We start from the raw sequence: 140,289 nt of genomic DNA, 5'->3' as shown, positions 1-140,289 counted from the left end.
TGGTTCATTTTAGGGTTATGTTTTGGGTTAGGGTTAGTTTTGGGGTGATAAAGTAACATGCTGAAGTGACACATACTAAAGTGAAGTGTCCCATGCTCAACTGTCGTTTTCCATTGCGTCGCCTGCTCATATGTCGGGAAACCAGTTGAAACACCATGAATACAAAAACAACAAGAATGTAATCCGTACTAATCAGAAATGCATGCCATCTCTGGTTATAAATCTCCTTGCATTTCGAATTCAAATTTACGGTTACATAGGCAGGAAAATGTTTCGCCACAAAAACGAAACCAATCCACCCCTCCCAACCTTAGTCCTACCAAGTATACATTGCACTGAAAATTTAAGCCTAAGATTAGAACTCACCATTTTGCTATTAATGTACTGGTCTGGGCCGGATGTAGCCTTCTGGATGAGAAGATCTGAATCCGACTCGAAACCCAAACTGAGTTTGTCATGGCGGGCTTAGCTACTAACAGAATAGGAGTAACTTATTTAACACAATTCACATCTTTCATCCCATTTATTTTTCCTTTTGAACATTTAGTGTATGAAATATTCTTGTGTCGCAGCTCTAAACACACATTCTTAGTGAATTTGTTGTGCATCCAGATTTGTTGGTTACATTGTTGATGGACATGTGATCGTTTTGAATGCTTACATTGTAGTAGGTGTACTGGCATCCGGTCGCTTTAGCTGTATTTATTTTTGTAAAGGTGACTCAGCTAGTGTTCTATGATGGCCTTTAATGTTGAGATGTCTTCGAGGGAGCGGCCTCTTCGCGACGGATTTTACAGAACAGAATTACACAGGACAGATTGGGAGGTCCCCACAAAATATATCGATCTCGTACCGATCGGTAGCGGTGCGTATGGATCCGTGTGCTCATCTATGAACACTGAGTTGAAGCTGAAGATGGCCGTTAAAAAGCTGGCAAGACCGTTTCAATCCGTAACCCACGCTAAAAGAACATACCGCGAGCTTCGAATGTTGAAGCACATGCACCACGAAAACGTCATCGGTCTGTTGGATGTGTTTACGCCGGCGGCGTCGGTGGCAGACTTTGAAGACCTGTACTTTGTCACTCATCTCATGGGAGCCGACTTGAATCAAATTATCAAGTCCCAGAAATTGACCGACGACCACGTGCAGTTCTTAGTCTACCAGATACTGCGAGGGCTCAAGTACATCCACTCGGCTGACGTGATACACCGGGACTTAAAACCCAGCAACATCGCCGTAAATGAGGACTGCGAATTGAAGATTCTAGATTTCGGATTGGCCAGACAGACGGAAGATCAAATGACGGGATACGTCGCCACGCGCTGGTACCGGGCACCGGAAATCATGCTCAATTGGATGCATTACAATCAAACCGTCGACATTTGGTCCGTGGGCTGCATCATGGCGGAACTGTTGACTGGCAAGACGCTGTTTCCAGGCACGGACCATATCGATCAGTTGAAGCGGATCATGAATCTTTGCGGCACTCCGAGTGACGACCTTCTAGATAAAATCAACTCAGACTCGGCTCGTACGTTCATTCAATCCCTGCCGAAAGTTCCACGCCGAGATTTCGTTAATGTCTTTGTCGGCGCCAATCCGAAGGCTGTGCAGCTCCTGGAGAAGATGCTGGTTTTGGACACGGGCGAAAGGCTCACGGCCGAGCAGGCTCTGCAGCACCCGTACTTAGAGAAGTTTCACGATCCGGACGACGAACCTGTTTCGGAACCGATAGATCAGTCTTTCGAAGACGCCGAAATGACAATCGAGCAGTGGAAAGCGCTGACGCACGACGAAGTCACTTCTTTCGTTTTTTCCCCTGATCTGATACTCGATTATGGAGGCGGAGATTACTAGAAACTCAACCTGACGCCAAACCGGGCTTCTGACGAGGCGTTTGCGTTGTTGTGAAAGAAACTGCTGAACTTTTCGTCGCGAAATCCAGAGAACGGTGACCTATTTGAATCGCTAAATTTCCTCTGTCCGTCGTGTCAACAAACTTTCCAAGCCGAATATCAAGTTAGCCTCGGCTCAGGTGATTATAGACAGTTTTTTGTGACATTTAATGCGATTGGCGGGTCTGTGCTTGTATTCTGTAAGTAGATGCGAAAAAGGTTTTGGGGAATTACGGTAGCTATCTCTCCTCACACGGTACTGTAGGATTATTCGATAGGTGCGCTACTAATTTTGACTTGAAAATCTGAACTCGGAACAAATCACTTCTGGTGACCTACATCGATGTCATTTAGTATTCCATCTCAACCGCCGACCATCAGCGAATGGTGTCCTTTACACTCACTGGTGACTAATTCATCGCACAAAATTTGGTGATTTTGTAAGAACTGTACATTGTAATGCGCCTGCTTTAGTTTTGTTCAATTTTCTGTAGAATACGTCAAACATGGTCCTGTCCTGTGAGTCCTGCGATCGGAATCACCCTGTTACCAGTCGCCGGCTTAAGTCGGCTCCATTCCCTTGAATATTAATCACTTCGAGTGATGACACTTCACCTAGTCCCCCCGTCCAGAATGTCTTTGCTTTTTTCCAATCAGACTCTGGGTTCACTTGAGTAACGACCCAGTATCGGACGGATTTCATCCAGGTTGCCTTCTTCGGACTGAGCCTGAGCACCAGCCGTGTCTTGATAATTTCAATGATGGTATGCGTTATGAACGTTATCTTTTTATGAATATGTTGATTTTAATGTAGTTGCTTATCCTGCTCTCCTATTTCCCAATATCTAATGTAGGCACTCAGAGCTCGATGGATCATCATCATTTTATTAAAATTTTTATCAAATCAATACATCACAAGATCGCGATATAATGAACAGGTAAGAGGGTGCCGAAAAGACTTGGAGTAGTCTTTTAATCAGACACCGACCTTGGCCTGCAGCTTGGCTAGATCAGTGGTTCTCAACTTTTTTTGTCTTCGCAGACCCCTGTTGGCCGTCACGCCACGATACCCCTGCCCCCCCCCAAAGTTTTATTTTAAATTTAGCTCAATTATTGTTCAACAGTCATCTGCCTTGTTTGTTTGTTTTGGGGTGTTCATGGTGTTTGTCGACTACTATGGTCATTTACACCAGGCCGATATTCTTCTTATTTTCCGTAACTGCCGACTTATAGCATGGCCCACCTCTAAGCTTTTTGTAAGACACCGCTGACGCGGATGAGGTGGCGAGGAGGAGCCTTGTGCAAATATTAACTGTAGGTGTGGTGATAAACAGCACCAAAATGACTTGTCTTGAAAATAACATCATACTATTCATGTGGAAATTGGGTGAACTTTTATTATTTCAAAGCGAATTCTGCAACTGCATTTTTTTAAATACGTGGTCGTGTCTTGAAAATCAACGCCTTCGATTTGATATGAACTAGGGCCGAAAATCCATTTCCCCAAAGGTAGGTGGTGGCGAATGCAATAATAATGCGAACCGCTTCGGACGACGCCTTTGTGTATGATCGCAACAAATATGGCACCAAAATTGAGAAACAGATATTTTAATGAACATGTAACATCCAGCATGGTCCTTTCTATCTAGCAGCTCATCTTAAAGTTATTATGGAATAGTGGGTATGTATATCGCAGGAGAAAATGGATTTTTGCGATTATTTCGAAGTCACCGTGATTGACTTTAATTCTCCAACTTTTTTTGTTTTATCGACTATCTCCAACAAAACATATGTTTGTATCAGTAGGCTATTGGCAAGTTAGCAATTAAAATGATTTGCACAGTAGAATATTTCATCTCGGGCAGCCATTCTGTTGATGTGAGCATGGCCTACTAGTAGTCTTTAGTAGGCCATGATATGAGTCTTGGAGTTTTACCAATAATGAAGCGCTTTTATGAGAATTTATGACTTGTAAACTTGGTTTAATGATGTAGCCTCGTGATATTCCTACTTGAAAAAATACAAATTAGGTTATCTATTATTCACTTCAGAGGTTTCGCGGACCTCCTGACAATGCTTCTCGGTCCCTGGTTGAGAACCACTGAGCTAGATACTAGCCGCACACGTGTTTGTGGTTTTTATTGAATTGCGAAAATAGTAGATTGAACAATGGACATGTCCATAATGAGCGTCCTGCTTCTATGCCGGTCAATGTTTTTAGCACTTTACAGCGTATAATCGTGTTACTGTTTCGATAGAAATCCGTAATTTTTGTATCTGAATGCCAAATCAATCTGTATTTCATAAAATATCACTGGGCAGAGTATATAATTTTATGGCAAAATTTGATCGTCCAGCTGGGACGGTCACGGCCGCCAGCAGTCAGCGAGCTCTTTGCATTGTGATTATCATTTGCTTAGATATTTTCCTTGTATTATATATTTACTCGATTCTGGTTGTTACAGCCACCGGTGGCTGTTGGGTAGGAATGTTTTGATCACGCCCAATACATTTCTATTCAACATTCATTTGAACTACTCTCCGGTAGTGGGTTTGCGTTGGATCACGAGGCAAGGATGCTGGCAGTGCGGATAGGGAATGGATAGGCCTGTCGTCCAATAGTTCCTAGACTTCCTACTACATTATCCACTCCACTCATGCATTCGTAGCCTTGAACCGAAAAAGACTATCGGAAATTGCGATCATGGTAGTGGTATTTTTCACCTGCATACAGCCGTTTTCAATTTCAATGAACAGCGGAAGGACGTCTGATTCATGAAAGCAATTGTTTTTGAGATTTTGCAACAACGCAGCGTTTACAGTAGTTGGCCTATCGTAATTCAGTTGCTTTATGTCGAGTGTCGACTCGCAAGTTCTACTCCACATATTTACTGCGACGTGATGCATGTTTGTTCAGTGTTCACTCGTTCAGCGTCGCTTTGTTAAGATTCGCTTATTGCATTGTGCCCATTTAGGTGCGAGATTGGACTTGAAGGTGGTTGTTGATTGTTGTTTCGTCCGCGACGTGGCCGTGTTGTTAATTGAAATACTCAGAATAATCTAGTAACCGAGTGTTTCGGGTACTCGACTTTGCCCAGTTGTGTTTTTGCTTGGACGAACATTAACGGGCAGAAACATTTTGTTATTCGCTGTTCATACTGGTGTCAGGTGAATCGCTTAGAAAGGCGATACTGATGTCTGAGGAGCACTGATGGTATAGGGTAGAGTGAGGCAACACGACTACCCTAAGCGGGAAACGTAATAATATCCACCCACCACCAAATTAGTCAAAACGGATTGAATTTCGGAATTTGGGCGTGAGATATCGTCCCCACTCTACCACGATCGTCCGGAAAGTCCAAGTATCAATCATATGTACAATTATCATTCATCTATGCCCATCAATTTGACGTTTTGCGATTTGGGTGGGGAAAACGCCTCCATTGGCTTTTTACCCCGTTATACCCTACTAAATACCGCATATGCCAGTGCCCTTCAACCTTTTTCGTCGTGGTACACCCTTTTAACATTTTCTCAAAGACGCATTTCGACTACATATACAATACGTCCGCATTCCAGCGGGGAGTCACCATGGACGACAAATACTCATATGAAATTTGCTGCTGGGAACTTAACATCGCGGAGAGCCCTTGCCTGAGTCACTTATTTCTTGGCATATGCCTTGCGTAAATTTTCTCATTGTAGAAGCAAAACATCCCAGCAAGCTTACAATATATAATATATGTACCAAAGTCGCGAGAATAAATGTCAAGAAAAGATAATAGAATTACTAGTGTAGTCGCGCGGAGCGCGAAAATTTAGCCCCTTGAATGGATTTCGTCGAAAATGTTGGTAGTTTCACATATTACTGTCAAAAATTTATTCATTCTCAGCTCACGTGATCAGTTAACCCGTAGAGCTGATGGAGGGTGTCTTCGAAAATTTTGGCCGCAAAATTAATGATGATGCATCTTCCGGTTTTTATTAACCACTTTGTTGCATGTTGTTATTTCTCCCATCAGGATTGTTTGTATTATTATTATTACACATCAATGACAGTGGCGCTAATCGCCTGTTTAGGATTTGTGCGCCACGACAGTGCATTTCTTAAAGTTCAGTGTCTTTGCTTTGGGTAATGAGGACGACTTTCGCTTGCACGCGTACTCCCACTCTGCATTCTCTGTCGCTTATACGTGCGTCCACTTTCAGGACTCTGCTGCCGACTTAGGAGCTCGGCTCACTCTTCTTCTAGCTAGGCTATTCAACTTGAATTTCAAGACGCTGCGTTAACACGGGAGTCGGCGATGAGGAGCCCAGATAAACCTCCGACAGAAACTTGCAGAGGTGGTCAAAGTAGTCAAGATAGCTACTCAAGTAGAAGTAGCGACCAAAAAATCTACTCAAGTACGAGTAGAAGTACTTCTTCCATCAGCAACCTAAAACTACTTGAAGTGGAAGTAGGATTGACTGACTTTAAATCTACTCAAGTAAGTAAGTAGTGAAAACGATCGCAATTCGTTCGCATGGACTGTCAAAAGCTGCAAATGGAGCTATGCGGAAGGTGTAGCGAACTTGATTCATATTGATGCATCCCAGGAGGCGTCAATTTTTGACAGAATAAGCAGTCGTCCACATCATGATGAGTTGTAAATGATAGTATTGACATGGAAATGCGATACTAATCTTTTGTATACTCGAACACCCCGTTTTAGAGAATATCATAGCATGGCGTCCTCCCCCATATTATAAGATCCCTGCTATAGCTCAGTCGAAGAGCAATACGGAGAAGTTGTGTCGGATACGGCTTCAACACTTTGCGCGAGTAGACACTTCCTTGATTAAAAATATGGCAGATCGTAAAAATGCCATATAGTGTATATAGCTTTATTTTCGGAAAATAGAAGCATGGTGGTCAGTAACGAAGTAGGCCTACTTCTACTTTTTCGAAGTACTCAAGTAGTTTCCCTATACTTCTGGTACTTACTCAAGTAGATCTGATTTTCGCTACTTCTACCTCGTAATATTTTGTGATATACTTACTTGCTTTTCGCTATTTTCAGTTTATCAAGTAGAAGTAGTTCAACCCTCTAATCAGGAAGATAGCCTGGGGAATTTCGGAGCTGTTTTCACGGAGTATCAACATTTAATATTCATGAAAGTCGAGTAAAGCCCAGAATTTTTGTCGCGCTTCTTGAGTATGATTTCACGAAAGTAGCGGTGAAAATATTTAGGTAGCAGGTTGGTGTGGTTCCGTTCACACCGCATTGTCGCCCTTCTCCCATATGAAATATTTCATCACAGTATATATGGCTCATCATAACGTTTGAAACTGATGTTTTGCGAAGGACATACCGTAGTGGTGTCGAAGCGCCTACCAATCTGGCAGACCGGGTTCGATTCCCGTCGTCGGGCTCCTCTTCCCCCGCTTTTGCCGTTCTTACGGTGACAAAAAAGCCCAGAAAAAGACCCGACGAAAGAAAGCACTCACTAGAAATGTAAAGAACTAGTAGAAAGGGCCGTGGCTTCAAAAAGATCAACATCGAAAATAAATGTGACATCGGGCACTCTAGGCCGAGGTGTATGTGAGATTAAATGGATCGCAACTGCGTGTCGTTCCCTTTCGCCTTCCATGCATGCAGAGACTTCATGATTGTCGTGATACGGGACTTTTATAACGAATGCGGAGATTGATGATTGACTCATCTGAACGCAATCATCTTCTTGATTGGTACAAGTATTTCCACGTCTATTCGCTACAAACCTTGAAAAAAGCTCTAAAACCAAAGAGGGGGCCCCTTCGACCAGGGGGCCCCAGGTGACCGCCCACCTCGCCCACCCCAAAAGCATCCACTGCTAGGCAGACTTGGGGTAATCGTGATTAGTAATCGTAATGGATTACGACGATTACAGCATTTCCAAGTAATCGCGTAATCGCAATCGATTACATTCGAAAAAAATCCGAAGTTATCGTAATCGTAATCGACTACTTTCACATATCTAATCGATTTCTTTGTGAAAGAACGATTACTTTTCATTTGTGCAATGCCCATGACTCAGTGATGTGCGGTGAGGTTCACGGCTGGTGAGGCACGCCCCCCCCCCCCCCCCACATACAAAAGAACAACACGCACGTTAAGAGACTTGAAATGTGAATAACATTTTCTTTGCACATTGGTAGCCGTTGCAATTTCACATTCTATAATACATGTAGGACTGGTCGCTATTGTGCCAAATGGGCATGTTTAGACAAATAATAATTACGATCTTTTCAAGTAGGCCTTCTGGTGCAAATTATTCGAAGAACATGAAAAAAGCATCCTCAGTTACAAATTTTATTCAGTAAAAAAACACCAGATTTGCTGAATTTCGAAAGAAAATGCACTAGGTCAAGTCAAAATACACTAGATCTAGTGTTTATGAGTGGCACCACTACCACAAACAACAACGCAGGCGTTGTAAGTATGGCTATCACAATCACATACGACAATTCACGGTTAAAGGGATTGCAGTCGAACACAGCATAAAGGACACAAACAACGACAATGCAGGCTATGCAAATAGCTATCACATACCACAATTTAACGTAGCTATGGGTGCAAAATACATAACAGCTACATAATAAGTATGGGAATGTATTGGCTTCGCATTACGCATCGATCTTATATAATTCCTACAAGACTGTTGGATTCCGAAATCGGTAGCGCGTTTCACTCGGTTTCGATTGTCCAATTGTTAGCGAATAATCCATGAAGCAGATTCGTTTGTGCCTCACCTAGCCATTGTTTCTCTACGATGGCATTGTCTGTAATAAAGGCGAAGGTCACCTTCCTTGGCGATTTTTGGGGGTTCTGGTGCTCTGACACTGTTAATAGTTAGATTTTCGGAATCAGTGTGACCATAGCATTTCATTGATTCCAGTTATTAAGAATTCCGAGCTATTTATGATGAATTGCATTGCTGCAGGTGAGGCACGACCCGCCCGTGCCTCACCTGTGCCTCACCTCTCCTTTCGCGCTGTATTTTTGAATAATAATGATGCAAATTGATGATGTTGGGTGAAAAAAATGTTCGAATTTAGTTGTTTATGAACATCAATGTGTAACATCAATATAATCATCGACTCATGGAGGGGTTTCACAATTTTCACCTACTCATCCAGACGACAGGTGAGGCACTGCCTCACCTGCCTCATTGGACCGCACGTCACTGCCATGACTTAAACTGAACATTCGTGAACAATGAAGAGTGCGATTTAAAACAGGTTTTGGATAGTAGAAATGCCGGATTGTCAAACGCCTCTGCTAATTATTGCGTCACAAGTACTGGTTCTTCATTGCGTAACGAATTATCCGCACTGACCGCGCATAGTAAATAGATATTCGATATACATGATTGTAGTACTGTGATTGTAAGAACACCCGCTATGCATTATGTCAGGTTATCAATACGCTGCAGACGCCACTACCTCGCAGCAGGATAATAATCACCACTCAGCCTAGTTTCGAATAGTAACGTATGTAGGCCTACTCTGTATTGATGTTTTGTTATGCTTTTAGGTAAACGCAGTTTGACCATTGCTGATTAGCGAGCGGTAGACCTATCTACGTACACCGGTCAAAGATTTGAAATTTTTTACTCGTCAAATTAAACATGACAATTTCTACATCGAAGCATTAAAAACCAACGGCTGCTGATAAAAAATCATCACCGATCCGTTATTCTCCGTTACTCGTATAACGGCTGGATTGTAGGCAGAAGTCTATGTTTACCTCATCATATTCTCATCCGGCCCTACTTGAATCGGGAAACAATTTCTATTTCGCAATTTTATACTCAACATTTGGATCTGCCACTATAGCCATCCGCTTACACACCAATTTAGCGTGGATTGCAGCTAGAATCAATACCGAAATAGCATTTCGCCACCCCCCTTCTCAAAAATGGTGATCTTTGGCCCCCATAAGGCGATCAATAAAACTTCTGGCGGGCAAACTTCCCCAGACCCCCCTTTAACGACCGGGCTTTTTCACAAGAACTGGAAAACACGATTTGATGCGATATGGATTCGCTGTGTATTTGCTGTCAAGTCGCGCCCAGACGAATATACTTAAGCACGTAATTTACAACCATAACTGTATTGTATGTTGTTGATTCATAACCTCGTCCTTTATTCTGCTAGGCCTATATAGTAAAAAGATATTGTAGTCGCCTTAACGTAGCAGACGATAAGAAAACTAAACAATAAACTTTCCCCAGCAAACACAAAACCGTAAAAGGATCATCCGGGATCATCTCGATTAGGTTCTGATTTTCTAAGTGTCGATGGAATGTCTAAAATACGTAGTAGGATGGTCTTGTGGTTATATTCAATCAGAATAAATTCATACTCGGTGTTGTTCCATCTCATGCATTAGGCTTCGTTATATCCGGTAGTTAACCTAATAATGCAAATTTTCTATCTCTCGCGGGTACGACTAAAATACGTAGAAAGGATGACTTTTTCGGTACATTCAATAGCGATGAATTCTATCCGGTTTTGTTCGATCTCATGCGGTAGCTTCGTTCTATCCATTAGAAAACAATGTTCTCCCTTCGTTTTATTGCATGAGGATGTCACCGGTGTTGTATATTCGTGTTGTTGCTCTAACGTCGAATAGTTTTGTTTTCCTCTGATATATATGATCTTCATTATATATATATTCGCTCTTTCGGTAATCTCGCATGTTCAACGAGTATGGTTAATAGTTTTATTCAGAGAATAACTAAATAAGTGATATGTTGTACGTTTAGGAATATGATTATGAATAACTGGTTGGTGGTACAGAACTTGAACACGGCTTTTAACCGTTTGGCGCCGGCGTGGGTATTTTTACCCATTGCCGGTACGAGGGAAGCGTACTGTAATAGAACCAATATATATCCCGTTCTAATCGCGCTAGGTCGCTGCTGTTCATTTCTGCGAATGGATATTGTTTGTGCAAGTTCATTGATACCATATTATTTGATATATATTATATCTAAGACGTCGAAATCGGATATCAAATACCGTAGATAAATATGTTGCAAAATACACTGTCTCGGCAACGCGCGTCATTGACCACTCTCACATAACGTACTGTATGTTTTGTTCTAGCCGTCTTAGAGCATAGTTGTTTCTTTCTGTGAAAAGCTAGTGTCCATACAAGTTCACACATATCTTCATATCTGATATTAGTTACATATAAGGTGTTCAAAATCTATGTGATAGGCCGCGTGACAAAGATATCCGCCGACCGCATCATTTCGTGGAAACGCGCCTTTCCCGATACCCATCATATACCCTGCCGTATATTTGGTTGTATTCGTCATAGCCAGTTGTTTTAGTTTGTTTCTATGAATAGCGCTTGTCAGCTTCTGATTTTCTTGCTAAAACAACTATACTAGTTATGTCTGCATCGCCCAAGGTTGCATTTGAAAATCGGGAAGAGAATTCTCGCAGCCTACCGTACCAGCTTCAAGCAGATGGATGAATACTGGTCACATAACGGGATTTATATCGAGTTCTAATAGTGATATACCTTCATAGATTGTGTCTGTGAATAGTTGTTGCCTATACGATTCTAAATAATGGCTAATAGTCAAGTATATTTCGGAATAAATACAATATTACTCGGCGCATATACCTACGCAAAAGTGTGCATCAGGATATACAAAGAGCTGTCGTATAACGATATATATCTTACGTTGTAGTAATGAAAGACATTTACGGATTGTCTCTTTCAATAGAACTAGCCAATCTCCACCTTCAAGGTCAAAATAAACAACATTAGTTATGCCTATGTCACCCCAAGGCCGCTTCTGAAAATCGTGAAGAGAATTCCTGCAGACTACCACACTAGTGTCAAACGCAGGGACGAATATCCGTAACATAATGTGTTATATCCTGAATTTTATCGGTAGTTGACATTCTTAGATTGTTTCTGTGGAGAGTACATTACCATAAGATTATATCTACATCAGACTAACAGCTAATAGTGATGTATATATGGCAACAAGACCAATTCTACACGCAGTGTATTCCGCGCAAACGTGTGTATCATGTTTGTATGAAGTGCTACCAACTAACGTCATAAACCTTACGTAGTAGTAAGATATGCGTTTGTGGTTTGTCCTTATGGTTAGGTCTTGACAATCTCCGTTTATCAATGCTAAAGTGACCCATTTACGTGCTCTATAAGCTTTGTAAATGCCCTGGAAGGCTACGCTACCTAATAAATACACGCGCGTCACTCGCTCACTCGCCGATGACTCATTCACTCTGCGGCCTGGTGCGTGTTTATTGTGCAAACCGTCAGTACAGTATCTATTGGATAATGGCGATATTAGGGCGTATTACATCGACTGAGCCATCTCCATGATCATGATTTCCTCGCCGATATGATTCACAAGAAGCCTATGTCACCAGATATCCATGTTAAGGTTTATAAAGAGTGCAGTAAATGTAATACGTTTCTCATCAACGAATTCTCGGCTTGCTCTCGATATAAGCGGCCAGACACAGGGCTCGAAATGAAAGCGAGTGGCGCAATCGGATCCGCGTTGACTTTCGGAATCGAACGCTACCTTGGCTGTCGTGTTCCAATCCCATTAAGGTACAGTTTTTCGTTTTTGAAAATTGAAGCAAAATTTTTCGAAAATTGCAGCCGGTGCCAATCGGTTAACAGTATATTCATATTTATTGACTCGAAGAACTTTTCGCGTGCCTCTTATCAAGAGCAACCGGCACGATAAAGGATACAGAACAGAGATGGATTCAAAACCAAATGGCGAATTGTGACGCAATAATGCAAATTTATAAATAACATGAATGGAAATTCAGCCATAGCAACAATGCAGCGTATATAGCAACAAGCAACTTGAAAAGTAGAGCGCGTGAGGTATAAAATACAAATACAATGAGACAATGCAGCAACAGAGAGGAAAAAATTGAACAAAACACGGACGAACAGCTAAGCAACGACAACTAGTGTGAAATTTTAAGATTATACAAAAATTCTTTCTGGCGACAAAGGACCGGGTTGTTTAGTTTGATGAAAGTGGATTCCAAAGCAGTTAAATGAAACATTGATCTACCCTTGGATAAAACTGAAAACATGTCGTCTGAATAGTTCAAGGCGCAGGACGGGTTGTCGATCAAATGCTGGCCAATTGAAGAACTGCTTGCCAACACTTGGCTGTACGATTGGGATTTTGATGCGTGTTTGCATTGCTGAGTGACACTTTCCGAATCAGGGGACTGCGATGCCGATCTTATCCTCTTAGGAACGTGCTGTTTGATACGCTCAAGCAAGCGTTGGGATGTGCGTCCCACGTACCGACTGTCACAGTGGCATTTGTATTCATATATTACCATACTTTGATGAAAAGCAGGCAGCACATCCTTTCGCGTGTTTGGCAAAATTTGTTTCGTTGTATACACAATCCTCGCATTAACAGTGTTGTAACACGATTCGACGCATGATCTGATTGATTTGGTGAATCTATTAGAAACAGAGCCAAGCCAAGGAAGGTGTATGTACACCGGGCATTTGTTAGGGCCGAAAACTGTAGGTTGTCTGAATTTGCGCATTTTCTCCGCAATAGCAGAGTCAATGATGCAATCGGGATATCCATTTTTGGACAGAATGGATCTAATCCAATCTAATTCTGTGGACAATTTGTCTTTAGAGCAAATCATAAGTGCTCGATGCACAAGGGTGGAGATCAAATTTAATTTACGCTTTTTCGGGCAAAAGGAGTTCCACCTAACATAATGACCGGTGAATGTTGGCTTCCGATAGACTGATGTGGTGAATTGGTGACCCGTTTTTTCCACCAATACATCAAGAAATGGTAGGGAACTATTTTGTTCTTTATCTACTGTGAATTTAAGGGATTGGTGCATTGAATTTAACGTATCGAAAAAGGCATCACACTGTCGCTCACTTTGAAAAACTACAAACGTATCATCAACGTATCGATAATACATAAGAGGTTGATCAGGGCCCGAGAATAACTTATTCTCATGGAACCCAACAAAAATATTCGCGAGGGTAGGTCCCAATGGTGAACCCATAGCAATGCCGTCAAATTGCTTATACATCATATCGTTGAAACTGAATTCAACCGACGACGTTGATATTTCAAGCAGCTCCAAGAAAATCTCCCGCGGAATTGGAGGAGGTTCAAGATCACCATTGTAAAGAGTGTCAGCGCAAATATTAAAAGTTTCAGTCAATGGCACATTAGTAAATAAACTAACAATATCAAATGAGCTCATATATACATCATTGGGATCAAGGCCGAAATTTCGAATTTTCTCAACAAATGTGAAGGAGTCACTTAAGCAATTATCTGAATAAAAAGACCGAACCGGTTCGATAATTGCGTTGAGCCATTTTGCTAAACTATGTTGTGCCGAACCAGACATAGAAAGAATCGGACGCAGTGGCGTGTTAGCTTTATGTATTTTCGGCAAGCCATACATACGCGGTCTTTGTGATCCACACGGTCTGATGAATTCATAGACTTCTTTTGGGATAACCTTCTGATTTTTAAGAGCTAATAGACGACGCTGTAGTTTACCCTCATTCTTTTTCGTATTATCATTCGAACTCGATGGTCCGAGGAAACTGAACTTGGAGGAATCTTGAAGAATGCTCTCCATCTTTTGGCAATAGTCTGCTTTGTTGAGAATGATTACTCCGTTACCTTTGTCCGGTTTTGTTATATAGATATTCTTGTTGGAGTTAATGACAAAGGAATGTTGGCAAGCGATCAAATCACTTCGCTCCAACAAGAATATCTATATAACAAAACCGGACAAAGGTAACGGAGTAATCATTCTCAACAAAGCAGACTATTGCCAAAAGATGGAGAGCATTCTTCAAGATTCCTCCAAGTTCAGTTTCCTCGGACCATCGAGTTCGAATGATAATACGAAAAAGAATGAGGGTAAACTACAGCGTCGTCTATTAGCTCTTAAAAATCAGAAGGTTATCCCAAAAGAAGTCTATGAATTCATCAGACCGTGTGGATCACAAAGACCGCGTATGTATGGCTTGCCGAAAATACATAAAGCTAACACGCCACTGCGTCCGATTCTTTCTATGTCTGGTTCGGCACAACATAGTTTAGCAAAATGGCTCAACGCAATTATCGAACCGGTTCGGTCTTTTTATTCAGATAATTGCTTAAGTGACTCCTTCACATTTGTTGAGAAAATTCGAAATTTCGGCCTTGATCCCAATGATGTATATATGAGCTCATTTGATATTGTTAGTTTATTTACTAATGTGCCATTGACTGAAACTTTTAATATTTGCGCTGACACTCTTTACAATGGTGATCTTGAACCTCCTCCAATTCCGCGGGAGATTTTCTTGGAGCTGCTTGAAATATCAACGTCGTCGGTTGAATTCAGTTTCAACGATATGATGTATAAGCAATTTGACGGCATTGCTATGGGTTCACCATTGGGACCTACCCTCGCGAATATTTTTGTTGGGTTCCATGAGAATAAGTTATTCTCGGGCCCTGATCAACCTCTTATGTATTATCGATACGTTGATGATACGTTTGTAGTTTTTCAAAGTGAGCGACAGTGTGATGCCTTTTTCGATACGTTAAATTCAATGCACCAATCCCTTAAATTCACAGTAGATAAAGAACAAAATAGTTCCCTACCATTTCTTGATGTATTGGTGGAAAAAACGGGTCACCAATTCACCACATCAGTCTATCGGAAGCCAACATTCACCGGTCATTATGTTAGGTGGAACTCCTTTTGCCCGAAAAAGCGTAAATTAAATTTGATCTCCACCCTTGTGCATCGAGCACTTATGATTTGCTCTAAAGACAAATTGTCCACAGAATTAGATTGGATTAGATCCATTCTGTCCAAAAATGGATATCCCGATTGCATCATTGACTCTGCTATTGCGGAGAAAATGCGCAAATTCAGACAACCTACAGTTTTCGGCCCTAACAAATGCCCGGTGTACATACACCTTCCTTGGCTTGGCTCTGTTTCTAATAGATTCACCAAATCAATCAGATCATGCGTCGAATCGTGTTACAACACTGTTAATGCGAGGATTGTGTATACAACGAAACAAATTTTGCCAAACACGCGAAAGGATGTGCTGCCTGCTTTTCATCAAAGTATGGTAATATATGAATACAAATGCCACTGTGACAGTCGGTACGTGGGACGCACATCCCAACGCTTGCTTGAGCGTATCAAACAGCACGTTCCTAAGAGGATAAGATCGGCATCGCAGTCCCCTGATTCGGAAAGTGTCACTCAGCAATGCAAACACGCATCAAAATCCCAATCGTACAGCCAAGTGTTGGCAAGCAGTTCTTCAATTGGCCAGCATTTGATCGACAACCCGTCCTGCGCCTTGAACTATTCAGACGACATGTTTTCAGTTTTATCCAAGGGTAGATCAATGTTTCATTTAACTGCTTTGGAATCCACTTTCATCAAACTAAACAACCCGGTCCTTTGTCGCCAGAAAGAATTTTTGTATAATCTTAAAATTTCACACTAGTTGTCGTTGCTTAGCTGTTCGTCCGTGTTTTGTTCAATTTTTTCCTCTCTGTTGCTGCATTGTCTCATTGTATTTGTATTTTATACCTCACGCGCTCTACTTTTCAAGTTGCTTGTTGCTATATACGCTGCATTGTTGCTATGGCTGAATTTCCATTCATGTTATTTATAAATTTGCATTATTGCGTCACAATTCACCATTTGGTTTTCAATCCATCTCTGTTCTGTATCCTTTATCGTGCCGGTTGCTCTTGATAAGAGGCACGCGAAAAGTTCTTCGAGTCAATAAATATGAATATACTGTTAGAATATGATTATCGATGCGTGACTTCTAGAATATTTCGGCGATTCAAATTTTACGTCATCGCGCCATACAAAGATTTGAAGCGCAACAGGTCGCAGCCAGGCATAGTTCGCTCTTTCTGTATGGTAAATGCCGTAAATATATAGGAATTGTGACTGACTGAGGTAGCGGGTTAAAGGTATATATGCAGTAGCATATAGCTTATGGGGTATTTCGAATTGCCTGTAGTATATGACGCCTAGAGCTGTTTGACTTTCTGCAAAACAGGTGTAGACAACTATAGAAAAGTTTCAGCTTTTCCAGGTTAGAATTAGAGCTAAACCGTTTTTCCGAATTAGATTACAATTATTTTGCTGGCATTTCGCTCTAATTTAGTGAAATTAGACCACTATAATTCGCTTCAAACATCTGAATTACCGGTCCCTATACCTACGGTATATCATAATATTTATGCTTGTATTTTCTAGGTATATAAGTCATATAGATACATTCCTGTAGAACACTGATTCATGATTTTATAAAAGTTGGTGCAAGAATGGACATTTTCAACTTGATGTTGATTAATGGAGCAAAATTTGATATTTAAGTGCAATTATACCTCGAATCCAGTGACAAGATTATTAATCGTTGAAACCAAACGCAGCTTGATTATGTTGGCCCAGAGAATTTGGCTAGCCAGACGGGCATCCCTAAAAGACGGAGAAGCGGAGGCAGCGGAGACAGCGGAGGCAGCGGAGAACGGACCCTAAAACGCGGAAGCAACGGAGACGGCGGAGAGAGCAAAATATGCCGATTCCTAAAAGACGGAGACAGCGGAACTAGCGGAGAGCGGAGCTTTCGGTCATTAACCTTTATAGACACGCGCGACATAGCGGACGGATACTGAAAGCGGAGTTCGGGACCCCGCGAAATGGACATAGCGGACGGTTATATAATATAGAATGCGGATATCAGGGCGTATCGGAAGATGTTTCGAAGCAGTGGAGAATAACGGAGAAGTCAGCGATGCGAGTTCAAGGCCAATTTGGCGACTGATTGCCCGTCGATGAGATGACATAGCGGACGGATACTGAAAGCGGAGTTCGGGGCCCCGCGAAATAGACATAGCGGCTCCGCTATCGGAAGATGTTTCGAAGCAGTGGAGAATAACGGAGAAGTCAGCCATGCGAGTTCAAGGCCAATTTGGCGACTGATTGCCCGTTGATGAGATAACATAGCGGACGGATACTGAAAGCGGAGTTCGGGGCCCCGCGATATAGACATAGCGGCTCCGCTATCGGAAGATGTTTCGAAGCAGTGGAGAATAACGGAGAAGTCAGCCATGCGAGTTCAAGGCCAATTTGGCGACTGATTGCCCGTCGATGAGATGACATAGCGGACGGATACTGAAAGCGGAGTTCGGGGCCCCGCGAAATAGACATAGCGGACGGTTATATAATATAGAATGCGGATATCAGGGCGTATCGGAAGATGTTTCGAAGCAGTGGAGAATAACGGAGAAGTCAGCGAAGCGAGTCCAAGGCCAATTTGGCGACTGATTGCCGTCGATGAGATAACATAGCGGACGGATACTGAAAGCGGAGTTCGGGGCCCCGCGAAATAGACATAGCGGCTCCGCTATCGGAAGATGTTTCGAAGCAGTGGAGAATAACGGAGAAGTCAGCCATGCGAGTTCAAGGCCAATTTGGCGACTGATTGCCCGTCGATGAGATGACATAGCGGACGGATACTGAAAGCGGAGTTCGGGGCCCCGCGAAATAACATAGCGGACGGTTATATAATATAGAATGCGGATATCAGGGCGTATCGGAAGATGTTTCGAAGCAGTGGAGAATAACGGAGAAGTCAGCGAAGCGAGTCCAAGGCCAATTTGGCGACTGATTGCCCGTCGATGAGATAACATAGCGGACGGATACTGAAAGCGGAGTTCGGGGCCCCGCGAAATAGACATAGCGGACGGTTATATAATATAGAATGCGGATATCAGGGCGTATCGGAAGATGTTTCGAAGCAGTGGAGAATAACGGAGAAGTCAGTGATGCGAGTTCAAGGCCAATTTGGCGACTGATTGCCCGTCGATGAGATGACAAAGCGGACGGATACTGAAAGCGGAGTTCGGGGCCCCGCGAAATAGACATAGCGGACGGTTATATAATATAGAATGCGGATATCAGGGCGTATCGGAAGATGTTTCGAAGCAGTGGAGAATAACGGAGAAGTCAGCGATGCGAGTTCAAGGCCAATTTGGCGACTGATTGCCCGTCGATGAGATGACATAGCGGACGGATACTGAAAGCGGAGTTCGGGGCCCCGCGAAATAGACATAGCGGCTCCGCTATCGGAAGATGTTTCGAAGCAGTGGAGAATAACGGAGAAGTCAGCCATGCGAGTTCAAGGCCAATTTGGCGACTGATTGCCCGTTGATGAGATAACATAGCGGACGGATACTGAAAGCGGAGTTCGGGGCCCCGCGATATAGACATAGCGGCTCCGCTATCGGAAGATGTTTCGAAGCAGTGGAGAATAACGGAGAAGTCAGCCATGCGAGTTCAAGGCCAATTTGGCGACTGATTGCCCGTCGATGAGATGACATAGCGGACGGATACTGAAAGCGGAGTTCGGGGCCCCGCGAAATAGACATAGCGGACGGTTATATAATATAGAATGCGGATATCAGGGCGTATCGGAAGATGTTTCGAAGCAGTGGAGAATAACGGAGAAGTCAGCGAAGCGAGTCCAAGGCCAATTTGGCGACTGATTGCCCGTCGATGAGATAACATAGCGGACGGATACTGAAAGCGGAGTTCGGGGCCCCGCGAAATAGACATAGCGGCTCCGCTATCGGAAGATGTTTCGAAGCAGTGGAGAATAACGGAGAAGTCAGCCATGCGAGTTCAAGGCCAATTTGGCGACTGATTGCCCGTCGATGAGATGACATAGCGGACGGATACTGAAAGCGGAGTTCGGGGCCCCGCGAAATAGACATAGCGGACGGTTATATAATATAGAATGCGGATATCAGGGCGTATCGGAAGATGTTTCGAAGCAGTGGAGAATAACGGAGAAGTCAGCGAAGCGAGTCCAAGGCCAATTTGGCGACTGATTGCCCGTCGATGAGATAACATATCGGACGGATACTGAAAGCGGAGTTCGGGGCCCCGCGAAATAGACATAGCGGCTCCGCTATCGGAAGATGTTTCGAAGCAGTGGAGAATAACGGAGAAGTCAGCCATGCGAGTTCAAGGCCAATTTGGCGACTGATTGCCCGTCGATGAGATGACATAGCGGACGGATACTGAAAGCGGAGTTCGGGGCCCCGCGAAATAACATAGCGGACGGTTATATAATATAGAATGCGGATATCAGGGCGTATCGGAAGATGTTTCGAAGCAGTGGAGAATAACGGAGAAGTCAGCGAAGCGAGTCCAAGGCCAATTTGGCGACTGATTGCCCGTCGATGAGATAACATAGCGGACGGATACTGAAAGCGGAGTTCGGGGCCCCGCGAAATAGACATAGCGGACGGTTATATAATATAGAATGCGGATATCAGGGCGTATCGGAAGATGTTTCGAAGCAGTGGAGAATAACGGAGAAGTCAGTGATGCGAGTTCAAGGCCAATTTGGCGACTGATTGCCCGTCGATGAGATGACAAAGCGGACGGATACTGAAAGCGGAGTTCGGGGCCCCGCGAAATAGACATAGCGGACGGTTATATAATATAGAATGCGGATATCAGGGCGTATCGGAAGATGTTTCGAAGCAGCACGATATCATAAGTGAAATCAACAATGACCAAAATGTGATAAAATTCTTCAGGTCAAACAATAAGTTGAATCAAAGATTCTCCCAGCGCGCTATGGCGAGGTGGTGCGGGATAAATAATATGGTTGGATTCTCGTCGACCAATGGTGTGTTCACCGTTGCTTCAATGACTCAACGTCAAGTTCATTGCGTCAGGTATTTCCCAAAGCCTTCCTCATGTACTTGCCCAAGCACAACAATATGCTATCATATTCTAGCTGTAGCGATGTCATTAAAAGACAACAGCACACAGAAAGCGGTCCCCTGTAATTTGAGTAATGTCCTGAAAAATCGCAAGGGTAGGACCAGGAAGTCCGGTCGGAAAAGGCCTCGCCAGGTAGATTTTGACTATACCGTAAATAGTACACCAGCTCACCATTCAACACCAAGAAAACAGCAACCCAAACAACCGCTATTACCTTCTGATCTATCAATGATATCCGACGAGCAGATGTCTGAAATCAATGAAGAAACATCGCCATTGGACTTGACGACCGACTCTGTGAAGCTGCCTGCCCTCAATGATTACCCTTGGCTTTCGTCGTCAAAGGTAGATAAAGATCCGCAGCATGTGATACGCCAATGCTTGAAACCTGAGCAATGGCTAGATGATGAAACAATAGAGCGAGCGATGGAAGCATTTTGTACCGAAAAACCTTTGGTTTTGTTTTTCACCTCGTACAGGTATCAATGGACTGAGCAAGATCACAATTTGCCGTCGCTATGCCGATTTGCGCGTAAGCACCAAGCAGCGAAAAAAGACTTCTTCATTTTTCTAGTGCATGTTCCAAATCTCTGGATACTGACAGTAGTTAACTTGAGTACCAAAACTATACTGGTGATGGACTCTCATAATCGGACGAGATATGAGGGTATTTTTCGCAACTCATTCAAAATTATCAGTGCTTGCTTCAGGGTTGCGAACGTGAGATGCACAATTGACGACTGGCAGTTTTTTCTGTGCAGGGACGTTAAACAACAGGAGAACACATTTGACTGCGGCATACATGTGATAGCAAATGCTTATTGCGTGACAAATAATTTACCTTTAGCGCGTGATTTTCCGTCGGGAAAGCGCCGAGTCTGGGTAGATTACTTGGCAGGGATTCGAGAACGGTCAACTGAGAACCAACTGCCAACCGGCCGTCGACCGACTGACGAAACGCAATCAGAATCCGGTTGTATTTTGGATGATTGGAATGCAATATCAGAAAGTGATATTACATATGCAGAGCTAGCCGATTCCTCATCTGCCATTGGTGTCATGAATAAATCGAAATGGGATAATTGCGACAGCAGCTTATGTAAAGGTAGTAAAGACCAAGATCAGCAGATAATGTGTGTGAAATGTCGAAGATGGTTCCACAAGTCCTGCCTAGTCGATGAAAAGGCTGATGAGATGACATACTTCATTTGCTACCGCAAAAACTGCTTAGCTGCTAAAATTCAGCCGTGAACTTTTCTTTAACCTTTTATCATGACTGTATATATTTTCTTCGTTTCATTCATCGTTTCATTTTGGTAACATCTGTATAATTTGTAAAAGATATTTCGTTAATGAAGTGACATGTGTTAGCAAATAAGGAGAAGATCGAGTCGAGCAAAGGTGGATTGTTAAGGCCAGGCAAAATGCCCCGATATTGGGTTCTTAGCAAGTTGTTACGGAGTTCGCATTATAGTCACTAGTGCAGAGGTCTCAAACTAGAATGTGCTCACGGGCCAATTTCCTGGTTTGATGGCGTCGTACGCCGCAGCACCAATAACGCTGATCTACAGGATTTTTGCGCCAGGACTTCTTCGGGTCAATTATACCTAATTTGGGGGCGCTGAATACGAATCTGACGTTATTTTTGCTTTATCACATCACGTTGTTCAGATATTATATATGTTGAATATTTCTACTTTTTCGGGGTAATCAAGTAGATTTGGGCTATTTCCCGTACTTACTGAAGTGGTAATGTTTCGCAATTACTTCAAAATCTACCTGAACAGTATTGTGGATGAACTAATTACATTTGCAATTCGGTTTTTGTAAAGTAGAAAGTAGTTCTGTATAATATTCCACAACTATCACCAGTTAAATTGTCATACGAAACGCGTCCGCTGTCATCTCATCGACGGGCAATCAGTCACCAAATTGGCCTGAAACTCGCATGGCTGACTTCTCCGTTATTCTCTGCTGTTTCGAAATGTATTTCGCTACGCCCAAACTCCGCTTTCAGTATATTATAACCGTCCGCTATGTCATCTCATCGATGGGCAATCAGTCGCCAAATTGGCCTGAAACTCGCATGGCTGACTTCTCCGTTATTCTCTGCTGTTTCGAAATATATTTCGCTGCGCCCCGAACTCCGCTTTCAGTATATTATAACCGTCCGCTATGTCATCTCATCGACGGGCAATCAGTCACCAAATTGGCCTGAAACTCGCATGGCTGACTTCTCCGTTATTATCTGCTGTTTCGAAATATATTTCGCTACGCCCCGAACTCCGCTTTCAGTATATTATAACGATATAACCGTCCGCTATGCCATCTCATCGATGGGCAAACAGTCACCAAATTGACCTGAAACTCGTATGGCTGACTTCTCCGTTATTCTCTGTTGTTTCGAAATATATTTCGCTACGCCCCGAACTCCGCTTCCAGTATATTATAACCGTCCGCTATGTCATCTCATCGATGGGCAATCAGTCGCCAAATTGGCCTGAAACTCGTATCGCTGACTTCTCCGTTATTCTCTGCTGTTTCGAAATATATTTCGCTACGCCCCGAACTCCGCTTCCAGTATATTATAACCGTCCGCTATGTCATCTCATCGATGGGCAATCAGTCGCCAAATTGGCCTGAAACTCGTATGGCTGACTTCTCCGTTATTCTCTGCTGTTTCGAAATATATTTCGCTACGCCCAAACTCCGCTTTCAGTATATTATAACCGTCCGCTATGTCATCTCATCGATGGGCAATCAGTCGCCAAATTGGCCTGAAACTCGCATGGCTGACTTCTCCGTTATTCTCTGCTGTTTCGAAATATATTTCGCTACGCCCCGAACTCCGCTTTCAGTATATTATAACGATATAACCGCCCGCTATGTCATCTCATCGACGGGCAATCAGTCACCAAATTGGCCTGAAACTCGCATGGCTGACTTCTCCGTTATTATCTGCTGTTTCGAAATATATTTCGCTACGCCCCGAACTCCGCTTTCAGTATATTATAACGATATAACCGTCCGCTATGCCATCTCATCGATGGGCAAACAGTCACCAAATTGACCTGAAACTCGTATGGCTGACTTCTCCGTTATTCTCTGTTGTTTCGAAATATATTTCGCTACGCCCCGAACTCCGCTTCCAGTATATTATAACCGTCCGCTATGTCATCTCATCGATGGGCAATCAGTCGCCAAATTGGCCTGAAACTCGTATGGCTGACTTCTCCGTTATTCTCTGCTGTTTCGAAATATATTTCGCTACGCCCCGAACTCCGCTTCCAGTATATTATAACCGTCCGCTATGTCATCTCATCGATGGGCAATCAGTCGCCAAATTGGCCTGAAACTCGTATGGCTGACTTCTCCGTTATTATCTGCTGTTTCGAAATATATTTCGCTACGCCCCGAACTCCGCTTTCAGTATATTATAACGATATAACCGTCCGCTATGCCATCTCATCGATGGGCAAACAGTCACCAAATTGACCTGAAACTCGTATGGCTGACTTCTCCGTTATTCTCTGTTGTTTCGAAATATATTTCGCTACGCCCCGAACTCCGCTTCCAGTATATTATAACCGTCCGCTATGTCATCTCATCGATGGGCAATCAGTCGCCAAATTGGCCTGAAACTCGTATGGCTGACTTCTCCGTTATTCTCTGCTGTTTCGAAATATATTTCGCTACGCCCCGAACTCCGCTTTCAGTATATTATAACGATATAACCGCCCGCTATGTCATCTCATCGACGGGCAATCAGTCACCAAATTGGCCTGAAACTCGCATGGCTGACTTCTCCGTTATTATCTGCTGTTTCGAAATATATTTCGCTACGCCCCGAACTCCGCTTTCAGTATATTATAACGATATAACCGTCCGCTATGCCATCTCATCGATGGGCAAACAGTCACCAAATTGACCTGAAACTCGTATGGCTGACTTCTCCGTTATTCTCTGTTGTTTCGAAATATATTTCGCTACGCCCCGAACTCCGCTTCCAGTATATTATAACCGTCCGCTATGTCATCTCATCGATGGGCAATCAGTCGCCAAATTGGCCTGAAACTCGTATGGCTGACTTCTCCGTTATTCTCTGCTGTTTCGAAATATATTTCGCTACGCCCCGAACTCCGCTTCCAGTATATTATAACCGTCCGCTATGTCATCTCATCGATGGGCAATCAGTCGCCAAATTGGCCTGAAACTCGTATGGCTGACTTCTCCGTTATTATCTGCTGTTTCGAAATATATTTCGCTACGCCCCGAACTCCGCTTTCAGTATATTATAACGATATAACCGTCCGCTATGCCATCTCATCGATGGGCAAACAGTCACCAAATTGACCTGAAACTCGTATGGCTGACTTCTCCGTTATTCTCTGTTGTTTCGAAATATATTTCGCTACGCCCCGAACTCCGCTTCCAGTATATTATAACCGTCCGCTATGTCATCTCATCGATGGGCAATCAGTCGCCAAATTGGCCTGAAACTCGTATGGCTGACTTCTCCGTTATTCTCTGCTGTTTCGAAATATATTTCGCTACGCCCCGAACTCCGCTTTCAGTATATTATAACGATATAACCGCCCGCTATGTCATCTCATCGACGGGCAATCAGTCACCAAATTGGCCTGAAACTCGCATGGCTGACTTCTCCGTTATTATCTGCTGTTTCGAAATATATTTCGCTACGCCCCGAACTCCGCTTTCAGTATATTATAACGATATAACCGTCCGCTATGCCATCTCATCGATGGGCAAACAGTCACCAAATTGACCTGAAACTCGTATGGCTGACTTCTCCGTTATTCTCTGTTGTTTCGAAATATATTTCGCTACGCCCCGAACTCCGCTTCCAGTATATTATAACTGTCCGCTATGTCATCTCATCGATGGGCAATCAGTCGCCAAATTGGCCTGAAACTCGTATGGCTGACTTCTCCGTTATTATCTGCTGTTTCGAAATATATTTCGCTACGCCCCGAACTCCGCTTTCAGTATATTATAACGATATAACCGTCCGCTATGCCATCTCATCGATGGGCAAACAGTCACCAAATTGACCTGAAACTCGTATGGCTGACTTCTCCGTTATTCTCTGTTGTTTCGAAATATATTTCGCTACGCCCCGAACTCCGCTTCCAGTATATTATAACCGTCCGCTATGTCATCTCATCGATGGGCAATCAGTCGCCAAATTGGCCTGAAACTCGTATGGCTGACTTCTCCGTTATTCTCTGCTGTTTCGAAATATATTTCGCTACGCCCCGAACTCCGCTTCCAGTATATTATAACCGTCCGCTATGTCATCTCATCGATGGGCAATCAGTCGCCAAATTGGCCTGAAACTCGTATGGCTGACTTCTCCGTTATTCTCTGCTGTTTCGAAATATATTTCGCTACGCCCCGAACTCCGCTTTCAGTATATTATAACGATATAACCGCCCACTATGTCATCTCATCGACGGGCAATCAGTCGCCAAATTGGCCTTTAACCCGCATGGCTGACTTCTCCGTTATTCTCCACTGCTTCGAAACATCTTCCGATACGCCTTGATCTCCGCTTTCTATATTATATAACCGTCCGCTATGTCCATTTCGCGGGGCCCGAACTCCGCTTTCAGTATCCGTCCGCTATGTCGCGCGTGTCTATAAAGGTTAATGACCGAAAGCTCCGCTCTCCGCTAGTTCCGCTGTCTCCGTCTTTTAGGAATCGGCATTTTTGGCTCTCTCCGCTGTTTCCGCGTTTTAGGGTCCATTCTCCGCTGCCTCCGCTGCCTCCGCTGTCTCCGCTGCCTCCGCTTCTCCGTCTTTTAGGGATGCCCTAGCCAGACCATATTGATGGAATATGGTCACAGTAAGATAATATTTTGGGCTATTTTACATGAACTTTCCAACATTTGATTTGATATGTCCACTAAAACAGTTGTTATTCTGCTTTCGAATAAGACCTTAATTGCTGGTTTCAATGGTAACTGTGTTTGTCAAAGGCTGCAAAGGTAATTTCTTTTCCTTGTTAGATGTTTATTTGTTTGTTTGTGGTGTTCATGGTGGTGGTTCGACTACACTGGTCATTTTACACCAGGCCGGTTCTTCTTCTTATTATTCCGTATCTGCCCGATTACCAGTGAACTCGGCCGCACAAACTCGGCACTTGGTGAATTCGGCCGTGGTAGATCTCGTAGCGGTACCGGTCACCATGATTGGTTACTGGAATGTTTGCCGGTGAACTTGGCACTTTGAGTGGTTGTCAATGTTGTACGGCGGTCAGGGCATGCGTAGATCACACAGTCACGGCGTGATTAGATCACAGATTGCGTAATTGCGGGAAATAACGCGACGCTCTTCACTTGGTGAACTCGGCCCTTGGAGGAATTGGCACTAGAACACCTTCGCATTAGAAATGCATTGAGTATGAATGAACAGTATCAAAAAGGAAATTTAAACGTGTCGTGGCTCGTGGTAGATCTCGTAATCTTGGGATCCTTCAACCGTGTTATCGAGACACCCTAATCCCAGAGTGGAATCGTCTCTCCAAAGGCAAAAAATAATTTATTTTGACGTGATCATGCGAAACATTTGTTGATGAGGAACACTGGCTTGTCGTGATCGATAAACGAAGAAGCGCCGCTTGATGTTCCACAGTTTTGATCTCACATACAACGCCTAGATCCATCTTCTCAAAACTTACACGACACAGGCCCGTGACTCACGCCATCGATTCCAAGCAGACCGCGCGTGGTCGGTATATGAGCGCTGTGTTATTTCCCGTGGCTACGCAATCCGTGATCTAATCACGCCGTGACTGCGCGATCCACGGATGCCCTGACCTCCTTACAAGATTGACGAATCACTTGATAATACTATTATTAGTTTGATAATTCATATTAATAGCTGTAAATACACTTCATTTCAAAATTTCCCGAGGGCCGAATTCACCAAGTGCCGAGTTTGTGCGGCCGAATTCACCAAGTGCCGGGTGCATCGGCAACCATCTGCCCACTTACAGCACGGCCCACTCCTAGGCTTTTTAAGACATGGCTATGCGAATCAGATGGCGAGGAGGAGCCTAGATAAACGGCCAACACTTCGGTAGGAATTATGGAGTCGACGTGTCACGCTCGAACCCGCAATTCATTGGTGTTTAGCTATAATGGAACGTACCACTACGTTTCCTCGCCATACCTTGTAAAATGAGACCGTAGCATTTGGCATTTCGTGTGGCAATTGACTTTTGTGTGGAAAATTGTGTTCGTTTTAGAACTTATCCGAAACTTTTATTCCGCCATAGATTGTATATGATAAAACAATATCGGAATTGATCCTAGAAGAATTCCAAAGCAACTCACCACAAAGGAGGATTTAAAGAAGTTTGATGGAAAATTGAATGAAAGCAAAAGCCTTTGCAAGAGATGTGGTATGTTGAATCTGTTTTGGTATTTTTAAATAGGCCTACTTTGTTGTGCCGATAGCAGACAGTATATATAAACGTAAGATGTGGAAGCTATCAAGGTGTTTTTAGAAATTCAGTCAGTCAAAGTGGACGATCGTATTGCTTGGATTATATTTAGGCTTATTTTAGCATCTTTGAGATGCAACTCTAAACGTGGACGGTCATGAACAGTAGGGCTCTTCAAAAATGACTTTTTTCTCAAATCGTACTGGCTACTTGATAAAATTGTTAGGTTACCTAATTTAAGCCTACAAACAAAATATGGTTCAAATCCAGCCAGTATCCGCTTTGCTACAAGAGAAGAAAGTTCCTATTTATTATATAAAAATGAATAATAAAAAATTTGAAGATTTTCTGTTAACCCCATGAAAGTGTTAGGCTGTCTATAGAAACGATGCTCACCAAATTTGGTTCAATTCCAACCAGTGGAAGCGGAGTTATTGCTGTCGAAAAATTTGGATTTTAATAAAATAGTACTTACGGTGAGCACAACTTTGATAAGTAAACAAAGAATCGGTCACCGTAAATACTATTTTATTCAAATCCAAATTTTTCGACGGCAATATCTCCGCTTCCACTGGTTGGAATTGAACCAAATTTGGTGAGCATCGTTTCTATAGACAGCCTAACACTTTCATGGGGTGAACAGAAAATTCTCAAATTTTTATTACCTATTTATTTTTATATAATAAATAGAAACTTTCTTCTCCTGTAGCAAAGCGGTTACTGGCTGGAATTGAACCAAATTTTGTGTTTAGGCTTAAATTAGGTAACCTAACAATTTTATCAAGTAGCCAGAACGATTTGTGAAAAAAAGTCATATTTTAAGAGCCCTAATGTCCATGTCAGAGAAACGTTTTAGGGTAGGCCTACTCATATGTCTCGCAGCGTTCTCTACATAATTGTCAATTGCGATACAAACTGTTTGCTTGTATTGGTAAAGCCATCCAACTTCGAATTGTAAAATGTTGGGAGTCTTGATATCAAATTTTTGAAAGGTGCACTTTGAGAAGATTTCGGAATCTGTCAAATTATACAAAAATTTAGCAAATTCTTTGACATATTTCATCTATTTGGGACTCGATCAACGTAAAAGAATTGGTAATCATTTTATACAATATATTGTATTTGTAGTTGAAGTATAGTAATAATTCTTATGGTTACCGCACTTGTAACGATTCACGGCCATAACTGGAATAATTAGAATGATGTAACTTTCAAATTGTCATGCATTTTGCAACAACATTGTTCTCAATTTTCAAGGTGCTGACCATTCGAGGAAGAATCACCCACCGGGAATTCACGATCCGTAAACACGGCCGACTGTTTCTCTCCTCAAGCGGAAGCGACAGAGAAGAGGAACGAAGAGAAAAAAGGAGCAGAAATAGCAAGAGTGTGACAAGTCGCGTCCGTTCGCTTTAATGCGTATTTCCATCCGCGAAGTAGTAGGTGGGAAAACTAATGGGCGTTTGGTTAGGGCTTATATAAGGTTGACTCCAGCGCTGTATTTGCTAAATGTTGCTATGAAATAGGTGTGGTGTCATTTGGTATCAATATTGACTATTGAAAGACCATTTGTTAGTGGTCATGGATTTGTTCGGCCAGTATGCAGTAATTTCTGATGGTCACTTCCCGGGCTTCTGTTCTCTAACCCCTCATGATTGTTATTCTGCTTCTAGTAAGACTGTCGATTCTAATGTTTTATCGTATCATTTGTCGGAGGTTTCGCTCGCTTTATTTACAACGTTTTGCTCTCTGCTAGGTCAATTACTGGCTGAGTATCACTACAGCCTAAGAAACTGCACTAATTCTCATTTTAATGTCTTGCTGGTTATCTTGCTGTCAATTCTAATAATTTATTAATGTCTATACCAGTGCCGCCACTCAAATGTTTTGTTCTCTGTACACAATATTGTTAGGTCTTCAGCTTTCCAGGCAGAGTATCTCCACTTTCTAGACTTGAGTATATATCTCTCCAACTAGCTGCCAAATAACTGATTCATTTGGATTGTTGAATTGATCATTTTGGACAGAATGTGAAGAAATTTTAGTCAAGAATTCTTTTTGTGTTAGTGGCTGTTTTCAAAGAGTGCTGAAGTAGTCATCGTTGATCTTGATAATCAAGTAGAAGTGACGATTGAAGTCAGTTCTCTAGTCATATAATATTAAAAAATATAATAATAAAACTTGAAAACTTGAGTGGAAATAGTTCAGAATCGAATCCATTTTAGTAAGTATGGGCGAAAAAAATGTAGGAGTCATTCGTTAGTCGCTACCTCTGCCATTTTCGCAGTACGAATGTCTTAGCTATTAATCATCATTTTCATTTTATTTCTGCAGGGTGTTGAAAAAAAAAGGCCGCATGCTGGTTATCTAACTGGCTCATCAGAAGATGAAACCTGATGATAAGGACTGTTTTCACTTTCTTTCTAAAGACATTCGTTCGTTTGTTCGTTTTATTTTTTACAACGGCATTATTGCCAATTCGTTTGAAATTAAATTATCACAAATGTGATTAATATGTACTAAATAATGTGGTGTGTGTACGCAGCCGTGATCAGGTTAAGCCCATAGTGGTAGAAAACAGGTTATTATATCAGGATCTTCTTCTTCTAACGTAGGATCTACATTCTACTCACCATGTTTAAAGGCTGTAGCATCTGCATAATATTTACATTATTGAAGGACATGGAAAAGACGTTGAATTGAGTCGACACAAAATCCCCCTTTCTACGACCTGCCGAGATCTAATATCTACTATATCGGCTCGGCTTTTCTACATCTTTGGTCTGTACTGTGTTTGCTGGGTCGTGAGTCGCACCCAGAAATTGTCATTCCCACACGGGGTTCATCATTTTCCTCAGTGGGTGCCCCGGGGGAATTTGTATTGTGGTGCTGAGATTGAGAATACTATTCGTCGCGACCATCCAGCGCGGCTATGGACAATGGAAAAATACACACTGTTTCGGCCAAGGTAGCATGTCTTGGTGTGTCGCGGCGCGGTATTGGCCGGCACCGAAATAATGCCTATTTCTGTAAATCATGCAATGGTATAATATGTCATATACAGGAAATGACGCTATGGCATCTCATTTAAAAAGAAAGACCTTCTATCATGAGGCCTTTTCATCGCATTGTTGTCTTATAAAGATAACTTCTGAGAAGCAAAATAAATGTAATCGTGAGTAATCGTGATTACATTTCCAAAGTAATCGTAATCGTAATCGACTACTTGCGGATTTTGCTGTAATCGTAATCGTAATCGTAATCACGTGATTCAGAAGTAATCGTAATCGCAATCGATTACATTCATGAAGTAATCACCCCATGTCTGGCCTAGTATTACTAGCCATGCAGTCTTTAGGATTACCGGACCACGGCCTAACATCGACTTCGCCCTCCGCCACATGCCACCTCATTTTGTCGTTTGCGTCTTCTATTCTCTGCATTACTTTTCATTCAGTGTGCATGCCTCTTATTTACTTCGCCTAGGCTAAGGTGGGTGTCTGATCTTAAAGACTACTCCAAGTTGTTTCGACACCTTCCTATCTTTTCATTGTATCGCAGTCTTGTGATGTTTTGAAACGATGAAAATATTAATAAACCTGATTGATTGATTGAAACATATTTTTCACTCCATATCTAGTTATCTACTATGCGCGAGGCGCAACGAAAATTCTGGGTATTACATGACTTTTATGAAAATTATATGTTGGTACTACCGTGAAAACAGCCCCGAAATTCTTTAGGCTATCTTTCTTATTGGGGGATTAAACTACTTCTACTTGACAAACTGAAAATAGCGAAAAGTAAGTAATTAGTTCACAAAATATTACGAAGTAGAAGTAGCAAAAAACAGATTTCGCGCCCCTTATCGTGATATCACAAAATATTAAAGAGAGAAATCAGAATGCTAGCAATGCCAATGGATAGTTTGATGGCATTGGCAATTGTTGAGAGTATTCTAGAATATGAAATTCGGACAATATACTAATTAAACACCATGAGCAGGAGGTAAATCACGTGGAGTGCGATTTTTTTCTATTAGCTGTGGCTTCGCGCCCCCTTCAGATGCTTTCACGCCCCCCCCCCCCCCCCAGTTTAAGAACCACTGCTTTAATGCCATCAAACTGGGATTGCTAGCATTTTGATTCCTCTCTTTAATATTTCGCGATATCACGATAAGGGTGGGGGGGGGGCGATTTTTAACTGTCAAAAAGTGGGGCGTATCGACAAAAGTTTGAGAACCACAGCGCTAAAGTGTTACTTCAAAACGAACTCGTTGGGTCATTGCTCCTCTCCGCCACCTAGTATGTAAGAATTGTCTCTAATGAACCGTGACAGTGTAAACAAACGGGCATAGCTGAGTGGCAAATCCATTGGTGTCTGAGGAGGTGGACTGGGGTTGAGAACTGAGGATAAAAACCTCACTCAGCTCTGTCTCTGAGCTGTGTCTTAGTGAGAGAGACTCAAGGCTAATACCAGGTGTTTTGTAGGTGAACAACGATCAGCTATATAATTTAAAGAGTGACAGTTTTCGGGCTGGAAGATTACTCAGCAGATCTAGATGTTGCTATAATTGAACTGTATATCTCAAACTTCTTGGGGTTATACTCATTTGTTTTTTGCTGCACTGCGTACACATGTATATCCCACATGGATCTCGAAATACTTATTTTACTCAAAGGTAATGTTAGTTATTAGTAGGGCAAGTTTTTGTTGCAGCCAAATCCGTGGAAAGTTGCATTTATGGTCATGCTCCTCCAGAGTGGAATTGGTGGCAAACGTCACGCGCAACTTTTCATTTAATTCTTTGATTATTCTATGGAGGCAACCCTTCTGTCACGCGCAACTTATTGACGAAAACAACCACTGATTCCAGTCTGGATGCTCCCTGAAATTATTAGGGTATGAGATACTCTGATCCGTATCCAAGGCACTGTAGCAAAACGGAGTGTTGTCGACTTCAACAAAATCAACAGCCTGAAAAATTGACCCAGTGAATATATAATTTTCGACGGTCTAGCCTGAATGTACGTCGAATCAGAAAATACCTCAAATTTAAACGACAGTGAAATAATCAAGCGATCTATTTACATATAGTGCCAAATATTTCCAGTAAAAAGTAAAGTTGAATGAAAAATCGAAAAAACTTGCGAATACTTTCATGAAAAATCGGAAAAGTTACAAAAAGTTGCATGAAAAAAATGGAGAAAAGTTGCAATATAAGGATCCTCCAAACAGTTTAAAACACCATACTACATAACTTCTGAGTATCTAGGAAGCGGCTGGAAGCTGTAAAAAGAAGTTGCAAAAGATGCAAAAACTTCCCCTAGTTATTAGTTATTGTGGTTATCACTACACCATGGGTCACCCCGTCATCCGGCATCATGGGATAACAAACCCATAACACCAAAACAAGAAACTGTAATTGAATGTGATATAATGGTTTCTTTGAAAAAAAGCTTGTCCCAGGGGTATACCATTACTTTCAGCCAGGCTTAAAATAACTTTGATCCTGGTTCCTTTTTTCTGCATGGCTCGAATCAGCTTGCCGTATTAATAAGCTAGATATCGTGGCCAAGTTGGAAGGGACAAAGGGTTTTGTAGAAACCACACACTGTTTCAAACATTCTCTTTCGTATTCGATTGTGATGAATTTGTCCCAATTACTATATGTACTGATGAATTAGTTTGTCAGCCCTGGTACTGGAATAGCCTATAGTTCGCCAATATCATGCACCAGTTGTGTGGTTAACATATTCGTGAATCTGCTGTGACGCAGTAATGTCAAAGTGAAATTCAGAGGTGTACAGTTGTATTAATTCTTACATAGCATATTTAATGTCGTTTTAGCTACTGCAAAGGACGGCACACTGCTGACTAAAGACTAAAATGGTGGATTAAAAATCACTGAACTCTTCGCATACCACTAGTTTTAGAATCAATGCTATATGTCATTTGTCAGTCGACAGAACTAACTGAAGGCCGCTCTAACCGAATGATGTGCCCTGTACACACTTGTTAGGGTTTTGTTCAGACGTGAATTTATTTTTCACCATTAGGGAAATACCCTTTTTAGAGATCAATTTAGTTTGGGTATTGTATTCGTACTGTTAAGATTGTTAATTTGATAATGAAATGTTTGTTGTTGCTATTTTGTTTAAGCCTGCCCCAAAATCGCTTCAATTCGAAGTGGAAATTGTTCTGCTTTGTTCACGAAAATGGGGTACCCCTTTACAGTACTGTAATGTCTTGAAGATGAGTAAACTATGAGGCATTAACTTGGTTATGGCTATAGTTTGCTAACTATTATCTATTGGTTGTTTATTGTTTACTCGTGTCCTAAACACTCTTTTTGATCAGCTCAGTTTTACATTACTTTTTCTCTGATGCTCTAACACAGTGGTTCCCAACCTTTTTTCACCCACGTACCATTTCGAGGTTTTATGCAGTGCTCGCGTACCACCACATAAGTTACGCGCGCTGAAGGAGGTAAAAAATGTTTCCATCGTTTATGACGTCATAATGACGTATTTGACGTATGCGGTGGGTCATAGTAAATACTATCAAACTAGGCATTATCAGCCAGCGTTAATGGGATGCATGAAAGTGTTTTTTCACCACCAGTCACAAGAAAAACAATATAATAATGAAATAACAGCAAACAACAAGCGTCAATTGTTTTAATGCGATGGCTGCATTTGCTAATTTTCCACTAGCCCAGCGGTTCTCAAACTTTTTTAGACACGCCCCCGTTTATGATGGTGAAAAATTTCTCGCCCGCCTTATCGTCAGATCACAAAATGCGACCAGAATGCTAGCAATCCCAACGAATAACTTTATGGCATTGAAGGTTATGACAGTTGATAAGAGAATTCTTGAATATTCAATTAGGACTATACATAGAGCAGAAACAATGAATGGGAGGTAAAGCGCACGAAGCGCAAACATTTATTTCAGTTGGCCGCAGCTTCGCCCCTCCCCCCCCCCCCAGTTTGAGAACCACTGCACTAGCTGGTCGATGCGTGGCATATGTTTGCTCACAGCGCATCGAAAGTCAGGCATGGGCGCAACAGGTCGGTTTCGTTTCTTCGACTTGATAGTCATCACGAATGAAAATCCTTGATCGCACTACAACGTAGAAAGGAAAATTAGCAGCTGGGGAATAGCGTGAAAAGCTAGAGTCGATTACGAGGAGGCCACGCTAAGCCTGAAGTTTATTGGGGAAAAATCTTCGTGTTCAACCCCACCTTAACTAATAATAGTCCATTCGGTCGAAAAAAAAAACAGAATCTACTCGCGTACCACCTGGAAGACCTTCGCGTACCACAGGTTGGGAACCACTGCTCTAACAACATGATTCAATATTGTGTATCTAATTTTCTTATAGCCTTGATAAATCAAAGCAAAGTCAATTTTCACAGCAACAATCATCATGGAATTGTATTCATCTACTGTAGATGTAATTAGAGTCGTGTATAGACATTGAAAAGAACAATACCACTCATCTTCATTACTTTCTCATTCCCAATTCCTTTTAGTAGCCTATATACCAACTGTAGAAACGAATTGCCCAGTAAATATTGTTACATTTCAAGAAAGTGGCATTTTGCTAGCAAGCTGTCCTAGATCGACTTGACGGTTCATGGATGGCTTTCACAAATGGGCTACTTTTGTTAATCCTTCATACGATTGTGATTTCTACAACAAGTGCCGATATCACATGCCCACATCATGAAGACGCACAGGACCTGAATGTTACGATACACAGGAGCCTGGATCTGTTCACCAAGATCGGACACCTGCACTCCATGAAGTTATGTAGAAAAAATGGTGACATATATGTTGGCGGTGTGGATGCGATTGCAAAAATCTCCAAAAATTTATCAAGCGTCGAAGTTTATCGATACGGGAAAGGTGGAGATAATAGGATAAAGTTCCTAATTATTGACGAAAGAAATGATTATCTTATTGCTTGTGGAAAGACGGACTTGTGGAGCTGTGTCCGACATCAATTAGACAATATTGCAAAGAATGTGAAGTTGATTTCAAACAGTGACAATATATTTTCTACAAACGGTACAACGGCAGCAAGCCTGTCATATCAAGGTAATACTCCAATACTTCATATTGCCCGCACATTAGATGATGACGTCGATTATCAAAAGCAGCTATCCGTTTCCAGTAAAATTTGGAATGCAACCACAAACAGATTCGAATTACTCGCAAATTTCACAAATAGTGCCACACAAGAGCATGTTGAATCGAGCGTGACAGTTTCAGAACGGTTCGCTGGAATGTACAAAATTCGATATGTGTTTGCGTTTTCTGACAATGGCTTCTCATATTTTATATCGAGTCAACCGAACAAGCTGGACTCTACTAAACAGGAGATGCGTATTATTAGATTGTGTGAGAACGATTATACGTACCAAAACTATGCTGAGATGCAACTGGTGTGTAAATGGAGGAAGAAAAAATATCAACAACCAATAACAGGGTACTTCACCAATGTATCTGATGATTTTATCATGAGAATGAACATGCACAGTAGAAGGGCTCTGTTTGTGCTGGCGAGAGATTCAGACTCAGCACAGTCCGACTTTGCCGTATGCAGTTACGATATGTCAGATATTGATATCCAGTTCAATCGGCAAATGGAAGATTGCGGGAGAAGCAACAATCCCAAATTTGAATTGGGACTGGATTTCTTTTACAATGGAACGAAAAGATACTGCAAGGACATAACATTTGTTGAACAATCTAAATCTACGTGCTCACAGGCGACACCGTTTTATATCAAGAAAAATTTCATAAGAAAAAATTTACTGAAAGAGGCCCAGCAACCCTTGCAATTTGCCTCAGACCCGGTCAGCATGGCGGCGACCACATTCGAGGGAAATACCGTTATTACACTGGGTTTTGAAAATGGAGATGTCAAAATTATGTACCCTGAACCGATCAAGCAAGACGGAACATCGCAAGTCGGAACAACACTGCATCGGAATCAGTCAGTATCAATTGTTGATGTCCATCATTCTAGCATCTATGCTTTGACTGAATCTTCATTAAACGTCATTGATATCAAGGATTTTTGTTACGTCATACCAAACTGTGGCAGCTGTGTAACAGACAAGTTTATAAATTGCGAATTTTGCAAAAAAAGAGGTTGTCTACCGGCGGCAGAGTGCGATTCCGCAGATTGCTCGGACAGCTTGTGTTCGCCTGTGATTCATTCCGTTCAGCCTAGGACCGGCCCCTTAGAGGGTGGTACGAAGATCACCATGTGCGGCAGTGCTCTCGGCCACGCCATGCCAGAATATACCGCTCATCGCAACGTTGCCCTTGGCGAAAACTTGAATTGTTCCGTTTCTGACGCGGAAAGTTATAACATCTTAACATGCACAACGGAAAAGCTAACGCAACGCATTGCACCCTTAAAAGTCCCGATATCCGTTCACATATTTTCTCCCAGCTGGCCGAATCAGTCTCGTCACGACCGTTTTGACATCAACACTACCGTCGAGGTCGGATTTTTCACATTCCTACAACCCACCGTGGTTGACTTCTTCCCCCGTAAAGGTTCAATGGAAGGGGGTATCGCGCTGACGATATTGGGTACTAATTTGCACATCGGCGCCAGCGCTAGGGCTCTTATCGGTAACTCTACCTGCGAAGCTTATTTCCGGAATGAAACCACGATGAAATGTAACATTTCAAAATCGGACCAGCATTTCTCGGGAATTATGAAGCGCGATGCAGATGCTGGGAGTACAAGGATTGTGCGATCTGTTCAGTTGCAAATAGACAACGCGAAACTTGATCTGCCTGGTGGATTGGAGTTACGAGCTAAACCCAAATTGATTATGGCAAGCGGTGCTTTAAGAAGTATTGAAAGGTATTTAACTGAATATTTTCGTCATGTACTGTTTTTAATGACTCCAGTGATGTATCACGATGTAGCCCATAAGTAATATTACGAAATTTGTTATCGTTGCTAGAGGGCTAGAGCACAGGTCACACAATTTGCTGGTCCAGGCTCAAATCGCTTTGGCTGCCGTCACCCTAAAACCCGGCACCGACAAGAAAAATCTATTCAACTGGATCCATTCCAATTGGTTGGGTTGATTTAGTTAGGCGATTCGGCATAAAGGTTGTCGAATCTATAATACGGATCACTGATTCGCTGTGGCAACCCCCGCACGGGAAGAACCGAATGACAATAAGTCATCGGCCCAGTGCTACTGATAAATAGTAGTCAATGAAAAGAATAAAGTTGAAACAGCTAGATAAAGTCTTTCGATCAAACACCACCCAGACTTGTAATCTGTTAATATGTAAAAACATGTTTGTTTTTTTAAAAATATGATTACACATTGTACACATATATTTCCAGTGGTGGTATTCATGTCAGAATACCAGGTATACATTTGGAAAATGTGGAGGATCCGTATGTCCAAGTGGTACCATGGAATCGATCGGATGACACGATCGTAGCAACGCTGCCTTGTACTATTGTGAAGGGACCCAAAGGTACCAAGTACTTGGAGTTTATAACATCGGCATACGAACTTGGAGAAGAAAAGAAGGTTGCTTACTGTGAGTAGATTGTATGTTGTATGTGGAATTGTCGTTGTGTTTACTGTAGTCCTAGCAATAAACAGGAAAAATCATACCAGCAGGGCCACAGAAAAACGACTCCCAGAATGCATGTTCTCTTGATACTGAAATTGCAACCATAAATCAAACGGTTATATTCAAATCCAGTACAGGCCAACATTCATCTCGATGGAACAACGGTCGAAAGCAAAGGAATAAGAGTTTACACGGATCCCATCATCAAAGGATCACAAGCCAGTGAGAAAAACAATGTTGTCACTGTGATCACCGAAGGTACGCGTTAAAATTCAAAATCATGCAAAATCTCAACACAAACTATCGATATATTACTTACGCTGTGATGTTGGTACTGTATCTATGAACCTAATAGCCGAGTTATTGAGTTTATTGGTCGCTGACCAATGACATTGATATGGGATCGCATGCGTTTTTCATTACCTATCATAACTATAACCTATAGCAAACTTGATCATGGTCGTTACATTCCTGTCTACCTCAATGCTCTACCTTTACGATGTCCGGAGATGAGGTTCTGATAATTTTTTTATTTTATTCCATTTCATTTATCATTTTTGACACTTGGCTGCGGTGAAATTCGCAGAAAACTGAGAAAAATTGCAATCGTTAATCGGTCTTGCGAGTTTGTGAGTCTTCTAAGAATTAAATTCAATAATTCTGTGCCGTCGTCAATCTCCCTTTCTCTTCTGATTTAAACGAGGATTATGTTCATCGAGAGGTACTCAATGACTTTCCACTCGTGACTAAATATATATTTCCTATTTTTGATTTCAATCAGGGATATAGCCTGTATGCCTGATTTCAATGCATATTGTATATTAGTTAACATGCTATGTTTTCAGGTCAGGAGTTAGAAGATCGTTGCCAAAAAGCTGTCGCAGATATGTTCTCGCATTGCGATTATGAGGTTGTGATCGGAGTTTATGTATGCACTAACGAATCATTATTGGTGGAACGCGATTATCTCATTTGCAAAGGTTTGACACTCAACTGTATGATAAAAATTCTTGGAATTTATTCACAATCTTTGCAGTGGACAAATATGCCTTGGAAAGTGTAACTCAAGGCAATGTTTTACCTGTTATCGTGAGACTCGGTACTAAGTTTGAAGCTCCAGCCGGTGAGATAGAATTGAACAAGGGTATGACAGGCGCTGCTGTAGGCGCGATTCTCGGGGTTAGTAACAAACAGTCCTGACATGCTTGTCACAATTTCAAACATACATTATCGTATCCTATCCCTTAGGTTATTGTGACACTCTTTCTGGGTGGCACTTTCCTCTTCGTTCGACGAAAAAGGAAGAAAGCCCGACAGGCCAGGGAGACGCAACAAGCGGATAGTTCAGTTCGATACACCGATTCACCCGGGTATTTTTCCTCACGAATTTTGCGTCTGGTTTGTTATATCCCAGATATTTTCCTGTGCAATTTTTCACAGTAGGCCTATATAAAGTTTGCGGAGCAGGGAACTTACAACCCAGAATGAAATTAGTAGAAATGTATGCAACTCAAAACAAAGAATCGGAACTACGGTATATAATTTAATGAGAATTTTGCCGTACTATCATTTTGATATTATAATATTATGCAGGACCTAGCCTATATATTTGTTGTTATGCGAGGTTCTATTGAAGTGTCTGCATTGCAAAGTTCTGTTACAGCCTGCAACTCAATCTAGACTAATGGTTTTCTTTTGAAAGGAATGTGACTTTGCTATGTGCTAGTTTCTAATATACCGTACCATTAATTGTCGTTAAATCGTACTGTCGAATATCGTCAAATTTTGTTTGAAAAGTTTTCCAAATTTCACATATTACCAGTCTCAATTCAGTTTTACGCCACTTTTTGTTGCAACACTTGTAGCATTGTGACGTAACATAAGTCGAAAGTAGACTGTGCTATCTGTATGACATAAGGATCATTTCTTAAAGGTGTGTAAATTGCATTTTAAAATGTTAAATCAGTTTACAATTTGGTGTTGATAAGATGATTCCCGATTATTGTACCTATTGATCGGAATTCCTCTTTCCTTTACAGCCATGCAAAAAATCCCGACACAATGCCACTCCTAAGTCCGGGACAGCTCATTATACAAAGACTGCCGAAGGAATTGATGGAAGAGATGTCTCCGCTTTTAATTGACGAAAAGCAACTCAAATATGACAAGGACGATGTAATCGGTTCGTCATTTTAATCGTATCCATCACAAATCCCTGATGCCTGATAGCTATCCATGTCATACCAAAAAAGGATGCACTACATGACATGCTGTGTCCTTGTATCACCCTTACTGGATATTACATTATATGGTGACTCGGTATAAATTCCAAAACTATTACTCTTGGTTAACTTGAACCTATGTTCAAGTGATGCCAGACACTCAATACATTTAAACACTGAACAGAATGTATTGCAATTGGTCAGTTAAATCTCAACTGTTGAAACTTGGTAGATGGTCATCTTTCGACTGGTTTTTTGCACCATTACGAAAAGTATGTATTTTCGCTTTGTAGTAGGCTAATATATTGAAGAGTAAGGATGAGTTATTTATTTTATGGTATTTGGGTGGCTTTTCCTTGGCTCTTAGAAACCTTGATCAAGAATCTGCTACTGCTATGAGAATTTTACAAACAACCATTTGTTTTCACCACAAAATTCGAACATAACACTTGGTAATGATTCAAGGCATTTGATGTGATGGTCATTGCTGAAGTCCTCACTAAAACTGCTGCTATCCATACAACAGAAGTTGTTGTATGAGCTGTATTTAGGTACTGTATCACAAATCAGTTGTAGACTACTGTGTCTAGATCAGAATTATATCAATGAGAACATATCATTATTATAATTATGGGCTTACGAGTTGTTACACTGATACTGGCATCTCATAGCCTTTGACATTATCATGAGCTCATTTTGCCGTATTCTTTATACCAATATGCTCTATTTCACAAACCATACATTACAAACTGACTTCATTACCATTGTATGACAGGCTTCATCATGTTTATTTCAACCCATTTAAGCTACGAAACAATGTAGTCTTTATAGAACAGGTATTTTCTAATTAGTGTGTTATAATAACTTGTGTTACCATAGGGAAGGGAAATTTCGGGATCGTATTTCATGGGATTTACTTTGCCGAGGATAATGAAATGGAAGGCGCCAAAGTAGCCATAAAGACAATGTCAAGGATAGAAGACATTCATTCCATAGAGCTATTTTTGAGAGAAGGTAATATTGATTTATCGGTACGTTACGCATGATACTACCTGGTTGATCTAGCACAAATATCACTGTGATCACTAAAACAATGTTTATATTGTACAAGATGGTGATTGGAAATGTGTTTTATCACGATTGCTGTCACTGATTCAATTTTGCTAGTGTTTGGCCAACGATTGGGAGATTGGTGACATTTGTGAAATACAGTTAACGGTTATAGGCTAAAAAACGTTGTGTAATGTTATAGATATCTTCGTGTCACTGGTAATCGTATGTTGTATCTATAGCCTATCATCTTGGCACATGTCCGTTTGAGATAGATTTTATTATAGAGACATGAAATCATGTAACCATATTGCTATTCTGAAATTTCGTATATCAATCGTATCCTTGCCCTAATTTATTCAACCTTATGTTGCCTGATAGTTAAGTGCGCCGTTCTTGTTTGAGGCTAATTCAGGGGTGGCCTTTTCAGCCAAAGTGCCTAATCTGCGAAATATTGTACTTTTTGGTCATTGGTCATGGTCATATACGACGATCTACGAAAACTGTGACTGGCTACGCTAATGCGTCGGAACTGATATTTTTGTCATCAAAATCCCAAATTTCACGGTCAGGCTAATCAAATTTTGGTTACTTGGTTTTGTTATTATATTTTCTGATAATATAACTAATTTCGAAATTAACCCGCAGACCACTCAAAACCTTCTCGCGGGCCACGGGTTGGCTGCCTCTTGGCTAATTCTTGGTCAGAGTTGAAAATAGCTAATGTAGGCCATGACATACTGTGTTGATTGAACTAATCACATATTTGATTATCATTTTAGACCAACGCATTTAGTATATTTCACACAAACACGAGAGGATTAACCACGTAACACTCCTGATTTATATTTCTCACGACAAGCATGAGGTATCACGAAAGCCCGATCTTGGTAGTTGATCACGTTCCAGGACAATGTTTGCGAATTGTTCTGCTGGTACTATTCGTTATAATTCATCGTAATATTGTCCGCAAACGGTAAGGTCTGTAGGGGTATTGTCACTTCTAGAGTTACTTCACGTCTTCATCACAGCATATATTTAAACTCGAAGACTTTCGAGAGTTATCAATGGTACACTAACGGGTTTCAAGCAGATTCAAAAGTAAAGCAAGATGGTAATCACAGTGACAGACCATGAAATTTGCATTTTAACTATGGCTGCAATAAACCTTGAAGTATGCAGTACAATAATAGCAACGACAGACTAAGGTAAAACTACAGACGCCATGTAGAAACCAAAACAAGCAAAATTTCAATGTTTCTTTCTGCGTTGTTTATGTGAGTGATCTCGATTACTTGGAACCAACGTTTCTCCTAAATTCGCATCTGGACTCGCTAAAACCGCCGCTTTTCCTTCCAGCTCTATTGATGAAAGACTTCAAAGACGAGCACGTTCTGACGTTGATAGGCGTTATGATGGAGGAGGACTTCTCACCGTTAGTCGTGCTCCCGTTTATGAAGCATGGCGACCTGCTAACTTTCGTTCGAAATCCAGACAACAAGTGAGGATCGCCGATAGTTTTGTGGCCAATGAATGATAACTTTTTTTCAAGAGCCCAAGATCTTTCAACAGTGTCAATGTTACGTGTGGTTGCCTTTTGAAAGTGATGCCCGACCCCAATTTACACGAAATTCTGTGTCATGTAAAATACAGATAATTGTCTATAAGTTATTGGGGCACACCGAACGTGTGTGTGTATAGTGTATGTATTCTGTTAACACATAGCACTACTGGTCACTTGTAGTTTTCCTGCAAGGAGAAATTCCTGTCCTATTGATTTCTATAGTCCCGACACTGTAATCTTCATAGTGATGGCCAGACACTCACCTTACGTTATAGATGACGCTTTAAAATGACGTTTTGATTAAAAGATACCTTGTTCGCCGGGTTCACATTCCTCAAAGGTTTTTTATATTTTAAAAAATGAACCAAAATTTTCAGAAATAAGCCGCCGATAGCATCAGGTTACTTGGCATTCTTGTAATAGTCATTGGTGGTTAATTTTCGTCTTTGCAGCCCCTATAGAATAGGCGAACGAACCCATTGGGGTCGCAACCCCTATGTTGAGTTGCGTTTTATAAAAGCGTTGATGTAATTCGTAAAAACCAAATCCTCCTTTGGATTCGACACCATGTAATACCCCAAAACCTTCTTGGCATACAAATTGTGTTTTGTTTATCGTTAATACATGGAATTTTTAACAAATTTGAACGCCTGACGATTTTCTCTCTCATCCATTATCCCGTATTATTTGCTTACGACGGAGGTGATGGCGAAATATTTGTTACCTGCGTCTGTGACGTGATCCATCAATCGACAGGCCGACTGTGAAAGACCTTATCGGGTTCGGGCTGCAGGCATGCAAGGGAATGAAGTATCTGGCGGGTAGGGGATTCGTGCATCGGGATTTGGCCGCGCGGAACTGCATGCTCGACGAAAACTTCACCGTGAAGGTATCTATCTATCACGTTCATTGGCAGATTGGTTGGCTTTATGACTGCTGTGAGGATGTATGACTTGACATGACGCGTCGGTGGATACCAAAGGTGGTCTGTAACGTACTTAATTTGTAGGTTTTGACAACTTGTACTGCATGCATAGTGCTGGGCACAATGTTTTCAGAACTCGAATCTGAATTGAGTATTAATACTAATGATTCGACTTGAGTTGTGAGATTTGATATTTTCAGGTACTGAAATTATACACTCCGTTTCCTTAAGAGTTGATTGATGCACAGTTCATTTTCTGCAACAGTAATCTATTAGATGTCAAGTTAGTTGTGTGTTTTGGTAGATATCTGCTTTTACAACTCAATGAGAATTTGGGGTTGTGCCGCGACTGCTTACAGAAAAGTGTAAGTGTTCACCGCGAGTTACTAAAGGTCAAGAACCACTGGTCTAATGGAATAAGTGTGGTTGAAAAAATACCAAATAATCGGTATTCTGTATTGTGTATTATATTCGTTGCAGTCGCGTAAAAGGTACATATCTGAAATTACTACGTTGTTCATACTTTTGTGACGTCATAGTGAGTAATACTCGAACCGAACCACTTTTAGGTACTCGATTTTGGCCGGCCCTGGTACAACGTACTCGCGAGCTTACGTTGTTAAGGCTACATCTACTTCTACTTTTAAACATTTTGGGGGGCAAAGAAGCTTATTTTTTACACTTTGAGTTTTGTAACATAGAAAATAGTTTTTGGATATGTTTGCATCGCTTTTCTACTTCAACTTCATGTAGTATTGACATGTCTCTAAAATGCTTCTTCTACCTGTAATTTGGTGTAAACTTGCGTGGTTTCTTCCACTTCTCCTTGAGTAGCAACACTGACTATTTTGACCACCTCCCGTGACTGCCTCTGTTTTATGGATTGGCAGTCTTTCGTTTATTTATTTTTCATCATTTTGATCCGTCTGGAGATAATGACAGGCTTCGAGGGTTATTTTCAGCTGTCTGATCGCCGATCGATTTGAGATTCTAGTATCGGCACAAACTATGCGACGTAATCTCAAAATAGTTTTGATTTTGTACGATGTGCAGTCGATGTAGGCCTACCACATTTTACCGTTTTCTTGACAGTTTTGTTGATCACGATTTTCGGGATATCAATGACTGGTTACAACACTCAACGTAATTGTATTGCGATGACTCTTTATTTGATCAAAATTGGCTTTCCTACATGACATACATCGTATGTATTTTTCCAAAGGCGAACACTCTGTGCAAGTATAAAAATCCATAAACAGTGGTTGTTAAACGCGATAGTCCTATAGAAACATACCATGGCCGAAACTAAAACTATCTAACCATCTACTCCACTTTCGGCGTAACATTATTTTCTCCGCCTACACGTCAACCTTGTGTGATCTTACACTCAACAATGACACATTTTGGTGATGATAATACATGACTCGAAGGCATGCCTGACAAAGAATCAGTTTCCAATTAGTTAGCGATGACAAAGGTCTACAACTACGCTAGCTAATGCTTGAAATTGTCCAATAGAGTTCTAAATTCAATTATCCCATGGAATCTTTTTGAGTAGTCTTGAGCGCCCCACTTATCCATTCATCTGTTGAATAGGACATTACCTCGAGTGGATTGATCTCTGCCGCATTTAGCCGAAGATTTACAAATTACGGCTTGTCACAGGTTGCAGATTTCGGCCTGGCCCGCGAAATTTATCACAAGGAATACTACAAGCCGCAGGAGAGCGGCGGCAAGATGCCCGTTAAGTGGATGGCACTGGAGAGCTTACAGCAACAAAAATTCAACACAAGCACGGACGTGTGGTCTTTCGGTATACTCGTGTGGGAACTGCTCACCAGGGGCGTGACGCCGTATCCAGACGTGGCTGCTTTCGACGTGTTGGAGTAAGCTGTATTTTTCTGCATTGTGTATTTGAGATACATACATAAGCTACACTTATATTCAATGGAACACAATGATGTCATCGGGCTTCTGTAGATCAGAAAATATTTATTCAAGTACGTCACCCTTTTCTCCTATCCGCTCGAGTACTTATGAAATCTGGAGCTTTGGGTCTTTGTCCTTTGGTTCAAGGCTGTTGATTTCAAAGCAGAATTATCGGATATCTTTTTGTATTACTCGTATGTGGATTGTTGTAATATTGTCAACAGACCGACACGCCAGCATGTTATTGTGTACCGTACTATCGTTTAAAAAATATTTGTCGGCCTATTCGGGATCGGGAATGCGTTTTGAGATGGTTATCGTATTTTAATATTAATGTTCTTGGCATTCAAGTCTCACTCTTTGGATATCATTTTACACTTTTATTATGTTTATCAAGGATTTATAGTGTATTGTAATGTTAGTCTACACCCTTATCGTGGGTTGGGGACGTTGTAAATCTGGCATGTGTGCCATGAGTAGGTTGTGCCGGCAAATTCCTACCTTATAATACTGGGAAAAAGGATCAAAACTCACAAAATATGCTGACCAAGACGACCTTGTGCGGGGCATGCAACCTGAAATACAAACACCAAATAGGCCCTGAAATTGTCCGGTGGGCTCCTGAGGTGGCTGAAGGCACCCAGTCAAAACCCTATTAAATTTGATAAGGCCAAGGAAAAAAGCCAGTGTCTATATGTAACAAAATCTTCTTGAATACCGCATTGTCACGAATGGTCGCAAATTGCAAAATAAACGCATTTCCCAATTTCAAACATAGCCCACAAGAATCCTTCCATGCCAAGAATAGACAAAACTGGCTCTGAAAAGGTTGGCTTATACATTTTAAATTAGTCTCGATTATCTCCATTGTCTTTTTGGTGATAATGCAAGGATTTGCCTGACTCTCTAACTGTAGCGACACACCGGTAGGATATCAATCTGTTTTCAGATATCTACTGGATGGTCGACGTCTGAAACAGCCCGAATTTTGCCCCGACGAGCTCTACAGCGTCATGCTGCAATGCTGGAACCCGTTGCCTGAAAAGCGACCAAACTTTGATCATCTTACGGACATGGTTAATGATATTTATAAAAACAGCCACGGAATCCATTATCCAGGTAATAGAAATGGTTTTTCTTAGCCAAATTCGATTTCTATCTGATATCAATAATTATGATATTTGAAGTGTATTTGGTTTATACCTTTTATATTGGTACGGATGGTACCAGTGTTGATTTTGTGCTTTGTTGGAGATCCAAGGGTTAAACACCACCTAAATGAAGCAGTATGTTTATAAATAGCATGACCTATGCCTAAATGTATAATGAAAGGTCAATGGCTTCTAGATACACATATTCATATATCACTTAACAATGGATGCAAGTCAATTCTAACCAAATATATATGAGAATATAGCCTTTCAAGTAGATTTTGTAAGATCAACCTCTGTTGTAATACTTGAATTGTCTGATTTTTACCGGTACCTGTATTTCAGAAATCTAATGAATTGCGTTATTGCTCAATGGCGATTCACATGTTTAGATACATCTATAGCCTATATCAGTATGTAAATGAAAAAAATATTCGTGATCTATGCAATATATGCTATTCACCGCACCTGTGCTGCTGTGCAGTAAAATTTCACCCGCTCATAAATTCCAAAGAGATGAAGCTGTACCGGCTATGTTTGATAAGGCGGTGATAAAATATTGTAGGAGCTCAGTCATTATTTCCACCAGCAAACAAACATATGGGAATCCTAAAGCATACCGGCAAAAATCTGAAATCCAAATCACTTCTCAAATTTGTGAAATAGGAAATTAATTTTGGATAGATTTGTATTCTTTTTATTATTGGAATTCTTATGTGGAATTGACGATACAGAAATTGAATCACAATCACGCAATATAGTTTTTAAGTTATGCGTATTTGGATCGCTGTTAGCCAATTCTGAAAGTTGTTGCGGCACAGAAGACTGCTTATTTGTCCCCGATAGGCCGCACCTTCTCAGTAGGTGTACTTTGATATAGAATCCCTTAGAACTGATGTGTTCCATTGGCATGGTAATCAACAAAATCAACAATGAAATTTAAAAAGTACCAACGATACTCTAGTTCTCTTTCACGATGTATTCTGTATAGTACCACGAAAAGCCACTGGCAGCGAGTTTCCTTTGCAGGACTGGATGTCACTTACGTTAACTTCGACGTCCATCCATATCCTTCGCTTCTGCGCACGTCCGAAAGTAGAACCACCGGAGATTCGGATGTATTCCTCTCAGGTATACTAGTTTCCCTTGATTTTATATTTTGCATCAGTATAAAGATTGTGTTGCTCATTTATATACTTGTATCTGAGTTTGAGGTCAAATTGACAATAGTTTTTGCGTATGACTTAAAGCAGTCGTATATCCTATTTGAGCCATTGCTGGCTATTGTAACTTTGAAATAGAACAGTAGTTTTCAATCGTTGATGGTTCATGTCCCCCCTAAGAGCATGGAGACTTGTCTGCCTGCTAACTCGAGTGTCTCGTGTACTGAAATTATACAAACCTTGCCACTACAAGTTACTTCATATGTTTTTTACTCAAATTCCAGTTTTGCTGCGTTTTCCATACCGTGGGAGCCTTGAAACCATCCAAAATATGAGGCGCAAGGCTGCGACCGTTCCGTGAAATGATCGAACAACAGCATTGTCGCAAAGCGCTAATGAAAAATTTATGGTTGAAAAATACCAAACTATCGTTGATATAGTGTAACAGGCATTATTTGATTTGTGATCGCCCCAAATTTACGTGTTTTGAACTTTTTAAGTATCTCATACTGGTGTGAATTCATTATAAGTGATAATTGAATACTCTTCTTTACGCTTGATACACATTTCGGAATCGAACCAGTCATACTTGTTGGATGGAAATATGTGATTAAAATAATAAATTTTTCATTTCACAGTGTCGCAACCGCCCTCTCATGAACTACAGGTAGAGTATTGCGCAGTTTTCATCGTAGATTCGTTTTCTTTATGCTACGCTTACTGCAGGACGAAGGCGGTTATCTCCTGCCTGTCTCAAGCGGAAGAACGCCGAGATCGGTGCCCGGGAAAGTGGTTTCAATCCCCGTCAAAGCTTCGAACGCACCTGACGACCACACGAAAAACCGTTACGTGACGTCGAGTGATATGAAAAATCCGCAAAAGACTGAGAACAACGGTCTCGACGGTAAAGGCACTTGCCTGGTACCGCCTTCTCCGATGTCGGACACGGTGAAGGCTGGCAATAACGCAAAATCGAGCAATGACGTTAATCGAGACTCCGGTAAGATTGCGTGTTTTTACTGCTTACTGCGCACACAAAACTAACTGACTTTTAGAATGCATCAATTCGACGTACGAGTGATCCCTGACGTGCATAAATTGAGTTTCACGTGGAACACAGTTTAAGATCACCAGTGGTCACGGGGAACATTGATTTGGCAAAGTCACCGCATTATTGGTATTTCGTCAATCAGTCCTGATACTTGGAAAATAGGGCCAGAAACTGTTAGGACTGACGAAAATTACGATATTATGAATGCGAGCCATTTTATATCACTCGGGTAGAGTTGAGAAAAGTGGGTTGAACCGGATTGAACTCACTGACTTGGACTCGGACTTGACTCGATGCTGTATTGAAAACGACTCAACTTGACTCGAGTCAAAACCATAAAAGTGAGATTGGCTTATGACTCGGAACCTTGTGACTTGGTTACAACCCTGATTTGAGTACTCAAATTTAATGGAGTACGCATAAATTTTAATCGAGTAGCGGGAGATAGTGTTTTTGAGTACCTTCCACTTAGAGTTATATGATCAACGAGATTTATAGTTTCGATGCTTCGATACCAACGTTGAAACATTTCATCCTCAATTGGACGTTTCGCAGCATCCAGAAGCAGTACAAAGTTACACACTTGGTGTTTGCCATAACCAAGTGTCGCTTGATTGCACTCTCGGTTTACAAGATTTGTTTAAAGTATCTGTAGCTTTCACATGTAGCTAACAGTTTCATACAACACATGCACCATTGTGACGGACGACCAACGTACACCATAAACACTCTATTATGACACTATGCAGAAAAATACGTTCGAAACTTCTTAATCAATTTAAAATTTGACGTTTTATTTCTTTAATTTATCGACGATCGTCCAACTTCTTGTATTTTAGAATTGAGATATAATAGGGTTACCATATTTTGATACTACGGTATTACAAAATCATAAAAGTTGATTTTGAAATGATTACTGGAAATCTTGTCATCACTTTGTCTCGACTCCCGCATTACCCACTTTTTTAAGATATATCTTTGGTGTTGACTGAAAATGAAAATCGTAATAGGTCATGACTTTGATCGTCTCCCGAATTACTCGCTTTTTTGCGTTACTTGTGTGGTGTTGACTAGAAAAAAAAAGGTCAACACTTTGATTGGCCACCCAAATGACCCACTCTAACGTCCGCATTATTTCTTTTGTATGCTATGCCGATTTTCAGTTGACCCTGTCCATTAGCCTAGCTGTAGAGGCTGTAGGCCTGAAGGAGGACGAATAGCCAAAAAGGAGGACATTTAGGCGGAGGACCTTGGAGGACTTTTCCATTTTCGTGAAAAAGGAGGACGTATGGTACAGGGTTGTGGCCAAGTCACAAGTCTCCGAGTCACAAATCCATCTCGCTTTTATAGTTTTGACTCGAGTCAAGTCCAAGTCAGCGAGCAGAGGGTCGAGTCCGAGTCATGGTATTGATGGCTCAGTTTCGAGTCAAAGTCTTGTTAAACCCACTTTTTATAACTCTGTTTGGTATTATCGAATGGTTCGCATTTATAATAAACTAATTTTACTCACTTTTAGCAGTTTCTGGTCGAATTTTCAAGTGCCAGTACTTTACTTTACTATTCTTCGAAAACACAATGAAATGTTGATCTTGGCCATCTGAGTTCCAAGTCATATGACTTGGTTCGAGTCATGCGCAATGACTCGAGTCCAAGTCGAGTCAATACGTTTCCGTATTTTGAAAAAATAACTCGAGTCAAGTCGAGTCATCAGAAAATCGTGACTCGATTCATTACAACCCTGGTATGGTATCCCTAAGATATAAACTTCTAATATATTTGGCGGCGATTGAGAACCGCGTACGTATTGTTATCATTCTAATTTCTTATTCGCAATATAGCGTCAACAAACAAAGAACCGGGGTCTGCCGGTGAGCCGCACTATCAAAACACTCCCGCTAGCACAAGAATGGAAAATCCCAATTACGCTGAGACGATCATATCCACTCCCGGCTTCACGGGTGTCAGGGAAAAACGAGACCTCGCAATAGATGACGAACCGCCAAGTACTAATCTATCGAACCCGTCGTACGTCGAAGTTGAATTGAAGCGTGGACCGTTAAAACGTAGCTCCAGCGAAAGCAGCGGCACGGTTGAATTATGATGTCATCCGACTTCGAGACTTGTGTCGCATACTGTGAGCAGTCGGCGGGATAGCTTTGCGACGTGACCAGAGGCGGTCAGTAACTGAGTACTCCACTCTTCCGGAGTCCTCGAGTAGTTTTGCATACTTGGAGTACTTACTCAATAGGTTATGGTTTTAGACTACTCCCATTTCTACATGAGTTTCAGTTTTTTGGCAAAACTAGGCCTGGAATACTTACTTTTTACTTTCTCGGAAATCATTACTTATAATTAGACTTGAGTACCATATGATGAGTACTTTGTTCACCTCTGCTATTGTGGTATACGGTAAGATTTTGCGCCTCCCAGTGCAAGCGTAAGTGGATAAGCGTTAGGAACGGATTCTTTGTGTCAAGTACCAACCATGACATACTACCACAGAATACTGTTCGCTTTTAACTGCCATGCGATGGTTCTTAAACCGTACATATAATGTACAACATATTTTCGGTGTGAAATTTGATGGTTAACGCTTGTCTTTTGCGGTGCTGTATTTCTTTAGAGAAAATTACGTTTAATTTTTGTTGCGTTTTGAGGTCACTGTCTGAAATTATTTCTGTAAATGCATTTCAACATGTTGCCTTTCGATAATTAATTCTCGCCTTGATCCCGATTATTTCGAGAGCGCTTGATTTCTGACAATAATTCCCATTTGATTATTATGAATCATTTTTATTTGGTGCTTTTAACATAGTTATGTTACCGACGCTGCGCTGATGGTACTGTTCATTTTGCTTATATTTCTTTATCGTGAACAGTTCCGGTGCTACTATTTAATTATGCAATTGACTAATTCTTCATGATGCACATTTTTTTTACTTCACAGTTCGCGCGAATATAATCAACATTGCTGGATCTTTAAAACGTGATGCAACATATGTGATTAGTGACATACTTTTTGTGTGTTTGGGATGCAGTGGGTTGGGGCTGTGCTTCCCAACCAGTGATATATAGATATACCTGTTTCCAACCCTTTTCAGTTCACAATCCACTTTTAATGCCAGTTTTATTGTGCAACCCACTATGAGATGTCATTAAAAGTGAAAAACAAATTGATGGGAGAAGAAATCAAAAAATAGAATATACTAATGCAAGTTACTAATAATGTGAAAGTCGAGCTTGTGTATTGGATATTAACAGATCAGGTTTAGGTTTGATTGGCTAGCATTCATACTCGGTGAATAGCCAGAAATACCTAAAATGTGTATGTAAAAGTATGTAAAAGTATTTCAAAAGTTTTTCATTTATACCTATAACAATGAAGAGATTGCAGATATTCCGTAACAACCAAAAGTAGTCTTCTTTGGCATATTGAAAAGAAATTTAACAATTAGAGATGGTTCGCCATCCACCTGAAATAACTTAGCTGGTTCGGAAGCACTGGGTGGGGACTTGAGGAATCAGGAGGGTTGTAACCGAGTCACAAGTCAATCTCACTTTTCTAGTTTTGACTCGAGTCATTTTCAATTTACCACCGAGTCAAGTCCAAGTCGGCGAGCAGAAGGTCTAGTTCAAGTCATTGTGTTGAGTGTTGACTGCTCAGTTTCTTGTTAAAGTCTTGTTAAATCCACCTTCCGTAACTCTGTTTGGTGATATCGTATAGTTCCCATCTATAATATGCTAATTTTCCTGACTTTTTGCAGTTTCTGGTCGCATTTTCAAGTACCGGTACCGATAGACGGAATTCCAATAGTGCGGTTACTTTACTATTCTTCGAAATTACAATGAAATATCGGTCTTGGCCTCCTGAGTCTCGAGTCATTTGACTTGGTTCGAGTCATGCCCAATGAGTCGAGTCAATGCACAAATTGACCCGAGTCGTGTCGTTTCCGTATTTTGAGAAAATGACTCCAGTCTTCAGAAAATCAGGCAAGTGGGGCTTAACGCACATTTGCACCCGCTGAAAAAAGGAATGCGACATGAAGCTATAACGGCGTGTAACGCCACTACATTGCTCAAAATTGTAACTTGATTCAATTTTTATCCGATATTTCACCCTAGGACAGTGTCCCTTACCTTTCTATCGCTCTTACCCCCTGTCCAGGAAAAATTTCCCTTCCTGAGACGTACGTGATTCCAAATTAGCATTTCTTCACACTACGCATTATTTTTCTCTGGGCTTGCATTTGTACTGCGGGGCTAAGATAGCAGGGCCAGAGGTATTCGGGTCAGGTCATTTCGGTGCCCGGAGGTACAGATATGGAAGGTTTCGCCCAAACGACTATGTTTTGGGGACCAACATTGTATCACCGCCGATCTCTGACAATACAGTTTGCGTCCCAGGCGTGTTTTCGAGCCTCAGACAATCTCGCTGCAGGAGGTTTCAAATCTTAAGACTAAAACATACCAACGGCCTCAAGCGACCATTCATTCAAAATTGTGAATAAGGCTCATTAACCTATACTGTTTTGTCGGAGGGGATGGTACTAAAGTGAAAGCAACAAATCACGCGCCAGGCGCGAAGAAAATTTTCGGGTTGAATAAATCCGCTCAAAATATTGTTATTAATGTTGATTTCCGAGCTAATTCTGTGCCTTGAATAGCGCACGAATTCACACTGCATCTCGCACCGCCTACCCTTGCGGTCTGTGAACTAGTTTTAGGGCAGGGGTACTTAAACATTCTAGGTCGCGACCCAAAATCTGAGTTGAGTGGCGTCTCGCGACTCAAAATCCTTATTACTGAAGGGCTGGGCACAATGATTCGAGTACTCGAATCTGAATCGAGTATTGATTCTAATAATTCGAGTCGAGTAGTGAAAGAATATTTTTTCGAGTACTGAAATTATACGCTTCTCACCACTGACTGACAGTTAATTTATCAACGAGAATTATAGTTTCGATACTAATTTTCACTGTTGAAGCCTTGAAACCTTGATTGGCGGTATCGTAGCACATTTCCGAAGTCATGATTATCCCACAACATTATCACCAAGTTGAATGAAATAGGTAAGGAGGAAAAAATAGCAAAGTATATTGTATGAGATGGATAACAGGCATTATATTCTTTGTTGTGGCATAAACGGTACATATTTGATCTTTGACGTATTACTTTATGTTATGACGCCATAATGAGTGATACTCGACTCGAAGCATATTAGGCTATAGGGGAGACCGGGGACAAATGTAACTAGGGGCAAATGTAACAATCGACCTCACCGCTAGTAGGATGGAAAAATCAGCTTGATATTTTAAGTGCGCATGCAGTAGTTATCTATCCTATTATACCTGGAGTTACGTTGAGCTACGATGCGAAACCCCGGAATAATTTGCAAAAAACGAGATTTTTGACCCTTGAGTAAAGTTTTTCTGATCTGGAATAATTTGTCTAGACCAGTGGTTCTCAACCTTTTTGCCTTCGCGGACCCCTTTCGGACCGTCACGGACCCCGCGGACCCCCATGAAGTTTCAGTTCAAATTTAGCTGAATTATCTTGCAATCGTCATATGTCATGTGCAAATGACAACTGTAGGCTTAGTGACTTTAAACAGCAAAAAAATGACATCTCTTGAAAATATAATCATACTATTTCATGTAGAAATTGGGGAGACTTCTATTATTTTAAAGCGAATTCTGCAACTGCATCTGCTAAAATACGTCGTCGTGTCTTGAAAATTCGCGCCGTCGATTTGATGTGAACGAGTGCCAAAAATCCATTTCCACAAATATAGGTGGTGGCGAATGTAATAATAACGCGTAACGCTTCCGGAAACACATTTGGGTATGATCGCAACAAATATGGCACCAAAATTGATAAAAAGAATGACTGAACATATAACGTCAAGCCTGGTCATTTCTATCTGGCACAGGGGTGGGCAATCTGCGATGGTAGATGGGAATTTGTGCGGCCATCGACACGTAATTCAATTAGTATGTGTATGCGGCCGTCTACATGCAAGTTGAAATTACGAATTCACTCCCGAACTTTCGAGAGATTGTAATTAATCTTGAAATTTTCTTCGCGCATGGCGCGATTCAATGCGACTTCATTTTTCGATTTTAATATAGTGGCGCTCTCCGCAATCTGAACCGGAATCGGAATCGTGTGCTCCTCACGGCAGAAATTTGTTTCTGTTACATTTGGACGATACCAATATATTCCCACTATACAAAGAATCCTGATTGGGGATCAAGAAATAACAGCATTCAACAAAGTTACTAATAACAATTGGCCCACCCGAAGATGCATTTATCATTTATAACTTGCCCTAATTTTTTGAAAACACTTCGTCCATCAACTCTACCGGGGGATCTGATAAGATGGGCTGAGAAAGGATAAATATTTGACAGTAATATGTTATACTGCTACTATTAATGACGGAATCCATTCGTGAATCAGACTAATTTCCGCGCGATCATACCCAATCTCGGTACCTATTCATAATATTACCACTCGCAATTTGCTGCGTATAATAGGCCGATATGAAACGTAAAATAGCCAAGAGTTCAATGGAAATGGACAGTTTAACATAGGTATTGTGCGTCCCGTTAGTTCATTACGGCTATGCCCAGGAATGCGGCAGAGTAGCCTAATCGAAATGCAGCCGTGATTAGCAAAAAGGTTGCCCACCTCCGATCTAGCACCTTATCACGAAGTTGTTCTGGAAAATGGTTGAGTATATCACAGTAGAAAATGGATTTTTGTAAACATTTCGAATTTACCGTTATTGACCTCACTCATCCAACTTTTTTCCACAATCTCCAACAAAACATCTCTAAACAGCAAAATGTTTGTATCAGTAGGCTATTGGGAATTTAGCAATTAAAATTAATCTGCACAGTTGGATATTTCATCTAAGATGGCCATTCTAATGATGTGAGCTCTGGGGTTTTACTATTGATGAAGCGAAACTGCCTTTTGCTTTTCCGAAATAAAAAAAATACAAATTAGGTTATCAACTATTTTGAGGCTTCGCGGACCCCCTGAAAATGCTTCGCGGACCCCCAGTGGTCCGCGGACCCCCGGTTGAGAACCACTGGTCTAGACGAATAGTGCCTCAAGTAGTTACAACGTAATATGTGTAGCTGGAACAATGTTACTATAGTCTATCGTGGTGATGGAAAGAATAGGACTTGCATCGCCGGGAAGGTACCATACTGAGACACTAATCATGGTCGAGCGTGTCAGGGGCAATCGTAACACTCTGTTACTTTTACCCCGTTACAATATGTTATCAATTCTGAATGTCTTTTTTCATATGTTGGTATTACCATTCATCTATTGCTGAATAATCTTGCAACAGCCAGAAGTTCACCAGAACAGATACTGCCTTGCGATACCAATTCTAACATGATCATCTGTCGAAACGGCCATACAATAGTGGTGATGTGAATCTGACGGTTCGGTTATTTTCGTGATTCAACCACGCTTTCTCATGTTGATCGACTTTTGGTGTGTTGAACTTCAATAGTCATGGCTTAATTCTCGTCCTCTGACTTTGATCATGGCCCACTTACATTTTGATATTTGATGTGAACAATTTATGTTAATTTTCTACAGCACAGATAAATGTCATTATAGCTTTGACGCCACACAATGTTGCGTCCTCGTTTTACTATACTATCATCGGCCCGTTCAACCAAGATATGTTAGCCAGGTCGGTTTCGCACCTTCACAGGTGACCGAATGACCAACCCATTATGCCCGCTGAACAACAGAACCTTGGTAGAAGAGGCCGAATATGTGTAGGGAGATGATGGAATGAATGTGTCTCTTGTACACTTTAAGCTTGAACAAGACACAAAGGGTGATATTGCATTCAGATGCCATAAATGCGATGGGGCGTAGCCTGGAAGCGTTCAAATGTCTCTTCCGTTAGTTTCATGCAATATTACAATTTGTGCTTCCGTTTTCGTTGTTCATTTAATTTGTGTTTAGTTATGATTAACACTGTTACAATTGCCCCGCAAGGGTGGTACAATTGCCCCTGGGTACGGGGCGATTGTAACATTTGAGCAGCGATTTTTGCGACCCAAAATTTCCATGATTGATTGTTGATTGAGTTCCAATTTAGTTTTCATATCAACTATCGAGTTGTTGGCTTCTTTATATAAAACTTTGGAAGTGAAATTTCCACGAGAAAAACACGTAATGTTGGAAAATACGAAAAGTGTTACAATTGTCCCCGGTCTCCTCTAAGTAACATATTTATTGACAGAACTCATTCATACCTTCGAAAAAATTTCGCGCATTGCGCGACCAAGGCATGACTACACACTGCACATTTGCACACGAAGTTTGCATGACATAATTATTATCAATTTTAAAGCGTAGCGTAGTAATAAGTCTTGTTTCTGATGTTACCTCATTCGGTTCGCTCCTATTGGACGACTAAAAAAAGGTTATCAACATTCCAGTTGCCCGCGCAATGGTTCGTACTTCTCATGAGCAATGTTCCCTCTAATTTTTGACGGGTCTGCACACACTCACCAACTCACTGCGCAGACCCTTGGAAAACAGTGCGTAACGACCAAAAAAAGGTCATTAATACTTCGGATTTTTTGTGCGCAACTTAGATTTTCTGTGCGCAGAGACCGTGAAAGCACTGCGCATTTGCGCACGTGCGCAGCTTAGAGGGAACATTGCTCATGAGGTCCTTTGGCCGAAAAGGTGTGCCACCCCTGATATGTATCAAATTGGAAATTATTTGCAAATTACGATTCAGTTGCATAGAGGAATAAAATCGCCATATGCATCTAAGCGATGCATTCACTAATTGATGCAAATTTTTTTGAATTATACCATGATACTGTGACAGAGTTAATATACATCGTCTGGTTTTGTAAAGTTGTAAAATTTATGTAAATATAACCAAACGCTGCTTCCCACTTGACAAAATTAACAATATTTGTAGTGTAGCTTAGCTACTTGGGTCGAACAAATGATTAAGAAAGATTGCAAATCCTATTCCTTGAATACTTGACTATTAAGTGCATTTAGACTAGACAAATGCTATATTTGACTACTTCCTAAATTTCGTTTATGACCCATGACCAATGTTCCCTCTAAGCTGCGCACGTGCGCAAATGCGCAGTGCTGAAACGGTCTCTGCGCACAGAAAATCTACGTTGCGCACAAAAAATCAGAAATGATGTTTTTTTTAATAGTTGTTGCGCACTGTTCTCCAATGGACCACGCATGCGCGCAGATTCGTGAAAATTAAGATGGAACATTGCCAGGTCCAAATAGTGTTATCAATGAAGTCTGAAACCGAGGTACAAGTGCGCCCCGCAAAGGTAACTATTGCGCTCCGTGAGGAAATTAGAGTTCACAATGACCTGCGCCTCACGGAAGATATTTTTTTAGTATGGCCTCGTACACGTGAGCGATACTGATGTCATTTCACTAGCGCATTATTTTCTGGGAATGGCGAAATAACCTGGTTTAACAGAGTTATAAATAACAATGGGCTAGCTCGAAGTTAATCTGCGAGAAACTAACGAATGATAGTCTTCTTCGCGTGGCATGAACATTGCGTAAGATTTACTCAGGACCGTAACTTTCGCACCCCAAACCCCCCAATTGGAGGGGCCGAGCTCGAAGGGGGTTCAAAATTATTTCGAGAATTAACATAAATCATGGTGTATTTTTTGAAATTTTTCAGGATTTTTTTTTCGCGCTACGCGCGTTTTATTATTGTAAGATATCTGATTACTGGGTACCCTTTCCCAACAAAAATTAGGCATGATTTATAGAAATGGGCAGTTGGGCGTCGGCCATTACCGCACCATGACGCGCCAAGACATATGAAGTTAAAGGCTATGTAACATGCGAATCCAAGAAGTGTGCCAGAACGATCAGCAGCGAGAAAACCTTGTGCGAAAAAGACTGCCCAGGTGCTGACCGAAAACTTCGATATATACAAATATATGTGTAATTGTCCATGTCCATGGGCGCCTAAATGCCTGGCGCCGAATGTTCCTGTCCTGGCGATCCGAGTCCCACAACAAGACAAATGCCATATCGAGGGAACATTATTTTCCAGTTAAGAAATACCGATTTGAAATCGTGTACGTCTTATACTTTAGTACGTTTTGGCGATTTCAATATCTTTTGACACAGCAGATAGGGGGTCACGAAATAGCATCATGTAACGAAGTCATTATATCAACGGGTACGCCCGAAGATGTTTTATTATTATTTAGAGGGCCTATCTATTCCAACACACCTCACTGGATCAGCTCTACTGGTAAATCTGATTATGTGAGCAGGGAGAGGATAACAATTGATAGCAATATATATGCAATTCCCGATCATATTGGCCGATGCAATCATGAATTATAGAAATTTTTATCACCATATTGGAGAGTGGTTGCGCACTGTTGTCCTAGGGCCTGCGCAGTGAGTTGGCGCGTTTGCGCAGACTCTTGAAAAATTAGAGGGAACATCGCCCATGACTACTAATAGTGAGAGTGTGTGTGCTTGTTATCAATACTGTGTATCGAGCTACACTTCGATTGTTTATCTACATTTTAATTATACAGGATTGGGTATATGTCATGTTTGAATGATTCATATACAATATACATAGTAGGATATTAGAAAGTCCATGTTATAAAAACTTATAAAAGATGAAAAAGGTAGGATATTTGGAAAGGCATTCTTTTATGCTAATTGCATAGTGAATAATTCGAGCTGTTCCATACGGAATCAAGTTAGCATGTCATCGGTAATCATATGTTTGCATGAGTTTAGTGGTTATAGATGATATAGTCATTCAACTGTCACTGTGGTATAGAATTTTCGAAGGAAATTGCTAATACTGTTGGAGTCGGAATACTGAAAATGCGTGGAGTCGGAGTCGGAGTTGGTGTATGTGGTAAAATTTACCGACTCCGCAGCCCCGGTACCAACTCAGCACTATGAAACATTTTTGTCGCACGTGTTTTCAAATAGGGCGCATTATTTTCCTCTGCGGGTCTCATTGCTACTGTTGTCTACTCATCTCGTGAGGACGGAACTGTGCCGGCTGCCGCCCATTTCGACGAACCGACACATAAATATTAAAGGTTTCGGCCAACCAACGACGTTCATTTTGGGCCTAGGTTTAAACTCCGCAAATCTTGTTGACACCGCATTTTTTTCGTCCGCATGTTGGCTAAAACTCCACGTCTTCATGTGTTCCAGTGGGAACACAAGTTGCGCTCAAAATACCATTGTCTCATAGTCCCGCACCCGATCGCTGCACAGTGCACAGTAGCACATTCCTACACCAAAGCTTCCCAGACGGTCTCTGACGGTGTTTTCCAGAGAATCAAATGTCGGACAAATCTTTTAATGAATTCAAACGAATTTGTGTTGTATAAAGGTGGACGTATTTCCACGATCAAGCCATATTGTAGAAACGACTTTTCTGCATGTCTCGCTTATTGGCTATAGTACCCAAGACAGTGACCTCGGAAGTATACAAACGATCCACATTCAGAGAAAGTGTGAGCTTCGGCGGCCGGAAGTTCCGAATTTACGATACTCCGCTGCGGAGAAGTAATAAATATTCCGACGACCAGGGGATTAAGGGTTTTATAACGATGGCACTTCCTACATCCGCCACGCCGTTCAGACGGGTTGCGATTAAAATTTAAATGAATTTAAAACACAGAGCTCAAAACAGAGTTACAAAACAAACATGGTTGTAAATAGTTCTGCTGCAGTGTCGCGAATTGGCGCTGAAACACCAGGTGAAGTGGTGCTACAAATTTGGCAACGGATGCGAATATATATATACTCTCAACGAGCTCGTTTCTCCTTCTCATCAGGCAATATCTAAATGGCGGAATCGTTCGATAATAAAGTACCATCAGGGCGTTGCAGTTGCAACATCTGGTTGCGATATTGGGCTGCGTACGTCTGCTTGTCACTAATAAAATGCATTGTGCACGCACGCACATGCGTGACCTGTTCAGCGATGGTGCGTCAGTCTAGAAGAGCCGAGCTCCGATGAGTCAATCGTATTATCCAAGAAAGATGTATCCGGAACGTTCTTTATGAGTGCTAGTGATCTCAGTATTGCAACTGGTACAGGTTATCATAGACATGTTTTGAGAATGCGGTTCATGCTCTGTATGCAGCGCTGTGTTGACGCTAGGTCAGTCATGTTCCGCATATGTCTCAATGAGTCTAATCAGCAAATAGTAGTATTTACTGGAAGCACTAAGTTAGTTCGATAGTTTAGTTTCAGAGAGTAAAACGTAAGTTTCTAGGATATTGTAGCTTTATATACCTAATCTCCATTCTGAGATGCGGGTTTACTGATGATTAGCCTACGAGTGACATTGTGTAATCGCAAGATTGACATTGGGAAGAGTAGGCTACCTTGGTAGTTTAGATTAGACGCTTGGTGCGATTCAGGGTGACTTTTCGTTTTTAATTTAATAGTTGAAGAGCTTCTTGGAGGTACAGAACTTCAGCAAACAATTGAATAGTATATTCATATTGAAATGAACCCGAATATATGACCATATTTTGTGATACGATTGTTGATATACCAAGTTCTTTCTTATTCTCTACGAGTTGCTGACGATTACCCCTGACGAGTGTCAGCCGAAAATATCCGGGGTTATTTTAATATGAATATACTATTCAATAATATAATAGTTTAATCTGCGCCGCACCGTACATAAGCGAACCGCGGAGGAAAATGATGCACATCATAAAGAAATACCCCGTCGGAGTCGTGTGCGTCTCACGAATGAAGGTTTTTCTGCTACGTTTGGGATATTCTAATATATAGTTCGACTATGCCTACAATCCTGATGGGTAGTGAAAAATACCAACATGCAGCAAATTGATTAATAAAATCGGAAGATGCAGCATCACTATTTTTTTGCCCAAACTTTTCGAAGACACCCCTTCCATCAGCTCTATCAGTTAATCTGCCACGTGGGCTAGGAATGGATAAATCTTTGACAGTAATATACGAAACAACCAATAGTATCGACGAAATTATTTTTCACGGTAGAAAAGAAGTCCAGAAAACATTTCCTAGCATTTATACTCGCGATTTTGGTGCATAGATATAGTAAGCCTCCGGCACAAGTAAAAACTTTTATACGCATGGTATATCTCAAGAAATCAGTGATGTCACAGAACCCCACAGGGGCTATCCGCGGCGCCAAGTTTCCAATAGCCAATTTACCGTGAGTGTATGACATCGGGATGCGACATGACGATTCTCCGCCGGAAAGCGGTTGTATGCTATATTTCTAATCGAAATATGGCCCTGAATAGTGAAAAGGTTGAACAATGAACAGTGATCAGTGAACACCCGTGTATTAGACTTACCACGGAATCAGCGTGTTATGTGGTCAGGGGTGTACGAGTTTCGAGTAAGCGTTAAAAGGGTGCACCAAGACGAAAAATGTTGAAGAGCACTGATCTAGGCTCCTCCTTGCCATATCATTGGCGTAAGCCGTAAGCGGTGTCTTACAAAAAGCCTAGAAGAGGGCCGTGCTACAAGTCGGCAGTTACGGAATCAAAAATAACGAATATCGTCATGGTGTAAATGACCATAGTAGTCGACAAACACCATGAATGACACTAATAACAACAACTACTACAATAACAACAACAGCATAGTTTGACTTGCAAAATGTCCATTTAAAATTTGAAACTATTTCCTCCAAATAAATTGGCCTACTTCTTTGGACTCACTTTCGCTGGTTTCGTTTCCTAGTAAATGTAAGTAAATGCAGCCTAATAATAAGTCATATGCGGAGCAGCAGTACGATGCGGCGTGGCAAAACGCTCCTTCATAATATTTTACCGTCGGTTGTCTCCGAAATACCACGACCGTCAATTCTCTCGCTAAGAAACAACAATTTTTTTCCGCCATGTGGACGAGGATGCGTGAAAATATGAAATACCTGACGTTCAGCCGGAATCTGAAACGAAAATAGGCCTCTCTGCGACTTCGCTGTGTTAAACGCTCATTGATGGCTCATTCCATATCACTAGTGTCAATTTTGTAAAACTATCATACTATTGAAATCGATCGAAGTCAAATATTCACAGGGAGCTCAGATCAGTAAAACAGCGACAGCTTACAATACCCAAATCGAAACCATGCCACATGGCTCGTTTTCACTATTTACATATCCATTTCAGTCCACGATATATATAGAAATACTCACGAAGGCAGGATAGCAAATCTTCATCGATTCGTGTTATGTCGGAACTGCGGCATAAAGAGGCTATCAAGCGCCTGGTACAGCATAGCGGCAACAACGAATGTGCCGAGTGTTTGACACCGGAGCCTGGATATGCGTCTCTTACGTTGGGGATATTCCTGTGTCCAGTCTGCGCGAAACTCCACCAAAAGAATATCAAGAATTTGAGTGAAGTTGTGGCAATACTGAACCACAAGTGAGTGGTCTAACTTAATCTGTGCTCATCAGCTTCGTAACATCATGCTCAAACATACAGTTATTCGACACTGCGTTTTAGTCTGTGATTGAGATTCACTGCTACCATTCTACCTGGACAAGCAGATATCAATAGAACTTACAGATGTAATTATGTATCAAATGTTTTGGGAATTTGGAAGCATTCATGATAAAATACGAATTTTATCACTAGTTGCTCCGAGGTTGAAGTGGATATTAAAACTGAACTGACCCAAGTGTAGAGGGTGTCCGGTCAATACCGAGAAAACCATTACCGAGAAGGCCATTACCTATAGAATGGATACCACTGAGAATGGAAATTACCTAGGATAGACACCACCGAGAATGGACTTTACCGAGAATGTACATTACCAAATATGGACAGTTGCCGAGAACCTAACGTGCATCACGGCGTTACCACATTCACTGTCGATTCTCAGGTATAAATTTCTCGACAACGACCGTATCAGTAAGTTAGTCTCTTCATTAGCCATTCTTAACAATTTACGTTCTCGGTGGTGTCCATTCTCGGTAATGTCAATTCTCTATAATGGCATTCTCGGTAATATCCATTATAGGTAATGGTTTTCTCGGTATTTGTATAGAACCTTGCTGTCCAAGTCATATTGATATTTATGGAAAGATATACATGCCAGCAAACATTTTCTACTGATTTTCACATCGAAGAGAACGCAAAACCCCAAAACGTGTCACGACTCGTCGATTCGCTATTGGTATATTTTGGTTTCCCGAAGCATGAAGCTAGCATTGGAATACAGGTGACTGGAGTATGTCATGCTGACTACATTACTGTACATGGGTTTTATAGCAATACCAAGAAAACCATTCCCGAGAATGGACATTCCATAAATATCAATATGACTATGATAGCAGTGCAACATCTCAGTCGCTTCTACTTTGACCAATTGACCATAGATAGGGTTACCATATTTTGCAATCGGGAAGGGACGACACTTTTTCAAGTCATAAAAGTCAGACTACCGGAATTGAAAACAATCTTCTTGAGTTGATTTAAAAAAGGTCATCATTCCGACTCGACTCCCTAATTACTTCATCAATCCAACTTGACTTCCGCATGACCCCTCGAACGTCCGCATTACATATTTCGCGTCATTTATGGCATTTTTAATTGACCCTGACCATTAGCCTAGCCCTCAAAGTTGTAAAAAGTAAGAACGAATCTCATAAAATGAGGACATTTAGGCGTCCTTGGAGGATATTTTCGATTTCACATTTGGTAACCCTACATGACCATGACCGTAGCGGCGCTTGGGTATTATCAAATTTCATTGAGTATGGTCACTTTGATCAGTGACCACTATTGAGAACCAGGCTGCGTGTTTTTTGTTGATAGACTTCACTAATTCGTTTCTATCGATTCGGAAGTTGCGACTTGCTTGAAATGTAGATGTTAATAAAACAATAATAAATGGAGAAAGTCATTGAACTTGATTCACGATTTGTCACTGCATCGGTTATCTTGCAATTGAATCACCATGTTATTTCATTGCCCATAATTTATTTCCATCCAATACACGACCTAATGAAAACAAACTATAATGAAGACATCCCTATTGAGATACTGCATCATGAAATACGTTTAGATTGCATAGACTAAATTTTCTAAAACAGATGGACGAAGGAAGAAGTGGATTTTATGTACACCGAAGGAAATAAAGTTGCCAATGCGAAATACGAAAAATATTTGCCTATATATTATCATCGACCACGACGCAATGATCCAGATATATTATTTGGTAAGTGCTGTTATATATCCTTTTCGCATCTTTTGTTATTTGAGTCTGCAAGATTGTAATACTGAGTCATGAGGCATGTGCATGGATTTGCATGTAGCCTATTTAGCGAAATATACAGATGCGCGACGGATTTAGTCAGAACACCAAACGAGGTTAGTAGTGCAGACTTAGTAATCCCGCGGTAGAGACCTAAATCCAGTGTACTCCAAATTCTTCTAAAAATTTAGCTGCGCTATGTCGTTCTGACAGATTGTTGACTGCTCATGGCTTGCATTTGCATATATATTTCCTTCAATAGAGGTCACACGAGTTTGTAAATGGTTCGTTACAATGCTATGATATGGTAAGCGGACGACGACAGGGATTGGAAAAATACCGATTGGGAAATACAATTTGCATTATTCCACTATACAAGGTCTCAATCGCAACGACGTCTCAACTTTGAAACAAGAAATGGTTAGGGATCGCACTGGAGCAACTGTAGTCCAACTCGATGCCTCTAACCACATGGTTCTTATGAAGCTACTTAAATTGAAACGTTGAACATTCACATATCCGACAATTTCAATATATTTTCTTCAGAATCTCTTCAACGAGACAAGACTATATGTCGCCTCTGTCCTCTCCAAATTATTGCCTTGTTCGTTGTGGCTTCTGTCCCAAAATGTATCCGTGACCTCAAACCATTCATATTTTTATATAATCATTCTGGCCACGCCTAAAACTATGAAACGATAGCCTACTCGTTTTTCGATGCTATAGTAGAGTTATTTGGTATACGCGCAGTAAAAATTTGCCTATAGGCGTATGAGCAATTTTACTCGGACCATTCATCGGAAACAAGACAGTGCATAAGGATATTACTTACCTTCAATACTTACCAGAGATTTTCGTCGCTATAAATGTTGAATTATAGCATGCTCCCTATATTTAAGTTATTACCGGAGTCTATTGATGGGTAGATAATAAATACCTAAAGAAAGATTGAAATAGTGATTGATTGAAAATATTTATTCATCCATCCATTCATTCGTTTATTGCCATTTCCGTAAATTCAAAATGTCACAAGCTTGAGATACGCGAAACTGAAAGAGACGGAACGAATCGAAAAGACTTGACACACTCACTCAATCAAACAAAATCCTTGTTTGACATATAGTAAAAAAAGGAATTATTGAAATATGGGAAATAGTAGGAAAATGCATAAGATGTGCATTGGAAAGCAATGAAACTTATGAGGCAGGCTTTGTTACGTGATAGATGATACATTGGTGAAATCGGCCTATCCGAACTATGATCCGCTAGTGTGATTTCAATTTGTGTGAGCACTATCCATCAGCTGAACATCTCAATTTTTCATCTCGTAATATTTAAATGCGTCACATATGGCGCGAATAGAGGTTCCAATGTTGATGAATTGTCGCCTGGGTGTAATGTTTTGATCGTACGCAACTCTCCTAATTCTAAACCAGTGGTTCTCTAACCATTTATACCTTGCGGACCGCTAATACATCAAAATAAATGTTGCGGACCAGCGAACCTTCAATAATAAAAATTGATCCAAATTGTAATTACTACGAATGTATGCAACTAAAAAGTAAATTTTAGAAACTTCATGCTGCCTTTTGATATTAGGCGTGTTATACGTGGTTACATTGCAATTTCTGCCAGGCGACGTGCTGCTAAAACACTAACTTAAGATTGATTGTTCGGTTTCCTTTGAAAGAAATGCGAGTTTGCTGTGTGCTAGCATCTATTCTGCTGCTAAATGTCGGTGAATCGTACTCTCGAAATTTCTCGTGGTTTATTTGATCGTATCCTTATAGTTTTCACATATAACTATTCTTAAACGAGTTGTGAGCTACTTTTAAACAATTTCGTACAGCAATAGCAGCATTGTGACGAAATCTAAGTGCAATGCAGACCATGAAATCTATATTACGACACCATGCAGAAAAATACGTTACCGGTATCGTCATGAAAGTAAAATTTGATATTGACAAGAACCCGACACCTTGCATTTTGGAATTGAGATTAAGATACTTGGTGGACTGGCAGGAAACTTGCCGTGGAGTGAGAACCAGTATTCTAAACGACAATTGAAGTCTGTCTCATCTTGTCACAGTTCTCATTGATGACTGAGCGGTGGATGTCTAGCTACTTGATTACTTTCACACCCAGAACACATTCATGCAGTATATTCGTGTCGCGCAGCACTCAGTTCAAGCATGATTTATCGATCCCATATTGACATATTCTACCAATCCTCGAATTCGGAAACATCAGATCAGAGAAGATACAATTATGCTATAGAATTCTCCGAAATATCACCAGGAAGCTCGCCTATATGCTGAATATGCGATTTTATAGATAGGTCTACGCTGGAAGGCCATGTGTTCAGCACGATGGAAAAGCGATTAATGGTGATTTTCCCATACTTGGGCGGCGATAAAATATATCAGCATCTGTTATCGAGTTAATACCCTGAATATTTATTTTTTCTCGTTCGTCGCTCTTCGTAAATACATGTTTGTATAAAAGCGTCTCGCGTTTCGACAGAGCAAGTAATAAAACATTCATATTCATCAATGTCAACTAAGCAGTAATCGTTACACCTTACCGTTCTATATTATTTGTTTACATCTTCATCTTCGTAGCAGTATGAGCATACACAGAACATTTGTCACCGACATTTGGCATTTTGGCTGCAATGATGGTGTTGGCCAATCTATGACTGTATAGCAGATGTATTGCACAGTGCAACAAACATCAGTGAAAAGATATAGTAAAACAGTCGATAATACCGGTTTATGAGTGCTGCATCAACTGATTTGACTGATATCGAGTATAGGATATTACTCGCTTATACATACGGATATCGGCTCGGTTACAGAAGATAATATACCTTGCCTTCAGGACTTTTTGCGGGTCTCGCTACATTGTATCTTATCATTATGTGCCAGGAATACATCCTACTATGCACGCCTCTTATGTACAATGTACAAATATACATAAGTCCTGTATTTGTCATCATTCGAATCCTTGGATAACTATATTAAGAGCTAAACAAGGGCCGTATGGAGCACTTCTTGGGATCAGTAGGATCTTGGAAAGCGGCAAGGCTCAGCCACACCAAATATCCCAACATTGAAGCTAGACCGCAAGGCGATTTTGATGTTACAATGAGTTCGCTTTGTATTACCCAGAATGGGTCAACTTATGATTCTATGGTAAAACGCAACTCCACATACCAAATGATATTCGTGTCAGACAGGGGTCGGGCAACGATGGCCCGAGTGCCATATATAGGCCTATGTGTCTTTTGATGATGGCGTATGGCTCTCGCATGAATTAAATTTCTATTTTGTTAGTAGCATGATTATCAGGAGCAAAAATCCATTGCAATCTTCTGTACCGTATGATTCTACTAGAGAAACATACATTCGTGTCGTCGTTTGCAGTCTTTGCACGCTATACAATATAACTCATTGTGACGTTAGCTGTAACTCAACGAGCGCTGTAACTTCGAGTGATGTGGCGACGGACTAACGTTTGATTACTGAACATTGAACAATGATAAGCGTCGCCAGGATGAAACTTTAACAGAGACGGATTAAAATGACATTGTAACGTAGTTCCAAATATGACGTCACAATATCCAAGTCGACATTTTTAGTATCATTTCGCCCCTGGCTGCGCCTATGTGAACAATGGCTCTTTATTTCAGCGTTTGTGCCTTACAATAAATTGAAATTTGTTCAAAAATAGTGATTTACAGTAAAAAGGCATACGAGGAATTGGTTCATGAATCGGTGATAATGAGTGCTTTCTTTATTTCGATTTAACTCTCACTCGTCAGTCAACACACGAATGACCAGCGAGATGATAGTTACGAGAGCACAGAAATTGAATTTTGAGCTGATGTATGTTTACTGTTTAGTGAAGTAAAGTCGCGGCATGTACTGGTACTGGTCGCACCACGACTCCACGAAATCAGAATACATGGATTGATACATAGGTTATTTGATGAAGAAGTGAATCTCTCACTTCGTTGAAGCCAAACATGATTGATTCGTTTCTTGATAGCTGATGAAAATCTATATATATAATACCACACGCGACTTTTCTTTCAAACGTGGTCACATCTGGGTTTCCCCTGTATTGTAGCAACCATTAAAATGCGAAACTGCATTGTATGGGCGATGCTCCGTTGACTGTGATATGTGGAATGCGAATTGCCGTATCATGTTTCTGTTATTTCAAGGATGGAATTCACAGACACCAATACTTGTGAATATCCTGATCAATTCTGATTATTCTGATCATCTTGTGTTTTGCAATAGATTTGATATTTGCATTGGCATGATTTGTGATCGTAGAAGACGCACCTAGTGCCTTTTCGGAAACCCAATTCCAATTCTTGTTAGTTATTTATCAATTGATTATGTTATCCGCTGTCGGACGAATAAGTATATACCTGAAATGGCGCTTATTATTTTATCATTTTTGAAGTGACAAATCAGACATGTGCTAAATGTCGGGGTTCTAATTACGTTACAGAACAATGGATCCTTGCGAAATACGTTCGCGAGGAATTCAAAGAGCAGTCCCAGCAAGTCGCGTACAGTCAAGGCACAAAAACTGGTGCCCTATTCAAGCGATTGAAAGACCAAGAGAAGTATCGCGACTTCACCTCTTCCGAAAACTGCCACGCAAATTCCAATATCTCCTTACAGATTCCAACGGAGAAAATTCATATTAAATGCCAACGATGGAAAACTAATGTATTTCATCAAGTACAGCGACAAAAACCCGAAGGATGCTATCCCAATTCGCGTGAGTATTGCTTGAGACGTAGGCCTCGCGTTCCGTACGCATAAACGTAATTGTATGTGACGACGCTTCGTTAGAACTTAGTAAACGTTTACCTCGTTCCTGATAAACTCGGAAATTCAAATGGGATGCAAATCACGTATGAGAAGGACGGTACGCGACGGAACCTTTTCGTCTTTGGAGAGAATGGAAGAAGTACGACAGGTAATCAATGTTCCCTCTAAGCTGCGCACGTGCGCAAATGCGCAGTGCTGAAACGGTCTCTGCGCACAGAAAATCTAAGCTGCACACAAAAAATTCGAAGTGATGTTTTTTCAGTCGTTGCGCACTGTTGTCCAATGGACCACACAGGCGCGCAGACTCGGGACAAACTAGATGGAACATTGTCACGGGCAAATAGTGTTATCACTGAAGTCTGAAAACGAGGTACAAGTGCGGCCCACAAAAGTAAATATTGCGCTCCGTGAAGAAATGAGAATTTACAATTGCGCGCGCCTCACGGAATAGACTTTTTAAAGTATGGTCTCGTACGCGTGAGCGATACTGATATCATTTCAATAGCGCAGTATTTTCTGGGAATGGCGAAATAACATGGTGTACCAAAGTTATAAATAACAATGAGCTAGCTCGAAGTTAATCTGCGAGAAACTAACGAATAGTATTCTCAGCTTCGCATGGACATTGCGTAAGATTTACTTAGGACCGTAACTGCCGCACCCAAACCCCCATTTGGAAGGGCCGAGCTCGAAAGGGCCCAAAATTATTTCGTGAATTAACATAAATCATAGAGAATTTTTTGGAATAATTAGGGAATTTGTTTCGCGCTATGCGCGATTTAATACTGTCAGATATATTGAGTATTGGTCCCCCTTTCCCAACAAAAAATACACATGCTTTATAGAAATGGGCACTTGGGCGTCGGCCATTACCGCACCATAACATATGAAGTTATAGGCTATGTAACATCCAGCTCTGAAAAGTGCGCCAGAACGATCAGCAGCGAGAAAACCTTGGTCGAAAAGGACTGCCCTTATGCTGACCGAAAACTTCGATATATATATACATATATGTTTAATTGTCCATGTCCACATAGGCGCCTAAATAGCTGGCGCCGAATGTCCCTGTTCTGACGATCCGAGTCCCACAACAAGACAAATGCCATATCGAGGGAACATTATTTTCCAGTAAAGAAATGCCAATTTGAAATCGTGTACGTCTTTTAGTTTAGTACGTTTGGGCGATTTCAATATCTTTTGACACAGCAGATGGGAGGTCCCGAAATTTCATCAAGTAACGAAGTCATTATACCAACGGGTACGCCCGAAGATGTCATTATTATTTAGAGGGCCAATTTATTCCAACACACCTCACTCGATCAGCTCTACCGGTAAATTTGATTATGTGAGCACGGAGAGGATAAAAATTGATAGCAATATATGTGCAATGCCCGATGATATTGGCCGTTGCAATCATTAATTATATAAATTTTTGATGCTTCGCGCGTTTAGGCGACACAACCACTAAACGGAGCCCAATGTAGATGAAAATGACCGGACAAAAGCCTAGAGGCCGAGGGGGGTCTGGGGAAGCCCCCCAGAAGTTAATTTTATCGCCCTATGGGGAGGCCGGTTGCGCACTGTTGTCCGAGGGCCTGCGCTGTGAGTTGACGTGTTTGCGCAGACTCGTGAAAAATTAGAAGGAACATTGCAGGTAATGCATATGGTGATTGATGCTATACGGTTTAATCAGCCGTGTGCATGTAGACGACATTCCTAGTAACATGAAACACAATGGCAATCAAGTTCCATCTCATGCCTGGATGTTAGTTGGAGCAATGATGTTCAAGGTCCGATCGAATGCACATTTATACAATAACAGCATTCTGTATGACGCATAAATATTTGCAGAGGTTCTGGTCAAAGTATAGTCAGCTGTGATACTCAAGGAAAAGTAATCTGTTTAATCGATTACAATACATGCAGCGATGTCGGAGACATGTCAAAACTACGCCTAGTGATGGAAGATGAAAATAATGGGAATTAGTTTAAAAATTTAGATTTGGTCGAGGGGTCGCGTACTTGTAGCAGTTAATCATTGGTGTGACTACTTTTCGTATTACAAGATGCCCCCTCGCCACTAATTTATAAAAATCCGTAATTGCACTGGAAGCTGGTGCAATTTCAGAAGATTTATTCAGCTACGATGATACCGGGGTTATTTCGCACAGTTGGTATATAACAATTTGCCCACAAAAACGATGCAATCCTATCCTAAAAATACTTTCTACTTCAACAAATACAGATTGTAAAAAGTATGCACCTTAGCCCGAAAACTGTAATGTAGAAGTGGAAGTAATCCAGGAGGCTCATTCTACTTGAGTACTCCAAAATATTAAAATTACTTCGTTAATGGCCACCTCTCAGTATTTATAAGAAATATAAAAGTGATGGTCCGTTGGTGGATTTTTCGTGACGGCTAATCCATTGACGAAAGTGTGTTATCGAGTGCGTGGAATGACGAATTGGTATGCGGGCAGAATATGCATTTACCGTAGTTTGGCGCAAATTACAAGAAGCCGTTTTTGCGGCAATGCATGCCCAACGAGGTTATGTGGCCATCGAAAGCAATGAATAATGTGCTATTGTATGAGTATCTCCTTTCGAAAGTATGATCCCATGTTATATGACAAGTAGTGTTTCCGATTGATCCATTATCCATTCAACGACTCATATACGACACTGAAGTGCAACAGTCTTATAATTTACGCGTAATACAAGTGGAGTAATGTAGTATCTATTATAACTTTGCGGATACAATGCATTATCCAGTTATCAGTAGATGATTTCTCGCACGGAGATCTAAACGCCCGCCTGTCATTTCCTGTGCACTGCGTATAGCAACGTTTGCGAAGATGTTAATATAGCCTGCTGGCCCTGCCATATTTTGACAGCTCCAAGCAATAAGGGCATGCATGGTATATGCCAATACGGGAAGTTAAATGCCTAATATGCCTGAGCTGGCCTATACTTGATATTGCTAAGCAACGAAGTCCGACTTTACATCAATTTAACATTACATAACACAAGTATACATTTGGCGGGCATAAGATGATAGTGCCTTCGGAGATCAAATTATGACACACTCTGCACCTGGAAGACTGGTAGAATATTCATGTTCACCACTACTTCATTGAAACAATGTTGCCGTGATATTATTTGATAACAATGGCTATAAATTCAGTTATAACTAGGGCAAGTTTTTGTTGCAGTCAAATCCGTGGAAAGTTGCATTTATTTTATACAAAAGTTGCAGTAAAAAGTTGCATTTATTTTTCACAAAAGCTTCACTAAAAAGTTGCATTTATGGACAAGTTCCTTGAAAATATTAGGGTATGAGATACTAGAATCGATCCGTAAACACAAGGCACTGTAGCAAAACTGAGTGTTGATGACAAAATCAATAACCTGAGAAAAATGACCCAGTGAAAATATAATTTTCGGCGGTCTAGCCTGGCCGGTCTAGCCGTCAAATCAGAAAGGACCTCAAATTTAAACGACAGTGATATAATCAAGGGATTCATTTACATATACTGCCAAATAATTCCAGTAAAAAGTTATTTGCATGAAAAATCGAAAAAACTTGCAAAAAGTTTCATGAAAAATCGGAAGAGTTACAAAAAGTTGCATGAAAAAAATGGAGAAAAGTTGCTATATAAGAATCCTCCAAACTTCTGAGTATTTAGGAAGCTGCCGGAAGCTGCGAAAAAAGTTGCAAAAGTTGCAAAAACTTGCCCTATAGTTATAACCGATTTGTGATCCTCGCAGAAAGTATAGGAATTCAACCAAGCCGCGTAATTAGTAGCACCCTACATAAGATTTGAGAGGCCTATCCTCTCTCAAATACATTCGGCATGAATTTCCATGTCTCTTCCGCATATTATCGATTCAATTTACATGATAGCAGACTTACGATATTGATAGCGGAGTATACTCTCGAGTCTCGAGTTATTACATTAACTCTTGCAATTTCAGATTGGTATCATGCTATTCGCGCTGCAATGGCCCGCGTAAAATACAAAGATTTTCAACAACCGGACATCAAGAAATACCTCAACACAACGATTATTATTGTAAGATGTTGTTGCTCTGTGAATACTGCAATTTCAAATTCTCAGGTGGTATTACCCAACGTGAAAAACTTTGTGGATGTGACTCGGTGTGGTTAGAAACCGATGTTCCAATTGTCAGGCTTGTCAATTATTTATTCTATGAGAATTTCCGATTAAAGCTTTAGATTTATTCACAGCATCTTTATCATATATATGATTCAGTAGTTGTGGTTTTATAGGTTCTAGGTTTGACGCATAGAAAGACTCTATAATTCCACCGTGCTTGCTGTGGTTATTCTGGTCGCTATTTTTCGATGGTCCGTTCAATCCGACAATTCCTTTTAGGAAGGGTGGATGGCTAAGACGGGTCCAAAAAAGCACGAAAAGTTCCGACGGAGATGGTTCAGCCTAGTTGGAACGGCAGTGTGGTATTACACCCAACCTCTCGATGCCCACCCGTTAGGATATATACCCCTTGGATCGAAAACGTTCGGGTATGCTGTACTAAAAGGATTTCCAAAAGGAATCAAAGAGGACGGTGAGCACATTCTTTGTCTATTATGCTTCCATTAGGCGTAGCGAAAGGGAACAGATTTTTTGCCCCTGATATTGCACAGCGTAAAATCATACCCAGGCATGTTGTGATATTACAATGTATCGATGACACCAGTTTGTTATTGTTATTAATATGGTGGCTTCAAGCTCGTTTGGATGCGCGCCTGCTAGTCAATATCAAGTAATCACTATCCTGTGTAGCTATGTTGCAAATTGTTGTTATGATTTATCAAACATGGTGCTTATTGCCAGACAACCTTTTGCAGCGGTCAATGCCATTGTAAGTATTGCGCGGATGATATGTATGCAGACGCAGGCTATATGCATAAATTCTGTAACAGCAACCATTTTTGATTGGCATAAAACTTATCTGATGACAAAACTACGACCAGCACGTTGTTGTTTTACGGCCTGAGTCCTTGTGATCAACGACGCTCACTCCTGACGAATTCGTGCCATACACTTGAGCATTTAGTTCGGAACCATACTTGTCGCGTATACATTAGGGCTGTTAAAAAATACCGTTTTTTATTATTATCCACCAATCAAGGATAAATCCTAGAACTATATCAACGAAAAACTCAGAAAACTCCGCTTTTACTAGTTGGAATTGAGTCAAATTTGTTTTGCATCGTCTTTGAAGACAGCTCAACAATTTCATGGGATTGACAGAAAATTTGAATTAATTTGAATTTAATTTTCCCTAATAAATTAAACATTGTAATTGGATCTGCGGAGCCTTATACTCGTTATAATTGAACCAAATTTGGTGTGCAGTGTGTTTTAGGGTAACATGACAATTTAATCACTGAATGGCTGGAATCCAGAAAAAAATTATTTTTGAACAGCCTTTATACATAGTCCTAACCTAACCTATTGAATTTGATTGCTTTGTGACGTAGTAATCTCGACAATTCGCTTGTGCCAAGGTTACGGATTGACGATTCATACCCCGGATCGCGTATACGTGTTGAACTGCACAAGCCAACGTTTCCGAGATGACTGGGCTGAAAATATCGAACAGGTGACTGAACAGTGAACTTTCATTCTGTCTCAATCATGCCGTGATCATGACTTGCATGTATTCGTTGGTGCATGTTATAAGAATCAGGACCGAAACAGCACTTCGTCATCCCCCCAAAACGGTGGCCTTGGGCCCTCCATAGGGTTATAGACCAGACTTCTGGGGGCGAAACCCCCAAGACCCCCATCAGCCTATACGTTTTTACCGCTACTTATCAGTGCGGTTTGTTGTACTGCTTTGTATAGTCATATCATATCGCCTATAACCGCCGTAGTTCGTGATTGAATGTGTTAATATGATCAGGAATTGCCTATATATATTGCCAATGTTGCTATCAATTTTTTATTCTCTTTTTCCTCACGTAATTAGATTTTCTGGTAGAGCTAAGTGAGGTATATTGGAAAATGTAGGCTCCGGGCCCGTAAATAATAACTAAACATATCCGGGCGGACCCGTTGGTATAATGACTTCGTTACACGATGTTATTTCGTGACCTCCTGTCTGCTATGTCAAAAGATATTGAAATCGCCCAAACGTACTTAACTAAAAGACGCACACGATTTCTTCGCTAGCAATTCAATTTTCCTTGCGGAATGGCATTTGTCTTGTGGGGTTCAGATTGCCAGGAGAGGAACACTCGGCTGCCTATCGTTCTGGCACACTTCTCGGAGTCGCATGTTACATGGTCTAAAACAGGGGTCTCCAACACGCGGCCCGCGGGCCGCATGCGGCCCGCGAGGTCCTATTTTGCGGCCCGCGACCTGATTTGAAAAAAATTCAGAAAAACGCTTAGTAAATCATGTTGAAACGCTAAAATTGATTTCAGTTGAAACATAATGTTGTTGTTTTTCAAAGTGAGCCATTCTATGTGCCCACTATCACTATTACTCACTAGTTCAGTGGTTCCCAACCTTTTTCATCTCGTGCCTCCCTTGGCTGAAATTTTAGCTAAAATTCCCCCCTTAGGATAAATCTGCCCGATGATTTAAAATGGTCATTTTTACCACGCAACCACCTGTTGACTAAGAGAATAAGACGGGCGGGTAACGAGTGTTTGTTTCCAGCAGTGCTGTAATAACACTTTGTAGACCTCCAAAAACAATGGTCTTGGTCCCAATCACACAAATTCTGGAACGCTCGACTCAACAGACCCCCACACTTCCATTTGTGTTTTCGGCTTACCATGCACCAATCGCTAACATAACTGCTGTGAAAAATCAGTATCCACGAATTTACTGGTCTCGCGATTTTATTCTCAAGTTTGCGTATGCATTTAGCCAACAATAGCATAGTATGCATTTCGCCAATAGACTTTCATATATAACAGGGTTGACCAGGTTGACTCGAGTCACCATTTCTGACAACTCAACTTGACTCGAGTTATTTTCTCAAAATACGGAAACGACTCGACTCGAGACAATCTGTGTATTGACTCGACTTGGACTCAAGTCATTGTGCATGACTCGAATCAAGCCATATGACTCAAGACTATAAAACGGCCAAGACCGACATTTCATTGTAATTTCGAAGAACAGTAAAGTGACCACCCTATTGGAATTTCGTCTATTGATCCTGGTACTTGACAATGCGACAAGAAACTGCTCAAAGTGAGGAAAATTAGTATATCATAAATCCAAATCATTCAATATCACCAAACAGTGTTGACTTGAGTGTGGCTTGGACTCGTACTCGAGTCATAATACCATGACTCAGACTCGAGCGCCTGCTCGGTGACTTGGACTCAGACTTGACTCAATGGTGAATTGAAAATGACCCGACTTGACTCGAGTCAAAACTATGAAAGTGAGATTGACTAGTAACTCGGAGCCTCGTGACTGGGTTACAGCCCTGATATATAACATACGCGTGATCAGATTCCCTGCTGGAGCTCATTGAAATTTAGGACACCCGTTACGTTTCGGCAACATTGCACCAAGTTTACCATGTCTTTTTTCGATCGGGTAGCAGTTCACTAAAAATAAAGCAAGGCTTGCGATCTCTTTGACTTGAATCGATGACGTTGGAATATTTAGTCACTGTCTGAAAATGTTGACTTGAAAATATAAGATAAATACTTTCACTAGAGGGCTTGTTGTGAATGATTCGGCGCAACATTTACTTGCTTGGGATATATGAGATTGAGAGGCCGTCGCTGGCCTGCAAAATTGTCTTGCGAACTGCAGCACATCTGAACTAGTTAAAAAAAGGGGTGGAGGGATTTGTATGTGAAAAAGAAATTTCAAATAGCATTTGAACATACTTTCAGCAAATAAAACAGTCATAAGGAGCATACGTACGGATATAACTGGTTAACTACATAACAGTTCGAACATGAACAATTTTGGAAATCCGTTACAATTCTAAACTCGAATTCCTCCCTAAAAATTGCAAAATTCCCCCCAAGGGGGGAATTCCTCCCCGGTTGGGAACCACTGCACTAGTTGATACGGCCTCGGCATGGTAATATCATTCCATGGATGAAGAATTTGCTGGTACGAATGGGCATATTGCCTGAAATGGCCCACCACTGCCAAGACCGAGAAACCTGCAAAACGACTTCGGGCGCTCCAAAAGACCATGCTTTACGAGGAGATAGTTGTCTTGCAAGTAGGCCTACCGTGTATAGCTAACCGCAATATTGATTCTTCAATCCATGGGTGGCCAATCTGCAGCAGTAGAAGGAAAATTATGCGGCTGTCGACACTTGTAATAACAACCCTAAGTTTTCGCAGATACCCCCTGCATCAGCTGTATCTGGGAATCTGATCACATTGGCCGAGAAAGGATAAATATTTTATAGTAATATGTGAAACTATACTAATATTTATTGACGAAATTCACTCATGAACATGAAAAATTTTTCGCGCTTCGCGCGACTACAGATTGGTTCTCTGTGGCTCTTTACAACATAACTACTAACGATTTGGTGCGCATAGTAAGCCGATATGTGCATATAGATTAGTTCGGAGTGTACCGGCAATGGACATGGACATGATAACGTGGGTATTTGGCCCCAGCTAGTTTATCACGACTAACCACCGGTATGCGGCCGCAGGCTACATGAGTACGCGAAATGCGGCCGTGAATTACAAAAATGTTGGCCACCCCTGTTTTAGCGGCTAAAGAGTGTTGTCATTGTCAGGTATCGTGTACAGCTCATAGTCCAAAATATAATGACATTGATGATCATGATACTTTTTGTTTTGTTTGTGTTTGTTCAATAAAATATTAGTTCTTTTGTGGTAACTATAACCGTCGCCTATGTTAGAAAGCACAGCGTTGTAATAACGTAGAGTTATCAGACGTGGTTGTTGAACTGCGTTGCCTACTTTTATATCGATATTGATGTCATGCGGCCCGCGGCCTCCAGGAATTTGGAAAAGTGGCCCGCGACCTATTTTGAGTTGGCGACCCCTGGTCTAAAAGTTCATATGTCTTGGTGCGTCGTGGTGCGGTAATGGCCAACGCCGAAATTCCCATTTCCATAAATCATGCGTATTCTTTCTTGGGGTAAGGGTACCCAATAATAATCAAGATATTTGGCACCATTAAATCGCGCGCAGCGCAAAATAACTTTGAAAATTTGCATAAATTTGGCAAATAAATACTCTATAATTTATCTTAATTAACGAAATAATTTAGGACCCCCTCCGAGCACGCCCCCAATTGGGGGTTTGGGGTGCGGCGGTTACGGCCCTGATAAGAATTGATTAGCTGCTACTGCAACCATTTTCGATATACGCCCAGGCCATGTCTCAAAAGGAAGCGCATACCGAAACGCAAGCCATGACACATGAAAACTTTGCACGGATATAATTCATATTAACTCATCTCATGCTTGTCGTCAGTTCGAAATATCTTCGGAATGTCAATACGTCTCAAGGCTTATTATATTGTTCATGTGAATTATGAATATGCGACGCGTTTCATGTGTTCATTGAGGCAAGATAGGATAGCCTATCCGTTTGATTTAATAAGAATCCCATTCAACTTGGCGTGGTTGATTTTTACTTGTCGCTCAATATCTAGGCGCAAAATAATGTAGCATCATTCAATCATATACCTATTCGTGCGATACGTATTCTGCCTGTGATTTAGGATTGAATCATGACCTTTCCGAAGGACTTAGATTTATATAGCTAATGTCGAATGAGCTTTCACGCGTTGTCATAATGAATTGGAGTCAGTGATTACCGCGCATAGATCTGGATATTTTATGATAAGAGATGTATTCCTATTTGAAAATGCGAAATCAGCTCGTGTTACGCTATATATAGAGAAACTGAATGCGAACCTTACACTCACAGTCTCACGGCCGAAGTATGATAGACATCTTTTTGAGAACAAACATTACGTTCGCCATAAGTACACACACACACACACACACACACACATACACATACACATACACATACACATACACATACACATACACATACACATACACATACACATACACATACACATACACATACACATACACACACACACATGGACAGAGCGAGAGAGAGAACAACTGAATAGAGAAAGTGAGAGCCAATAAGTACTAAGCTCAAATCGAAATTCCTACTACGTCCTTGGGCTATCCTATATATGTAGCATCATTATCACTTTTATTGTTTTCATTATTTGGGACTATGACCGCAATGACCGCAATTTAGACATTCCCCATACATTGTATCCTATTTATTTTATCTTCTATATTTGTGACTACTGATAAGCGTCAGTAGGAGAAGGTGTTGCTTCAGTGAAACATTCAATCGCCTACGCATTTGGTCAATTCTACATTCTTCCACATGAAGACCACATAACAGGAACGTTGCATTATTGGTGCCAGGTACTTGCCTCCTGCACGAGTATATGGAAGACGCCGAGCATCCCCAAGAATGACGACAAGCAAAAAGACAAAGTGATCAACCTAGACGATTTGGACGACCTCGACAAGCCTTCATCTCAAACCGTGTTCACGGGAATGATCGCGAAATCGCCCATAGACCAAAAGCATGTCAAAAAGTCGTCCCTGAGCGACGAACCTACGAATTCACGAGGTTCGCTCATTGCGAAGTTGAAAGCTGATCAGTAACGAAATACTTATCCTTTTTCGGGGTACTCAAGCAGGTTTTGCTTACTTGTACTACAGACTCAAGTGGTTATGTTTTCAAAAGTGATGCAAAATATCCCGAAACCACTTTCTACTTTTCAAAATCCAAATTTTAAACAGTTTTTGTGGAAAATATTGTTCAAGTACTGGTGGAACTATAGTCTCAACATAACAACTTGAGTAAGTAGTGAAGGTATAGGCAAAACGTACATGAATACCCAGAAAAAGTAGTAGCAGGACTTCGTTACTGACCACCTCTGGTATCGGATGATATTTGCTATGTGCTGTAGCCACATTCGTACGCAAATCGCATCGTCATTTCCTTTAATCGCTATTTTCCTGTTCTCGGCAGACAGTTCAATTCCCTCGAACGCGAACAACGCAAGCGCTACCAGTGATACTGCAACACGGACGCCTTTGTTTGCCAAGGTCAGCAAACGTTCGGTTTCGCCTTTTCCAGTCCTTATACGCGCCGTCTCTGTTCAGAACGTGAAATCCGGACAACGCAAAGCCGGTAAGGTTGCGTCGAAGACCACAACGGACAGCAAAAGACCGCGACACGGCGGCACCGTGAAAATACGAGACGAGGGTGCGTGGGAATGAGAACTTCTCCAATTCGCTCGTGTCTAGGATATTGTTGAGTCTGTTCTGGCCTTTATCGGGTAGCATAGCTTTCATCTGGTTGGGCCTTGGGTTACTTTGCACCAGGTCGGTATCTTTCGTTATGATTCCTGAACTGCCGGCTTTTGGAACGGTACACTTCGTCCTGCAGGCGTTTGTAAGATACCACTAACGCTGATTGCATAATGAGGAGGAGCATATAAACAATATCGTTACACCAGCAGGTCCTAAATTTTACTAAACTGAAGAACCATTTCGTAAATATATTACATCACACATCTGATACATTGCTACAGAATAGCCTACTGGTGTACAAAATTAACTGTGTATCAACAACAGTGTTAAAAGAACATGTTGATGAAAACATGTTTTCACAAATGCAAAACAGAGTGAATATAATGCATATCCACTGCTAATCAGTACAACTTATGCTGTATGAGTCGGGTGTGTGTCTTGATCTTAACCGAACCCCTGAGACTGTCTCTGCGAGCGCAGGTTAAGAACCTTAAACATACATGTTAGTTCTTAACAATAATATACAACGGAAACTTTCTCAGTCTTGGACAGCCTCATAAAGGACGAAGAATCGAACGAGTTCGGCTTCCGGGCCCCGTCCAAGCGCTACAGCGACGACTCCGAGATGTCCGGAAGTGACGTCGAGGTAGTGTTCGGGTCACGTCCTGTCACGCACATGCGCCAGCACCAGCTGATCTCGGAGGCGGACTCGGAGAAATACGAAACGCTGTCGTCGGGCACTGACGAAGACTCGGAGGAAGATGTCGTGGTGTTAAGGCGGAAGAAAATGAACGGATCGGGTTGGTTGTTGTTGTTATTATGGTATTCAGAGTGTTTCGATTATACTATGGTCAGGCAGATATTTTTATAATGAGTCCTTATCTGCCGACTTCTGGCACGGCCCACTTTCGTTTTAGGCTTTCTGTAAGGCGCCCCTTATTACATGGCGAGCAGGAGTCTAGATAAACCTCCAACACTTAGGTAGGAGCTCTGGAGTGAACCTCGGATCGGGTTGGTTGATTTGGGCCTGTATGTCCAGTCCAGGGTGTTTTCGCCACAGTCAATAGGAGACCAGTGGCAGTCAATAGGGTCGTCTTTGGTACTCCAGTAGAAGTACAATTATTCGAAAAGATTTTGTACTGAGCTACTGGTAGAAGGATATACTACTTTCAATGACCAATCCAAGTAGAAGTATACTGTAAATATGCGGAGGGAAAGTATAGGCGTGTTTACTGGATTTCTACCATATCTTACACTCCATAAGAATTGGTGTATTTGACTCATATTCATCCTTTGGAAGGGTGTAAAAGCACAATTTGCTACCAGGAAGTACCACTTACCCGGTTCACACCCTACGCTATGGTGGGAATATGTTAAATACACCTATTTTCCACCCATGGATTTACAGTGTGGGGTGCAAATCAGGCCATCGGCACCGTCTGGTACAATATTTTGCTTTCTCACCCATTCTAATGGGTGGAAACTAGTCTAATACACCAATCCTTTTGGAGAGATATCCCATAGGTGGAATGGGTTATGTTCACATGTACGATTTATGGGGTGCAAAAGAATACAGAACTCTGAATTGGTTTTCCATACATTTGGCAGTCAATCAGAGGGTTCTGCTTTCTAAATTGCAATATGCAGCGTCGCGACTAATGCAAAATGACGACTAACACTATACAAATAGGGACATTGTTTGTTAAAATATTCAGCAGTTACCGTAATAGCTATTTCATGCGGTTCATGTGACGATTTTACACATAGAAAAGTAAGACAAAGTTATGTCAAAACTAGATATCGTGAAGTAAATGTAGAATTAGGCTCAAATCATAATCACCTCGGTAAGCAGTGCAATCCACGAAATCCACTCGACTATTCTGGGCTAATAGGAGTACTTCGTTGCTCTGATTATTCATCCAGCCTCAAATCAACGAAACTATACCGCTCCCCTCGTTCAGGTGAATTGTCATCAAGTATCAAGTCCAATTCCAGCGATCGCCATAGTTTTCCGCGGTTGGCACCGCGGTCTGGATCACCCAAAGCGATACTGTCTCCCTTAGCTCGGCCACGGTCTACATTCGACATTGGTAAGTGTTTCTTGAAAATGGTCTTGTATCGACGGACGCGAAATGGACTAAATAGTATTCTGGGTAGGGTAATAATGCTGATAAGTTTCGTTCCCACAGTAGTATTCCATTACCATTTATTTTCATTACACATGACATGTTCAGTCGGTCAAGTTAGAGTCCTGTATGTACCATATTTACCATATATACTAAAAACATCACTGAGTATCAGTATCAGTTTATTAATATGTTTATCATTTCTAAGCACCACAAAACTGCGATACAATGAAAAGATAAGAAGGTGTCGAAACGACTTGGAGTAGTCTTTGAAATGAGACACTTACCATGGCCTAGGCGAAGTAAGAAGAGGCATGCACAGTTTGCACACTGAAAGAAAAGTAAAGCGTGAAGCAGAGAATATAGAGGCAAGCGGGAAAAGGGGGTGGCATGTAGCGCAAGGCGAGATCGATATGTTATGTCGTGGTCCGGTAATCCTGAAGGCTACATGGCTAGTATTCATTTCGGAGAAATTGCTTGTATTTCGAGTTGATTGCGGACATGCTCGACGACTGCCGGATAGCCGGCGAGATGCTGTTCCACAATTGGGGTCCGGCATACTTGATAGAGCAATGCGTTTTCTGATATTCCGTCCTGATAATATGGTAGTTGTTTTTCGTTGACGCGCGTATGCTGTACTTATGCGCTTTTGACTCCGGGGTGACGTAGTCGTTGAAATTTTAGGAACATTGACCGCAATGGAACTGATACATAAACTTGGCAATTTGTAGCTTCCTCATATCTTCTAACATCAAAAATCCTTTAATTGGCGATTTATCAGTTGCACATCCAGGTCCCCGTGAGTATCAAAGATTATCAAGTAGTCATCGTTGGCACTCAAGTAAGGATAGAAATAACTAGGGCTGGGCACAATGATTCGAGTACTCGAATCTGAATCGAGTATTAATTTTAATGATTCGAGTCGAGTAGTAAAAGACGATTTTTTCGAGTACTGAAATTATACGCTCCTCACCAATGAAAGTTGATTTATCAACGAGGAGTTTATCAAAGATCAACGAGTTTATGCTAATTTCACTGTTGAAGCCTTGAAACCTTGATTGGCCGTATCGTAGCATGCGAAACATGAAGTACAAAGCTACGAACGTTACTGGAAATAGCACATTTCCGAAGTCATGATCATCCCAAAATATTGTCACCAAGTGCAATGAAATCGGTATGGTCGAAAAAAATAACATAAAGTATCCTTAATATGACGGATAACAGGCATTATATTCTTTGTGGTCGCTTAAAAGGTACATTTGAACTTTGACATATAATATTCTGCTATGACGTCATAATGAGTGATACTCGATTACTCGACTCGACTCGAATCATTTTACGTGATTCAGAATCGAATCACTCAGGTAATCGATTTTGCCCAGCCCTAGAAATAACATGGTGAATTTTTATTCAACTACAATTAGAAGTATTTAATCTGGGTCCAGACTCACTCCGACTATGGCTCCAACGCCAACCCTTACACTTATGTTAGGTCCCTTGGAGCAGTAGAAACACGTTGGGGTATTACTGTTTATGAAAAGGAAAATAAGTTATGTTTATTTATGTCCTTGATGTTTTTGCGGCATATACGCCGACTCATGATAGACATACACACGATCTGTGCATATGCATACCATGAGTGCATGATGTACATATGTCGCTGGACAAGGGAAGTGCAGATATATCCATGTAAGGCTTTCTGAGTCTTGCGCCACTCATCCATGCTATCCCAGTCATGGATACCAGTTTTACTAATCGGGTCTTTGGTCTGACCCGGCTGGGGATTGAATCCGCGACCTACCGATGCTTCACCATTACCCTATCTTGTCTTATGGGTCGAGGCGAAATCGCAGTACCTGATCACCGAGCTAATTCGTAACTCAAATGAAGTTTTCGAGTCAACTGCGAGTCGTGCGGTGTACTTTAAAAATATGCACTGCACGCTAACTCGCTTTGAAAGAGAACGCTCCATTGCGCATTGCTGGGTCGAAAAGGCTTTAAACGGCAATGGTCATGATTTTCATGTACAACAGTAGCCAACATCGTGACCATATACTTATGACGCTATAAAGTCGTCTGAAATGGCCGTATGAGTGTAGGTGACTCAAATTATTGATTTAGTGTTTCACCGCGTCACCATATGTGTACCGCTACGCAATTCACATTGTCCTAAGGTTTGTAATTCTATAAGATAACAATTAATACGAGCCATTATATCTATGATTTGGAATCCGAGCTCTTACAAGTTTTTTACCACAGCCAATAAAGTGACGCCACCAAAGAAGCCTCCTCGTAAGAAATTCACGGTCAGAGCATCAGAATCTGACGCCTCCCAAGGCAGTATTCAGGAGTTGCCAAACGACTTTGAGACTTTGCAGTAAGTATACTGAATGCGCAATTCTATTATCAGGCATTCTGTTGCTGTGCAGTGGTGCATATTTATTTGCCGACATTGTCTGTGCACGGGGAATATATTGCTTATTTCGCATTCCGTGTGATTGCAAAATAATGGCGCATTCATTCACCTGTTATGACGGTGACGGCGTATAGCGTCAATGTGCTTTGAAGAGGTATGAGTAATAAATGCTTTGAGACAGCCGTGCGATTTCATTTGCAACGTCATCAAAAGCACCATAGTCAAGTCAAAATTACCGTCACATCATGATAGTGTGGTTCATAAGAATATAATGTTCACGATAAAATTGTTTACCTTTGCTACACAGACTTTTCCCATACAGACAAGTCATTCAGAAGAAGCGCGTATCAGTGTGGCCGATGCATAACTGGGATGTGCTGATCTGATTTATTCTCAATCGTACATTAGTTCTGTTATTATTATGCATATATGTCAGCTCAGACTGTATAACAAGCTATATCATAGCCCTCCCATACTTATTTGCAGGCGACCACTTTTATTTTCCTGAAATTTCTTACGATCTTTCGAGGTTAATATGATAAACAGTGAGGGATGAAAAATACTCTGCGGGCTTGCTGCAATGCAATGTTGTTGCACAATGTACAATGTACAATGCTGTAAGCGCTTTTTGATGAGACTGTAGCAGTGATTCCCAACCGCGGCTCTTATTGAACTCTAAATATGCCACAAAATATCATAGGCGACAGTTGTTGTTTGTTTCTACAAATAATTTTAGTCAATTTCTGTCTATGTATGCTAAAATGAGGAATATTAGTTATGTCTAAAGCTGTCCAAGGCCGCTCTGAAAACCGGGAAAGAGAATTCTTGCAAACTAATGTCAAACGCATGGATGAATTGAAAACCAAGTCAAGGATATATCTTGAGTTCTGCTGGTCATAGACCTTTATATATCGTCTCTATAAAGAATAAATTCCGACAAATTTTTACTAACATCAAAATAACGGCTCATATTCAAGTATACATAAATAAAAAAGTCCAATATTATTCATCGTATAATCCCCCGTAAACTCGTGCACTAAGTGCTGGAATGTAGGAAGACTAAAGTGAAGAGCTATCACATAACGACATAATAGTATGTTTTAGTATGTAATGATATGCAAGTTCAGTTTATTTCAAGGTATAGCACTCGCCAATCTGCGTTTATCAAAGCTAAAATAACCGATATGAAATATAGAAGTCTATCTGCAAGGTGTTTGAATTAGCTGAATGGTGAGACCTAGAGGTAGGCTAGCTACCTATAAATTTCCGTTATAAGTAACCTACTCGAGTGCTTTCATGAGGCTTCATACGTACTCTGAAGTTTGAAATGCGGCTCCGACATACCGAAAGGTTGGGAACCACTGATCTAGAGCATAGTTTGAATCTTCGATGCACTCGTGCCCAATTGTGCAATGTGCATGCCTGTTTTCATCACGGTTTTCCGTTTAATTACAATCACCTCGGTAAGCAGTGCAATCCGCGAAACCCACTTGACTACTCTGGGCTAATAGGAGTACTTCGTTGTTGACCACCTCTGCTGATTTTTCATCCAACCCCAAATTAACGATACCATACCGCTCGTCATTCAGATGAATTGTCATCAAGTATCAAGTCCAATTCCAGCGATCGCCAAGGCTGGGGTTTGATTTATAGATCGCGTCGATTGAATTCCTTCAATAGTTTCATTTTAACTCAACTCGTGTGCAATTTAGGAGAAACTGGTAATAAATGATTAGTTCACTGATTGCATTTTTTGCAGTCGACAGAATTTTCACATGTCCCATGACTCGCTGGCTTCAAGTCTGTCCGCTTCGTTAGCCACAATGATCACGGAAGACGAGGAAGATGACGAAAGCGACGAAAAAAGTGAATCACCCGACTGCGCAGGTATATTAATCCGTTTACACCAGCTCGAATTAGATCTCCAATACCAAACACAGTATGCCTTACTAACACAATTTTTACGTCACTATTCATTTCGTCTTGCATGCAAGAAGTATTGTCAGTTAACTGTCTCGCTTTGGTAGCCCGCCCTCCCGAAGATGGGTGTCAGCCCGTGGATCCGGCGAGGGATTGGAGAGCTTCTATCTTCACGTCGGTACGCCGCGTTGAAGGGAAAGAGGTGAGGTCACGTTTGTCCAGATTCGGTCCCGAATATCTATTTCTTTCCGATGCTTGGCATGCTATGATTTGCACGTGAGATGTACAAGGACACTGTTGAGTTGAGTCTGAATAACAGTCCTGGTTTGACTTACGAATTCAATGGTATAGTCCTGGCAATCGCAGAGCAGAGTCAAGTAGAAGGTGGTCAGTATCGAAGTACTCACTGTACCACTTACTCAAATGGTTATATTCTTTAGTCCACTTCTACCTCTACTTGAACAGAATTTTAGGCGAAATGCCTCAATTTCTACAGTTTGGATTTTGAAGTAGAGGTAGAAAGTAGTTATGGCATAAGTTTGCATCCCTTTTACGAGTAAAGTTGTGATAAAGGCCACCCGAAATAGCCCCTGTATCGCTGTCGCTAAGAATATATTCGAACATTACACCTATTTGTAGTTGTATCGGTCGATTTGCGTTTATGAAGAAGATACGTATTTTAATTTAGAAGTAATCACCTCAGACTAACTGCTGAAAGTATGCGAAACATCGCTTAAATGTACGTTTGAAAATTTCTTACATGAGTACCAGTCACGCCTTTCTTCTTCTGCTTTCAGTTTCGTCTTGTCATGTGTTGAAAATCGCTATGGTATTCCTTGTAATTGAGTAGCAATTTATGGTGTTATTTCTACCTCTACACGAGTCCAAACGCTGAATGCTTCGGCCACCCATAGGGACATATAGAACTCCGGGATGGCTGACTTCTTTTTGGCCTGAACATAAGTAGGTCTATCTCGAAATGTTCACGTTTTGGCAAGTTAACGATGCTGTTGTTCATGTTCCTTAACCTTTTACAGCCTCGCTGGCGAGTAAACAATGCATTCCAGAAAGCAAGTGATTTTCCACCTCAACGTTTGTGGTATATATAGACAACCAATCAAACCCTGACATCGTGGAATATCGTCCTTTTGATTCAGCAAAGTAGAAGTAGAAGCAGAGTCGAAGTAGTGACTTTCAAGAGATGGTAAACTATTATCTGAAGTAGAACTAAAAACAGGTCTGAACAGGCCGCATGACTTAATCACGGACATTGCGATTTAACTCACCCAAGCAATGTTTAGCGAAAGACCATAAAAAGAAATTTGAAACTTCTCAACGCCGGGATCGTCGACCCTGTTCCGGACTTGGTTGCGTCTGCCCCGCCCAGACCGATCGACCTAACTATTTCCAACAGTGAGTGCGGCTTTGATAATAATATACTATGAAGGCGGGATGCACGAAGAGCTTTGTTATGTACAGACACCGAGAACAAAATATGGTTCATGCTATTCCAATGTGAGGAGGACTATGATAAAGAAGAAAGTTACACCACTCCGTGGCTCGGAGCGGAAATCGCAGAGGTAGATATTGCTTTGTAAAAGTGACTGTCTGTGTTTTTAGACTAAAGCAGATACTTTCTCGTCTACTTGGGCAGGTTATTAGGCAAACATATTAACCTCCTACACCCTGGGTATTGTGCAGTTGACGTGTTTGTGGGTGAAATCGTCGTAGCAATTGGGCAAAATGACCTTAATCACGGTATTGCCGGATGCATTTTCGAAATTGCACCTATTTTTCAATGTTATTCGTCGTTTTGCGCTAGCCGCGAAGACTCGCTTTGCGAATTCGGAAGAGGTAACCTCCGATTTACTGCGACAACTATGAAACATCTTAACCGTATTTACCTTTAGAAACTACCAACTAGAGTAGTTGTCGGGCCTCTCATTTTGACTCTCATCACTAGGGCGATTTTTTTTACCTAAAAACCGAAGTTTTTGACCTGAAAAATCAAAATTTTGACATATTATGACCTAAAAAAACTTAATTTTGCCCAGATTTTGACCTCACGCATGCAAATTAGGTGTTTTCACACATAATGTTGAAATTGTACTACTTATCTTCATTTCTGGTTAGAACTGTCTGTCCTTACGAAGTAGTTTGGCCTGAAAAAACGTTTTTGACTTTAAAACTGACAAATTATACACGAAAAAACTTTATTTTACGGAAATCTGGCCCTATGAAAAATTCCAGTAGTCACATCACGTTTTATGGTAGAAATGATTAAAATTTGTTGTAGTACAACGAAAGATAATTTCCTACATTCTCGGGTAGAAAACGTCTGTCCTTACTAAGTAACTTGCCAAGGTATGGAGAAAGAACGTTCAACAGCTGAAGTTGTTGGCTGACAACACTGAAGTTGTGCGTACACTGCTGGTGGCTCATCGTTTTGCTTCATTCTGACAATGTTGTCTACTTACATCACAATTTTTCATCATGCGCTTCTTGATATAAGAACCATGCAATGCCCCCAAGCAGTCCGCTTCAGTTAGGATATCGCGGTACTTTGACCATAACACCATGTCTAAGCCTATTTGTTTCATTTGACCGTTTATGATTCACAATCAGCAGAAAATGGGTCGTCTATAATGGTAGGCATATAAAGTAGGCTACAAGCCGTAATATATTAAATTAGTTCGCCGACAGTGCAAAATCTACGATACAAACGAAGTGCAGAGGTCAAAACAATTTTGACTTTGTAAATAATTTTGACCATTTTTGACCCAACGCTACAGTTTTGACAAAATTTTGACTTATTGTGACATGTCAAAAAAAATTGCCCAGGTCATCACACATATTTATGTCCATGTCATATGGAAAATGTTGCATATATGAATATCATTCTATGCAAATATTGGGCTCATCGATATTCCGTCATGACGGTCTACTCTCAAAGAGTGCAATAGCTCTCCTGTGTGTCTCCTTCTCTCTCCTCGATCTCTCTCTAGCTAGTAATAGTCTGATTTGTATAGGTAGGGTTACATATATTACATTCGTATAGGTAGGAGACTTTTAAAAAATTTCCAGACTTGCCATACCGGAGGAAAATCCTGAAAAAATGGTAAATTTTTGGCATTTCGCGGTCGATTGACGAAAAAATAGCTCAACTTTCCGGCCCAGCTCCCGAAATACCCGCCGGAGCGTTACTTCAGGGCTGATTTACTGTATATCAGTCGAACTTTACCCTATATCAAACCAGAATTCTTAAAAAAGAGGGCAAAATCTCAAAAAAGAGGACATTTGGGCGTCCTCCGAGGACGCTTTCGAAAAAGTAAAAAAAGATGGACAAATCCTCTTAAAAGAGGACGTATGGTAAGCCTATAGGTCAAAGTGATATCGATTCGAAGCAGGCGTCTGTCAGCTTCTGTTAATAGTAAATACATTTCTCAGTGCAAATACAAATTAGAATTTCTCTTCAATTTTCTTTTCCTCTCGCACCATCCCGAATCATCCTCGAATCTCGCTGATATGCGATTCCGCGTTTCAGATGCCTGCCTCGATCGGGCCCATTCGGTTGCCAAGCGAATTCGAAATCGCCGTAATCGACACCGCGCCGGGCGGCTACGGAATTCTGCGGACGACCGGGCCTTTTTACGCCGAGCCCGGAGACGTCTGGGAAGTGGACATGCCCGTCGACGACGGGTCCGCTCCGGATATGTTTTACCGTGAGTATTATGAATCCAATCGTAGCATTTAGGCCGGTGGTTCTTACCCTTTTCAGCTTACGAACCGGAATATCAATTTCATAGCAGATTTCTGCGCGACTGGTGCACTATAGGCTCCACCTTAATTTTACCTTGTTTGCTGTGTTATCTAACTACGCCCCATCACCCGCTGTTGTTGAATTTGTTCTATCCAGTACATTCGGGTTGCATTTAAAACAAAAATCAATTTAAAACAAACATGTTTAAAACAAGGCCCTTTGCTTAAAACATGTTTTTATTGTTTTTTCTTCAAGTCATTACGTCATGAATATTCAATTGTGACGTCATAGTCGATTGACATGGACAATTGACTATATAGGGTAAATATATCTCCTTTGACGAAATATCTACGTACTATAGCTGTTGAACCGACTATTTTGAGGTTTCCAACCATCCCATATCGTATACGTCGGCTATACCGGGTGGTAATCGTCCGCAGGCTCATACAACATGTTTTTTGGGAAAGTATTTACACAATTATGGCGCAATTAAACAATTAAAAAAACAATTTTTTAAAAGGCCTTTGTTTAAAACTAAGTGTTTTAAACAGCCATTTGTTTTAAATGCAACCCTAAGTCCCTAAGTACAGTAGTAGATTCATCTGATTGCCGTTTTCATGAATTTTCATTAATTTGTTTGCGTCCGTGACACGCAAGACTTTAACAGGTGATAAGTGCCACTGAAAACTTTTAATAGCCTTGCAGGAATGTCATTTCGACGAACGTATGCAACTCAAAACAAACAAAAAGAACTATCGGGGCCTGCGATGAATATCGTAGGCCCCGGAACTATAGTATTTAATACATTTACTGTCGTCTTTTTTATATTACACCTGTCGTGCGAGGTTCTATTGAAGTTTGAAGCCACCAGCTCGAATTTTACTATTGGGACTACAAGACAGCAGCAAATTTCTCATTTAATTTAGATTCCAATTATTTGTTTTGAGTAACATATACTATTGTCGTAATTATCTTCTGGGTTGATTTTGGTTTTGGTGAGGTCACCGGTCCGGAACCCTAAAACGTCGAACTATATCATCCTGTTGTCGTTGACAGTATACCGACCACATCGTGCTTCTTAGCTTATATAGCGGGACAGCATGCAGTCGGCATTTAGTTCGAAATTGCGTGTGTGTAACTTGCTGTCAACTCCTTGGGGTCCTGCTGTCTTCTGGGCTTGCTATTATGTGTACACTGTACAATTTTACACCGATCTCAAGCTTTCAATCCGCTTCTTTGCACAGATGAAGGTATGGAGAGCGAGGACGGAAGCGTTGTCGTGTATAGTAACGTTGAGAACTCGAAGCGTTTCGAAGTTGCTCTGTTCAAGAGCGGGCGGAAATTATTCAGCAGGAAGAACATTGCGCCTGGCGAATCGGCTATTTTCAAAGTCCACCCTGCTCTTTACGTTTTACGAGTAAGTGTTTTATTCTGCCACTTTGGAAATCCAAATGGAGGAGTTGCCTTCCACATATGATGGTTCAGGTTGGACACCATATGTGAAAAAATTCCTATCAATTTCAGAATATGGATGGTAATTCCCCACCCTCTGCTGTCACGCAATCCTTCCGCATTCTTCTTAAAATCCAAATCCAAATGTCGCCTTCTACATAATTCATATGTGAAAATGCCGTATCCTCCCTGAAACATGGTGGATAAGCTTGCACCATCTGCTGTCATGCATTCCTTAGAATTATCATCGTTTGGCAATAATGGCGCGTATACTATACAATGCATGCATGAATGTAGTTCATTTCTGTAGTGAAAGCACGCGGTGCTATACACTAATCTTTCAGCTTCGATCAAAGGATGTATGATCTTCATTGTCCCATCTTTGTCCAATGTCCATACCGGAAGGCTTAGTTTTTTTCTTAGTGAGTTTGCATGATATTTAGCGGGTTTAGGAGCGAAGATTGACTTTCTTTTTCAGTCGCAAGGTACAGTACGACCAATGGACCATATACGAGACACTAGAGTTTTGTTATAGAAATCAAATACGTAATTCTCCATGTATAATGCGCAAAATGTTAGCTATTTTTTGTCCTAAAATCGGGGTGCGAATTTTGAATGGGTAGGCCTACAACAATTCTTTAAAAAAAATCTACCTCGAAATAAAACTGAAATCACACCATTCTTCTTGTTTGTTGTCAATCGCGCATCACATCAGCCACATTGCCCAGTAATTCGTATTATCAGCGTTGGGCGCTGCCGATTAGCAAGAAGCATGTTGCCAATTAGCGAGATTCGCCTGCGCTGCACAACAGCACGCGATCTCCTGCTGAGTTGGTTTGCAATTGCACGCGCGCACAATCCTCGCTAATTTATCGAGTCAACAACAGGCCTGAACAATCGCATCTACAACAGGCCATGTGCGCAAGATATAACGGCTGTACTAAACAGTCGCATCTTCAACTAGAGATAACTAACCTACGGAGGTTAGTTATCTATACTCCAACAGGCCTGGTGGGCACGATATAATCGTTGGCATGAGCAATCGCATCTGTGGTGCGCAAGATATCGTCGCTGGACTGAACTATCGCGTATCGGTCCTCGCAGGCTTTGGCTCCTATATACAATCGTTCGTTATGTGTATAATGATTGGTAGGGCGATTTTGTTTTACCTATAAAAGGAAGACTTTGACCTAAAAAATCAATATTTCGACGGTTTGTTTCAATAAAAAACACCAGTATATAAATTAGGCATCGTTGGATATAATGTTAGAATTGTAGTACTTTTCCACATTTCTGGTTGGAATTGTCTGTCCTTACGAAGTAGCTTGGCTAGAATAGAGAAAAAACGTTCAATAGCAGCACTTGTTTGCTGGCAGCATTGAAGATCAGTGTGTATTGATTGCTGCAGTGCCAGTGCCACACCCGTGGCTTCAATCGACAATGTTGCACACATTGCACTTTTTAGACCTCACTCCAAATTTAAGTTTTGTTAACTCGCGTACCACCCATATACGTTGAGAACCACTGTGCCATAAGAACTAATTTCCACCGCGTGGTCAAGCTTCAGATTCAGATTTGAGATATCGGCGTAAGCCATCAACTTGTTTCGTTTGAGGGTTTATAATTCACAATAAGTAGAAAATGGACCATCTACAACAGTAGGCCGATAAAGTAGACTACAAGGTGTGGAATGTCAAATGATAAGTTCAACCGCAGGACCGTAACTGCCGTACCCCAAACCACCCAATAGGGAACGGGCGAGCTCGAAGAGCCCCTAAATTATTTCGTAAATTAGCATGAATTATAGAGTTTTATTAAGGAAATTTATGCAACTTTAAAAACAATTTCGCACTATACACGATTTAATGTTACCAAATCTATTGGTTAATGGATTCTCCAACCCCCAACCCCCCCCCCCCCCCCCAAAAAAAAAAAAATGCTCATGATTTATATAAATGGGCATTACCGCGCCACGACGCACCAAAACATGTACAGTTTCAGGCCAAGAAGCAGTAGGGGTCTCAGCTTTCCCGTGGCCACTTACTGGCCACAGATTTTTTTGTGGCCGGCCACGAATATCTCGTGGCCGGCCATGAAAATGCGTTGTCTCGTGGCCGGCCACAGTGAATTTCATGGCCGGCCATAACAATTCATCGTGGCCGGCCACGAGTTCATGGCCAGTTCGTGATTTTCGCATATCTAGTTGGATCAAAATCGGCCCTTTGCATCCAATTTGACAATAGTCAAGTAGATCTTCTTCATTTGCGACGAACTTGCTGGCGGCAAGGTTTGTATAGACGACTTCCACTATTATCGCACGTACCTAAGTTACATTACCACTTTATTGAGTAGTTTAGGGATGGGTTCAAAATTTGCACAGCTTTACACGTGTTTAGGCCTACCTTCTGTAGAAATGAATTCAATTCCCACTGACTATTGAAAAGTACTTTGAGGCGGTGCGTTGTAAACTAACACCGAAACATACGTTCCTTGAACTTCCTAGAATCTAGATAAATATTTGATAGAGTAATGTATGAGCGTACATCTTATTGCTCGGTCAGACAAACGTCTTTACATTAAAACTGGTGTCCGCACAGCTTCCACGCCAGGCGATCAACGCAACGGGATTGCGTGGAAAGATAAAACCGTGGTACAGACTCGATAGCCTTGCAGTTTCTTCGCATCTCTATTGCCCAAGCCCATTAGTGACGCAAACGTCGATAACCTGACTCCCTGCCCCCTTTCCTTTTCTACATAAAGAAACCGGCATGTTTTGCTACAAAAAGTTTGTTTATTCCGTTACCAATTTCACAAAATCTGAAGCAATTGAAGATATGATTACAATCATTCACAATTCATATACAAGTAGTTGCATGAATGCAATATGTCCAATACATGCTTTTCACAGAAAACACCCAGGGGCACGAGAGATCAGATGCACTTTACACGGCTATAAGTATTTGCACTGCATTCAAATGTCGCAAAGTATCTGGAGTTATCTATTATTGTAACAGTAATTTAATAATATAGCAGGCACATTTACGTCCTATGCCCACCACATCGGTTAGCAGCTCGATTTAACGACTTGCGATATAAAGCGATCCTTGCACCCAAGTAATCAAGTATCCTCTGGCTTACACGGCATCGGTAGTGACTGCGACATGCATCTCATTCGTACATTATTTGTTTCAACCTGGAAGAACGGCACCTAGGTGGATATACATAAAAATTATATAGGATCGGAAACGTGACCAAAATCAAATTTGTGGGAACAAAGCCCCACATTTTACCAATATTACAGTTAGGTTAGGTTGCATCGTTGCCTTTATTATACATCTACAGCACATCTGCAGTGTGTCAAGTTCAAGTGCTGCTACAGCATAGAAATATTCATAGATTCATCGACACAATTCTCATCGTGCAAATGAGTGCAAGCTCCATTGATGTTGAGGATCTTGAACGTCGTATGTATTGTATAGCAGTACGATAATCAAACACGTATATAACCGTAAATCGCGGACTCATCATAGACCTGATACAGAAAGGAAGGATTGTATCAGCCTGGCATTATCCAATTCACAGCTATTCAGCTATACGAAGAATAACAACCTATGGAATTGTTTGCAACTACATGTCCTCTATACAGTTGGAAAGACATATCAGATCGGGGGAAGCACCGGCCACAGCGAGCTGCGAGCTGCTCTGTGGCCGGCCACAGAATGTTATGTGGATTTCACAGCTTTTCTGGAACTTGAAAGAGTATTTTCCACATATTCTTGGTTCTTTGAGTCCCTAATTGTTTCTTTCGGGTACTTTGATTACGGTATTTAGTATTTAAAACAAGAAAACAGGTAAAATGACCGCATATTGACCGATCCATTATCTCGATGAAACATAGATTATATTCAAGGAGGTATATAGTCGAGTCTACTCTTAAGCGTAAATCGAAAAAATCTGCAGTGAATGAAGACAAATTTCCAGTACAGTATTGTATTATTCATAAACTCATCAGGGCAATCCACGAAAGATTTTAAACTGCCCCTGCCCTACATCCTTAAACTACATGATCAGATATATATGTATCACTTATTCGCATCGCAGACTCATCATAAACGATAAACATAGTTGAAAAATGAAGGACATCATCATCATCACATTGTTTAATCGTAGGTTTGCATATTTACAAAATAAAACTAACTCTACAATCGATTGCAACTGCACAATGCACATTGCACATCTTACGGTTGAAAATCAATATCAGAATGGGGGAAGCACCGGCCACAGCGAGCTCCGAGCTGTTCTGTGGCCGGCCACAGAATGACATGTGAATTTCACAGCTTTTGGGGAACTTATAGGGATTTTCTGACATATATCTGGTATACATTGTTTTTTTCAAGTCTATGCAGTTGCATACGATTAGCTGTGACGAGTGTCAGCCGAATATTTAGGTCTATTTCTATAAAAAAAAAGATACAAATCAACACTTATTACCAGTTACCAGTTTTGATAATGTCTTCATCGCTTCTAGCTTTCTATACCATTATTTCCTGTTTCATTTAGCGGATATCCCCCTTTTTAATGCATTCTTTACATCATTTTGTGTGTGTTTAATTGATATAGAGAGACTATTCCAGATCGTTTCATCTTCTTCGTATCGTTTCATTGTATCGCTATTCGTCCGGTATTTCGGGTGAAAATGCATATAAACTGAGCTAAACTCTCGCTCTCACCTAGTTCTATTTACTGCACGCCCATAATAGAACATAATTGATCATGCATTTGACCACGATTGGGCCACGTACAGAACTTATCATCAATACTAACTTGATATATTGCAGCCGGCCATGAAATTTGGCTATGGCCGGTCATAAAATTTAGTCATGGTCGGCCATGAGAATGAGTTTGACATGGCCGGCCACGGAAATTTCATGGCCGGCCATACTGAAATTTCATGGCCGGCCATGAAAATCACCATGGCCGGCCACAGAATAGCAATTTTCATGGCCGGCCACGGAATATCTGTGGCCGGCCACGAAATTATCCGTGGCCAGTAAGTGGCCACGGGAATGCTGAAAGTCCGTCTCCCAAGAAGTGTGCCAGAACAATCGGCGGCGAGAAAACCTACGCCGAAAAAGACTGCCCTTATGCTGACCGAAAACTTCGATATATACACGTACATTACATAGCCCTTTATGTTTAATTGTCCATAGGCGCCTAAATGGCTGGCGTCGAATGTTCGTGTCGTGGCAATCTGAACCCCACAAGACAAATGCCTACCCGCAAGGAAAATTTAATTTCTAGTGAAGAAATCGTGTGCGTCTTTTAGTTTAGTACGTTTGGGTGATTTCAATATCTTTTGATATAGCAGACAGGAGGTTACGAAACAACATCATGTATTGACGCTATTATACCGCCCGAATATGTTTAATTATTATTTACGGGCCCTACAGTTTCCAATACACCTCATTCAGCTGTACCAGGAAATCTGATTGCGTCAGCAGGGAGGATAAAGAAATTGATAGTAACATATATGCAATTCCCGATCGTATTGACCGAATCAATCATGAAATGTTGAACATTTTCGTGCTTCGCACGTTTACGCGAAGTAATGCGGCTCACCAAACAGTACAATAAATGTTGGTTATAAGTCGCGGCAAAGACGACTAACCAGAGGGGGGGGTCTGGGGGGGGGTTATCGCCCTATGGGGGCCCAAGACCAACTTTTTTGGAGGGGGATGACTAAGTGCTGTTACGGTCCTGCCTCCACCAAAGAAATGCAGTGTGCAAAATAATTTTGACTTTGTAGACAATTTTGACACTTTTTTGACCTAACACTACAATTTTGACAGAAGTTTGCCTTTTTTAACATGTCAAAAAATACTCGCCCTACTAACGAGCCAGTTCACGCGGTTCATATGACAGTTTCACTCATAAAAGCGAAGCAAACGCTACACAAAACTACTTTTTACTTTTCAATATCCAATCGTAAACAAGTAAAAGTTGCGTTGCATAAAACACTGTTAAAGTATAAGTGAAAAAGTTCTGAAACACGACTACATGAGTAAGTATAGTGCATGTAGGTAAAACCTACGTGAGTGCGGCGAAAAAGTAGTAGTACAGCGTTACGGATCACCTGGCTGCGTATAGTTCTAACTTGAGCTACACGCAGGAGTAAAATACCTTACAGTCTCTCTTCGTTCAAAACACAACTGACCGCACCATCATGCCAATCTATCCACTCCAGGTGAATCAAGAGCTGTACTGTTCGATGGAAAGCGACGATATACGAGCCTCTGAAATCATCCCGACCGCTTCCGAAGTGAAACTGGACTTCACGATGCCGAAATTAAAAATAAGCGCCCGGGAAAAGGACGACCTGATCTATTTTTCAAGGTAGCATCACCGAGAACAGCCGAAATCTCACTCCTGCAAGAAACCTCTTTGACGGAATGTACTAACGAAAGCGCATGATTTGCGATAGCGACAATTTGCATGGCTTGAATACATGATCGCTCTCTTGCTATCTATCTTTAACTGATCTTCGCATGTGAACCGTGCGCGTTTCGAATGAGCAGTGCACAGCCAAAAAAGGTTAGATTGATTTTAATAAACTTGAACTCATTCGCGGCTGGACCAGTGCTTTAGGGAGAAATTCTGCGGAACAATGTTTCACACCTTACTTTCCATATCGTTGTAATCCAAGAGCTGCAATTGCATGATCCGTATGCTTCAAACTGTATATTTTCGATTGGTCAACGTGATTTATCGCACTTGTTATTCTTTCTGGAGTCTATTTAGAATAAAAAAAGAAGGAATGAGTATATTAATATGGTAGTATTATCGATTTATTGTTTTTTTCTGATATGGCTTGAGATTATTCACAATGAAGTCGTTACTAGTATGCACTATTTAACATCAATCTATTATGGATATATTTCTCTACTGCATGATGTGCACGGCGATTTTTCAACTTCTCTGTGTGCCGAGACGTATAACGCTATGGATACACAGCCATTGGTCTGTCCTGGACTCGGATTCAGACCAGATAATCATCACGCCAAACGGAGCTTAAATTCAATTAAATTTAATGTCAACAATTTCCATCATTTCAATACACCACAAGACTGCGATACAATGAACGATAGGAAGGTGTCGAAACGACTTGGAGTAGTCATCGAAATGAGACATGCACCAGGCCTAGGCGATGTAAAAAGCAGGCATGCACGCTGAAACGAAAGTAAAAGAAGAGGTGGCGTATGTCGGATGGCGAGATCGATTTGTCAGGTCGTGGTCCGCGGTAAACTTGATAGCTGACTATTCAACAGAAATTTGTTTGTATTCTAAAGACCTAGCCATTATAGTCATAGTTCATAGTTGCATGATGGTAGATGCCTGTTTGCTTGTCTTTCATTGTTAACAACTTGACCTTCTCCAAATTCTATTCTGGCTGAACTCCCGATAACGGTCTTGGTGTAAGGTGAGGTAATGGAGCCGAAGGGTTCAGTGGCATGAAAGAGGCATGTATATCACCATGCACTGTGTCACTGATTCAAAGGAAATTCGCAGTTTTTTCACTAAATTCGATTGATTCGGATTCGAGTTGACTAGTAGTACCTATTTCAGCAGTAGAGGTCGACAGATTATCGAGGCCGATATTAGCAACCTTCCCGCAAATCGATATCGGCCTATTGAGGCAGATATCGCGTCCTATATTTTATATGTAAAAAAAATCAAAAGTGTTGGAATTTCGATGCTCCGTGTTCTCAATCTCAAGACATCGACGACGCAAAGGGCATACATGACAGATTTACCCTTGCAGGTCGAGTTTAACTGGGTGAGCAATGATCATGCAGATAAACTATGCTTCCGGCATTACAATCTACCTCTACTGGACTGATCTGCAATTCCGTATCACGTTTTGATTTGGGGGTTATTCCAAATTTAAATGAATGTGCACAATTAAGCTATAATTCTTTTCAATTTCATTTTTCTCGTTTGTTGTTCAGCTTTCTGTGGCATGTACAAATGTATCTTGCCTAATATATAACATTATTGGCGAAATGGTTCTCTGCTCCTTCCATATTAATATCGGCCTATGATATCGGTAATCGACCTTGTGAGTGTGTCGATAATCGGTATCGGTATCGACCTGCAAAAATCAATATCGGTCGACCTCTATTCAGCAGCGCCCAACCATATTAGCCAAAGGGCCACATTCAGTGTACAAATCAATACACGGGCCAGTTAAGTGTGATTCATCCTATTTTCTGTCATCAGGTAAGACTGGTCGTACTTCTTGGCTTAATCAAGTTGATCTTCTTTGGTCGCACTCTCAGGGGTGGCCGACCTTTTTGCTATTCACGACCGCATTTCGTTTACTTATATAGCCTACGGCCGCATTCCGGGCATAATAGCCGTAATGAACTAACTGGGCGCCAAATATCCATGTTAAGATGTCCATATCCGGTGAAGTCTGGACTAATTCACTTTTCAATAACGGCTTACTCTACGAACCGAAATCACAAGTGGTCACGGAATGGTCAGTGCCAGTGGTCATAATATAAATAGGTAGGCCTACTTTCTCAGCCCATGTGATTAGATTCACCGGTAGAGTTGATTTGTTTGTTTTGGGGTATTCATGGTGTTTGTCGACTGCTATGGTCATTTACACCAGGCCGATATTCTTCACATTTTCCATAACTGCCGACTTATAGCACGGCCCACCTCTAGGCTTTTGTAAGACACCGCTGACGCGGATGAGGTGGCGAGGAGGAGCCTAGGTAAACCTCCAACACTTGGGTATCGGAATTCGGAAGTCGACCTCGGTCGGACTCGAACCCGCACCCATTGGTGTTGCAGCCGCGGATTATACCACTGCGCTATCTCGCCACAGGGTAGAGTTGATAGAGAGAGTGGTTTCGAAAATTTAGGGCAAGTTGTAAATGATGATGCATCCTTGGGTGGACCAATTGGTATTAGTCATGTCAAAAGTGGTATGCTGTTGATTTTTGACCTCGCATCAGGATTGTCTGTGCGTTGCAAAGATATTGGAATCGCCCAAACGTACCAGAAACAAATTTCTTTCGTGTCCGAGTAGCACACGATTCCAAGTTGGTATTTCTATATATGGGGTGCATCATTTTCCTCTGCTGTTCGCAAAGGTACTGTGGGGTTCAGATTGCAAAGGGTGCTACTTAATTAAAATTGAGGAAAAAAGTCGCATTGAATCGCACACTGCGCGAAGAAAATTACCAGGTTAATCAAAATCTCTCGGAAATTCGGGAGTCAATTCGTAAATTAAATTTGCATGTCGACGACCGCCAACACACACTCATTGAAGTACGTGTCGACGGCCGCACAAATTTCCTTCTACGGCCGCAGGTTGGCCACCCCTGCACTACGTGCTCAAGTGGTTATTTTTTAAACACCACCCCAGCTTCTACTTCAACAGTCAGGAAAGGCAAAACGCTTTCTTTTTACAGCGTAAAGTCTGGCAATTAGACAATAGCGCTCGGATAGATTTAGCTCCCTTTTATGGGTGAAATTGCTACGACAAAGTGACGACGTACGCATATATCACGGGAACGAAATGTAGCCTATCTTCGAAAATTTATCGCATTTGTGGTGGTAACCGGTCTTTCGGGATTGGTCACAAAGATCTCGAGATTTTGAAATCGATCACCTGCCATTTACTCACAGAAATCTATGATGCGCAGTACCAATTTAGTTAGTTAGAAATTGTCAAGTTTTGGTTCTCCACTTTTACTTCGAGTAGATTTGTTAGTTAGGTCTTAAATACCGCGAGGTAGCCTATATTTTTAATTGAGAATTAATTTATGGAATCAACTGTACTTATAGGCCTACTTGAGTACCACCAATGACTTGAGTGCTTTGATAAATAACCTCTATACGAGAAAATGAAATATGCTGCAACGAGTCGCAGAATGCTCAGAAGACCTAATTACTAATAGTTTCAGCCGCAGTATAAACCACTGACCGTCTCCGGGATTCATCTATTTACATATATGACGTTTTTAATTCGATGACCTGTCTGTCAAAGTTTTATTTAACCTTTTTAGTCAACCGGTGCGAACTTTCATGACTTACCAAGCGTGACCGAGCGTTGTGGAATCTTGCTGGCTACTCCACGCGGAACCAACTGGAATAAAAGCCGAACGTTTGTCGCTTTCGGAAGCTTAGATGTGACAGCGTATTTGACAGTATCTCTTTTACTGGTCTGTGAATATCATACCCCATGACAAAATACATGTTCTCTTTCGCGGTATTAAGATTGACTGATTGCTGAGTCGGGCTCAGGCTACTGGTGCAGTAATGTACTAGTTACGTTGTAGTTATATACATGCACAATGCACTGCACAATGCACATACACTGTAGCTGTAGGCCCCTCTTCTTAGGTTTGTAGCAGCCTTTATTTATCCAAATATATTACGAGGTGCTGAGGGCTACCTTAAAATTATATTTGCTTGTCAGGAGCATAAGGATGAAAAGAAAATGCGATATCACCAGTTAAGGATGACATCCGCCTTGGGTTACGCGTAGGGCTGGGCATAAGGATTCGAGTACTCGAATCTGAATCAATCGAGTATTAATTTTAATGATTTGACTCTCGAGTAGTAAAAGACCATTGTTTCGAGTACTGAAATTATACGCTCCTCGCAACTGGAAGTTAATTTACTAACGCGAATTGTAGTTTTGATACTATTTTCCACTGAGGAAGCCTTGAAAAAATATAGAACGTAAACATGGAACGGCAACGACCGATTTTGCAGCTTCGTTTCGCTTCGCTGAGGCTGGAGTGGAGAATTGTTTTGCGTAAGCGACTGTAGGATTTCTGGCGATCCAAAAGTCATCTTCCAGAGCGCAGAATTTACTGAATCTGGTCTTGATCGAAAGCCACTGTCGCACCGATTCCGAGAATATTAATTAGCATATGATCAGTAGGGTGGAGTGAAAATGACTTTTTTTTTCAAATCAAAAAAGGGCTTCCTCAATCCTGACAAATGACCTAAAACTTCAATAAAAAGTGACTTCAGGGTATTACCCCCATTTTCCAGCCGGCAACCCCCCAATTTCTGCGCGTGGGGGGGGGGGGGGGTAAAATGGCCCGTCTCGGCAACCGCTGGTCGTAGAGTCATGATATATAGCTCAAAATCTGCGGAAGCATCATGTTTCTATCTGTCTTGAGAAGAAAGTTTTCTCTATTGTGAACACAAAATGAGTTATAGCCAAAAAACAATATATACGCACATTTTTGTTGAAATTCAGCATTTATTCTGACGAATTGTGATCTGTCATCAGTTTTATTGAATCTAAAAGTAACACACTGACAATACCGAATATTGGGCCCATAAAACAAATATATTCACAACACAGTCCTTTTAAAATCGGTTCAAAACATCATAATGAAACACTCACATTTAACGACTTATTGAAAATGCATTTTTGTGGCAAATTTTTTCATCAGTTTACGAGACTTAATTCTTTGGCAATTGAAAGGCCATCTCGTCTTTCAAATCCCGAAACTTGTGCTGATGCTTCTTTTACGAGCTTTACATGTCGTTCCACTTTTTGATTGTAGCATGGATGAAACAAAATCAGAGGCTTCTCGCGGCATTCTTCCAACTCTGCATCAGTTAAGTGCTCAATCGCTGGAGGAAGTTGTTGATAAGGTTCAATATCAACCAACTCGTGGTATGCCTTTGCTTCCAAGTTCAACTTTGTGACACAGAATAAACGAATAGGACCCCAGTTCAATTGGTTGGGACTGCTATGACTCTCAATGTCCATAAGTGAATTTTGTTCAGCGGCATGTTTTCGAAACGCAAGCACCTTGGTCACACCCTTATTTCGTATGTCTTCATTATCATCTACCAGCATTGCAATCATAATATGTTCGGGGTGTGCGAAATAACCGTTTCTTATCACCACATTCAAAGCAATTTTCCGAACGTTTCGGTCAGAAAAATTCAAAACCTGTTGAATCAAGTTGAAGAAGTTTCTGGATCCATGTGTTATATGTCTGTTTCGCTTGATCTCAAACCAAGTCGAAAAATCTACTTCAAGGCAAAAACGAACCAGAATCTCCAGGTTCAAAGGCGGTTCATCAACTGTCACATAATACTGTAAAACTCTGCACTGCATTCTAAAGTTAGCCATCTTGAATGCACAACTGGTCCAACCTCCAAATAAGCCAGATCATCATCAGCATTTCCCTGAATAATTGCCCAGCACATTTATAAACATATAACTGGTCCTTACTCAAGTCATTCACAATTTCCGATGGGAGCTTTGGAAAGGCCATATAAGTGGTGGCAAGAGCTTTTTGAATTGAGTAACTGGCCAACAAGATACACTTCCACGTAGTTTTCTTCCAATTGGGTGTGACCAAGGTGCAGGCGATTCAAAAACATGCCGCTGAACAAAATTCACTTATGGACATTGAGAGTCATAGCAGTCCCAACCAATTGAACTGGGGTCCTATTCGTTTATTCTGTGTCACAAAGTTGAACTTGGAAGCAAAGGCATACCACGAGTTGGTTGATATTGAACCTTATCAACAACTTCCTCCAGCGATTGAGCACTTAACTGATGCAGAGTTGGAAGAATGCCGCGAGAAGCCTCTGATTTTGTTTCATCCGTGCTACAATCAAGCAGTGGAAGGACGTGTAAAGCTCGTAACAGAAGCATCAGCACAAGTTTCGGGATTTGAAAGATGAGATGGCCTCTCAATTGCCAAAAAATTAAGTCTCGTAAACTGATGAAAAAATTTGCCACAAAAATGCATTTTCAATAAGTCGTTAAATGTGAGTGTTTCATTATGATGTTTTGAACCGATTTTAAAAGGACTGTGTTGTGAATATATTTGTATTATGGGCCCAATATTCGGTATTGTCAGTGTGTTACTTTTAGATTAAAAAAAACTGATGACAGATCACAATTCGTCAGAATAAATGCTGAATTTCAACAAAAATGTGCGTATATATTGTTTTTTGGCTATAACTCATTTTGTGTTCACAATAGAGAAAACTTTCTTCTTAAGACAGATAGAGACATGACGCTTCCTCAGATTTAGAGCTATATATCATGACTCTACGACCAGCGGTTGCCGAGATGGGCCATTTTACCCCCCACGCGCAGAAATTGGGGGGTTGCCGGCTGGAAAATGGGGGTAATACCCTGAAGTCACTTTTTATTGAAGTTTTAGGTCATTTGTCAGGATTGAAGAAGCCCTTTTTCACTCCACCCTAATGATCAGGCACTGATCCATCTAGAATTCGTCCTCCAAGTCTGAAATATCGGCATTGTTCGAACAATCGGAGAGTCGCAACGGGTCATTGTTATGGCCATTGTGTCGCGGTTATCCGATTGTTATGAACAATGCACATTTCAGATCTTGAGGGTGATTTTTCGTCAAAGACTGGATCGTGGCCATATTTTTATTCATATTTTTGAAATCAGTGCGACAAATAGCTTTCGATCAAGACCAGATTCAGTAATTTCTGCGCTCTGGAAGATAACTTTTGGATTGCCAGAAATCCCACAGTCGCTTACGCAAAACAATTCTCCACTCCAGCCTCAGCGAAGCGGAACGAAGCTGCACAATCGGTCGTTGCCGTTCCATGTTTACATTCTATACTTGAAACCTTTATTGGCCGTGTCGCAGCATACGAGACACAGTACAGAGTTGCGAACGTTCCTGGAAGTAACACATTTCCGAAGTCATGATCATCCGACAATACTGACAAGAAGTGCAATGAAATCGGTATGGTCGAAAAAAATACCTAAATATCTTTAATGTGACGGATAATAGGTATTATGTTCTTTGTGGTGGCTGAAAAGGTACTTATTTCAACTTTCACATATAATATATTATCCTGCGACGTCATAATGAGTGATACTCGAATACTCTACTCGAAGCGTCATATGTGATTCAGAATCGAATCACCCAGGTACTCGATTTTGCCCGGCCCTAGTTACACGCATCTAGGGTCAACTATGTAGGGCTTAGACAGAAGTTGCAGCTTGCTCTTTCTGACTGCTGACACTCCAATGCCTATCGATTGTATCACGGTGAATTGAGCGGTAACCATCTACAATCTAGGAAACCCGAGAACGAAACTTAAACGCACTTGAATTTGTTCAACGAAATTATATGAGGACACTGATTTCTGTCATAGGCATATGCCTAACATAAAACCCGCCGACGATTTCATCCGGCCATCGATGGAATGCTGAGTAAATAAAAAAATATGCATGTATTGCACTGATCAACGCATATTTTTAGGCAGAGAAAGTAAGAGTGGTCTTGGGGGTTCTGAAGGGCACTGATTTCGAATATGACATTGGTTTTTCACAATGGCTCTTGTTTTGGAGATCACCCATGGGGCAATTTTGACTAAAATCTCATATTTTCGCTGTATGGGCTGGATAAAAATTCGGCTCAGTCGTAGTATAAAGTTCAGAAATTCAATCTACTAGTTATTTTTACCCGATGAAGACTGTTTTACACCAAAATACATCAACAGAATGATATTTCGGGGTATTAGATTTATCTAGTTGGAGACTTTCGCGGATATCATGTACATTTTACATGTGCAATTGTACATAAATAAGCTCCAATCACGGGTTTAAGTATTTACCTATTAGACACTCAAATAACGTTGCATTAATTGAATCAGTTTTATGTCAACCGCCTATTTTAAATTCAAAATAATTAATTGGAATATAATATTAATAACTTATCTTGAAGCAAAATTGTTTCTTGTACTATCTCCGCTTGTAAGCAAGTTAGTGCAGTTTCTCGAATAGTTAGAGCAATAATCAGTCATAATATGTGCGTCGCATCTGCACTGGCATCGTTCTTTTAACGTTTGTAGTTGGGTGCTTTGTAGGGATAAGGTGAAGCCCTGAAGGGTTCAAGTTCGTGTGAACGCGAACCTTTTTCAAAGGTTCTGTGTGAACGGGAACGTGACCCTTATGACGTCACGTTACGCCAAATTGATAATTCAAACCCTACATCTCAGTGAAGTGATATAGAAATGTACAGTACACGATACCTAGCGACGACTCAGGCCACAATATTAAAGTACGTGCTGACTTTTGAACGCCACAAAATGCATCAACTGAAACAATCAAGGTTAGAATATTCGATAAGAAATAGGCCTACTACCACACGAGAATAATCGTCGAACGGGTTGTTATGCTCAGGGCATGGTATGGTATGGTATGGAACGAGAATTTTCCATACTCCATACTTGCCTTACTCTCTCCATACCATACTTGCAATTTTCCATACCATACCAACATTGTTCCATACCATACTTGATACATATTCCATACTTTCAAATACTTAAATATCATAAGTATATTTCCTTTTCTAGCACCTATATTATTGATATTTCGGATGTCATTATTGCTTAAACTGGCCATGATGCGAATCTAATTCCTGGTAATAGTTTTACAGAGTCTCTTTTGGTGAGGTTTAGTTCACGGTGGTGAGGTGCCGTGTAAGTCTACTCTACAGCTTCCGCGAGCAAAATGAGATAGTCAGCAGATTGTTATCTAGGACCGTCCATAAAAGGGACGGGTAACATACTGCCCACGGGCCGGATGCGGCCCGCGACGAGATTTTGTCTGGCCGCGGACAGTTTCCCATCTTACTTAATAATGTGGCCCGCTGCCCCAGTCAGCCGAGATTCCCCACCACTTGCTTAAACGTCAAATTTTAGTGACCGCGTATGTAATTATATAGGTGTGCGCACTGCGCAGCGTGCGAGAGTGGAGCTTACGCGTAACTTCGTCGAAGCGGGAAGACTTGCGTTATCGGCAGTTATGATGTACTCAACCCTAAATGAATTGATATCTTGGTAAATTTTGGGTACCGTACTTATGAAACGCTTTGAAATCTTAATTAAGGATTGCACTGTGAGTTAGTTGATCAGAGAGAAGCAGACATGGCGGCGCCTGTATGACAATGCTGTTTTCAAATCCACATTGTATTGTCATTATCGGCGAGAAATGGCTTTGAAGTGACATTGCTGTCGATAAAATACATTCATTAAATACCATTTATTCCTTGTATATATGCGCGAATAATGTATCCATTTAGCAATCCGGCTTTGCCAAGTACTCAATTTTTCTATATCCGGCGCACCGACTGGCGAAGTTGCCCGTCCCTGCTCCATAAGAATATCACCGCATTTCCGGTACATTGGCGTGATGCGCATGCAAGTTTGAAGTAAATACTCGCAAAATAATTTATACTATAGGTGCACCCATAAAATATCCCAGTTACAGGCGATCAATACTGCAGCGATCTGCGTGATTATTAGTACAGCATTGGTCAGGGTTAGCGTGGCTAGAATTTCAAACTATGTCTACCCCACTCCCTAATTTATAATCCTAATGCGAGAGCGTTTGAAATATGACCAATAATGCAAATAGTATAAATGTGCGGAGCGTACAATGTTTCAGAAGAAATGTAATTATCAATCGCATTGAGCAATTAGTACGTTGCATCATGATTGCTTGTGAGCTGTCGTCACTCAAGTAATGAGGCATAGTTGGAGTTGCCTACATTACCAATTATTGCGTCACATGATAGACTATGCTCGGAGACGTCGTGTCTAGACTCAATAGAATATCAGATCAACATTACTGTTGTCATTATTATATCACAAAATCATGTCATTCCAAGTGCTCCTAAAACCGTTGCACAAGCGCGTATTTATAACTACACAGCGTTCAATAGTTCACGTTCACACATAACAAAAGCGATCGTATTCCGTGAGCAGCGATCAACGTACGCTTCATGAAGCTTGCACAGATCACGATAAAATGTATAAAACATCAAAGTATGGAAGTATGGAAATGTCGTTCCATACCATAGATTAAAATCTTCCATTCCATACCATTGATTAAAATCTTCCATTCCATACCATACTTGCATTATTCCATATTCCATACCGAAATATCGATCCATACCATACCATACTTCCATACCATACCATACCATACCATGCCCTGGTTATGCTACGTTTTAACCTTACGGTGACAACGTTGTATTCACGCCAGGGGTCGACATCACAAAACGGGTCGCGGGTCACTTTTCATATTTCGTAAAGGCCGCCGGCCGCAAGAATGCCATATCGAGACAAAATAGTTTAGCAACTACGTTTTTAAAACTTGAAACACGTCTATACAATGCTGTGCTCACTAACATGGGCGACGGGCATATAGTTACCACAAAAGAAGTAATATTTTATTAAAGGAGTACCAATACAACAAGAACCTCATCAAAACAGACTCTGTAAAACTATCATCAGGAATTAGATTCGCATCATGGCTAGTTTAAGCAAAAATGACATCCAAAATATCAATAATATAGGTGCTAGAAAAGGTACTACACTTATGATATTGAAGTATTTGAAAGTATGGAATATGTATCAAGTATGGTATGGAACAATGTTGGTATGGTATGGAAAATTGCAAGTATGGTATGGAGAGGGTAAGGCAAGTATGGAGTATGGAAAATTGTCGTTCCATGCCATACCATACTATGCCTTGCTTATAGGGAGCATTTTAGCAGTCTTCCGAAATCTCAAATCAAATCGCGGGCTGCGTGTTGATGACCAGTGATTTACTCTATATACTCAGTACTCACCATAAATTGTTGTCATTGTTGTTTTGGTATTCATGATGTTTCGACAGGTCAGTTTGCTTTGACACTATGTCGATATTCTGTATTTCGTTCCCAGATCTACCGACCGTTCACTACGCTTACGTGGAATATTATTTTAAAACTATCGCGATCTATTATCAGTATTTTTATTACAAATTTCATTATTTGCAGTAATATCAGCGTGTACTCAAAGTACACCCAGGTACTATTATGTATTAACATGACCGTGGTGCCGTGTATTGTAAGCCTATATGGCTGATATTGAAGCAGCCCACTAAAACCGTCTGATGTCCCCTGTACTCTCGCTGCGCTGATAAAATATTAGAGATTGGCCTTAGACAGTCAGTCGTAATACCTTTCGGTGGCAACAAAACGTGGACGTTTTGATAAAAATCTCACCAAGAGCATAGAACCGCTGCTAATATTTTAGGGGAATATTATTGATCATCGTCTACTCTACGCTGTAAGCCGTCAGAGACAAGGGCCAATCACAATGAGATTGGTGCGATGTTTATATACTCGCTGTAAAACGCCGTAGCTTCCAAGTTCATCACGTCGTATTGGGTAATGTTTATCGATTTCAATGGTGACGAATAATTAGAGTATTGTGCTTACTCCGTCAATAACAAGTCTAGCTTTCCAAAAAATTGTGTTCTGGTAAAATCAAAGCCTAAGGGTATCCGAAGGCATGATCGGAAATTTTTCTCTATAATCCGCTTATTTCGCTGAAAAACACGGAAACCTTCGGAAGCCAGCTGTTGCTTGCGTTGAGCTATGTTATTCATATTGTCAGTCGCGCTGATAAGCTTGCTAAGCACGGCTAACAGCGAAATAGTGGAGTTCAAGAATCAGCTGTCAGGAGTTATAGAAAGTCCTAATTTCCCGGATACGTATCCGAATGATCTGAACAAGACATGGGTAATTCGCGTGGAAGATGGGTATCGGATCGAATTGTTCTTTACCGAGTTTGATCTCGAAGACTCTTACGATGTTGATGCTGGTGGCGCATGCGTGTACGATTTTGTCAAGGTATTGTGATTGGCGTCATCATTATTACTAACGAATATAGCTATCAGAAGTTCGGTATTGCATGATTGTACCGTATACGCGCAGATACACGACGGGATCGGGGACAAGAAGTATTGTGGTGGTGTAATGCATCGACATTTCGACGCTCCGGCAATAGGCAGGCCAATTTATAGCTCTAAAAATGTGATGACCATGCAGCTCGTATCAGATTACTCGAACGAAGAGCCATTGCCGAAAGGATTCAAAGCACACTTCAAGAGAGTAGGTCAGTATGTCATGAAATGCATAATACATGTGCAATTGTGCATTGTGCACTGTGCACTGCGCAATGCGCATTGCCGCAGCGAGCTATAACTATTGTTTTGATATAATCTTAGTTGAAATGTACATTATATCCGTCTCAACCTAAATTACCTGATTTATACTAAAATTTAATCAAGAAGAGATACAAAATGAGAGGGACAAAAGTAGAAATTTTACAAACTTGGATATTACAGTCGCATGTACTCATATATTGGAAAAACTTGTAGAATTGTAAGTAGCATTTTTGTGCAATGACGTAGCTAACAAGTGCTGACGGCGCTTGTAGTCTGTTCCAATTCTTTGTTTGGAGCATCATCCAGTCATATCTGCCCGTTTGCTACATCTGTGCCACTACAATTTTTTTTCATTACGACGATAATCTCACGTAATGCTACGAACGGTTTAGCAATTTCATGTTATTTCGTTGGGCTGTGCCCGTGAGTCGCTACATTGTCCTCCGATTGAGATGATTTCTCTTTGCAAAGCTGTCCGCATAAATTATGCTCCGAACTGGACTACCTCAAAAAGCCTTTCGAGATGTGTGATAGCCTCAAAAACAGTAGTAATTGAATTGGGATAACAAAGCCACTCGGGTAATTGACACAGGTAGGGTACAGTAGTGTTTCTTGGCTAACCAACTCCAAATGTGTGTGTATATACTGTGTATTAGTGCAGCGTAATGACGTGTTGAAGTGATGCAATACTTATTTCTATTGAATATAGACCGCGATGAGTGTGACGAATTGCATCGCAAAGCCTCCACAATATTGGAAGACTGGGACATGTTCCTATACTGCAACCAATTTTGCAATAACATCCCAGGCTCGTATTACTGCAGCTGCAAAGTTGGATACAAGCTACACGAAAATAAGCATACCTGCACCAGTGAGCATAACTTAAAACGAGAACACCTTTGCAACTAATCATAATTGGATCGCGTTTAGGTGACTGTGCTGGAAAAATGTTGGTTGACGAAACAGGTTTCATAACTTCTTCGCAATACCCTCTTTCGTATTCAAAGCTTGCCAAATGCGATTGGACGATTCAAGTTCGTATTCAAAAGCAACAGATGAGTTACACAGGGCACCAAAAAAAATCTTTTTTTCAAAAATCATGATATGTGAGATCGGCTTAGGGGTAAATCAGGGGCGCCGAGTCCGAAAATGGCAGCAATTTTGGAATTGGCTCTAATTTTTGAGATATTGCCACTACCTACATATGCCATGGAAATGGTATATGTTTGTGGGTATTAGGTTATCTCGCGCTTCAAGAGGTGGATATAGGCTTGGATTAGACAGGCTTCGTGGTACGTCAGCCAACGAACACCCACTGGCGTGGACGCCGGTCAGTCGAAGGCAAGATATACGCAACGAATGCTACAAGTAGCCTTCTGGAGTCAGATTACACAAGTATACTAACAACAAACATTCGTTCTGCGTTAAAGTAAACAAAAATATTGCTTGCTTGTTTATTTCGTCTGTGTTTACAAATTGTCGTCTTCTTGTAGGGTCAGTCATGATTGGTTTGTTGTTACCGAATTACTGCTATTTGTTCTTCACTTCAAACACATTTATCGGTATAGGAAGCTTATTGTCACAAATTACAATATAATAGGAAACTCCAATGAAAATACGAATAAATGGGGTATTTTTATGTTCGATATGCGGAAAAGAATAGATTTATGCAGCACAGTTTCGTTCCGTCGATTTAATCGTATTCTACATATCTCACATTCTCATGGTTTCAGTACAGACGGACCTACCAAAAAGTTTAATATAGGCTGTTAGGATAAAATGTAACCTCGTTAAAATAAAATATAAAAATAAAATAAAAGCGTCCAACTTCGGTGATATCATAAAAATAGAGCCAATCTGCAGAAACCAATGCCATTTTCGAGCTCAGCGCCCCCGATTTACCTAAAAATCGTTCTCACCTACCATGATGATTTTTTTTTTGTTGACCAATGTTATTATTATTCAAGGAGTGTCCTTGTACTGTATTAGTCTATAGCCCGTCAATGAAACTGTTCCAATCGGAGTGCCCTCTATCTCTACAATCGAGGGATGTAAATTAATTTTGGCCTAAATATTGACTGCTTATTACATTACAAAGGCAGCTTCTTTATTATGTAAAAAGAGCAATGTTGTGGCGTATTTCGCCGCGCATGTGCCAGTGTCTATTGTGGTGAACTCAAAATATGTTGTAGCAACGACCAGGAATCGCCATTGACGTACGATTCATTGGCAACTTCAGCATTGAGGAACATCAAGAAGAAGGATGTGTCTATGACTGGCTTCAGGTGCGCAATTAGGCGTCTCTTAACAGATTCTGTCCAGGGATATCCCTGACTCTGACCAATATGTAAGCACGTATAATATAATTGACGTTATAGTATGAATATGGAGGTGTCAAAAGCGATCGATTTTGCGGGAAAACGCTACCAGGTAACGGAACATGGTTGTCCACAAACACACACAAGGTGACTGTCAACTTCGTGAGTGATCTTACCATTGAGCAGGCTGGGTTCCAAATGGAATACAGAACAATGAGTAAATTCGATGACGTTACGCCAAATATGACTTAATATTTCAACCTTATCCGCGTAAACATTTCAGGGGTGAAATGTCACTACAGACCCGTTGCGCCTACGAACGGAGTTGTGACTACAGTCGTTAAAGAGCCTTACGAATTCGAAGACATTGTTAAATTCAAGTGCAACATCGGGTACAGACTTATCGGCGAAGCCCAAACGGAGTGCTTGAGTAATGGGACGTGGAGCGCGCCTGAGCCGATATGTGAAAGTGAGAAATGATACTAATGTAATTAGCGGATGCGTAATTGGAAGGAACATAGGTGGTGACCAAAAGTGTTAATCCGAGCGTTTTACCGTCGCTGCGTGTGTCACGTGATAATAAAATCATAGATTAGTGTCAGGCTTATAAAATTATGACATGAATTCAGCATTGTACTTATACAAGTGTGGTGATGCGAATCGTTACAATCAATATTCGATTCAGATATAAATATACTCGAATCCTTTCTCCAGCCCTAATCGTTTTCCTAAATTTATCACTATGCCCTGATACACGCCTCTTCTTCGCCTATCCATTATTTGGTAATGCTGTAGGCTAGTTCTCATAGAAACTCAACAAGTCAACATGCCTCTTTTTAACATGTTTATTCTATTAGTAGGTAAATGTGGTTGCTCAATTGATTTAATATATCAAGCCGTTTCGACGCCTTTCGTTCTTTTAGTTATGCTGATACTGTTACAGCGCTTTTGCTCCAGTCCGCAAATACTTGCATTAATGGGAAGTGTCCGCGGGCTAAAATGGGTTGGCAAGTACTTGTTGATAATATGCATATGTATCGTTTCAGTAAAACGATGTAAACAACCTTTGCACTTGACTTCTTTGGCTAACGGAAGAATCAAACAGAAGACTTTTGCACTCACGTACGGCTCAGAAATCAAGTTCGCTTGCTACATCTGGTAAGGCAAGATTAAATTCGCGGTCGCGCTGTCTACGCACCAACCGCCGATCTCCCTGCAATAAGGTATGAGATGATATCGGGAACGGCCGATTGGCGATGTGAAGACGACGAAACGTGGCACGAAGCTGCGGTACCGATTGCGAATAATAGCAACGGAAATGCGCCACGATGCGAACCGAGTGAGTTTCTTTGTTCTCTACGGCAGAGCTGGCTACCACGGGGATATTCATAGTTCAGACCTCGGCAGAAAAACTTGGCAATGCTTTCCAATTGCTAGACAATTGATACATTTGCTATTTCATATTATAATTACAAAGTGAATGTTCGAAACGGCCATTGCGATATCTCAAATGTACGATATTTTGTACATTTAGGATATCGTAATGGTCGTTTCGGACATTCACTTTGTAACGCGATCACCGTTACGGCCCTACCTACATACAGCAGAGTTGGACAACGGGAAGATTCTCTGATTTTCGAAATTAGATTAGAATAATAATTATAGCTACTCATTTTTCTAAATTAGATTAGAATAGAATTAGCGAATTCGCAGAAATCTGGAAATTGAATTATATTCCGAAATTGAAAGAAATACAACGAATTTCAAGTTAAGTTCATATGTCTAATCAGAATATAATTTTAGAATGACACTATACAGATCTGGTTCAGGTATAATAATTATAATCGTCAGATTATATTTTCATCTTCTCAAGATATACAATACATAAAATGCGATGTATTTAAAAGATAGGGGGATGCCAAACGACCAACCATAGTCTCTTGAACTTCCACATCGACGTAGTACCCGATGTCGCAGTCTTCTTCTGTGTTGTTCCTTCTTAGTCGGTCCATTTTTAAAAGCTATTTCTTTCTCTATCGGGTCTTTTCATTCCGGGCTATTTTGTCGCCGCAATAACGTGAGGACTGAGGAGTAACGGGTGAGCCGAAGAGCCCACAACAACCAACGACGACGGGAATCGAACCCGGCCCGCCCGCGCTGCTGCGCTGACGGCCCCATCATTTCGCTCAAACTAGTCTATATAGACAACTGAACAATCTTGGTCTCCAAGTATGCTACAGGATGCTACATGCTTTGCGAAACCGGCGACTACAACAGTGCTCTTCAACTGGGTGTACCGTAACCCTAGGGCCGGGGGGGGGGGCAATTATGCCATCTCACGGGTCAAATGAAAAGCAAAAAATCCGTAGGCGGGCCTACTCAAAAATTGCAACTATATTTTAGATTGAAAGCAGTGACTTACAAACCGCTCAATGGATGTATTGATAGTAGGCAATGAGAAAGTGACTGCTAATTACTAAAAAAAATATTTATTCGCCATCATAATTCAAGAAAAAGATGGTCAGAATGATACCCTTTCAACTCTTTTTAACCCACAGACACGTTTTTATACTAAGACAATAAAATGTAGCTAGGATACTAGAAAGCTTGTCTTGGTTGCTCTATCCGAGCAGTGTGCTGCTTGGTGAAATAACCTCTGTCGTTGATGGAAAGTAGCGATACTTGCAAAATCTGCCCTCGCTGAACCGAGTGTCTGTCGTCGTGGTTTTTTTTTACCATACTATCGACTTAAATTATATTCACGGCCTCCTGCTCACAATAGGGGTGTTCAAATATGACTCTTTTCTTTCAAACTGTACTGGCTACTTGATAAAATTGTTAGGTTACCTAAAAATACACTGAACACCAGTTTTGGCTCAATTCAAACCAATTGTGGCATTGCTATTAGAGAAAAAAATTTTGAGTTATTTAATAAAAATTTATTTGTCAAATTTCACTGGCAATCCCATGAACTTGTCAGCTTGTCTGCAGAAACGACGCACAACAAATTTGACTCAATTCGAACCAGTAGATACGAAGTTATTGATGTTCAAAATTTGAGAATTCAAATCATAGTATTTACGGTGGGCAGAACGATAATGAATAATTGAAGAATTTGCCACCGTAAATACTATTTTATTCAAATCCAAATTTCTTAAGTACAATAACTCCGCCTCCGCTGGTTGGAATTGAGCCAAATTTGATGAGCATCGTTTCTATAGACAACGTAACAATTTCATACGGTGAACAGAAAATTATGACCTCTCGCAAAATATTCCGTCGCGAGCCGCGTGTTGGTGACCCCTCCATCTACAATAATGAATAGCTTAGTATAAATTTAGGTTAATTGAAGTTGGTAAGTCGCGGTAGAATTATCACACATGCATCGACTCAGGCTACAGAGAACATCGGTTACGTTAAGGGCCACTGTCTCCGTGCGAAGGTATTTAAAGATGAAGTACGAAATTTCTACATTAGAAGTAGATGTCACAAATTCATAATGGAATCGAGTCGTCATGGCTGCTGAAATTTGCGTTCGGTCAATCTCCGTACAATTATCTTTGAGTAGACTTCCATAAGCTCTTGTCACAAGTGATGTATTCCTCAAATAACCTATAGTATCTATATATTGCAAGTTTAACATCTTCATAACATCCGTAATTTCCGTTTCACATCAGTTTGCGGCCTTAAGGGCAACAGGAAGATCCTATCAAACACATACGACTTCGGAGATGCGATCCCTAACGAAGAAGATGAAGAAATTATCACTACTCAAATTTACGGAGGTAGACCAGCCAAAGAAGCTGAATGGCCATGGAATGCGTTTATAGATTTATGTGAGTAAATTACAGGCGCAGGAATTAGAAATTAGGTAATTAGAAATTACGGTTTTGATCTCATTGTCGCGGGCGGGGCAATGTCGAGTACTTTAGTAATTTGATCCGGAATCGAAGATTAGGCTTATAGTTGAGACGAGTATTCGAGTGTGACCCATAACGACGTCATAATAGTACGGACGACGGGGAAGTTAAATGTGTTTCTTTTATGCGACCACTATGAAAATATTGACAGTTTTACGAAGCATTAAAGATAGTTTAGTATTTTTTTCTGCTATACCATGTCGTTGCACTTTGTGACAATGCTGTGGGATGGTCACGACTTCACAGAAGTGTCATTTCAACTAACATGAGCATGAGCAGGCTACTGCATGTTTCGTATCGAGGTTTCAAGGCATTCAATGTGGGAAAGTATCGAAGCCCTAATCATCGTAGAACATGAACCTATTAGTGGGAATCGGCGTATAATTCCAGTACTCGGAAAAATCGGCCTTCACTACTCGCCTCGAAAGATAACAGGCTACTATGCACGGATTGGAGAACTCGAATCTTTGTCCCAACCACGTCCGGGTTCACGGTGTCTATTTCTTTTCTGTCGATTATGCTGCCAATTCAACTAGTGATATTCGAACTAATGATGATCCTCTCTTTCAGTTAATTCTGGTGTAGACGGATTCGAGTTCTGCGGTGGTTCAATACTTTCTCATGATACTGTAGTGACCGCAGCTCATTGCACAAAACCGTACGTATTTCAGAATTCTGTCAAAGTCTTAGCTATAGCTACACATAACAATAGTATACTGGTGTGATATCGTGCTACTAACCGATGTAGATGCATTTAAAAACCGGCGATACATCAGTTGTTACCTCTACTTAACGATGTCATTGTAGCCCATAAGTCAAAATAAATTTTAAATATAGCATATGCGGGGGCGTATGTCGCTCTATTTATGCTCTTCAGTTGCTTTACCACATTATTGCCGTATTTTTCGGGCTATGACGCAATATATATCGGTAATAGGCCCGCCTTTTTGACATGATATAACTGAGTGTTTCTCCGCCTTTTTTAACCTCGCGAGTCGGTGAAACTTCAAGACAAATGTAGCGGACTGGTGAACCTTCAAATATCAAAATTCACTCCAAATGTATAATTACGAATTCTGTATATGTCACGCAAACGTATTATTGGAAGCTTCATTCAATGCTTATTTTCAATGTTAGACATTTGTATAGGTAGCTCGTGGTTTCATTGAAGATTCTGCAAGGCGAAGCTCTCGAATTTCTGATAAAGATTACTAACTTGATTGTGATTGTTCCGTAACCCTTGAAAGAATGCGACCTTGGTGTTTGCTATGGCCTTTATTATACTGCCACAGGTCGGGATTGTTTAAAGTCTCCTCAGCGTTCACATATAACTTGTCCGAAACGAATCGTAGGCGACTTTTAAATGATTTCGTACAACACTTGCACGACTGTCACGTACGCCCGTAGACAATGAGCTCTATTACGGCACCACACAGAAAAATCGGTTCCAAACATCTAAATCAATTTAAAACTAGATGTTTCATTTCTCTAATTTATGAACAAGCGTCCGACTTCTTGCATTTTGGAATTGAGATGTACAATTCTAATACATTTGGCAGACCGGCAGGAAACCTGCCGCGGACCGACGGTTGAGAACCACTGATATGGTCTACAATCGTGTGTTCGTAATTATTATAGATTACGACGGGGTGTTAGTAATTATTATAGATTACGACGGGGTGCATTACTATTCGGAGCAGGAATAAAAATATGTTGCTACAATTCACAATATATTTGCAGAGTAATCCACGAACACATTCGTGTATTCGTTGGAGTAACAGATCGCTCGAAACCGACAGAACACATGCAGGTGACCGGTATAACCTCGTTTATTATTATTGGACAGACATATTATATTATTGTTTTTCTTTGCGAAGGCGTTCAGCGTGAAACAGGTGATTGAACATGAAGACTATGGAAACATTTCCACGTTCGAAAACGACATAGCCGTGTTGAAATTGAATGCTTCAATCAACATCGGAAAATATGTAAGATTTCATGCAGCGGCGCTCACACTTCATCAGCATGCGTTCCGTTAATACGGAATAGAGATATCAGGGCAAAATGGAACCGTAGGAAGTACAATAGTCTGTTGGCTAATGCATACTTACAGGGGTGTCGAAGTCAACTTGGGTCGCGGGTCGGATTCAAACCTTGACGATTGATGATTAATGATTCAAAAATGTTACTGAAATACTGTACGTTATCACGACTATGCAATTATGCGTGCTATATATAGTAGGCTTACCATTCGTCCTCTTTTAAGAGGATTTGTCCTCTTTTTTGACTTTTTTGAAAGTGTCCTCGGAGGACGCCCTTTTGTCCTCTTTTTTGAGATTTTGTCCTCTTTTTTGAAAATTTAGGCAGATTTAGAGCAAATTGCGAGTGATATTCCGCATATTAGTATACTGAAGTGAAGCTCCGGCGGGTATTTCGGAGTGAAAAACGGTGATTTTAGCTCTGAGCGAAAAGATGACCTTTTTTTATTCACCCGGCAAAGTGGAGTAAAAAACGTTATTTTGATCTCTGAGCGGAAGTGATTACCTTTTTTTTTTTTTTTTTTTAGTCAACCGATCACGAAGTGGGAAAAATTAACCGGTTTTTGAGAATTTGACATTTGACTCCGGATTTGCCAGTTGCATATTTCTGAAAAAGTGTCCTCTTTTTTGATTTCCAAAATATGGTATTATAGTACGGGTATAATAGGGGCTCAATTGTAGCGACCCCTTTATCCACAAATACTGGAATCGCTTAAAATAGATTTTGGGCCGATTGAATACAGTTATAAAGCACTAAAACAGTGGCTCTAACGACGATATCAGTTGATGGCATATTTCTATGCTGGCTATAGTTTAGTCATGAGGGGGCAGCCCAACGTCTGCGTTATGAGAAATACCGGAGGTTCAACTGTAAACGTGTACGTTAGAATTTGGTTGATTATTACTAAATCACCATTCGGTTTTATCTGGCGCACGGGGATCTTTTCAGTCACACGTTGTACAGCAGTGCGACCGCAAATAATTGGATTGTGTTATTTGTGTATTCTCCATGTAACCTGCATACAACGGTTTCGCATTCGCGTTTTCGCCTCTTGTCAATAGCTATTTTAGTCCATATTGTTCCAGAAAACTATTTATGTGAATGTATTTCATACAAAAAATCTCAAATATAGTTATTTTTAAAAGGGCACGTGACTTACTAACATTATCTCTGCCAGGGGTTTCTATCCCTTTTTCTGCTCATGTCCTGCTAAATTAGTATAATATTAGCGTTGGCCCATAAGGTCCAATGAAAAACACCAAGTTCCTACAGTCAATTATTCAATCAAATGAAAGTTCTCTAATATAGAATGACAAGGTGTTTGCTGTATTTTGCCGCAAGACTTTGACGTCGGTGAAAGCGAGTATGAATGCTGCGATATCAAGTAAATTGCACGGTTTAGATAATAGATCTTGCGAATCGTAAATCTTCGGCTACTTGCTCAACAGCAACACTCAATGGATTCCTCATAATTCACAAGTTTGAAAGGATTTGAATTCAGTTCGTAGAGGATCAAGGTAGTCTGCCACTTCATCTATGACGTCAATGAGGATTTCTCATAGATTTGTTACATTTAGAACAAAAATCTATTTAACACAAACACCTTGAAAATATGGTCTTGGTTATGTCATGGCGTCACGAAACTTCCATTGTGACGTCACAGTACGTGGACATTGTTATGTGGCTCCTTAAGAACTGCAATTAAGATAAAGAGCCAATCTGGCTGCTTTGTCGAAAATGGTCTGTTTTATCGAATATATTTCCACAAGACTGACATAATTATACTGCCTCTGAAAAAATAATTAATGGCATTTGTTTAAAACTCGTTGTTTAGAACACGTTTTAAATGTTCAAACTTGTTTTAAATGCAACCCCCTCAGTCCCACACACATAAGTCACATAATAGCTTGGTATTGGCGAGGATTATATGGCTATACAACATACGAGCATTCCTTCCATCGTAATCATCTTGAAAAGTAGATTAAGTGTCGTTTCACAAAGTTGATCCACAGACCAAAGGGAAGGTATCATTGTACATTTCTTGGATAAACCGCATTTCGTACCCTATTACCGAAATTATTTTAGTTCGTAATTCGACTACATCCATCGAATTGTTTTGTTCTGCTCTTCGTTTGCTAATTGAAAAATAATGTTTCAGGCGAGACCTATATGCTTACCGAGGTCGCAGCGGGAAAAGAAATTACCGAATAAGGCATTGGAGAAAACCGCAGGTTTCAAGAATGCGGGGATGATAACGGGATGGGGCATAACAGGTGTCCACATATCGTATATATACACAGAGGTGATCAAACTAGTACTCGACGTTAGTACTCAAGTACAAGTAACGCTGTAAATTTCTACGATTTTAAAGACTTCCGAAAACTACTTTAAGTGGAAGTAGAAAACAAATGTGATATAATCCCTCACGTAAGTAGTTTCAAATGCAGATATGGCCGAGAGGTCGGGTTCTATACCAATACCGAGAAAACCATTACCGAGAATGGACATTCCCGAGAATGCCATTACCGAGAATGGTCATTACTGAGAATGGATATATCCGAGAATGGCCAATGTCTAGAATCTAACTTTCTGGGACGGACGTGGTTGAGAAATTTTTATCTGCGAATCGACACCGAATGTGGCAACGGCGTGATGCACTTACTCACGACCTGTACAAGTGTACATGTAAAATATGCCTGCATTGCATACATTGGATTCTCCGTAATGTCCATTCTCGGTGGTGTCCATTCTCGGTAATGGTTTTCTCGGTATTGACCGGACATCGAGAGGTCGCATACTCCAGGCAAATCGCATACGGCTTCTTTCGAAATTGCAGCAGGGTCCACTTATTTCTTGACATTCACGAAACGACCAATGACACTAGAAATATAGGGGCAATTTTCCGAAATATGTTCAGTAGGGTTATTCAAAAATTTATTTTTGTTTCCGATTTTTGCGGCTATTACGGTAGCAAAAATTGTTAGGTTCACTAAAAAACGTTGCTCACCAAATTTGGCTCCGTTTCAGCTCGTGGAAGTGGAGTTAATCGAGTTTTTAAATAATAATTCTTGGATTACCCTCAGTAAACACTCTTCTTGCAAATCCACGATTTTCAACTCCAATAACTTCGCCTCTACCGGTTGGAATTCAGTCAAATTGGAAGTGTATCGTTTTAACTACTTGACAATTCCTTGGGGTGGGCAGTAAAATTTGAAAAATCTATTTTTATTTCTCTATAGTAAATACAAAATTTCAAACTATGATAGCTTCACTTCTACTATTCGGAATTGAGTCAAATTTGGTATGCCAATTCAACAATTTTACTTAAGATCTGTGAAATGGCACAAGAAATTGTCTAAAAGCCTAACCACTTGAGTAAATAGTCCAAGTAGGAAACATCTGCTTCCGTACTATGAAAAAGTAGAAGTACTTCGTTACTGATCACCTCTGTATATATATAAATAGGCTATAGAGACATAAACTGGACCGATCTGTTCCAGAATCTCAGACGGATTCACTGAAACTACTGGAAGCTCGCATCCCGCCCATGAGTCTGGAGGAATGCAAACGCAAATTTCCCGAGGGCTTCAAAGCCAAAGTGTCCGATCGTATGCTGTGCGCGGAGAAAATGTGAGTTTAATGTCAGCAATAACGCGACACGACCGTGAATCGTGACGTGGCAGAGGTCGCGGACTAGAATTCAAACCTTTTCCGACGCAAGTGCTCAGAAAAAGGCAGAGGTTGGTGAAGTAGTCAGTTTCGGTACTCGTGTACAGGTAAAGGTAACGCCATTCATTACTACACAATTAAGAAGTAAAAGTAACTATTTTCAAGACATTTAAAAACTCTAATAGTTTCAAAAACTATTTTCAATTTCCGTGATACAGGAGCTGTATTTCGCCCAGTTGTAACGACAATATCACTCAGAAAAGTGATGAAAAGTTATTCTAAAACTACTTTCTATACTACTCAAAATCCAAATTGTGTAAAGTATGCAGTTTTTCCCATAAAACTGTTTAGACAAAATTGGTAACCGTATAAAAACGTAATCACTTTCGTAAATGGGGCCAGTATAGTCGAAACTTATTTGAGTATGCTCTGTAGTACTTATTACTGACCATCTCTGGGCTTTGAAATAGGAGCATATGCTCTATCATTCGGTGTCGTTCTTAACCGCTGTGCGCCCTAATCAATTCTCAGGTGGGAGTTATATCGTAAAACTTGAACACAGTAAAAGGACAGCCGATATATTATGACTATAACTTTATTGCTTCAGGGGCGCTGACGCGTGTCTAGGAGACTCGGGCGGACCGTACATGTTTAAAGATCTGAACCAGAAGAGATGGTTCCTGAACGGCATCGTATCTTTCGGTTCCACTCGCGAGTGCAAAAAGAATACATTCGGTATTTACACTGATGTTTCACAATATATCCCGTGGCTTGAGGCGTTCTTGGTTTAATAAAGAGCGCAAACAGTCTACCCCGCGACCGTGTGAGTTCATGTTGTGCCAGTGTCTACTTTGTCTGCATACAGGCGACGTGGTGGTGAATGGAACCGATTCTCTCACGAATCACGGGATCAGCATGCAAACAGCTGCATCCACCCTCAAAGTTGCCAAGATGTCCATAAGCTCCCATTTGTCTTTGCTTGCGTCAAATACTTCCACGCTATCATATTGCCTGAAAATATATAATGATCAGTAGGGTTGCATTTAAAACAAATGTTTAAAACATGTTTTAAATAGTGTTTTAAACAAAGGCCTTTTTATAAGTTGTATATGTATAAACATGCCACAATTGTGTAAATACTTTCCAATAACATATTGTATGAGTCTACGGACGACGATTACCACCCGATATAGCGGACATATATACGATATGGGGGGTTGGAACCCTCAAAATAGTCGGTTGAACAGCTATAGTACGTAGATAGAGATCATTGGTACGAAATGAATGTTCCGATGATGATGATCGCTGACCGTAAAAATGCTGCAAGACGATGCAGTCCTGATTAAAGATATTTTTGGTCCGTATATGCCAGTGGTTGGAAGCCTATTTCTTCAAAGGAGCTATATTTACTCTATATCTTCAATTGTGAACATCAATCCACCATGATGTCACAATTGAATATGCGTGGCGTCACGACCTGAAACAAAAAACAAAACAAAAGAAACAATAGAAACATGTTTTAAATAAGGGCCTTGTTTTAAATTGATTTCTGTTTTAAACACAACACTAATGATCAGGATCTACTAACGTTAAGCCACGCGGCCACAATACAGTGACTGCTTCGTCCTTGACGGTCATTTCCGGTTGGTGTTTTGAGCCAGACTTGGACAACTATATAATTCTAGTTGTTTAACTAGGCTAATTAGACCTGAATGTCAGCAATCTAATTTCATTCTAATTCAAGAAATGTTTCTACGCTTTAATATTGATTCTGCTCAAATTTGGGAGGCTTATATGCTATAATTTTAATTCTAGTGTAATTTCTGGTTTTCCTGAAAATGCTACGTAGGGAGAACTGTATCGTACGAAATGACTGTTACGAGAATGAACTGAACTTGATTCTTGTTGTAGGCCTACTTCTTTCGGAATTGAAGTCAATTTTTTCGCGAATTCAGTAATTCAAATTATAATCTAATCTGATAAAACTTAGTACCGATTACATCCCAACCGTCTATCTAATCTACTTTCGAAAATACTTAAGTGATTAGCTTTCAGACCTATCCGTTTCTATTTCCACTTGAAGTAGATTGAAACATCTTGGAAATAGCTACGTCTACTTGTAATTGAGTAAAATTGACGGCGTTGCTTCTGCTTCCATTGGCCATGCTGACTACTTTCACCACCTCTGGTTTTGAGACATGGTAATACGTGATTGTGACTACAAATACGCAGTCTCGTGGCATCATTTCATGATTTGAAAGGTACATAGTGATAACCTGTTGTCTCCACCAACTGCGTATATCTTTCCGTCCACAATCCACGCGGTAAATAGGGTTCTGGTGATCTTCATAGCTGGTAATCGAACGCATGCAGCACTTGGCATGGTTATATGTAAGAAATCGTTTGAACGTACGCCTTTTATGAAGCCACCTTGAATAGTAGCGTAACGTCAACAGAGGTATCATTCCTTCCTAACATACTCGCTAGAGACATCTTACAGAACCTCTACAGTCTACACTCACCTAAGAGGAATATGTCGTTACCAGAGGTAACGGCAGCAGCTGAATGTCTCGGATGGTCCAGTGAGCCTACACACTCCCACTTTTTGGAGGAAATGTGATATCCCTCAATAGTCGCGAGGACTCCACGATGATTCATGCCACCAATTGCATAAATAGCGTCTTTAGAGATTAGAAATGTAGATCAGTGAAAGGGGTATTTTCGGAAAGACAATGGTTGCCCCACATATGAGCATGCGACATAATGATAAGCGACAATTGAGCATACGATATTTTACCATGCGACTTTACAAACGCGAAAAATCTCCAATCCCAACGCTATTCTTAACGCGTCTCCTAACTCCAACCCTAACCCTGACTTTAAAGCAGGGGCGGGCAACTTCTCCAGTCGGCGGGCCGGATGTAGGAAAGTCGAGTACTTGGCGGGCCGGATTGCTGAATCGATACATTATTCGCCCGTTTATCCACATAAACAAGGAATAAATCGTATTTAATGAATGTATTTTAACGACAGCAATGTCACTTTAAAGCCATTTCTCGCCGATAATGACGAAGACGATGTGGATTTGAGAATAGCATTGTCATACTGGCGCCGCCATGTCTGCTTCTATCTCAGGGGTGGCCAACCTTTTCAGCCAAAGGACCACATTCGATTGAAGAACTATTGCGCGGGCCACTAGCCGCGCCAAGCGCGAAAAATTTTCGAAGTTCATAGGTCGATAATATTGTCACTTGACTATATTGCGGGCCTGCTGTATATCGCTGGGCTCAGTTTGCAAGGACTGGACTATTCTGCGCCTGGACAATGGACATATCGATATCGAAAGCTTCGAACAACATGCGTCAATCATTTTGTGCCTAGGTTTCATAGTCGACGGTCTTTCTGCGAGCGCAAAAGCAAGGTCGCATATGTTGAACGACACTTTGTCTCGTAATCGCGAATATAGTTAGACTCAATCTGATACATTAGGCGTTCTCTCATTTTCACAAAGGGGTGGGTAACAATATTAAAAGCAAGAAATCGAGTAACAACATGTTGGGCGAAGCGAGTAGAAAAGTTTTACTTTTGATATATCTATCGCAAATTATTCTGCTTTATTGTAGTGTACGAAGATCTAACAAAATGTGACTGGCTCATGGATTTGCCAATGCGTCGGAACTGATATTTTAGTCATCCCATCTTTAGTGTTGCGGCCAGACTATAATCAAATTTTTGGTTGGCCTTGCAAGCTCGCAATCTGTGTAATCCATTTTTGATAATATTACTAATTTCGTAAATTACCTCGCGGGCCACTCAAAACCTTCTCGCGGGCCACGGGTTGGCCGGCCCTCTTCTATCTGATCAATCAACACACGGTGCAGTCCTCGATTAGGACTTCAAGGCGTTCGATAACCCCGGTACCCCAAATTTACCAGGATATAAATTCATTAAGGTTGAATAGGTGAGGAGATAGCGTCGTTGTTCAACTGTGTGGCCTAATTAATCTCGATATTGAATGCATGCCCGCGTCCTCTACGAAATTTGAAAAGTGGCCCGTGACCCGTTTTGAGTTGGCGAGCCCTGGCATAAGCGGTGTCGTACAAAAGCCTATAGAAGTGTGCCGTGCTACAAGTCGGCGGTCACGGAATCAAAGATAAGAAATATCAGCCTGGTGTAAATGGCCAATGTAGTCGACAAACACCATGATTACGACAAATGTGGTTCAGTACATCGTAAATACCAATAATGCAAGTTGTTGTTGTTTTTGGTATTTATGGTGTTTGTCGACTACTATGGTCATTTACACCAGGCCGATATTCTTTGTTTTTGACTCCGTATCTGCCGACTTGTAGCACGACCCACTTCTAGGCTTTTTGTAAGATACCGCTTACGCGGATGAGATGGCGAGAAGGAGCCTAGATAAGCCTCCAACACTCAGGTAGGAGTTCTGCAGTCGACCTCGGTCGGATTCGAACCCACAGCCCATTGGTGCTGTAGCAGTGAATTATACTACTGCGCTATCTCGCCACAGATAATGCAAGACTTCTCGCTTCGACGAACTTACTTTTTTTGATACGGCCGGAGCCGGATCGGAGCTGGATCAGTACTTTTTTGAAAATAAATAGCCATATTTATAAATTCACGGAACCACCATACCGTGTAGGGCCGGATTTCCGGACTTTTTATTTTTTGGCCGGAGCCGGATCAGTACTTTTTCCTGATACGGCCGGAGCCGGACCAAAGAATTGCAAAACCGGATCGGAGTCGGACCAGAGAATTTGTCGATCCGCTCCGCACTACTGCGCAAGTGCGCATACACGTATATGATAACATACAGTCACTAAAATTTGACGTACTAAGCAAGTCGTGGGGAATCTAGGCAGACTGGGGCCACGGGTCACATTATAATGTAAGATGGAAAAGTGTCCGCGGGCCGGATCCGGCCCGCAGGCAGTATGTTGCCCGCCCCTGCTTTAAAACATATGTTTAAGTGCTGCAGACCCAAGTGTCGCATGCTCATTGCTCATATGTCCTACTATACATGCGCGGCCATACCATCTGTTACAGCTAACGAATGGTTTCTTCGTGGAACTGTAATCATTTCCATTGCTACCCATTCGTTTTTTGTTAAGCTGTATTTCTCGACATTCTTGGTGTGAGCGCCCACGCCACCTGATCCGACGACGTAAATATTATCTGAAAGATATTCGGAACACCGTAAATGTGTGGTAATTTGATCGGTATAGACCAGAGTTAGTCAGTTAAGTTGAGTAGGAAAACCGAGTGTCTGACTGCATGGTACGCTGATTGCGTGACAAACGACGAAAATATGACTGATCTGGTTCACGATTTTTGTCGTACTTCTACATCGAAACGTTGAACGATTTTAACCGATATTTGCATCTTTCTGTCACGAGGATATGGACATGATACCTCGCCATTATAATTCAATTCAGGGGCAAAGTCGATGATTAAACCAGCGAACTGGTGTGTGCACTAGGTTTGTATGCAGAATTCGCCATTTTCCTGTTACTAGTGCGGCGCATTTGCGAACTTGCAAATGATCACAATATCTTCACAATCATTATTGCGGAGTATAATAGTCTTACGGTAGTACTATTTCAAGACGAACGTGCAGCACCCAGTCCAATATGAGTCTACTACAATAATCCTACTTACCCTTGTCTTGATCATGTCAACAAGTTGAATGTTCAAGTTCAAACAACTTCAAAGACACTTTCATCAAATCTAGAACTTAGCGGAATTTGTAGTCCCGCTGCCAATCGTTTTCTTCGTACTAATTCATGGGCTATGGTAGGTTTGCCTTAGCGGCGTAGTGAAACCAATAAGAAGAGCTATAGTTTCTCAGCAATTATAATATCCTTGCCTTTCAACGCCGCGACCGGCGGCCGCTCTCCGTGATTGAACTTTGTATCTGGTAGCCTAAGCCAACAGCTTTTGCCCGATTTTGATCGTTGAAACCTGAACGCCATCTTGTTGCTCATAAACACAAGCAAGGCTTTACCGATTGTTGCTGCTGTAAAAGTCCATGACTTCATGTCACTCGTAAATCCCTGGTACAAGTGAATACCGACAATAGCATCATAACATTACACGCACAATTATTTAATCTTAAGACTATACTAACATTCGAGACCGACTTCCAATCATCTTCCTGAATCTTGAATCTCTGGATGGTCGCCGAGTTCCCGTCGAATACTACTAGTGCTGACAAAACGAAATTTGGATTCAGTAAATGTCGAATATATATATTAATAGTAGACGATAACAGTAAGCCTCTACTCAAAATGCTGCTAAGGGATAAAAGTGAATTCAACGTAACCACGCACAACTCGATATTATATAGATATACCCATAAACTATATCATGGTTTCTTCCTTACTGTTTGGTCCGTCAGCGGTGCCGTTCGCCTTGCTTGACATTTCATTGCAACTTTAACAATGTGAACTTTAAAGCTATATGTCCTTTCTGGTGAAGCAGACAGCAATAAATGAGCAGCACTCGGTATTTAAAAGCTTCGCGTCGTTCAAAGAATGTGCTGTGTTTAGAAAAAGTGCGTTACATTCATTCGTAGTTGATCATGCGCAAATCAATCTCTTATGGTATTGTAATTGTAAGTAGGCCTATATATGTAGTCTTTTGGATTTAGGATGGAAATATCTATTCAAGTTTCGGAAGTTCAAACCCTCCCGACTGTTGCCACGGGCCTATGAATGTTTTAGATAGAACACCAGACATACGATAATAGTAATCAAATAAGCCTATCAGATGAAAATGAAGGGTATTGATTCAATATAATTCTAATGTAAATGGTATGCAGCAGGCTAAACTATAGGCCCAACCGCAGGTTTAAATGTATCAATTCCATTATAGCAGTCACACTGACCCACCGTATTCAACTTCTTCACTGCGGAATCTATGCGTATAAGTGTGCTTCAATACACGTGCTGTTTCGTCGTCCACTCCTAGTTCCTACGTCCAACATTGTGGTTCTCAACCAGGGGTCCGCGAAGCCTCTAAATTTACAAATTAGATGATAACATAATTTGTATTTTTTAAATTAGGAAAATCATGATGCAGTTTCGCTTCATTACTACAGACTCATTTTAATTGCTGAATTGCCAATAGCCTACTGATACAAATATTCTGCTGTTTAGAGATGTTTTGGGGGATTGGGGGAAAAATAAAAATATTTGATTAGTAAGATCCATCACGGTGACTTCGAAATCTTTACAAAATTCCATTTTCTCCAGTGATATGCATAACCCTTTTTCCATAATAACTTCAAGATGAGCTGCTATAAGTAGAAATGACGACGCTTGACGTTATATGTCCATTCAAAAAAATTTGTTTGTCAATTTTAGTGCCATATTTGTTGCGATCATACCCAAATGTGCCGTCGGAAGCGTTGTTATTACATTCGCCGCCACCTATCTTTGTGGAAATGGATTTTCGGCACTCGTTCACATCAAATCGAAGGCGCAAATCTTTAAGACACGGCCACGTATTTCAAGAAACGCAGTTACGAAATTAGCTTTGAAATAATAAAAGTCAACTTAATTTCTGCATGAATAATATATACTACACTGTTAAAAATATTCTATGCCAAATTACTGGTCTGGTCCTGGCAGCAGTTTTACGACTCTGAGACCGGTAAATTTGAAAAATATTTTCCCGTAAATATTATTGACCGTAATTAATTTTTACAAAGACTGACTGTTAAAATTTTTACGGAAAATTCCCGTTACCTGATGTAACGGAAAACGGCTGTAATACCAAGTTACTGGTCTGGTCCAGTGCAGCAGTTTTACGCTGATGAGACCAGTAAATTCGAAATAACTCTCCCAGTAATATGATTTTACATATGCTGACCGTAGGAAATTTTACGGAAAATTTCCGTAACTAAAGGTAAAAGAAATCTGCTGTAATATCAATATACTCGTCTGGTACCTTGCAGCAGTTTTACGTTCCTGAGACCAGTAAATTTGAATCAGGTTTATTTGGTGCGGGAACACGTAAAAAAAACAGTAAGTGTGGATAATGACGAAAATCCAGTCTTTCTTGTGGAGATCATCAGTCAGCAACTGCCTCAATGAAGAGGGCTTCATCAAAACTTCAGCAGCAGTTGAAGGAATGTACTTTGGGCCGTGCTCTTTTGTAGGTTCTTCTATAATCTGAACAAAGATTATGCAGTCATCAACACAGTTACAACTTGGAAACTTTGAGACGCTATAGTATGACATACTGTGACTTTTCATATTCTTGTCAATTTCTCGAATAATGATGGCCTAGGTTAGCGGTGTCGAGTAGTTTGAAAAACCCCTGTATTACCCAGCATATTTTCTAACAAATGTTGAGATATTATTTAAGGAAATACTTCCCGCAAGGCCACAAATGTCAAGATCATAGACCGTGATATAATTATCCGACAGTGGTGTTATGGTTTTACTCCAGTCATCATCAGGAACAAGTTGGTGATACTGACATCCAATTTCCAAAACTCCAAAAAGTGCACACTGAGTTGTTATTTTTATGAAGAAATGAGCCAAAAAGTAGTTATTCGTGAAGTGAAAAAAAACTGTTATATGCAGGTCGCATGGAGAATATAATAGTTATAAAAAATACAATTCAAATATATTTGGTCGCACTGCTGTATCACTTCTACTCAAAGGCCCCAGACAGACAGAGAAACCCAAATGACGATTAATATCGAACCAAATTCTAACGTCTGCGTTTACAATTAAATCACTTGTGTTCCTCAAAGCGCATACGATGAGTTAACGGCAGATTACGAATAAAACAAAGGGAGCATCCAAATATGTCAGCTTATTCCGTCGTAAGAGTCAGTGTTTTAGCGGTTGAATTCAGACGATCAATCTTTGAATTTTTGCCAAAATTCCGTTGTTTGCGAGTAAAGGTGCTGCTAGAATATATCCATATGATATGGTCGTGAATGTTATGAAATATACCAAAATGTATACAGGATTGATAATAAACTATTCAAGCAAAAAGTAAGGTCAGGCGTTTTGATGTACCGAAACATTTTGAAATGATTTGACTGATACGCCCCGCGAGCGGTTTGAAAGTTTGAATCCGACCAGCGACGCAAGTTGAGTTTGATACCCCTGGCATATAGGACTTCGTACCTGAATCATCTTTTCCAGCGTGATTGCTAACTTTTCTGGCAATATTCCTTTGCATCGCACGTCCAATGTATTTCGCACGGCACCGTGCTAGAAGCGAGAGGCGAAATGATCCCTTTCTATCACATAAGCATTCGATTCATGATTCATAATGCCATAACGCTTCCATTTTCGTGTAGTTCAATGTCAGAAGATGTAATACATTCTTATAAGCCATAGCTTCTGTTCACCATTAAACTGTAACGAAAATACATACGTCTTCAGAAACAGGACTGAGAATAACTTGCCAGGTTTGAGCTCGGATACTGCTATACCTACAATATCTGCTATCAACACCTGCAATATTCTAAAGCTAGAGTTAAGCTGTGGCTTCGAAACCCTCAATATCTTACAGCAACGCATCTTGTCATTATCCAATACGAAAACATCGCGTCTATATAATATCTATCTCGGAACATTCAGCCGCACGTGCTCAGGCTCAGATATGTCTGACGTCTGACGCCGCGATGTCTGGAATATGTATGACGTCACAATTTACTGTTCGCTCGAGCAGCTACGAATTCATGATCAAACAATTCATAAGGCCATTCGCAGGAAAAAGGTAAAGGACGTATACTACTCTCGTCGCAATGGCAAAGGAGCATGGCGGCTATGCACCAGCTCCAGTGTTTCAATATATAGTTTGCATCATGCATGCGTTGAGGAGTCTACAATGGTGACAGAACTGGTCCAACAGATAATTACACAAAAGATCATACCTGCAGTAAAACTATACATAACATACCAAATTCGCTTGGCATGCTACTATTGCTAGACCTTGATGTCTCAAAGGATACTATTTATAAAGCGATATAAACGATGGTATCGGCAACGACCAGATGTTTGGATACCATTCACCGATTAGCATTCAGCATGGCCATCGATGTCGTAATTTGCTTGATGATTGAAACATGATGTAATGACGAAAATCACATATATATGTCCATAAGACCGTAAGCGTGTAAAATGATCGAATTGTAAGCGCAATAGCAATGTTGCAAATAATGATTATCCTGTAAATCGCTTTTACGAATGTAAAAGTAAGTCCGGAATACTTATTATCCAGTAAATTGCTTTTACAAATCCAAAAGTAAATCTGAAATACTGGTTATCCCGTAAATTGCTTCTACGAATTTAATCTGTAATTTTTTTACCCTCTAAAAACAATTAAATTTACTTTTGACGTGCCCGTATATTAATTTAACGGGCATTTACCGTTAATATAACTGACGGGACAAATTTACCGGTATAATTTGAGTAAATCTACGAATATTTCTAAGAGTGTATATGATGTTATTTTTCAGGAAAAGTCATTTTTTGCTGTTTTCACTATAGTCTACCAGACAAATGACGATTGCACGATAATTGAGCTAAATTTCAACTAAAACTTCGGTGGGTCCGCGGGGGTTCGTGAAGGTCCAAAAGGGGTCGGCGAAGACAAAAAGGTTGAGAACCACTGACCTACATAAACCAGCACGAATGCAAAAGAGAACTCGTTGCTCTATCAAGTATGACCGACCGCAACCGGTAATCCGACCGTGGTCGAGCATGTCAATTTGTTAACCGCTAAGACAAAATACAAGCACATTCTTCCAAATGACAGTAGCCCGTGCTTGAGATGAACGGAGTAGGATGTGAGTGGCATATCGATTTCGCTCACCGACACTGTCAATTCAATTTCATTGCTTTTTCAATCAATCTTATTAACTGTTACTTCAAATGTACCCAGCAATGCTTGCCTTGTAGCAGGGGTGCGTAGACCTGCTTCGTGCGCTAGCCGCATATCAATAACCATATGAAAAGAGCTACAACACAAGAATTCAAAAATACGAATATATTCCGTTACAATGAAACGTATGGGCTATCGAATGAAGTTTATTATTTTGTGGTGATACCTGGCTGGAAGGTGTTTGAAATCAGGCGGTGACGTTGAAGCAGTGCAGAGCAGTTCCTTTAAGTGCTGATGACTGTGATGAGCATGCAAGGAAGATTTCAGCTCCGTACATCTGTCTTCAAAATGCCCGTCACTGGTTGGCCAAAATTTCGATATGGATATATGCTCAATTGCTCACTGCTCAATCATCGAAATAGTCGGCACCGAATGGCCCCCTCCTTGCAATTCATCCCAATTTTCGCGCGTCCTACATGTTTTGTAGATGATAAATAAAGATACACCTTTCATTGTCCAAATATAGGCTAATAATTATTCACAATGATTTTGCTTGCAATATCACGCTATTCCGATTGTAAATGATCGATTGGCTCGTTTCCGGTGCACCTACAAATAATACTTTTAGATCAGGTCTAGAGTTTTGCTCTACGTCATGTGCCCAAAGTATTCAAATTTTCACGAATTTAACCATATTACTTTTCGATGCCATATAAAAATCCGAACTTTACCACATAATAAGTTATGTAGCCAAGGGTTCAATTGAATAATCAAGAAAAAAGGTACTGGTGTCGACCTAGGCGGATTCTTTCAATAGTATTTGGTTAGAGCAGGGGTTCTCAGCCCTTTCCTGGCCGTCGCCCATTTTCCGGTTTAAAAATGTGCTGTGGCCCACCTGACATCTTAGAGTCATAATCCTGTTTAATGCATGGTCATGGACAGCGCCGATATGCCTATTTCTCTAAAATATATAGGCGCATTTTTCTCTAACTGGTGATATTTAAATCTCGATCTCCCGGAGATGTGAAATCGTGCAAAGCGCGAAAAAAATTTCAAGTTGAATAATTATCCTCCAACAAACGACCAACGAAATAATCCTGGGCCCCTTCGAGCTCTTCCAATTGGAGGTGTGGGTGCGGCAGTTACGGCCCTGGTAGATCATAAGCTAAAACTCCTAAGTAGATTATTTTCGTCCACTGCAACATTCGCGTCGCGAAACACAATGATCAGATCCCCGCACTGTGTGATTGGGACTTTAGTGATACTATTGTGGGGAATATTATAATCATTCTGGGCCAGCATCGAACAATTCATTGGTGAATGGGGTACTACAGAGAAGTGGAGAAAGATTTTTCAGTATGCATGATGTAGGCCTACTTTGTATGTTTTGTACCAAAACAATTGAAGTTACGATGTCAGAATATTCAATTCAATGATACGATCAATTCTGACATTTTAAACCGACTTCAAAGATTAATGCGCTCCGATAAACCTTCAATCGATTAAGATTCGTTGTGGTGGTGCAGTATACCTCTGCCAGAAGTTGCTAATAATTTGCAATTATGGCTATTTTTACCTTGCAATAATACGGCCTGCCAAAGTACAGTAAATCTCTACATCAATTTCACTTCATTGCGAGTTCATTGCTATACCCCTTTCAACGGCATACGACATATGACCCTGCCGGAATACTTGGTTACTTCAGCATTATCTTCCAGTTATTATACGCTTGAAATTATTTTAGTTACTGTTAGGCGTAGGTTGTCATAGCCAGTAGAAAAAGCCACCGTTTCTCCCTAACGTTTTCGATTTGTGCATGCTGACTTCATACGTGCCACTACGTCTAATCAGAGTCGGATGAAAAGCATTATGTAGCCTACGTCCAATTCGATAATACGAATATATTTTTAGCGAATAACATAAGAAATATAACTAAACTTACATTAATTCTGAAAATTTCTGAATAGCTCTGTGACCCACCTCAAAATGCTCTGTAGCCCACCATTGGGCCATGGCCCACCCTTTGAGAACCCCTGGGTTAGAGGATGCAATCATCCGAGGATATTTCACACATATCTGATGCAAACTGCAGGATATGGCAAGACAAATAAATATTACATTTATCATCAGATATCGGCGCAGTGATGGAATTATAGAGTATGACTGGAGTGACGACTCGATTGTTCTCCCATTGTTAGCCGGCAGAATGGTCACGGTCAGATGGATCCACCCAAAACAGGATAGCTCAGTGCTTGTTTCAATGGCGTTCAAGGCGATTCGTCGTGTATTTCTTGAAGTTGCGTCGGAATTAGTTAGACAGTTCAACATTTAGGTAGCGGTGGCGAGTCGTTATGACTAGTGAATAATACTGTGTAGCCTATGTTACATTTCTCACGAGATTGATGTGATATTGTGGGTTTGATCCTTTGTAGAGTTTGCTACGTATATGAATATAATGACAGAAGGTATAGAATATCTGGTTCGTGTGCATTGGCTATTGTGAGATGAACTCATGGAAAGAAAGACTGAAGAATACTACAAAGTGAACAAGTGGAAAGATCTTGAACTATACCGATATGCAATTCACAATATAGTTGATTGAAAATATGTCCTATATTAACTGCAGAAACTCGAGTATGAATATAACAAATAATATTGCAACTGTCTTGTAGTCTTATATAATGCCTGTCCGATAACCGCAGAAACTTGAGTATGACTAGCAGGACCGTAACTGCCGCACCCCAAACCCCCCAATTGGGGGGGGGGCGAGCTCGAAGGGGGCTCAAAATTATTTCGCGAATTAGCATAAATTATTGAGTCTTTTTCAAAAATTTATGCAACTTTTTCAAAAAATTTTCGCGCCGCGTGTGATTTCAAGTTGCCAACTTTCTTATAGTTATTTGGTAGCCTACTCTTCCCTAAGACAAAATACGCAAGATTTGTCGAAATGGACATATCGGCGAGACATTTAAAGTTTTAGAACATGTAACATGCTACTCCAAGAAGTGTGCCAGAACGATCGGCAGCGAGAAAACCTGGGCCGAAAAGGACTGCCCGCTTACGCTGACCGAAAACTTCGTTATATATGCAAAATGCATATAGGTTTAATTTTCCATAGGCGCCTAAATGACTGGCGCCGAATGTTCCTGTCTTGGCAATCTGAACCTCCGAAGACAAATACCACTCCGCAGGGAAAAATTGTATGCCCGTAAAGAAATACCAATTTGAGATCGCGTGCGTCGTTAGTCTAGTACAGTGGTTCCCAACCTTTTTCGTCTCGTGCCCCCCTTGGCCGATATTTGAGCTAAAATCCCCCCCTATGAAAAAGTTGCCTGTGACTAAAAAATTGTGCTTTTTAACGCGCAACCACTTGTTGAAAGAAAAGGAAAGGACGTAGTTTATTTTTGTCCTTGATGTTTTTTCCGGCATATACACCGACTCATGATACACATACATACGATCTGTGCATATACATACCATTAGCATATGGTGTGCATATGCCGCTGGACAAGGAAGTGCAGATATAGCCTTTACGGCTTTTTAAGTCATGCACCACCCCTCCATGCTATCCCAGTAATGCATGAGCGCCAAGCAGGGAAGTCATGGATACCAGTGTTACTGTAATCAGGTCTTTGGTCTGACCCAGCCGGGGATCGAACCCACGACCTACCGAGGCGCGAAAATATTCGATAATTCATGATAAAATCGGTCAATAATATTGGTAATTGCATATATATTATTGCTATCAATTTCTTGTTCTCTCTGTTCACGTTGTCAGATTTACCGGTAGACCTGAATGAGGTGGCTTGGAAACTGTAGGGCCCGTAAATAATAATTAAACATATTCGGGCGGGCGGCCCCGTTGGTATGACCTCGTTTCATGATGTCATTTCGTGATCTCCTATCCGTTATATCAAAAAATACAGAATCGCCCAAATGCACTAGACCAGTGGTTCCCAACCGGGGGGAATTCCCCCCTTGGGGGAATTTTGATATTCTTAGGGGGGAATCTGGCTTAATTTTTTTAGGGGGAATCTGGCTTTTGCATTGTATCGGAAAATACACTGGGTTCACAAGGTTTTTAGATTTTTATGGTATAGCGAACTGTTAAGTAGAAATTAGTTCTTAACATTTGTATGTTTCTTTGGCGTATTTCAAGCCAGGTGTATGTTCAAATGCCTTCCGTATATATTACACCCCCTGATAAAGTGAGACTCAAGAGTCGATTTCGTCGGGTCCACGACAGCCTCTCGACCAAATTGCTACTAAGCAG

The 140,289-nt window shown here is 40.9% G+C and overlaps 5 protein-coding genes and 2 long non-coding RNA genes across 8 annotated transcripts; 5 read left to right on the top strand and 2 right to left on the bottom strand.

Moving 5' to 3' along the window:
• The first annotated feature begins 10 nt into the window (after positions 1 to 10).
• LOC145452102 (mitogen-activated protein kinase 14-like) lies at positions 11 to 4,426 on the top strand. The gene has a single exon (XM_080330319.1). The coding sequence runs from the start codon at positions 736 to 738 to the stop codon at positions 1,858 to 1,860; it is 1,125 nt and encodes a 374-aa protein (XP_080186445.1). The 5' UTR covers positions 11 to 735; the 3' UTR covers positions 1,861 to 4,426.
• Positions 4,427 to 26,811: 22,385 nt separating this feature from the next.
• LOC145452497 (uncharacterized) lies at positions 26,812 to 30,958 on the top strand. The gene is made up of 3 exons (XR_013919395.1): positions 26,812 to 28,210; positions 29,510 to 29,695; positions 30,587 to 30,958. It is a non-coding gene; the product is annotated as an uncharacterized LOC145452497 (long non-coding RNA).
• A 2,185-nt stretch (positions 30,959 to 33,143) lies between these two features.
• On the top strand, positions 33,144 to 52,924 carry LOC145451880 (hepatocyte growth factor receptor-like). Its single transcript, XM_080330099.1, has 16 exons — positions 33,144 to 38,147; positions 38,646 to 38,848; positions 39,017 to 39,142; positions 39,730 to 39,864; positions 39,921 to 40,063; positions 40,133 to 40,254; positions 40,924 to 41,066; positions 41,986 to 42,120; positions 43,516 to 43,657; positions 44,477 to 44,609; positions 46,311 to 46,531; positions 47,524 to 47,693; positions 48,755 to 48,856; positions 49,527 to 49,555; positions 49,615 to 49,888; positions 51,778 to 52,924. Exons 1-16 carry the CDS (start codon positions 35,899 to 35,901, stop codon positions 52,038 to 52,040), a joined length of 4,590 nt encoding a protein of 1,529 aa, XP_080186225.1. The 5' UTR covers positions 33,144 to 35,898; the 3' UTR covers positions 52,041 to 52,924.
• Positions 52,925 to 63,733: 10,809 nt separating this feature from the next.
• LOC145452856 (uncharacterized) lies at positions 63,734 to 104,434 on the top strand. 2 transcript variants are annotated; one of them, XR_013919562.1, is made up of 23 exons: positions 63,734 to 64,420; positions 66,094 to 66,218; positions 70,779 to 70,896; positions 70,955 to 71,054; positions 71,129 to 71,255; positions 75,083 to 75,180; positions 75,505 to 75,697; positions 76,644 to 76,738; positions 81,576 to 81,786; positions 82,192 to 82,268; positions 82,326 to 82,428; positions 83,018 to 83,275; positions 84,437 to 84,565; positions 86,861 to 86,978; positions 88,777 to 88,904; positions 89,045 to 89,139; positions 90,239 to 90,350; positions 90,417 to 90,517; positions 92,482 to 92,659; positions 93,942 to 94,114; positions 100,394 to 100,542; positions 101,969 to 102,769; positions 103,057 to 103,684. XR_013919562.1 is itself a non-coding variant. In XM_080330990.1 (22 exons), the coding sequence occupies exons 1-22, from the start codon at positions 64,224 to 64,226 to the stop codon at positions 104,263 to 104,265; spliced, it is 2,922 nt and encodes a 973-aa protein (XP_080187116.1). In that variant the 5' UTR covers positions 63,736 to 64,223; the 3' UTR covers positions 104,266 to 104,434. The 2 variants fall into 2 exon arrangements, 1 of the variants encoding a protein (XP_080187116.1); XM_080330990.1 differs by lacking the exons at positions 101,969 to 102,769; positions 103,057 to 103,684 and adding an exon at positions 104,229 to 104,434 and having other exon boundaries at positions 63,736 to 64,420.
• Positions 104,435 to 112,559: 8,125 nt separating this feature from the next.
• On the top strand, positions 112,560 to 125,960 carry LOC145452861 (mannan-binding lectin serine protease 2-like). Its single transcript, XM_080330998.1, has 16 exons — positions 112,560 to 112,880; positions 112,965 to 113,145; positions 113,907 to 114,068; positions 114,128 to 114,231; positions 115,390 to 115,482; positions 115,576 to 115,732; positions 115,799 to 115,984; positions 116,562 to 116,673; positions 116,739 to 116,854; positions 119,193 to 119,351; positions 120,006 to 120,093; positions 121,176 to 121,245; positions 121,313 to 121,423; positions 123,634 to 123,748; positions 124,976 to 125,105; positions 125,752 to 125,960. Exons 1-16 carry the CDS (start codon positions 112,626 to 112,628, stop codon positions 125,933 to 125,935), a joined length of 2,223 nt encoding a protein of 740 aa, XP_080187124.1. The 5' UTR covers positions 112,560 to 112,625; the 3' UTR covers positions 125,936 to 125,960.
• Positions 125,724 to 131,697, bottom strand: LOC145452869 (uncharacterized). Its single transcript, XM_080331008.1, has 7 exons — positions 131,548 to 131,697; positions 131,293 to 131,372; positions 131,032 to 131,218; positions 130,200 to 130,340; positions 127,667 to 127,825; positions 127,421 to 127,574; positions 125,724 to 126,155 (listed from the first exon to the last, which is right to left on the bottom strand). The coding sequence occupies exons 1-7, from the start codon at positions 131,585 to 131,587 to the stop codon at positions 126,047 to 126,049; spliced, it is 870 nt and encodes a 289-aa protein (XP_080187134.1). The 5' UTR covers positions 131,588 to 131,697; the 3' UTR covers positions 125,724 to 126,046.
• A 1,448-nt stretch (positions 131,698 to 133,145) lies between these two features.
• Positions 133,146 to 135,618, bottom strand: LOC145452786 (uncharacterized). Its single transcript, XR_013919510.1, has 2 exons — positions 134,312 to 135,618; positions 133,146 to 133,339 (listed from the first exon to the last, which is right to left on the bottom strand). It is a non-coding gene; the product is annotated as an uncharacterized LOC145452786 (long non-coding RNA).
• Between the last annotated feature and the right edge of the window lie 4,671 nt (positions 135,619 to 140,289).

This window comes from Botryllus schlosseri, chromosome 12 (genome assembly GCF_051294905.1).
Source record: "Botryllus schlosseri isolate E-star chromosome 12, Bs_hap1, whole genome shotgun sequence".
NCBI classification, from domain to species: Eukaryota; Metazoa; Chordata; class Ascidiacea; order Stolidobranchia; family Styelidae; genus Botryllus; species Botryllus schlosseri.
This window is presented reverse-complemented; position numbering and strand designations above follow the sequence as displayed.

Bases quoted from the DNA above. Each gene is read 5' to 3' on its own strand.
- LOC145452861 (XM_080330998.1), top strand. From the start codon at position 112,626: ATGTTATTCATATTGTCAGTCGCGCTGATAAGCTTGCTAAGCACGGCT. The intron at 112,881-112,964 runs GTATTGTGATTG...GTATACGCGCAG, and splicing joins GCGTGTACGATTTTGTCAAG to ATACACGACGGGATCGGGGA. The intron at 121,424-123,633 runs GTAAGATTTCAT...ATAATGTTTCAG, and splicing joins CAATCAACATCGGAAAATAT to GCGAGACCTATATGCTTACC.
- LOC145452869 (XM_080331008.1), bottom strand. From the start codon at position 131,587: ATGTCAAGCAAGGCGAACGGCACCGCTGACGGACCAAACA. The intron at 130,341-131,031 runs GCAAGGATATTA...AATATCTTTCAG, and splicing joins GCCGGTCGCGGCGTTGAAAG to ATAATATTTACGTCGTCGGA. The intron at 127,575-127,666 runs GTGAGTGTAGAC...CTACTATTCAAG, and splicing joins TAACGACATATTCCTCTTAG to GTGGCTTCATAAAAGGCGTA.
- LOC145452102 (XM_080330319.1), top strand. From the start codon at position 736: ATGATGGCCTTTAATGTTGAGATGTCTTCGAGGGAGCGGCCTCTTCGC.
- LOC145451880 (XM_080330099.1), top strand. From the start codon at position 35,899: ATGGCTTTCACAAATGGGCTACTTTTGTTAATCCTTCATACGATTGTG. The intron at 39,865-39,920 runs GTTTGACACTCA...CAATCTTTGCAG, and splicing joins CGATTATCTCATTTGCAAAG to TGGACAAATATGCCTTGGAA. The intron at 42,121-43,515 runs GTAATATTGATT...TTTTCCTTCCAG, and splicing joins AGAGCTATTTTTGAGAGAAG to CTCTATTGATGAAAGACTTC.
- LOC145452856 (XM_080330990.1), top strand. From the start codon at position 64,224: ATGTCGGAACTGCGGCATAAAGAGGCTATCAAGCGCCTGGTACAGCAT. The intron at 82,269-82,325 runs GTCAGCAAACGT...GTCTCTGTTCAG, and splicing joins GGACGCCTTTGTTTGCCAAG to AACGTGAAATCCGGACAACG. The intron at 88,905-89,044 runs GTATATTAATCC...TCGCTTTGGTAG, and splicing joins TGAATCACCCGACTGCGCAG to CCCGCCCTCCCGAAGATGGG.